The following is a 140392-nucleotide window of genomic DNA, read 5'->3' on the forward strand; positions in this document are numbered from 1 at the left end:
AAGTCTGAAGGAAACCTTGGTGGCTACAGGCAAGGAAAGGTATGTAAGAAAAGCAAGGGCTGGTGTGCACTCAATGGTGGAGTACTTGCCCAGCATGTGAAAAGCCCTGGTTCCATCCACAGTATGGAGGTGGGTGGACAGAGGAGACCTTAACCCAAGGCCCTTGTTGCTTCCCCATGAGTTCAGCACCAACAGTGCGATGCTGAATGCTTCTGACATCACTGGCCCAGGCGGCAGTACATATGAGGGTTGGGGTGGTGGAGGCCCCGGGAGGGGCAGGGAGGAGACTGAGGCAAACAGAAGGGCTCTTGTTTGTGTGAATGGGACCCCACTCTGTTTGGAATGAGGGGTCAGGGGTATCAGAGCTCCTCATTTTCCAGAGGAATCTGAACCAGGTTTTTCAGGTAGACTGTCCTGACATTGGATGCTATATCAGCATAGAAGAGCTGGGTTCTAGCAATCCCAGCGCTCAGGAGGTCAAGGCAGAATTAGAAGTTCAAGACCAGCCTTGGTTATATAGCAAGTCTGAGGCTGAGTTACATAAGAATCTTTCTCAAATACTCTCTCTCTCTCTCTCTCTCTCTCTCTCTCTCTCTCTCTCTCTCTCACACACACACACACACACACACACACACACACACACACACACATGAGATTCAGTCAATAGGTTAGAATTGAGCCTTTAGATGTCTGGTGTGACCCCTATGTTAAAATGATAACTCAGAACTAGGTGCTAAGAATATGTGAGTGCATGTGTGTGTGTGTGTGTGTGTGTGTGTGTGTGTGTGTGTGTGTTTGAACAGGACCTATGTTGTCCTGAACTTGCCATGTATTGCAGGCTGGCCTAGAACTTGTGATCCTCCTGGTTCTGGGATTCCAGGCATGTACTTCCAAGCCCAGATTCTAATGTGACTTTTGTAGTTAGAACTAGGTCCTGCCTCCTGACAGCCCCACCTCCTCATCAGAGCCCTGTCCCCAGGGGTTCACAGCAGATGTTCCAAGGTGTCAGATCTACCCAAAGGGCCATGTCTCAGCTCTCCCAAGGTAGGTAAGCAGGGGCTGAGACAGGATGTAGTGGAGTCTGTTTGGAATCTCCTGCCCAGGATTATGAATGAGCCTGTAATCACATGGCCATGGCAGCTTCCAAGAGCTGTGTGCCCGGCCCTGTGCCAAGCTATCTGCAACATTGCCATTTCCCTGCTGCATTATCCAAACAACCCTGCCAGGGCTGTGGTGAAATTATCCCAGCTTAGGAAACACAGGCTCCGAGACCGTCTGTGATCATACAGTCTTTGCAAGGTGAGTCCAGGGGCAGACGCTTGCTCTGCCACCACCCTGGGTGTCACATCAGATTTTGACCATGTCCAGGTATATGGGTCTCTTCACCCCTAAAAATGTGTTAAAATTACTTCCTGGTGGCATTGTCTGAAGAAAACAATGTCAATTTATAACCTGCAATGTTTTCTTAAATCTAAAAGTTCTTCTTTGGGTCTGTTTTTTAGAAGAAATTAAAAGTTTCTTAGGTTGGAGAGCTTGCCTAACATTTGTGAGGCCTTAGGTTCAGTCAAAATAATATTCGAACGTTCTCTTGGATCCCTAACATATTTTGGTGCCATGCCTCCCACCAGAAGCAGAAGTTGGCCTCATGCAGATAGGCCTCCTGCAATGAGTGGATTCTTCTGGAAACAGCCACAGGGCTCCATCTGCATCACCCAGCACTAGCCAGAGGCCTCCTCGTCCAGATCCAGTGTCAAGTCTCTATGGCCTTGGGCAAACCACCATGCCTGGAACCCCCAGGCCACCTCTTCTCTTCCTGTGTCAAAAAGACAGGGCCCTGCGTGGGCTGCCTGAGGACAGAGGGTCAGGGAACCTGAAATGGAAAAGCCATAAGAATGCCAGCTGCTATCTCAGGATTCTGGATTCTTCTCTCTAAACACAGTGAGATGCTGGCTCTGTCTGCATTTCACTTTGAAGGAGCCAGACCCAGCCTTGCACTTCCTGGAAGGGCAGCCAAGAACACAGCTCTGAACCTCAATGTCCCTCTCTGTGAAGTGGGATCAGCAACGGACCTGCCATTCCTGCTGTCTCTCCAGTGTCTAGCAGCCCTTATTATGACTGCTTGTATCCTTACGGCTAATCCCAGAGGCAGCCTGGGCAGCAGGTTGGACACTGCACACATGCTTTGATAAATGACCTCAGTTAGCAAAGCAACTTACTGGCACAACGGCGGCTCTGTCCACGTTACCAAGGGCTGCAGGGGGTCCAAGTTCCAAAGCTATATTACTCCTACTCAACAGTATGCACAGTACTTGCCATGGCTTCCCCTTGTCCAGCCTGGAAGCTGTAGCCCCTCAACTTCTAGTAAGTTCCCAAGCCCCAGGGATCTCTGAGCAGAAGAGCAGAGATGCGCTGAAGTAGGCTTCCAGCAGCCCCGGCTTAAGGGTTAAGATGCAATAGCCATGCCAGCATCTAAAGTTTAGCAGCCGACTCCTCCCCCACCCACCACAGGCCATGGCCCCCAAGTTCAGGCCTGCAGGTCACCTTCAGCATGTTACTCCTCTGAAATTTCAGAAGGAAAAGAGGATCAGCGCTCAGAGACAGGAGCAGCCACCTACTTGGTTCTCTCGGGCTCTGCTGGTAGGGGGGCCCATGATGCAGTAGGTCAGCCTGGGGCTGTGACAAGCCTGGTACTGGAGCATATGAGTGGAGCTGTGAAGAGCCCGGGGTCAGCCAGGACAACAGCTTCTAGGATGCTGTGACTGATTCAGCATGGAGCCACTGGTCCTTCCTGCTTCTAACCACACCAATGGCCTGGCAGGGAACTGCAGGAACGCTCCAGAGAGGGCAGGTGGGGACCATGGGCCAAGGTTGCTAGGAAAAGCAGAGCTATTGCCTGCAGAGACAGGGTTGCTAGGTGACCATCTGCGTTACCAGGGCCTTCACGTCATCAGTAACCTGTGTCTCTGCAAAGCTGGCCAAGGGCATCCTTCCCCAGACAGTAACAACCCAGCCCAGCTTGTCCTCAGCTTCACATCTTCTGTACCTGGGACCACTCACTGTCATCACAGAGCCCAAAAGCTCTCTGAATTTAAAACTGGGGGTGACCACTTGTATGGGTGTATGTGTGCCTGAGGTGTCTGAGCTGTGTAGACACATGCAAATATGTATATGCGTATGTGTGTAAATGTGTATGTGAGTGTGTGTAGCCAGTGTGTGTCATACACATGTCATTATGTCTGAGGACACACGTGTACATTTGTGTGGGCCTTTATGACCATTGACCTTTGGAGGTGTCTCAGTTCAAGAACAGGGGTATGTGCCAGAATTTTCAGGCGTACAGGGTCAGTGGGAGAGTAACTCAGAGCCAGCACTGTGCGTATAGGTGGATGGAATGCAGAGCACACAGAGCCTGCACTCCCACCTGGCTCCAGTGTGAGGGGAAGACCCAGAGGGCTGAAGAGGGGGGTGGGGGGCACACGCTTAGTTTTCCCAAAAGAAAGACTTTCACAGTGTTAGGAATGGGACAGAAACTTGTTTGTTTGTTTGTTTGTTTGTTTGTTTGTTTGTTTGTGGCAGGGTTTCTCTGTGTAACAGCTCTGGCTGTCCTGAAACTTGCTTTGCAGACCAGGCTGGCCTCAAACTCACAGAGATCCACCTGCCTCTGCCTCCTGAGGGCTGAGATTAAAGGCATGCGCCACCATGCCCAGCTCAGAAAGTTTTACTCTTAAAAATTGTTTGCATATGTATGTATATGGTGTATGTGCACATACATAAGCATGTTTATATATGTGTCCACACAGGTTTGTGGCATGTGGAGGCCTGCAGCCTTCCTCTATCGCTTTCTGTTGTATTCATGGAGACTCTCTCAATTGAACCCAGAGCTTTAGCTGACTAGTCTGGCTAACCGGCTAGCTCTGGGAATCTCACTTCCACCTTTCAAGGGTTAAATTACAGACAGACTTGGCATTGGTGTGGGTTCTGGAGATAGATCTGAGCTGTCTCCCCAGTCCCTAGATAGCTTTTGAGAGGCGATGAGTTCCCTCATCACTGGAGGAAGGCAAGAGGAAAGTGTGGTTCCTGTCGTGGTTGGGAAGATGAAAAATAAACTGAACAAGAGTTCCCTGAGAGTGGATGTCACCCCATAGATTCTACATAGAGATCTTAGGTTGGTTTTGTGGCTAACTGTTTCCTGCCTGGGGATGAAGGAGCCCTGAATGGGGACAAGGACATTACTCCAGACAGGCCCCATTGCACCCACTGACTACCATGGCTGTGGCCCCTCTGCAAGGGCTACTGTCATCCCCCTACAGCTGTGGAGGTGGGCACTGGAGAGGGGAGCCACTTGCCAGGTAGCCCTACTGACAGGCATGGCGCCATTTCTGGAGCAAAGCTCTGCTCTGAACACTTGTGGTGTTGCCCGGATGCAAGCTGTAGCCAAGAAGACAACCCAGGGATCACAAGTTGGGGTCGGTGCTGTGACAGTGGCCAGCAAGAGAAATACAAAGACAAGGCAAGGGGGTACGGTCAGGGATGGATAGGTTTCCTCTGTCCACGGCAGCCGCTCCCCTGCTCTCCCTGCACGTACCTCTCTCCAGACAGCTGCCAGCTACACCACCCTCCTGCTCACAGATCATCAGTGCTCTCTGTGGCCTTTGGGAAACCAGGTCCACGGCTGTCATAACCCGCTCTGAACACGGACTGTGTACTCTTCTCACCCGTGTCCCCTCGCTGATGGAGTCCTTCAGACCCTCCCTCTTCATGGACCATCTCTGGGGTTGTGCTTGGCCTGTGCTCTCTGCTCACTGATTCCCTGCTTCCTCCAGCCCACAGCTCCCTACTCTGCCTTACACCAAGGCTCCAGCTCCTAACTTGGTCAGGGATCTGCCTTTCATGTTTTAATCTTTATTCAAAATGCACTTTGTGGACTCCAACGCCACCTCTGTGTGGGTGGGGGAATCAAGCGTTACTGGACAACAGAACAGAACCCAAGGCAGCTGTAGACACTATCAAAGGCCACCTCAGGATCATCGGTGTGTGTGTGTGTGTGTGTGTGTGTGTGTGTGCACGTGTGTGTATTCATGCATACATAGGGGAGACAACCTTGGCTTTGCTGTTAAAAGAGAAGTACTGTAAGCTCAATGCATGTGTTCACTCACGCATCTATACATGTATTAATTTTACATTTATTTAATGACTACTGTATACCGGGCATCTGGGAAACGGTAGTAAAAATAACCGGCTCAAGTCTCAGATTTCACAGGGGTGCACCTGTGTGAGTTGCAGGTGGGATACTGGTCTGAGGGCTCATTTTGAGCACAGTGGGGACCCCAGTTTTCCCAGTCCTCTGGTCAGTGCCCAACAGTGCTCAGCACAGAACTAAGACAGAAAACCACCCACCCCAGGATTCCCCAATCCTACCACCTGGGACAAGCGACTTACATAGGCTCCTCTTCCTCCTCTTCCTCCTCCTCTTCCTCCTCCTCATCTTCTCTTTCCTCTTGAATCTGGGGCAACTCCCTAAGTCAGGGCAGAGGCAAGAGGTGAGTCCTCCAATGCTGCTCCAGCCCTCCTCATCCATCTCTGACATGTGTCCTGGGACTTCCAGCAGCTCCACCTAAGAGCCCCTCACCAGTCACAACCTGTCTACACTGTCCTGATGGTGACTTGAGGACAGCTCTGAGCCTCAGTTTCCCCTTGTGTATTTCTTAGCAATGCAGGTCAGGAGCTTGAATTGCTCATCGTGACAGCCCCTTCTTTTTCAATGCTCCCCTGACATGAAAGCCATCATTTTGCTCTTGCCCACCAGGCCTCAATATGGGCCCAAAGTCATGGGGCCACTGCCCATGGACTAAAAAAGTTCTTCTGAAGCTTTGAGCTAAGACAAACCTTCTTTCTTTATAAGCTGGTGACCTTGAGTATCTGATTACAACAGAAAGATGACTAACCCACAACCTAAATGTCACCAGAGGAGTGTCAGAACACAGTCCAAGAATGGAGTCGTGCATGGGGAATTCTGGGTGCTTCTCAGAAAACCCCAAGAAAACATTCAAGGATGTGCTTTTGTGCCCTCCCAGGTGTATCGGAGAGGAGTGAGTTTACTTCAATTTATTCATTATGACTGGATATTGTTTATATACCTCGTGGAAACATGTTTTGCCATGTGAAGCTTACCCTTGTGATTGTATACTTTACTCATGTGTCTCTTCTCAACTCTGGAGTATAAATTGTCTGATGCTCTGAATAAAGTTGGCTATTGCATGAGACTTTAGTCTGCCTCATTTTTAGGCTCCACTCTCCCAGGTTCATGCCTCCAAATAGTGGTAAAGAGTGGAAGGCATGTTAAAGCTGGACTCAGTGGCACACATCTTTAATCCTAGCACTTGGGAGGCAGAGGCAGACAGATCTCTGTGAGTTTAAGGCCAGCCTGTTCTACAGAGTGAGCTCCAGGCCAGCCAAGACTATATAGTGAGACCTTGTCTAAAAACAAACAAACAAAATAAACAAATTATGGTCTAGCCATATAATGGAATACCTTACAATATGAAAGCAATGAGAATGATTTCCACCTAGTGAATTATGACCAAATATAACAAGGGGCAGATAAATACACATGATATGTCATCTTTCGTGGGGGGAAAAAACCAGAGAGGGATTGTCCTGGTTAGCCTTAACTGTCAACTTGACACAGCCTGGAGTCATCTGAAAGGATGACTGAAGTGAAGAACTCAGCTGAAGAATTGCCTAGGTCAGAGTGGTCTTTGGGTATGTCTGTGGGAGATTGTCTTGATCATTAATTTATGATCAGGCTCAGCCCACTGTGGGTAGTACCATTCCCTGGGCAAGTGGCCCTGGGCTACGTAAAAACCTAGCTAAACATACGCCTAGAGAGCAAGCCAGCAAACAGCATTCCTCCACCATTTCTGCTTCAAGTTCCTGCCTGACTCTCCTCAATGGTAGCCTATGACCTGGAAGGATAAGCAAAAATAAACCCTCTCCTCACCTATGCCGCTTTTGAGCAGCGTGTTTCATCATAGTAACAGAACCAAACTAGAACAAGGGTTTCATGTGTATCTGTCCCCAGCCTACCTCTGACATGAGGTCGGGTAGCCATGTGCCCAGGGGCTGTGGGCAGGCGTTGAGAGTGGAGGTGCAGGTGTGTCCTGCACTGGGCCCTTTTATGACTTTAGGATTCCACACTGTACTCCTGGTACCTTCTCAAGTACTGACTCCTTTTCCAGCACTTCTCTGCTTTCCCACCTGGGCATCTCCACCATGGCCTCGCTTTCTTCTTCATAAACTAGAGCCATCTCTGTCTCCTGCTGGTTGGCATGGTCTTCCCGCTGGCTGGCACTGTCTTCCTGCTGACTGGCACTGTCTTCCTGCTGGATGTCCTCCCAGCAGGGGTCCACCTCTTCGAGGACAAGATCATGCTCCACCTGGTCCACGGGGAGGATGCTGACTGCAGAGGACAAAAGGAGCCATTTGTGGGGCAGGGAGGGTAGCTTGTGCCCCCTCAGTTCTGGGGGTCCATCCTGGGGGCCTTACCCCAGGGTCTTGGCTCCCAGCTGGCTGGGTTACCAACAGGATCATACGCAGTCAGCTCAATGCCCCAGGGACAGCCTCAAACAACACAGTCACTCATTCAGCCTCTTCCCATGACTCTCTGCCTTTCCCCTCTTGGGAAAGAGCTCTGGTTACGGCTGACCAAGCTTGCTTCCTATCAGGGCTTTCCTTCTTAGAGGCTTGGGTAGAGCAGAAAGAATATTCTATTCACAGGATCACAGCTGATGTCAGAGGACCCAGACCAGACACTTCACCACCTCCAGGGGCAGAGTATAGTGGATTGTCCCAAGGAGTACAAACAAAGCCTGCTCCTTGCCTATTTTCCGGGTGCCGTCTCTTGTCTCATGTCTATGAGCTCAGCCCCTGCTTCTGGGAGCTTTATCTCTCCCTCCCAGCTGAGATCTCCACTGTCTGAGGCAACGTGACTTTGTCATGGGGACATGGAAAACAATTTCAGATGCCTGTAAGTTTTAGCATTTCTGACCCCTGACTAGAAAATGACGTGAGCCTGCTGGACAGTAGGTACAGACAGTTGGGTGTGGTGGTTCACACCTGTGATCCCAGCACTTGAGAGGCAGAGGCAAGGGGATTTTTACAGAGAGGATTGAGATGTGGTGAGTTCTAGGCCACCCTGGGCTACACAGGGAGACTCCATTTCAAAAAAAAACAAGGAGGTGGGCTCAGGACATCTCTCGGGAAACCCAGCTCACCCTAATCAAAGAGGAAAGGGGAAATTTCCTGCACCCCAGTTGTTTCTCAAAAGTTCCAGGGGTCTTGGTGGCCCTCAAGTCAAGCATGAACTAGTAATGGTAACTCTCTTGGTTTTGGGACATAGGTACTTGCTATGCAGCCCAGGCTGGCCTCAAACTTTTGAGAGGGTGCCATTGCATCCCAGGCAATAAACATGCCTGTGAGCACTTCCCCAGTGCTGGGTGCCCCACTGGCTACTGTCCCCCGTGTTCCATCCTTGCTTCCTTTCCTATGAACTCTTTTTGGATGCTCTGAGGCCGTTGGCCCTTCAGGAGCATTTCCTCTCTTCATCTCTGCAGTAGGGCTACAAGGTGCCGTAGAATGTGCTGTTTACAGCCAAATATACCACAACTCTGGCAAGGATGAGGTGTAGCCAGCGGGGGGCATGGGTGGGAGTCCTGCAGGCCTCTAGGAGAAGTGGCTGCCTTCGGTGCTCTGGGTCCTCTCTAGATCAAGAAGTAATTGACTTCTTGTTCTCCACAGCCCACCCAGGAGCCCAATACTGGCTCAGCCCATGTTTAACTTTCACCCCTGGAGTCTTTCATGGACATGCTACTTTCCAGTCAGCCACCTGTCTGGCCCCAGGGCCACTGCGTGAGATTCTGACCCCAGTCAGTGGCAGACAGTTTTTCCACTGAGATAGGAGCTCCTGCTTCCAGGAAGTCTGGGCACATAGGTTCTCACCAGGCCAAACATTCTGGCCTCAGGTCTCTTGAAAGCCAGGGCCTGTGCTTCAGTCTACCTTCTCTGGCAGGAGTAGCTCACGAGGCCCTTTTCCTCTAGTGCAGGCTACATCCTTCCCACCTACTCTGCTCTGAAGCACAGGCCCTCCTTCACCACACACATCTTCTGAAGGTATGGTCTCAGGCATTGCCATCACCAAAATCACATGGGGAGGCAGAAGCTGTAGTGGGTAGCCATCCCAGCCTTGGCCTGGAAGTTCCAACCCCATTGAGGCTTTGGTAATGGTCATGCCCACAAGGCAGGGCAGAGGAGGAAGCGGAAGACCCAGGATCGAGAGGAGGTCTCACTTGGTTCTGGGACCCTGGACGCTGGAGGCAAACCTAGAGAGTTCTCCAGAGAACACCGCCAGACTGCGCCATACCTTTGCCAGACCCTACAACCTATCCCTTCATTTGTAAGTTACCCCACAAAATAAACCTCCCTTTTAACTACGTGGAGTGGCCTTAATAATTTCACCAATATCTGGCGCTCTTGAAAATGCAGATTCCCGGGGGCTGGAGAGATTGCTCAGTGGTTAAGAGCACTGGCTGTTCTTCTAGAGGACCTGAGTTCAATTCCCAACACCCATATGGTGGCTCACAACCATCTGTAATGAGATCTGGTGCCCTCTTCTGGCCTGCAGGGATATGTGCAGACAGAACACTGTATACATAATAAATAAAGCCCACACCCCAACAATGAGGTCTGGAGGTGGGACATTCTTCATAATTGAGCCTGGTCATGTGAGATACGGTCCTGCCTTGAGGATATCTCCTGCCTATAGCACTTGTTCAGCCCCCAGAGTCATCTTTGTGAAGTTAGTCCCCTCTCAACCACCCTCAGTGGCTCCCCATTGCCTAGAGCCTAGTCCCTGCAGGTTAGTAAACTTCTAGTTTTGATTTCCTCCTCAAGGGCTTGGGATCCCAGCTGGCTGACGTGTCCAGAGTTCTCCAGCCCCTTGCCCTCGCCTCCGGGCATTTCCCACTTTATTCTCTCTGCAAGATTGCCCTTTCTCACTGCAAACTTAGATGGTGGATATAAATGAAGGGACAAATGTCAGCTGCCTGCAGGCAACAGCCGCTGTTCAGATCTTTCTCACAAGCACAATGAGATGTAGGCCATCACAGCCAGACCATCCTGTTTCTGACAAAAGCCAGGCCCTTCTGTGGAAGCTGATTTTTTTATTTTTATTTATTTATTTATTGAGACAGGGTCTCTTTCTATAGTCCTGGTTGTCCTGGAATTCGCTTTGTAGGCCAGGCTGGCCTCAAATTTAGAGATTCGCCTGGCTCTACCTCCCAAGTGCTAGGATTAAAGGCATACGCCACCATGGCCCAGCATGAAAGTTGACTTTTTTAAAGGCTGACAATTCTGTCTCAAAATCAATCTAAATAAAGACATCTAGGGGCCACTGGAACCTCAGGATCCCTGGCCAATTCCTCCATCCTATAACCCCAGTACCACAGGCATTGTATTCAACTTGCCTTTCTTTAGTACCTAAGTACTCTAGGGTTGTGGGATATATTTGCAATTCTAACAATCAGGAGGCTGAGGCAGGAGAATGGAGAGCTGGAGGACAGCCTGGAATGTACAGCAAGAATCTGTCTAAAAAAATAAAACCCACAGGCCTCTTTCAGACTTGTCCTAAGAATATCATGCAATTGCAAATTTGAGGTGCAAAGTCACACTCTTTAATGTCAATTACAATGTCACAGTTGGTGGTGGTCCCTGACAGAGAATCAGGGCAGACCTTGGGAGAATCACTTGTAGGGAAACAGGGTCCTGAGGCAGTGTGGATGGTACCAGGTGCCCCGGTGTGAGCATGCTCAGACATTGAACACTGAGGTCTTAATAGGGCTCTCCATAGTCTCCCACCAGGAAGTCCTTCTTGCTCTTGCTCTGGCCAGGGTGCTGTCCCCTGGCCAAGAGCCCCAAGAGGAAGCTCTGGGGTTTCACATAATGACTCTGATTTCCTCTGTCCTGTCTAGGGTTCACTAATCAAGGAGGGTGGAGATTAGCAGTCACTGCCCTCTAAAAGGTCTTCTCTTGAAGCATCCTTCTGTCCTTCATCCATCCATCTGTTTGTCCATGGGCTCCCCAGGTCCCCTTCTCCCTTGTTTCAGAGGCTTCCAGCTGCTGTCACCCCTGAAACAAAGGAGGCGACAGAAATGTGGGCACCTGAGTGGACAGATAGAGGATGCATGGATGGATGGATGGGCATCTGAGTGGCCAAGCCAAGGATGGGTGGATTGATAGATGGATGTATGGATGTATGGATTGATAGATGGATGTATGGATATTTGTATGGATGGGTGGGTAGATGGATGGATGGTTGGATGGATGGATGGGCTTCTGAATGGCCAAGCTGAGGATGGGTGGATGGATGGGTGGATGGATGGGTGGGTGGGTGGGTGGATGGATGGGTGGGTGGGTGGGTGGGTGGATGGATGGATGGATGAATAGGTGGAGGGGCATTTGAGTGGCCAAGCAGAGGATTGATGGGTGGATGGATGGATGGATGGATGGATGTGTGTGTGAATGGATGGATGGATGGGTGGAAGGATAGATGGATGGATGGATGGATGGATGGATGAATAAATAAATACATGAATGTCCATCTACCACTTGCAGTAGATTACCCACTTCCAGTAGTGCTACCCCTGCCTGACCTCACCCTTCTGTCTTCCAGTGATGTTACCACATACCTTCCAACTCATCACAGGGAGGGTATCCTAACTCAAGGGCTCTGGAGTCCCTAGAATCTGTTTCCCAAGAATATCCTATCCCTCACAGCTTTCCCAACCTAGACTCTGCTCAGCTGAGCACACCCAGCTTCCAGAGTCTAGTCCCCAGCTCTGGGTAATTGCCAACAGGGAGGAGTGTGGACTTGGCTTCACAGTTGTTTTCCTGACAGAGGCTAGAAGCCAAAGAGGAAAAGCTCTGGCCACCAGTTCCACCACTGCTATCCAGAGACACTGAGCAGGAGCGGGCTCTCGCAATCCCAGGATTTGGAGACCCTAATTGTGTCTCAAACTCAGACCTAGGTATATCAGGTGGCTCTCCCTGAAGTGAACATGGGGCCCATGAGTGTGATACTTACTAGTCTGCACCTCGCACGTCCCAGGGCAGCCATGCTCCTGCATGGAGAGAAAAGAGTCGACCTGCCAAGGCTGCTTCACCTGCCTCTCTCCTGTGACTCCACGGAACGCCCATCTTCTCCTTCCAATACTTGGAAGTCTCTCCCTACTATACCTGCTTCCCCTGCTGCCACGGTCCCCAGAGTCCTCGGTCATCACAACATCTTCATTAGCTAATGGTTCCTGCCCCCGACCCCCTATATGCTTGGAAATCCCTGAAGCCGGGTCTCTCTGCACCTCATGCATACCCTTCTGCAAGATGAAGAGTATAGAGCACAAGCCTGGCTTTCGCAACCTTCTGCTCAGCCTCCCTCAGCACTGAGCCAGCTGGGAGGGGAGAAGTGTGCAGACCTAGGTGTGGACCCAGGGTGTCCAGCTCTTGGCACACCTCCCATTAAACAAAGAAGAACATCCTTGCTAGCTCTAGAGCCAATGAGGGAAGAATAGTGTACTTGGCTCTGTGAAACAACCTGAGCAAGGTGCCTGCTCAGAAGTGCTAGGCTAGGACCGTAAGGGCCCCAGAGGCCTGGGACCAGTCCAGACCCACCGCTGTCTCTCTCTCTCTCTCTCTCTCTCTCTCTCTCTCTCTCTCTCTGGCTTACATTCAAAGCTCTTTCCTTTTTTTTTTTTTCTTCCCCACAAGGCTGGGGTGGTAACGGAACTGTTTACCTACTTCTCAGGGGGGATAAAGTAAGGTTCCCAGAGAATCAGGGCCAATGTCACACAGCCACTTCCCAGTTCTAAGTGCTTCTATGGAGATGTGACTCACCGCCCCCAGAAAGGAGAATCAGGCCCTAGTCTCTTGATGAAGAAAAGGAAGAGTTGACCCATGTTGGGCCCTGAGATGCCGGGAATGCTCACGGAGCCTGTGGGCTTCCTGGAACAGCTCTTCTTCCTGGACCATTCCTGGCCTCTGAATCTTTGTACATTCCACTTGGGGGTCACTTCCACTAGCAACCCTTCCTTGGTGCTCCAGGAGACTCCATCTCTGAGTTCCACTACCCCTGTCAAAGTCCCTAGACTGTAAGCTCCTGACAGACAGACCACTACTATGGCTACAGTGCCTGAGCAAATGTGTGCACACAGGTAGGCTTCAAGGCTGAGTTGCCACTGATGGCTCCCTTCTTGCTGTGGCCTATTCCCCAGGGACCCGTGCCAACCATCCAACCCTTATCTGAGCTCCCAAGACCCCTCGCTCACCACCACCCAGCCAGGGCCTCTTCTGCCTGGCTGCCCACTCACCTGCTCTGCAGCTTTCTCATGGAGCACGGGCTGTGGCAGGGCCATCTCCAGCCTGTGTAGAAGCCACTCAATCAGCCTGTAGTAGAGAGGCGAGCGGGAAGGCTCAGGGTGGGGAAGCGGGGCAGAACAAGTCTGCCAGGAGGCAGGTCACGTCCGAAGCCAGCCCCAGGCCTCTAACCCTGAAGGCCCCTTCCTGCCCTCCCCATCCTTCCTCAGCAGCCCTAGCAGAGAGCTCAACTCAGCTCTCATCTTCAGCTCACTTCAGATATGCATTTCCAGTCTCTCACACACCCCAGCGCGTGAGCATCGGGCCGCACCCAACCGGATTTTAAAAGCATGTAGCCTTTAGTCCACACATTTGTTCCTGGTGACCAAGTAGGGCGTGTACAAGGTTTTTGATTGCAGGAAAAGTGTAAAACAATTCTCAGGAAAAGTGTAAAACAATTCTAAGCGCCCCTGTGCGGTTAAATAAATGGGGCACTATGTAGTTCTTTGCAGCGATTGGTGGAATGAAGTTAAACTGTATAAAACCACCTCTGAGAGATTTCTTCAAAAAGTGTGTGTGTGTGTGTGTGTGTGTGTGTGTGTGTGTGTGTCTCGTTTACGCACATGAACAGGTATGTAAGTCTGTGCAATGGTGCAGAGACCAGAGAAGGGTGGCAGGTACCCTCCTCTATCATTCTCTGCTTGTTCCTTTGAGTCAGAGTCTCTCCCTAAACCAGAGACAGGATCTCTCCACAAACCTGAAGCAAGGTCTCTTCATAAACCCGAGGCAAAGTCTTTGCCTAAACTGAGAGCTTAAGTTTTCTCAGCTTGGGTGGCAGCCAGCAAGCAATCGCCCTGTCTCCATCCTCTGCCTCAGTGCTGGGGTTGGTTACAGTCCTGCACAGGACCATGCTCACTTTTACATGGGTGCTGGGATCTGAATTCTGGTGCTCATGCTCAGGGAGTGAGCTTGCACAGCATGAGCAGTGAGCTTGCACAGCATGAGCAGTGAGCTTGCACAGCATGAGCAGTGAGCCTGTACAGCATGAGCAGTGAGCTTGCACAGCATGAGCAGTGAGCTTGCACAGCATGAGCAGTGAGCTTGCACAGCATGAACAGTGAGCTTGCACTGCATGAGCAGTGAGCTTGTACAGCATGAGCAGTGAGCTTGCACAGCATGAGCAGTGAGCCTGTACAGCATGAGCAGTGAGCCTGTACAGCATGAGCAGTGAGCCTGTACAGCATGAGCAGTGAGCTTGTACAGCATGAGCAGTGAGCTTGCACAGCATGAGCAGTGAGCCTGTACAGCATGAGCAGTGAGCTTGCACAGCATGAGCAGTGAGCTTACACTGCATGAGCAGTGAGCTTGTACAGCATGAGCAGTGAGCTTGCACAGCATGAGCAGTGAGCTTGCACAGCATGAGCAGTGAGCTTGCACAGCATGAGCAGTGAGCTTGCACAGCATGAGCAGTGAGCTTGCACAGCATGAGCAGTGAGCCTGTACAGCATGAGTAGTGAGCTTGCACAGCATGAGCAGCGAGCTTGCACAGCATGAGCAGTGAGCTTGTACAGCATGAGCAGTGAGCTTGCACAGCATGAGCAGCGAGCTTGCACAGCATGAGCAGTGAGCTTGTACAGCATGAGCAGTGAGCTTACACTGCATGAGCAGTGAGCTTACACTGCATGAGCAGTGAGCCTGTACAGCATGAGCAGTGAGCTTGTACAGCATGAGCAGTGAGCCTGTACAGCATGAGCAGTGAGCTTGCACAGCATGAGCAGTGAGCTTGCACAGCATGAGCAGTGAGCCTGTACAGCATGAGCAGTGAGCTTGCACAGCATGAGCAGTGAGCCTGTACAGCATGAGCAGTGAGCTTGCACAGCATGAGCAGTGAGCTTGCACAGCATGAGCAGTGAGCCTGTACAGCATGAGCAGTGAGCTTGCACAGCATGGACAGCGAGCTTACACTGCATGAGCAGTGAGCTTGCACAGCATGAGCAGTGAGCCTGTACAGCATGAGCAGTGAGCTTGTACAGCATGAGCAGTGAGCTTACACTGCATGAGCAGTGAGCTTACACTGCATGAGCAGTGAGCTTGCACAGCATGAGCAGTGAGCTTGTACAGCATGAGCAGTGAGCTTGTACAGCATGAGCAGTGAGCTTACACTGCATGAGCAGTGAGCCTGTACAGGAAGCACTCTTAACCACTGAGCCAGTTCTCCAGACCCTGGGGGACTTACTTTTTTTTTTTTTTTTAAAGATTTATTTATTATGTATACACATGCCAGAAGAGGGCACCAGATCTCATTATAGATGGTTGTGAGCCATCATGTGGTTGCTAGGAATTGAACTCAGGACCTCTGGAAAAGCAGTCAATGCTCTTACCTCTGAGCCATCTCTCCAGCCCCTGGGACTTATTTTTTTAAGTGAAAAAAAAAAAAAAAAGGAAGATGTAAAAGAATACTGGCAATTTGCTTTTGATAGAAGTGTGTGTGTGTGTGTATGTGTGTGCACGTGCGCGTGTGTGTGTGCGTGTGCGTGTGCGTGTGCGTGTGTGTGTGTGTGTGTGTGTTGCTTGTTTTGAGTCAAGATCCAGCTATAGAGTCCAAGCTGGCTTTGAACTTATGATCCTCTTGCCTCAGCTTCCTGGTTTATGTTTAAAGTACACTCCCCAGCCTGGCTGATGAGGTTTGCCTGGGGAGTCTGAGTTTTCTCTCAAGCGCCTGTTTCAACTTTCTAACTAGTGTTGGGCTAGGGCCAAGTGCTGAGCCTGCTCGCTGTGGGAGGTGTGGCCTTTAGGGAGCTCACCTGACAGGGTCCCCAGGTGGTGGCAGTGAAGAGACCTGGAAGCCAGGCTGGGGCTCTGCAGCTGGCTCCTCCTCAGGCTCCAGGGTTTCAGGATTAGGCTGGGAGGGAATCTCTGTGGGCTCTGTCTCCATCGGGGGTTCTGGAGGATCTGAGGGTAGGGGAGCCAGCACTAAAGACCCCATATTAGGGTTTCACCCAATCCCTCCCGGGTATAAAGGGCCAGATGTGGAGACTTGACATGGCTGGTGAAGAGCCCCTTGGGGACCACCCTAACATCAAGCAGTACAGGAAGGGAAAGGGACATATCCAAGCTCGTAAAGTCCTGCTGACTCTAGCCCCTGGAGTCCCAGGTCTGATCAGCGTGAGGTTTCCAGTCTTAGCAAGGACTGAACTGTCCCCTTGCCTGGCTGAGCGCTAAGACTTCCCTGAGACCACACACACACACACACACACACACAGTTCCCCTGGAGCCCAGCCTGTGACTACTTAGGAAGCCCCTCCCAAGCTCCTCTGTACCTGGGTCCAAGACAGCAACCTCAGGTTCAGCACTCCAGGCCTGGATGACAGAAAGGTGGGTCATGGTCAAAGTCAGCCCTGCGTATACCTCACCTGGATGAGCTGGGCCCTGGGCCCACGTGCTCACACATGTGTGCATGTGTGCATACATGTATGCATGGTGCTGGTGGTGGGACTGTGATGGTTAATCTCCTTTGTTAACTTGATTCAGGATCATCTAGGAGACACACCTCTAGACAGGTCTTTTAGGGAGTTTCCAAAGAGGCTCAACTCAGCAAGGAAGACCTACTCTGAATGTGGGTGGCACCATGTCATGGATTGGGGTCCCAGACGCAATAAAAAGATTTAAGAGAGAGACAGAGCCACTAACGTTCATTTCTGTCTGCTTCATGACTGCAGATGCCATAGTGCCCCACAGAACCACGGTAGACGGTACCCACTTTAAACCGTGAGCTAACATAAACTCTTTAAGCATCTTTTTCTCGGGAATTTTGTTTTATCACTAAGAAAAGTAATTGATACAGTGGCTCTATCTTGCTCCTAAACGTCCCAGGTCCTAGTCAATCACTCCTCCCATATAAGACACTCTAAGGAGAAGATCCACTCTCCAGTGGATGTTGGGGATTGGCCATGGCCTGTTGGAGTGGGTAGCTCCCTGGCCCTCAACCCTCCCTGCTGGTCAGCTGCCCACCCCCAACTCATCACTTACCTCGGAGGGTTTAGGGGGCTTAGGCAGCACTTTCTCCAGATTCTGCTCAAGCCACCTGAGCAGCCACAGGCTGGGCCTGCAGAAGGGTCAGAGGTCAGCTAGTGGGTGACCTGGAATAAGGGCCATCTGAGCTACCTCACTGCCCACTAGGGTCTAGGCCTGGCCAGCCTTCTCCACCTGGAGCAAGGAGCCAGCAGTCTAAGGAATGGATGAGTGAAGGGGTGAATGGAAGGAGGCAGTTGGGACGGAAGGCATGAGTCTGGGTTTCTTGAAGAAATCACAAAGTGGTTCTTCAGGCTGACATTGGGGACATGACAACCTGAAAACTTAGTAACTGGCAATAGGTACTAGTTAAGGACTTTACATAAAAGCCTAGGTTTCTAGCCTTGGGTTTTTTTTTTGTTGTTGTTGTTGTTGTTTTTGTACTTATTTTTTGTTTGGTTTGCTTTTGAGACAGAGTCTAGCTATAAAGCCCCAACTGGATTCAAATTCATGACTCCCCAACCTCAGCCTCCCCGGTTCTGGAGTTATTGGTTACAGGTGTGTGCCCGTGTATCCAGATTGGTTTGTGGCTTTTCATAAAACACAGGAGGCTCTGCAGTTACACCAGGCAGAGGTGGCTGAAAGTGGACAGGGCCCTTCCCTGAGTAGGCTCCCCAATGTGTCATTGTCCCCATCTGGCCTGACACCCTCACTGATAAGGCAGCTAGCTTCTTTTGAAAAGCCCTAAACTGAGACAACCAGGTAGCATATTCCCTGTGGGGGTCCAAGTCCTGCCTCCAGGTGCCTCACAGGCCCCACCCTCAGAAGTCTGTCTGCACAGAGTTTATCCATACTCCCTTTCCTTTGCAGAGGTGGCCCCGCACAGAGGCTCCAGCAAGCAGCAGAAAACATGGACAGCGTGGTGTTTACACCACCCCATGCTACAGATAAGAAAAGTGGGGTTGAAAAGAGGGAAGAGACCGGTGTGGTGGTGCACACCTTTAATCCCAGCACTCAGGAGGCTGAGGCAGATGGATCTCTGTGAGTTCAAGGCCAGCCAGGGCTACAGAGTGAATTCCAGGACAACAGGGGCTACACAGAGAAAGCCTGTCTCAAACTCCACCCCCAGTGAGAGAGAGAGAGAGAGACAGAGACAGAGACAGAGACAGAGAGAGAGAAAGAGAGAGAGAGAGAGAGAGAGAGAGAGAAGGAGGAGGAAGAGGAAGAAGAAGAAAAGAAAAGAAAGAAGGAAGGAAGGAAGGAAGGAAGAAAGAAAGAAAGAAAGAAAGAAAGAAAGAAAGAAAGAAAGAAAGAAAGAAAGAAAGAGAGGAAGGAAAGAGGGAAGAAACATGCTTCAGGTCCCATGGGAGGTGGCAGGCAATAGACCCTACCCCGAACCCCAGGCTCTCCCCTCTGCACACTGCTTCGCATACCACAGACGAGCATGGCACTTGCTAACAAGGACTTACTCAGTATTTTGAGCCCCGGAAGCATCATCTGAGCCATCTGCAGACCCTACAGAGTCAGGAACTAAAGAAGAGGGAGGCAGGATGAGAAAAGATTGCTCAGCGGGTACAGCACGGCACCTGGAGATGGTCAGAAGTCCCAGCTGTGCAGAGCCGGGTACAGACAGCCCCGACCACTGCACATCTCCAAGTCTACAGGAGAGGCTGAGCGTTTTCACCGGAAGAAACGAGATTGCCTGAGGACATAGGTGGGTTTAATCTGATTACAAAAGCAGGTGCGGAATGAAACATCACCAGTAGCCCTTAAAACACACCATGTTATGTTTTATGTATCAGTTAAAAAATAAATTGACAAATTAAAAAAATATCCATGCAGTCAATGGAGAAAGAGGAGGAAAGGAAGAAAAATGGGAGTGGAGGAAGAGAGGAGGAATCGAGGGGAGAAGAAGACGGGGGAGGGGAAAGAGAGCAAGCATAATATTATCAAGAGCAAACGCTTGCCTGGAACCCCAGGCCAGCCTGAAGCAGCACTGAGACCACTCAAATCAGGCCACTCAGGGCCAGTGGATGGGCCACTCCCACAGACCACGTGAATTCTCCCCACTTCTGGGCCCAGCCCGGTCTCCTCTTAGAGGTTTCCACCCTTGGAAAGCCGTTTTGCTTTTTGGTCTCACCTGGTTCCCCAGCACCACTGGGTCCCAGAATCTGTGTTCCAGCCTGCTCAGACAGACAGACAGACATTACAGGAAGTCCAAGGAGCAGCCTCCCTGGCCCCACAACCCTCTGTCGACCCTTCCTCCACCTGCATGTCACCCTGCCCTTGTACCTGATCTGGGTCTCCCACTCCAGCAGCCAGGTTCTTGCTGCTGCTGACAGGCTGTGGCACGACCTTCTCCATGTGCTTCCAGAACCAGGTCAGCAGCCAGGCGCTGGGGCTGCCAAGGGATAGGGATATGAGTTCACTATCAACCCCCACACCACCAGAGTGGCAGTCCATCTATCCCAAAGGACTTGACATGAATCAAGCCTCTGTCTCCCCATGGTGAGTCTTTGTTTGTGCGAGGATCCTGAGTTCCTGCCTTTCATCAGCCCCAGCCCAAGATATGCTTTGGTCCGAACTCTATGGACTAAAATAGCTAAGCATCAGGAACAGATTTCCCTGGGAAATCAGCAGCTCTGGCTGTGTCTGCAGTGACCCCAGCACTGATACCATTCTGGCCCCCCAATATTACCATGGTCTGGTCTCTCTTGACCATCATCCCCATTTATGCTCAGAGCACACCATCTCAGCCTCCATGAAAGTTCCCCATAACCATGCCCTGATGCTCTGGGCCTCTACTGAATGGCCACAGACCTGACTCACAGCTGTCCCCTCCACACCAGTGGCTCCCTGCAGGGGCAGTTGGGAGAGGAGAGGGTGATATGGTACCTGTTCACCTTGACAACAGCAACCTGGGCCTGAAGGGTAGGCTGAGGAGGGTCAGTTTCCTGGGCCTCTGGCAAAAAAAGAATGTTCCATATTTCAAATGTGGACCCCAGAGAGGCCAGGGAGATCAAGTCAGAGGCAGGGCAGAAGGAGGCCACCGAGGGGTTAGAAGTGAACTTCCCAGCTCAGCTCTGCTGAAAAGCCCCCAGGAGCCACATCAAGCTTCTCTGAGCCTCCACTTCATCATCTTTGAATTGAGCTGCTGCTGGCCTCTGAGAGGATACCCCGGCCCTCTGCCCAGCCAGCCTGGGTCCCAGCACTTACCTTGAAGGCTAGGGCCAGCCTCAGCTACGCCCTCCCCTTCCATTGGCTCCTCCCCTTCCATTGGCTCCTCCCCTTCCACTGGTTCCTCCCCTTCCATTGGCTCCTCCGGTGGCTGTGGGGTTCAAACAGGACAAGTAAGCCTTGATGAGGCTGCCTGTGCAGAAAGGGCAGCCTCTGGCTCACCCTAGGGACCTGCAGCCCCCAAAGTTCAGTGACTCATTTCGGGGTCATCTGTGTAAGTCCTGTAGGACTCACCCTCCACCCAGGGCCCTTCCTTCCTCACACCACGGGGGCTCTGCACCCAGGCTGTTCCACTTCTGTGGCCTGAGAAGAGGGAGGAGCCGTAGGACAGACTAGGAGAACAGAGGTGCTCCTCCGTCGGTCCTCTTCCTCCTGGTGCCCCAAGTGCCCTTCCTGCCTCTGAGGTTTGCCTTCTCCTGTTCCTGCAGCCTCCTCTACGCCTGTGCTCTGTGTGCATGGCATCCATGCAAACATCCACAAGTGTACACCCATACCTGGGCCTGGAGGACAGTGGGCAGAGAAGAGACAGGTTTCCAGGCCTCTGGAAGAGTCCCACACTTCAGATCTGGTCTCCCAAGAGGCCCATTTTTCCTTGAGGTCACATTTATGTCTGTATACACATAGATGTGATCATGCATATCACACTGTTATGCATACAGCAGTGATACTCATGTATGCACACATGTATAAAACAAGTGCATTCATACAAATACACTTGTATCTACTTGCATATATACAAGTCAGCAATACACCTATGTTCATATACACACATGTAGACTTGTCAGTGTACATACACATGAACACATGTGCATACAGATACATTTGCATGTATATAAAGACAGGACTTTGTGTATACACATGCATGTATATGCTCAGACACATAAACAGGCATTTGCACAATTATGCAAGCATGTCTATAAGCATGTATATATACACATACACATATACACATCTAAAATATACACAAGTATACATGTGGCATATAAAATACATATGTATACAGGCATGTGCAAATGTAAGAACAGACACGTATACACACAAACACATAAGCTCATACTCAGAAACATACACATACACATGGAATCATGTGCACACAATAAACACATATGCATACATGTGCATACCCAAATTTGAAATACTCATGTGTGCTCACAGTATACCATCATGAATATACCATATGCACGTACACATGTACACACATACACACCCTGTAGCCTAAACACACTCTGCACTAGCCCACGCAAACCTTTCTTCTTCCAGGAATACCTTGCCTCTGTATCTCCCCAGGTAAAACTCCCCCATCAGGCTCCATGTCTAAACACACGACACCAGCCTCCAACTCTGGAGGTTAAATGACCCTTGCTTGTGAGTTCCCGTAAGTTCCAAGAGCAGTACTGGAGCTCAGTTCCTTATTCGCCCTGTCTCCTGCAGAAGAACTGATGGGCGCTTGTCTAAGGACTCCCAGGGACAATGCCTGGTTGATTCTTCTTTATGCCTTTTGCTCTAAGCACAGGATCTAGCATCAATTAGATGCTACATGAAATCTGCCTAATTAAGCTGCTAAATTAGTTGTCATCAGGCCCCTGAAGGAATGAGATGTTGAACGGGCAAGTTTTTGATATGCTTGAAGGAACATGCTAGAAAAATGTTCCTCAATATGTGGTACATGGACCAGTGCCAGTGCAAACTGCTAACCGACCCATGTTGATTGAACAGTTTGGATTAAAAACTAAGGGTTGGGGATTTAGCTCAGTGGTAGAGCACTTGCCTAGCAAGCGCAAGGCCCTGAGTTCAGTCCTCAGCTCTGGCAAAAAAATAAAAAAAAATAAAAAAAATAAGGGTTAGTGAAATGGTTTTGTGGGTAAAGGTGCATGCTGTCCACCCCGAGGACATGTCCCACATGAGAGTTGTACTCTAACTCTGCACATGCATACACAATGAATAGATGGAATACATTTTAAAAAATCTGTGTCATGTCCCAAAGTGCATGTACTTGGTGGAATACTAATCTTGTTTAAAATTAGTTAGTTAGTTAGTTAGTTAGTAATTGGTTTTTGAGACAGGGTTTTTCTGTGTAGCCCTGGCTGTCCTAGAACTCACTCTGTAGCCCAGGCTGGCCTCAAACTCACAGAGATCCACCTGCCTCTGCCTCCCAAGTGCTGGGATTAATGGCATGCGCCACCACTACTCAGCTCTTTTGTTTTTTTTAAGTTATTTAATTATTTATTTATTTTAAAAAGCTTTATTTATTTATTATGTACACAGTGTTCTGCCTGCACGTATGCCTGCAGGCCAGAAGAGGGCACCAGATCTCATCGGAGATGGTTGTGAGCCACCATGTGGTTGCTGGGACTTGAACTCAGGACCTCTGGAAGAGCAGCCAGTGCTCTTAACCTCTGAGCTATCTCTCCAGCCCCCTTAAGTTATTTATTTTTTTAAGATAATATAATTACTACACTTCTCCCTTCTCTTCCCTTCCTCCAAACCCTTTCATAAATCCCTTCTTCCTCCTTTTCAAATTCATGGCCTCTTTATTCATTAATTGTTGTTATATACACAGCGTGTATACATATATATTCCTAAATACATAAATGCAATCAGTCTGTAAATGGTCCTTGTATGTATATTTTCAGGGCTGGCCATTTGGTGTCGGAGAACCAGTTGAAGTGCTGAGGGAGACTATTTCTCCTGCTTTCAGAATTCCTTATTGCCTGTAGTTCTTGTGTTGGACTGAGGCCTCCTAGGCTTCCCCACCTCTGCCCACTTTAATACGTCTATTGTTGTTATCCTTAGAGCAGTAATGTTAAAAGACACTTGGAAAATGAAATACTGTTTAAGGGGCTAGAGAGGTAGTTCAGTGGTTAAGAATACTTGCTGCTTGCCAAGGACTCATGCTCCCAGCACCCCTGTCAGGCTCACTACTATCCTTGGGGAATCTGATGCCCTCTTCTGGCCTCTGTGGTCACTGCACTCATGAGAGCAGACACACATACACACACACACACACACACACACACACACACACACACACACACACTTATACATAATATTTAAAATAAATCTTTAAAAATACTGTTTTTTTTTTTAAACCTATATTAATTTCCTCCTTCCTGAATTGAGGAAATCTTCCTACAAAATAATTACCAACTGAAGAAAGTAATGTGCTTCTAGTCTGGAGATATTTCTGAATATCCTCATGAACTGGTAATAAATGAGTCATGGACCAGAGTCTAGAGTGTCTCTCTCTGCACTAGACTCCAGAGGCTGACAAATATGGAGGCCACAGGACATTTATATTGCTTGCTTTTGTAAATAGTGAGTGTATACACACACACACACACACACACACACAGAGAGAGAGAGAGAGAGAGAGAGAGAGAGAGAGAGAGAGAGAGTCTCTTCATGGCTTTTTCCATGTGTTAGCCAGGCTAGCTGGCCCCTGGGCTCCCAGGGATTCTCCTCTCTGCCCCCAGCTCCCTGAAGAAGTGCTGGGATTATGGATGTTTATATAACTGCACCCAGATTTTACCTAGGTTCTGGGGATTTGAGCTCAGGTCCTAATGCTTGCATGGTAAATGCTTTTGCCCTCTGAACCATCTCTCCTGTCCCATAAATAAATTTTGTCAGCACACAGCCAATGCCCATTTGTTACACATTCTGCACAGTTGTGCTCACGCTGATGCTGCAGCTGGTGGGGCTGAGCAACTGAGAGAGAGGGCATGGCCCACAGAGCCTGTTTCACCTTTCCCAGAAACAGCCTTGAGCGAGCCTCTCCACTCTCTGGGCCTGAGTGGCCTCATTCAGATGTGCACCGAGCCACTGACCACATTTCCCACTGGCTCCCACTTTCTTTCTTGAGAAAGCCCATGGGGATCAGGTGGCCCCAGCTGTGAGTCCCTGAACAGCAAGACCAGCCTGCCCTCCTCACCCTCTCCCCTCACCAGGGTCTGGACCTCTGGCACAGTCTCTTCAGGGGCTGTTTCAGGCTCTGGCTCTGGGTCTGGCTGAGGTTCTGGCTCCAGCTGGGGCTCTGGCTCAGGTTCTGGTTTTGCCTCAGGCTCCAACTCTGGTTCTAGCAGTGGTTCTGCTCCCTCCTCAATCTTCTGAGGGGTCCCCGGAGGCTGAGGCAGCACCTTCTGGACCCAGCCCAACATCCTGACGCCTGTAAGGGAGAGAGTCTTTAAGTGCACCAGAATGCTCACAGTCATGCTCCTCATCACAGCCATGTTGTGGGTTGCATATGCCCTTTACCACACCTCATCTTTAAAAATATTCCTGCAGCAGGGCTGGAAAGATGGTATCATGGTTCAGAGCACCAGCTGCTCTCCAGAGGACCCATATTTAGTTCCCAGCACTCACAGCAGGTAGCTCACAGACACCTATAACTCCAGATACATGAGATCCAATACTTTCTTCTGGCCTCTATGAGCATCCACACATACATGAAATATGCACACATACACATTAAAAATAAATCTTTAAAAGAGTTTCTGCAATTATGAGCAGCGACCTTTCTACCCTAGCCCCAGAAATGCATATCTGCTTCCTGCCCCTGCAGTCTGAATTCCAGAATGTAGAATTCCAAATATAGAAGTTCCAGAATTTCTATATCATGTGTGGCCTTTGAGTATGACCTCTTTCATTTAGCATATACATGTGAGATTCTTCTGTTCCTGTCACTAATTCATTTACCTCTCTTGTGGAGTAGTGTTCTATGGTATGGATTTTGCATACTTTGCTTATCCATTTCCAAGCTGAGGGAACAATTTGGGGGGGGGGGGATTTCAAATAAAGCATACATAAATAAAAATATTTCTGCAATGTTATCAGAGGCCCACTATTGGAAGAATCTGAATGCTCCTCATGGGTAAGGTCTGCATCAAGTAAACTGCAATGCAGCCGATAATGGGGAATGTGGGACCATCAGAGAGGAAGAAGTACATTCATGTGAATAAGAGAGGAACGTGCTCTATCATTGTCCTGTGAACAGGAGAGGCGAATACTCTAGTATTGTTGTGTGAACAGGAGATGCTCATACTCTAGTGTTGTCATGTGAACAGGAGAGGCGAGTGCTCTAGCATTGTCATGAACAGATTAGTTCAACTCCCTTCATCTCTGTTTGCCTGTCTGTAAAGTGGGGGCACTGAAGCCAGGCATGGTGGTACCCACTTAGACTCCAGCATTTGAGCAGTGGAGGCAGAAGGGACCGACTGGCAGTTCCAGGTCAGCCTGAACAAAAAACAAGCAACATTGATAGTCCCTACCTTGTGAGCAGAGTGTGAGGATAAAATCTATTGAGATAAGCCAGGCATGGTGGCGCACACCTTTAATCCCAGCGCTCGGGAGGCAGAGGCAGGTGGATCTCTGAGTTCCAGGCCAATCTGGTCTACAGAGTGTGTTCCAAGGTAGCTAGGGATACATAGAGAAAAGTTGTCTCAAAAAAACAGAGAGAGAGAGAGAGAGAGAGACAGAGAGAGAGAGAGAGAGAGAGAGACAGAGAGAGACAGAGAGACAGAGAGACAGAGAGAGACAGAGACAGAGAGACAGAGACAGAGAGACAGAGAGAGAGACAGAGAGACAGAGAGAGACAGAGAGAGACAGAGAGAGAGACAGAGAGACAGAGACAGAGAGACAGAGACAGAGACAGAAAGACAGAAAGACAGAGACAGAGAGAAAAGTAACATTCTCAGACCAGTGACTGAGCCTCCACTTAGTTTTGAGTTATCTATTCAGATGTCAGCTGCTAGCCAGTGACTGGCCCATGCTAAGGGCTTCATAAAGGTGGCTATGACTCCAGGAGCTGAGTGCAAGCACAGACTGTGGAATGTCCTATGCTGCAGAAGCCCATGACAGAAAAGAAATATTGGGGACTCATTAACAGAAAGTCTGTATTGTCTAAGATAACACTAACCAGGTGCTTTAATCCCCGCACTAGGGAGGCAGAGGCAGGTGGATTTCTGTGAATTTAAAGATAGCTTGATCTACTACATAGCAAGTTTCAGGCCAGCCAGAGCTACACAGTGAGACACTGTCTCAAAAATAAATAAACAAATAAATAACAACATTTATCTTTTTTTTTAACTTGGAAGATAAAATGCCAGCTGGACCTCTGTCACAGTTGATAATGACATCCCGACCAGTTTCTAGCTCATTGATATTAAGCAAATGGGGAGCCAAGCTCTGTGACACCGAATTCCCGCAGGACGGCTCAGTGGCACCATCCAGGCTGACATGTAGACAGGACTGTGCAAAGCCACACAGGACACAGGCCTACCCAAGGTTTTATCTCCCGGTCCTGTCTCTGCCAGGACCCTAGAAAAAAGTAGCCGCATGGCCAGGGATCCCTGCCCCAGTGCCGGCTTCCCAGAGCTCATTGCCAGGCTGCTTGACCTCTGTCCCAGCTCTGGCTCAGCTTCTCCCAAGGACAGCCTCGATAGAGACAGAGCTTAAGCTGTGTGAAGTCAGATCAGCTACAGGAAAGTGACCCGGGCCAGATACAGCCACTGGGTTCTTCTAGCTCCCTGCTGGCTGGGGGTAGCAGACACAGAGACCTCCTCCCAAGGTCAGAATGCACAGACCCCAGTCAGCTACCAGCAGCCCCGGGAACCAGACCTGAGGAAAGCCCTCCTTGACACCTGCTCCCACACCCCTCTGATAATACTCATTCTCCTGACCATCTCACCCTCTCCTACTCCCTGTAAGGGGGATAGCCATCCTCAGGCCAATGGAATTAGCTAAGGTGACTCCAGCCAAGACGAGTATACTCTCAGATCTGCCCTTGGGCCCTGACCGCCTTCTCTTGGACTCTACTGTAGGACCAGTGGGCAATAATCCTGGCTTGCATTTCTGAACTGTCTGGAAAGTACTAGGGAAGCCGCTTCCTAGCCCAGTTTTCCCCTGGATGGGAGTTTGGAGGCCCATCTTGCTGTCCTCCACCTCAAAAGAGGGAGGCTGAGGCAGGAAGAGGACCTGGGGGTAGCCAGCCAGAAACTCCAGTGTTGAACCACCAGCATTCTGAGAATCTTCTGGGGAGCTAGAGAAAATACAGATGCCTAGGTTCCCCCAAGCCCTACAGGGATGTCAAGTCTACCTTTCTCGGGCTGCCCGGAAGCTACCACAGTCTAAGCCGTGGGAGGAGGCACCACAGACTTTCTGCCACATCTACTTCTTCTCCTAAATGCCTTGCTAGAAGTTGAGCATGGGGTCCCCCAAGGAGTCCTGCTGAGACCCCACTTCATTCTTAGTTACCTGTTCGATGTCAGCTGCTAGCAGGAATTGCCTTCTCGATGTCCCTGCAGCTGGTCTCTCAGACACAGCCAGGATTAATTGGCATGGGCCGGGTGCAAAGGATTAGCATGTACAGAAGGAGGGGCAGGGTAGCAAGATAACTGGTGCCAACAGCAACCTCCAAGTGTGTCCAACAGGGGCCTAGATACAAGGTTTAGGGCCCTATGCATGGCTAGGGAACCTGTCCCAGTGCCAGAGCCCGGCTTCCCACACACTGACAAAGACAGAGGGAGGCTGCCAAACAAGGAACAGCCTGGATGCCTGTGTGGTGCTGGGAGGCTCCTCAAGGTGACAGGAGTCCATCAGCTCAGCAGGCTCTCTGGAGGGTCTTTAATAGCTTGAGCTTTATCACAAGAACCATGGGCCCAGGACAGGGCCTTTAGCCAAAATCTGTATTTATCAGCATTTCCAGAGAAAGAGAACCAAGAAAGTATGAGGTCTCAGGACCAGAAGGCCTAGGATACAGTCCCAGTTAGACGTCTTAGGCCTCAGAGTCCTTAAAGGATGGCTGGTGCAAGACACAGCATCCAAGGTGGCCAAAGGACCCAGACTCTGAGGTCTAGGGCCAACAGCAGCAGAAAGAACTTCGCCCACTTCGGGAAGAAGAATTGGAGACCGTCTCTCCTCTTTCCACTATCCTGCCCCGTCCCAGACACTAACCAAGCAGATAGTTCCAACCCACACAGGAGGGGGAGTCTTCAGTTTGATGACCTACATGCCAACCTTGCCTGGAACACCCTCCCAGACACAACCGGAAGTCATGATTTACCGGTTCTCTAGGCATTCCTAATCAGCCAAGTTGAAACTCACAAATTAACAGTCTTGACCATTACAGGTTCCAAGGCCTGGGTGATAACTGATGGAATTGGTAAACTGAGGCTGGACTCTCAGAAGAAATGCAGATCCAGGAGGAGGGGGTGCAAAGGGCCATGGCCCAGGGCAGAGGGGCTCTATGAGGTGGTAGCACTGGGTTGGTTCCAGGGTCACAAGACGTTCAGTAAGGGGCAGACACTTAAGCTGACCATCCAGGATGAATTTTTAGAGCTCTCACTGTGTGCCTAGTTATGAGCAGCCTTTAGCATGTTGAATGAATCTAGTTTAGGGCTTCCTCTAAAGCCCATTGTCCTATTGCATCAGGGTTACTGAACACAACACCTTAAACCAGGTCATTGACAAGGAAGAGAAATGTACTGTTCACTGGTGCAATGGGAGATCAAAGCCATAGAAGAGGTGGTGCCTGGGGAGGGCTCGTTCCTCGTAGGTGGTGATGTCTGTGTGGTACAGACACACCACAGTTTGTGTCTGACTCCTGCCCAGGGGCACCAAGCTTGTTTCCACCTTTTGACTACAATCCACACTGCTCTGAGTATCTGTGTGCAAGCTTTCATGGCACACATTCACTTCTCTCCGTTTCTAGGGTAGGCTCTTCCATATGAAGTAACCATATTGTAAATTTCTCTTCCTTGTTGTTTGGGTTCTTTCAGAGACAGGATGTTGCTAAAATTCCTTCCCTGGAGGAAACATAAGCAACTTCTGCTCCTCCTCTCCCAAGGTCCCAATGACAAACCCAGCACAATTCCTCCAGAGTTCACTCTGGGGGAACCAATGCATTCAGCAGGCTTACATGCGGAGCGTGGGTGAGGGGTTATTTCTGGAGTTTGGGTGCTCCTCCCCCAAGAGTCTACATCAGAAAGTCTTTTCCCAGCAGGGATGAAGACTTCTTATAGTTGCATAGACAGAATGGCTTTGCTGTCCTGCCCTAGGAGGGTTTCCCTCACCTTTAGACTCCAGGCCCTCTGAGGCCATGTGCAATTAGGCCAGAGTTGCGCATGGCAGGTGGTAGAGAGCAGCTGGATACCACACAGGTGAGAATCTTGTGACACTGCCCCCCATCCCACCCAGGATGCAAATTGTCAACCAGGCCAGTGGAGAAAATCTTTTGCAAATTGGCACAGCAGAACTCCCCAAGATGGCAGCTGTTTGGCTGGGAGGATAGTCCAATAGAACACAGGCTCACACACCATGTAGCCATGGCTGAATTTGAACTCAGCCTCTGGAGTGCTGAGATTGTAGCTGTATGCCAGCATGCTTAGTTCATATTCCACTTTTTAAGATATCACTAAACGGGTTGGGGATTTAGCTCAGTGGTTGAGCGCTTGCCTAGCAAGCACAAGGCCCTGGGTTCGATCCTCAGCTCAAAAAAAAAAAAAAAATACCATTAAACTCTTTTGCAAAGTTAGTACCCTGTGTCAGGACCTGAGTAGCAGTTATCAGTATTGGGGGTATGGATATGGAGGATATGTCTCAATTTATAAATTACTAAATTATGTGTTTATATGCTTTCTTATTTTTTTCAGTTTGATTTTTTGAGACATGATAACTTTATATAGCCATGGTTGGCCTGGAACTCACTATGTAGACCAGGCTGCCCCTGAACTCACAGAGGCTTGCCTCTACCTCCTGAGTAATGTGATTACAGGTGTGCGTCACTAAGAGTTGGACCTTGTGGGGCAGTGGTAGTACACACCTTCAATCTCAATGCTCAGGAGGCAGAGATAGGCTAATCTCTGAGTCTGAGGCCAACCTGGTCTACAGAGTGAGTTCCACAACAGCCAGGACTACACAGAGAAGTCCCATCTTGGGGAAAACAAACAAACAAACAAAAACAAAACAAAAAAAGAGTTGGACTTTAGGTTGGGGGTGCTAATCGGGGTCAGCACTGGGCAATTTCTGTACGAGGAAGTCTTCCTTAGGTTCCTGGGTCCCTACGGAGCAGCATCAAATCTTACAGGAGTCTAACAGCAGGGAATTCTGAAAGGCATGTAAGTATATGCAAATCATATGCCAATATATGCAAGAGAATAGACAGCCCCAGGATGTCTTGTTCTAAACCCAGGACTTCAGGTTCTGAGCTAGGGTATCAACAGCCTGGGAAGGAGGAAGGCTGCAATTCCCCAGGTAGTGAGGTGGAGTGGAACTGGGGTGTGTGGGGGGTGGGGGTTAGAGTATCACCTGCTAATCCCTGGTCTGCTGAGGCCACCACTCTGCCTGATCCCTGCCCTGACCCTGGAGCCTGGCTAATCTCCACCCCCAAAGACCAAAGACAGTTTGGCATCCTCTTCCTTGAGATTTATGGGGACAGCAGGCTCTCCAGGCTCCCAAGCAGCCCTGTTGCAGAGCCTAGGGTCCCTGCCTAACACAAACAGTGCTCTTGGGGGCCAGAGAGAGGCAGTAGTACTAGAGTGTCATTGTCCTAGTTAGGGCTATATTGCTGTGATGAAACACCAAGACCAAAGCAACTTGGAAGGGCTTTATTTGGCTTACACTTCCAAATCACTGTTCATCATTGAAGGAAACCAGGATAGGAACTCAAACAGGGCAGGAGCTGATACAGAGGCATGGAGGGCTTGCTCTCTATGGCTCGCTTATCCTGCTTTCTTTTTCTTTTCTAAGATTTCTTTATTATGTATACAGTGTTCTGTCTGCATATATTCCTACATGGCCAGAAGAGGGCACCAGATCATATTACAGATGGTTGTGAGCCACCATGTGGTTGCTGGGGATTGAACTCAGGACCTCTGGAAGAGCTGCCAGTGCTCTTAACCTCTGAGCCATCTCTCCAGCCCTTATCCTGCTTTCTTATAGCACCCAGGACCACCAGTCCAGGGATGGGTTCTCCTCCATCAATTGCTAATTAAGAAAATGCACTACAGTAGCCGAGTGGTGGTGGCACACACCTTTAATTTCAGCACTCAGGAGGCAGAGGCAGATGGATCTCTGCGAGTTTGAGGCCAGCTTGGTCTATAGAGCGAGTTCCAGGACAGGCGAGAGAGAGAGAGAGAGAGAGAGGTCTGTAGGCTAGCCTACAGCCCAATCTTACGGAAGCATTTTCTCGATCGGAGTTCCCTCCTCTCAGATGGCTATAGCTGGTGTCAAACTGAACTAGCAAGCACAGTGACACAGCCCTGAATGGGCCCAGCCGCTATCCCTACCCTACTGTGGCCAGGTCACCTCCATAGAGCCCCAACTGACATTTTCTAAGATGCTTGGCTGGTGGAGCAGCCACGGAGCCCTCGGGCTTCGGGGAATGGGTGTCAAGTGCCGAGGGACCTCTGCAGCCTGTGTTGACAGGGTTACCCGGGAGCTGCAGCGTCCTCACAATCAGGCTGCAGTGGGCATTGTCTCCGTGCTGCTCCCTACCCCACAGCTGCCCACAAGGCCTGCCCATCTCCCTTCCTCTGCCTGCTGAGCAGCAGAAAAGAAAGGCCTTCCCTGCCTGTGCACCGGGGCCTGGCCCTGCAGACGAGGTAGTGGCTGTGGGTAGATGGCTGCAGGGAGCGCTCTTTCTTTCTCTCTGTTCTACCATCCTGCCCTTCCTCATTTGAGCCGTCTCTGAGACAGCTTCCCATACTTTATCGCCATGCCCCTTCCTGATTCTCCATGGTCAAGTTCTTCTCCTGCCTACCCATCTCCATCTTTCACCTCTAACTTGGGGACCAGGGAGTAAAGTCAACAAATTCTCACTAAGGTGTAAATAAGTAAAGGGGGGACTCCAGGGTATATCTGCTTTTTAAGAGATCTCTCATGTCTCTCCCCCTTTAAAACAGTCTCGTCTATCTGTAGCATTTGGGGCAACTGCTAGATATAGCCAAGGACTGGCTACCTAGTGTCACAAGCCACACAGCATTCTAAGCTACATTCTAAATGGCTTTACTGTGGCTTTTTCCTGTTCAATATTTAAGTTTCACCTCGCAGTTCCTGGAGTGCCGCAGCTTCAGGCTTCTCAGGCCCACATACACTCTGTGCTGACTTCCCTCATAGCCGTGTGTGTGTGTGTGTGTGTGTGTGTGTGTGTGTGTGTGTGTGTGTGTGTGTGTGTGTGTGTGTGTGTGTGTGTGTGTGTGTGTGTCTACAGGCATACATATATCTGTTGTTTGGATGTCCCTGCTCCCTGTGGAGCTCCTGAAAACCCCCGGGGCACACAGAAGATAAGTGCTTGACAGTTCAATCAGCACAGGCCAAGAACATGTGCCTATATGGATGGGCATCTAACTCAACCCCTCTGCTCCCCAGCGATGGCCCGCATCATCGACCTGGAGCCCTGGGACGATGGCTCCGCCCACGTGTACGCTTCGCCAGCCTTCCTCCTCCCCATAGAGCGCGTGCGTAACCCACTGGCCGGTGTGAAGCACCAACTCTACCACCCGCTCCTGCCCACCCTGCGGCGCATGGATATGGACTCTGTCAGGGGCTGCCTCTCGGATGAACACTGCCAGTCTTCCACCTACTGCTCCAAAGGTCAGGCCGTGTCGCCACCAGCGGCTCAGGGTCTCCCGTTTGCCTTTGGAGCAAGATAGAGATCTTGGCGGAAAAGGCTGGGGGCAAGTGAAAGAATGATAGAGGTCGGTCCAGCTCTCTGCTCCCTTCCAGAAAGTTCCTCCAAGGTCTGGCCTCTACTTCCTGAGTAGAGCCTGCCTCCCCGGGCTATGTGAGGCAATATGAACTAAGGGTGAGGAGCAAGTTGCCTGGTACCACGTGGCTGATCAGCAATGACCCTGGGCTGCTGCTGTGGGTGGCAGTGTTCTTTCATTTCCTTTAGGTTTTCACAAAATAAGGTTTCTTTGGCTTGCAATTCTGGAGGTGCCTCCCCCGCTGCATCGCAACAGGTAGCCCAGGCTGGCCTTAAACTGTGCTCCTCCTGTGTCAGACATGTAGCCCTATGCCTGATCTTACTGGCCTGTCCTGGGGTAGAGGAGAGCTCAAGCGGTGTGTGTGTGTGTGTGTGTGTGTGTGTGTGTGTGTGTGTGTGTGTGTGTACACGTACATAGAATTCAGAGACTGACCTCAGGGGGTGTTCTTCAGTTGCTGTTCATCAGCTAGCTAGACTGGCTGGCTGGCACACATCGGGGTCCTCCTGTCTTCTCCCCACACTATAAAGATAGGTGTGTACCACCACGCTCGGCTTTTTATGTGGGTGCTGGGACCAGACCTTGGGTCCTCGTCTTTATACAGCCAGCACCTTACTATCTGAGCTGTCTCCCCTGTGCCATCATTTCTTTGCGACAGTGACTTGCTATGTTGTCCTGGATGGCCTTGAACTCCTGGACTCAAGCTATCCTCCCTGTTCAACTTCTGGGTCAGCAGGGATTGATGGCCACCACCACAATCAATACAGAAACAGTCTCTTGCCCCTTGGCTTTATAAGATCGAGAGAAGAAAGTAGAAAGGGTGGTGTCATGAGCACCCTTTCCCTCTGCCCACCCCAAGGTCTGTTCAGTGCGTTTGTATTCACACACCATCGCTCTGGCTTTCCTCCCTTTCTCCATCTGTTTCTCTCCCCAATCTCTCTCCTGTACCCCCTTTCCTCTCCCTCCTCCTCCTTTTTCTTCTCACATTCACACACACACACACACACACACACACACACACACACACACGTATGCAAAGCTTTGCCAGGTAGTTCCCAATGACAAGAACAATCTCCTTCATGACACGATACCATTACCATATCTAGGAGAGTTAACAATATCACAATATCTCTTAACTAGCACACCTTAAAATCTCCCCTGGAGGCCAGGCAGTGGTGGCACACGCCTGTAATCCCAGCACTCGGGAGGCAGAGCCACGCGGATCTCTGTGAGTTCCAGGCCAGCCTGGTCTACAAAGTGAGTTCCAAGAAAGGCACAAAGCTACACAGAGAAACCCTGTCTCGAAAAAACAAAACAAAACAAAAGTAAGAAAGGGGAAAAAAAAAAAAAAGATTTATATTCAGTATTCTGTTTGCATGCCTACCAGCCAGAAGAGGGCACTAGATCTCATTACAGATGGTTGTGAGCCACCATGTGGTTGCTGGGAATTGAACTCAGAACCTCTGGAAGAGCAGCCAGTGCCCTTAACCTCTGAGCCATCTCTCCAGCCTATATTATGGGTATTTTTATGTGGTTAGATAATAGTATGACTTTTTTATTGCTATTTTATCCCTCCCCCCTCTATCTGTATTTATCCCTCCCCACTAATGGCCCTCTATTTTCCCCACACCCTCCTTCACCTCACTTGTACTCTGTTTCCTTCTCTGTCACCTCCCACCTGTGTTCTCTTTTCATTTTCCTGGTTTCCGTAGTTACTACAGGTTATGTACTCACATCCAAAGACTTCAAGTTAGAAACTTCAGATGAGAGAGAATGTGTGGCATTAATCTTTCTGGGGCTGGGTTACTTCACTCAACATGATCTTTTCTAGTTCCTTCTGTCTACCCAACCAATCCCTGGAGAACAATGTACTATAGACTTTTGACCTTTTTGTTTTGTTTTGTCTTTTTTGGTTTTTCAAGTGCTGGGATTATAGGCATGCACCACCACCGCCCAGCATCTTTTTGTTTTTCAAGACAGGGTTTCTCTGTGCAGTCCTGACTGTCCTAAAACTCGCTCTGTAGACCAGGCTGACCTCGAACTCACAGAGATCTGCCTGCCTCTGCCTCCTGAGTGCTGGGATTAAAGACATGCGCCACCACCGCCTGGCTATTATTGTCTTTTTAAAGGAATCAGATCAGCAGTATTGTACACAGTCCTCCATGGTGAGTTTCAGCAATTGTTTTCCGGGTATTCTTTTTCTTGTCAAATGAAAGCTGGATCTACAGGCTTGGTTATCTACATTCAGCATTTCACCAGTGATCTGATTCTGTAAGAAGGGGCACCAAATTCTTCACTGTTCGTGCTGCTAACTTTGGCAATTTGGTTAAGGTGGTAACCTGAGTGTAAACTCTTCTTGGTCTCCAACAGTCTTGAGATTTAGAGAGCCTAAACTTACATGGACTCAAACCAATACTTTCTGCTGTTGTTCTGGGATTGAAGACAGGTTCTTTCTTACACACACTAAGGCAAGTTCTCTACCATTAAGGAACACCCCAGTCCTTAGATTTTTTGAGGCCAAGTCTCACGAGATAGCCCACACTGATCTCAAACTCATCATCCGCCTTCCTGGGCTTCAAGAGCTAGAATTACAGGTATGCACCAGCACCCCCGACTCAAGCTGTCCTCAGCAGCTCCCTAGTGCAGGTCTGGTTGAGTTTGTTTGGTTTAATGACCGAGACTTGAATTCTTTTGCTGTTACAAACCTGAAAATGGGTTACCTTCTTCTGTTATGATTTGTGCACAGCTAGACTGTGGGCTCAGAGGACGTGTGTAGAGGCAGAACTGTAATTAGTAACGTGTACTGGACTGCTGTCTGGAGACTCCAGTCAGTTTACACAGCCTCTGGGCATGCATGTGAGGGGCCTATTTCTTATAGCTGTACTAATTTTTGTACTGTTCCCAGTCTGGCCTAATACGTGGAGGAAATTGGTATCTTAATGTAGCTTAAATGTACATTCATCTTGTAAATGAAACAGAGTGTCTTTTTATGTGTTTAGGGGTCATGAAACATATGTATTCCTAGTATTTATGTATGAACTACTTAAACATGTCATTTATCCATGTTTTTTGTTTTGTTTTGTTTCTATCTTGAGCCCCTCCAACATTAAGGGAAATAATTGTCTCCTGTAAAATCAGGGTATCTTCCTTTGCTCTTTTGATTCCTTTTGTACTTATTTTTTTTAATCTTATTTTTTAACACACATGCACGCATGTGCTGACAGGCCACAGTTCATTCTTGGAGGTCAGAGGACAACTCGACGCAGGCAGTTCTCTCTTCCCACGATGTGGGTAGCAGGTCATGGGCTGAGCAGACCAGTGCCTTTTACCCACTGATCTTTTTTGCTAAGTTTGTGTTCATTTTTGTGTGGTCAAAGTTATTGGCCTTTCTTTCAACTTTTTGGCTTTTTAAGGGAACTTAGTCCTTCTGTCCCAGATTTTTTGTTGTTGTTTTGTTATTGTTGTTGGGTTTTTTGTTTGTTTGGTTTTTGGTTTTTCGAGACAGTGAGTTCTCTGTTTAACAGCTCTGGCTTTGTAGAACAGGCTGGCCTCGAACTCACAGAGATCCGCCTGCCTCTGCCTCCCAAGTGCTGGGATGAAAGGCGTTCATCACCACCACCCAGCTTCTGTCCCGGGTTTATAGAGGAATTTGGAATTTGTCCACACTTTCTTCTAGTACTTCTAAGTTTTCATATTGATCTCTATTGAGTTTTATTGTAAAAGATATTGATATTGTTTTATCTTAAATGTATAAAAACTAACATAGTTTTTCCTTTGAGACAGACTCTCACTATGTAGCCCTGGTTGACCTGGAACTTGATAAGTAGAATCAGGCTGGCCTTGAACTCCTGAGAGCTGGGAGTAAAGTCATGTGCCACCACACCTGGCAAAACATTTTTCTCTTAAGGTGCATAGTGTGGACCTTTAGGGCCTGTAAGGGTTCCCGAAAGAGACAACTTTATCATCTTTCAACAGATGACTTTAACAAGGCCCACTTCACACTCCTGGGAGTCCCCAACAAACCCCTGCAATGTCTGGTGAGTGTCCTTTTCTTCAGCCCAGGATGGGCTCAGTAGTACCAGTCTGTACCCGGGCCCAGGCACCTCTGGTTCTAGGCCCTAATGCCTGAGCATATAAACTGCCTATGTGGGACTTCCACCCCGACACAATCCAGGCCCTGGTTTCCTGTATTCCCTTAGTTCAATGGGCTTAATGTCAGCTCAGGCCTAAGAAGCACCCCCCCTCAGGATCTTGCATCTGCCATCCGATCCATCATTCCATAGGACTTCACAGCGACCGGCCGGAAGCTCTGTCACAAGTACCGCGAAGGAAAGATGGTGCCCATCGCGCCAGGCATCAACCGGGTCGACTGGCCCTGTTACACGCGTGCCATTGAAGATTGGTCTAAATTCGTGTCCAGGTCTGGGGAGTTCAAGCTGCCTTGCGCCAACAAGAGGGGTCAGTCTACCAATCACAGCCCTCTTGAGAGGGGGAGATCTGCATGCAGTTCGGTGGCGCGTCTAAAGCAAGGATGAGGTCCATGGGTTCAAGGACCAGCAACACAGGCACAGGGACCAGGGATGGGAGGTGGAGGGAGCCGCAGGGGCCCGGCCTGAAAGCCGAGTGGGGCTCGGGCGGGGCGGGGCTTAGATGAGGGCGGGCCAGGTTTGTTCGGATCTAGGTCCCCAAGGTGGGTTCTCTCCACAGTGGAGAGTTTCAGTGGCTACGCGGTGCGGTACTTGAAGCCTGACGTGACCCAGAACTGGAGGGTAGGGAAGGATGCACACTGACCCTGCCGGGGTTGCTGGGAGGGAGCGGCTGCTTGGGTCCGCGCCCTGAGGCCTTAACGAGTCCCCATCCTTGTGGCCCGCCCCAGTACTGCCTCAACCAGAACCCCAGCCTGGACCGCTATGGACAGAAGCCCATGCCTTTCGACTCGCTGTAAGTGACTCCACGCGGGACCCCTTCGGGACTCCAATCCCCGAGCAGGGGAGGGGGATCGTAGCTGTTGGGTAGATACTTAATTTCTACCGAATCGGCACCTGTCAGCGGGTGCCTGGCACCTTCAAGCTCTGGGAGCTGAGTTCAGCAGGGTTCTTCTGGGTTCTTTCTGCAGGAACGCATTCCGACGCTTTGGCTCCCACTACAGGTAGAGAATGGCCCCGCCCTGGCCGCAGCCGGCCACGCCCCCTGGGGGCGGGACCTGAGGATGTCCGGCCTGCGCTCAACCTGTAGCTTAGTGGGCCCGGGCTAGGGGTGCATTTCCCACCAGGATTGGCCCAGAGGAGGCCGGAAGGTGGGGGACCTGGGAGGATGGAGAAGGAAGGAACTGCCATCTGCTTCCCGCTGCATGGTAGCGCCCCCAACAGGGTCAGATACAAAGTGGAAGTGCTGAGAAACTGAGGCAACCCTCCAGCCTCACCTGTGCGGCAGACTCCGCCGTGCGACACCACCACCATCCGCCCCAACTCGCACAGCCATACACTCTGTCTCTCCCTACAGCACACATTCCGCTTCACCTCTAGCTTGTAGCAGCCAGAGTGTCGCCCTTTCCTATTCCTGAAAGTTGCCTTCCCCCAGCCCATACACAGAAAACCTTTGGGTTTTGTTGCCGTGTGATGCCAAAGGAGGTTCATACATGACTGAAAACCCATGAAGCTACTGATGTTGAGGAGTCATTGGGAAATAATATGAAGTAAATTAGAGATGAAGAAAATAGCCAAAAACATGCAAAAGGAAATAGGGAGCCATTGAAGGCTCTTGGGCACATATCCTAGGTGGAAAGGGTTTTTTAGATCCTTGAGGGTAGAGAGGTGGGCTTTGGGGTGGGGATGGAGTGAGGGAAGGAAAACTTGAGTTTTCTTCAGGGCACTCTGGAGTTCTCGTCTCACCTCTCTTTCTCTCCACAGTCGTGTTAACTATCTGACTCCCTGGCATTAATCTGGGGGGGAAAAGGCTGATCCCTCTGTGGATGGACTGTGCCACCTCAGGTCCCCTAGCAGGACATAGGGCATATGGTGGCACCACCCATCTCCCCAGGAGTTCAGTTCAAGAAATAAACATAATGCTTCTCTGGAGAGGCCCTAGGCCTCTGTATGTGTGTGTGTGTGGGGGGGGGGGGGTTCTGGGGAAGGGTCAGGAACACCGTTGATAGTGTATTGCCCTTGTCTGCTCTTCGCCAACTCCTGGGGAATGGGAAGAGGGTGTGTAGGGGCTGGTGAAGGATGTCTTGTGGCCTTGGGTAGACTGTCAGTGCCTAAGCCTCAAGTCTAGCACAGGGCAGGCTGGGATCTGGGTTTCCCTTATGCTCCTGTCCCTTACTTGCGACCCCTAACCAAGATCCTGAATATCAAGCTCCATCTGAATCTGAGCACTAAGAGGAAAGGAGGGACCGAAAGAGGGATCTGTGACACCACTCTGGAATCCTTACCATAATGGTGTGCTTTGGGGGTTCCCGGTACCCAGAGCTTCCCTGAAAGGAAGTGAGCAGATTAGTCTTGTGCCATCTATTCCCTATGAAGCAGCAAGTTTCAAATGTAAACCTGGATGAAGTATGTGAGAACATTCTGGGCTCTTCAAGGCACTAGAAATTTATTGCCTAAATAGAAGGCCATTTGCTCTACTCTTGAGCAGTGGGACTAGCCCTCATCTGTCCCTCAACATACACCCTAGTCCTGAGCCCCTCCTGTGATAGTGGCCATGATGCCTAGGTGCAGGGGATCCCCCAGTGAAGAGGGTCTCACAGCCTAGTGCTAGGTTAGGGCAGCTGGCATCTGTACATAGCTCCTGGGCCTTCCATGCCTCACCCCGCCAGAGGGCAAACTGCAAGGAGAGGTCCCAGTTGGGACAAATAGCCACTAAGCTCAAGAACTCAGGATGGGATTTCTGTTCCTGGAGTTTCCCTGGAGCCTCAGATACCCCCAAACTTCGAAGTCACGTGTGTCTTCCAAGGATAGACCCCTTGTTTCTATCTTATCCTCAGCAAAGTTGGCATCCATAGGGGTTAGGAACACATCACTCACTCCCTTTCCTTCCTGAATCCACTGCACGGCGGCTGCACACAAGGCTAAGGTCTCAGGAGGGAGGAATTGGGAGGAAAATGGCCTCACAGGTCAGAATACATTATCATCTAGTATTTACCGTTCTGCTGATAACAGGGCAGAGACTTGGGGAGGATTTGCCTCCTTCATGCAAATCCAGTAGACAGCTTTGGGAAGCCAGCGGCAGAGCCCCTGGGGTATTCCTTCCAAAGGACAGAGAAGAAATGGACCTGCCCAAGGTTCCCAGCAGGGATGCTGAAGTCTGCCTTGGGTGAGAACAGTCACAGGAATGCTAACGAACATGCTGATGGTGCAAGAAGGGACTGGGTGGCTGGGATTTTTATTTAGTTTTTTCTGGGCCTGCGTCCTTGACCCCAAGTATGACTAAGTAAGTTCACCACATAACGTGGCCCAGCTTTGAGGCCTTTGCCTGGGCCAGCGGTCTACTGAGTGCTCTTGTGACACAGACAAGCGGCCTCCCCTGCTTTATTAGTGTTTTGAGTCCAGTGAGAAAAACAGGTAGGCAGGCCAAGCCCTTTAAACCCCAAGCCACATTCCTCTATTCCAGGACACCCGCCGCAAGGATCAACTCCCAGCAGTAATTGAGGTTCTTGTCCACTGGCTGTACATCTAATACCAACTTTGTAAATACAAGAAATAGAAACTGTGCCTAAGAACTAAGGCAGTAGGAAGCATAAGCAAGACCACTTGAGTATATACTTTTTATTAAGTTTTTAAGCGCTTCACAGTCCCCATGAGGTAAATCATTTCAATCCATTTTATAGCTGGTTAAGTAAATGGACTTGGGGCTGAAGAGATGGCTCAGAGGCTGAGTGCTGGCTGCTGTTCTGGAGAACCCAGGTTCAGTTCTCAGCACCCACATGGAGGCTCAAAACCACCTGAACTCTAATTCTTGGGGATAACCCCCCACCACCACCGCTTCTGACCTCCAGGGGCACCAGGCACACGGGTGGTGCACATACATACATGCAGGTAAAACACTCATTCACATAAATCTACTAAATGGCCTTGAGGAGGTTGTGGTTGGCTCCAGACTGCATAGGCAGTGACTAGCAAAGCTGGGACTTGAAGGCAGTGAGATTGTGACCACTGCATTCTACTTCCTTCCTGCTCTGACGAACAGGCCAAGTGTGGGGAGGAGAGCACAGGGGCTTCCTGGGACTGGGGACCTAAGACTGGGACTTAGAAGAGATGTCCCATTAGAAAACTAAGAAGCCACGATTGGCAGCACACACACAGTCCCTGAGGGTCTGGAGGCTGAGGCGTGACAAACAGCCCAGGAGTTTGGGACTAGCCTGTGAGGGACAGTTGCTCTCAGTATTAGCAGTGGCTACCACCTCACGGCCTTGACCTCTTCAGGAGCTCATGGCTCATTCTCAACAGATCCCATCAGAAATCTTTACTGCTGCTGTAACCTTGGGGATAGTGCAGCCAGCGTGACCCCATCTCTAGGCCTTTGGATCTGAACACAATTCAGTTCCCTGGCCTTTACCACAGACCCCACCGTGCTTCCTTACTGGTCTGCCTTGCCCTTAGGATCTTGTCTCCCAAACTTTGTTCAAAGCCACCCTTCCACCAGAAATGCTTTCCCCACCCCTTCCTATCCAATCTCAAAAAGCCTCACGTGCTCTTCCTCCTGTTCTTCTCAAAGACCACAAGCACAGGGGCCTTGGCTGTTTCAGGGGACTCACATCTCTGGCCAGTAGGCTTAGTTGCCAGCTCCTTTTACCTCCATTATGAGGTTCAGGAATGGGGTCTGGGGCCTCCAGAGCCAATGTAAGCACATTTGGACTAAATGAAATTCCTACTATAAAGTAACAGTAGTGTTTATTACAGAACAACACGGGGAAGGTGCATCATAGCCCAGAGTCTGGGGCTGACAGCAGACAGGCCCAAGCTGAGATGAGGTGTGGTGAAGGTTACATTCCCAGATGTCAGTGGCCATTTTTGCTTTGTGTTTGCCTGTGGGTGCATGCACATGGGGAGGCTAGAGGTCAACATCAGCATCTTCAGTCACTCCCCACCTTGTTTTTTGAGACAGGGTCTCACGGTACCCAGTATTCACCAAGTGGCTAGACTGACTGACTGTTAGGAGCTCCAGGAACAGCCGTATGACCTGTCATTCCCCCACCTGGGTTCCCAGCCTAGGGTTATAACCATATAGGTGCTGGGCATCCAAACACAGGTCCTCATGCTTTAGCAGCAGGTACCGCACTGACTGGGCCTTCTCCTCAGCCCCTACTCCTTGATTCACGAAACCCTTTAAACTCTGCTCTGAAGTTCTTGCTTTGTGCCTGGCAAACAGCAGGTGCTCGGTTATGGTCGTGGAGGGACTAAGGCAGTAATGCAGAGCCAAGGTGGGGTGAGGACATAGTGAAGAGAGAGACCCCACAAGCCTGCCCTACACAGATTGACCTTTACAGGACACGAAACCTCTGGAGATGTAGACTGACAGAAGCCAGGGCTCTTCCTGGGGGTGTGACCTCTCAGAAACAAAATGCTTGCTTCAGGATGGGACTCAGACCTCATCACCAGAGTCTGGGGGGGGAGGGGGTACTTGGGTGGATTGCCACGGGGTCAGTAGTCCAGGATGGGATGGCAGTCTGCTCTGGAGGAAGAGCAGGGTTATGAGCCAGGAAGGTGGTACAGGTCCTTTAAGGACCCTCCTCTCTGCCTGCCTGGGAAAGTGGACAACAGTAGTTTGGATCTGTCAAGGAGTGGGGGAGCACTTTGTTGCCTTGATCCCCTGGCCAGACTGGGTGTCAGGGACATTCCTAGCCAGAAAAGTGACCTGTGTGCTGGTGGGACTCCAGGCCACTTACCACTGTGTGGCTTCGACAATCCACAATCCCTAGGCCTCCCAATGGTCTGGACAAAGGAATGTTCGGGCCATTGCTGGCCACCAAGCAGTTTTATCTAGGCCACACCAGAAAACAAGCTGGGCCTTGAGCAGGGCACAGACACAAAGGTCCTTGCTGTTCACTGCCGAGTGGTAGAAGCTGACAGGAAGGAACCTCCTGGCTTCTCAGGGCCACACGGGGGATGAGCGAAGCATGGGGTCTGGGTCACAGTCTTAGGAACGCTTGTAGTATAGGTAGCTCCATGTCCTTTGAACTTTCTACCTTTACCTAGGACAGGGCACCCTCGGCTCTCAGATGCCAGGTTCAGGGCTATTTCCCCCTCTCTCTAGCCCCACCCTGGCCTTTGAGAAATGGAAAGCCTGTGAGTTGCAGACAGCAAGGATGGAGTAAAAACTGTGTGAGGGGCTGAGGAAAAGGCACTGGGCTTGGTCTACCGAGGGATCGTGGCAGGGCAGACCGAATGGTACAGCGGGCTAGCCAGGCTGGGTGGGTTTGCCACTCTCCCTCTCCAGGGAGTACCTGAATAAATTGTTTTGCCATCCCCAGCTTCTGGCCTTTCATGAGCTGCTGGGTTCTCATGGTCCAGCTCCCTCCTCAAGGGCTAGGGTTAAACCTTAAAGTCAGGTGGGGTGAGGTATATTGCACTTGGTACCCATCAGCTTCCCCTCAGAATCTCAACAATGCCTCCATGCACTTCTCATAACAGCGAGGTAAGCTAACCTCCCAATCTCTTTTTTGGTTTTTGACAGATGAGGCAACTGTGTCCCAAAGAGGTTAAGTGACCAGTCCAAGGTCACACATCCTCAAAGCTCAGGCCTCAAGCCTAGCCCCCACCTGTCACTCTGGCCTGTGTAACTCTCAGCCTCTGCCCTTCCCATCATTCCCTTGGGAAAGAACAAGTGGAAGAGCTTGGGCTGCACCAGTCAATGTCTTTACTTCTAGAGCACACGTCAAACTCACTGTATATTAACATCAAAAGGGGCTGCCTAAAATGGAGTCATTCTTTGAAAAATTCCAAACTCTCATGTTTATATATGATCCAAAATGACATGAAAATTACGCTATACAATGTTATGAATAGTATAACAAATTGCTTTTAGAATGCAAAATGAAAAGGAAAAAATCAGCAAGTAGGACTGGACTGTTGTAAGCCTGAGTTCCAGTCTTTTGAGGCTTTGTGACCAAGATTCAGCCCAAGAGGAGTGCTAACCTGCCTCTATGGGCACAGGAGAGAAGAACCTGGGCAGACAGACCAGGTGCATGTGGCCAGCTGGACTTTTAGAGGAGAGGTGTGGTGGTGTCCTCCTACCCGATGGCCCTTGGCTTGGGTGCTGGTCAGTCTTCTTTAAGACTCATGGCTAGGGAAAGGGGGCTGAGAAGGGCATGGGCATGGGTTCAGAATGATGACTTTGACAATTAAGGTTCTCCAGGCTCTTGAGGTGGCTCTGGCTGTCCAGTGATGGTGGCTGACCATGTACCTGCTAAGAATGCTGCCCGCAGGCTCCTTTATCCCTGTGTTCCCAAGTTTGTTATAGGAGGCAGGCTATGAGTAGCCAAAGACCTAAGGGAACTCAAAGGAGAGCAGGTTGTTTTGGCAACAGAAGATCCTTAGGGCCCAAGCCCACAGCCGGACTGATGGCTCATAGAGGCCATAGGCTAGAAGGGCTCTGGGGGTGAGAAGCCATTCCTCACCCTGGGTACTCAGAACTCCATTGGGCCCTCAGGCAGGGCTGGGACAAGCTGACACTACGACTCTGAGCCCCAGAAACTTTGGTTCACACAATTTGGGAAGAAGGGACCTGTTTATAACTACTGGGGAAATCATGGGCCGGGTTCTGCTCCCCCTCACCCCAGAGATGAGGCTAGGGTAAGGGGACGAGCAGTGCTCTCCTTCTGTAACAGCAGCTCAAAGGGAACGTTACCTCCCTGAAGCTTAGAACTACTCCCAGCCAGGAGGGGCTTCCACAGACTCAGGACCGCCGTCGGCACACTGGCTGCTGTGTCCCTTTCCCAGCCAACAGCACGGGCTGACCTGAGGGTGTCATGGAATGTTTCTGCTTCCCCCACCCTGACTGGGCCCCTCATCTCCAAGCACACCCCGCCCAAAGACTCCTATCCTACATAGCTTAACTATCAGAAACTTGGGGTTGGGGTACATTCATCCTAGCTGGGCAGTCAGAGGACTGTAGCTCACGGTCCACACTCTAAGTCTCCAGAACTGTCACAAAGCTGGCCTTTCCCCACAAAAAAAAAAAAAAGCGATTTGAGGAGAAACCCTATTTTCTTCTTCCCAAGCCACCTGGCTTCTAACTAGGCTGAACAATTTGGAAAGGCTGGGTTGGCATCCCTCATACCTGGGGCAGAGGCACCTGACTACAGGTGGGATCCAAGGTCCCTACAGAAAAGGAGGACAGCAGGCTCTCAGAAAGCAAGTCCTGTCGTGGGGAAGAGGTTAATGGGATCTGGTCTGGCCACAGCAGTTTGGCTCCTCTGATGGCCGGGCTGGTGCTGGTACTGAACATGCACACCCTCCACCCGCCCAGGACCCTTCGGTCCTCACTCCTGAGGAGGGAGCTGGCTGACAGGCTTGCTGCCATGCAGCTGCAAGCAGGCGAGACTAGACAGGGCTGGTGGTGGCCCGAGGCCTCAGGGCAGGCAGGCCGCCACCTGGTAGGCGCCCTCTGCAGCTGCAGCGGCGGCACTGTGCTGGGCACTATGCTCCTGGAGCAGGGCTACATCCAGGAAACGTTCCCCACACCACACACACTTGAACTGCTGCTCTCGGGCGTGCACTCCCTGGTGCTTGTTGAGATGCTCTCGCTGCTTGAAGGCTTTGTCGCAGTTGGGACACTTGTAGGGCTTCTCGCCCGTGTGCACCCGCCGGTGCCGCTGCAGGTCGGAAGCATACTTGAAGCGCTTCTCGCAGTCCGGGCATTTGAGGGGCTTCTCCCGGGCTGGGTCACAGCGGTGCTGCACAAACTCCGAGGAGGAGAAAAAGCGGCGCTCACACAGGGTGCAGCGCAGAGGCTTCTCCGCTGCAGCGCAGTGAGACAGCTGGTGCTTCTGCAGGGCAGATGCCCGCTTGTAGGCCTTGTTACACACCGGGCACTTGAAGGGCCGCTCTGTGGAGTTTGGCAGGCACTTGTGCCGCAGCAGCTCAGCGGACTGGTCGAAGCCCTTCTGGCACACGGGGCACTTGAAGAGAGTCTCCAGCGTGTGCACGTGCTGGTGGTAGAGCAGGTGGCTGGGCTGCCCAAAGCCCTTCTCACACAGGCCGCACTTAAAGGGCTCTTCCGTCTTGTGTGTGCGCCGGTGCCGCATCAGCGCATACTGCTGCTTGAAGCCCATGGGGCACAGGTCACACTTGAAAGGCCGCTCGGCACTGTGGGTACGCTCATGCTGCCGCAGGTCCGACGGCCTCTTGAAGGCCTTCTGGCACTCGCCGCAGCGAAAGGGCCGCTCACCGCTTGGGGTGCAGGGGTGCTGCAACAACTCTGACGACTCTTTGAAATGCAGCTCGCACACGTTGCAGCGGAACAGGTGGTGCTCCCCCGAATGTGCGTACATGTGGCGCACCAGGTGGGAGCGGTGCTTGAAGGTCTTCTCGCAGACGGCACACTTGTAGGGCCGCTCGGAGCTGTGCGTGCGCTTGTGGTGCACGAGGTGCGAGGACTGGCTGAAGCTCTTGTCACACAGCGTGCACTTGTACGGCTTCTCTCCAGTGTGTATCCGCTCGTGCCTCGAGAGCTCCGACAGGTGCTTGAAGGGCTTCTGGCAGATGGGGCAGCTATAGGGCTTTTCGGGTTGTTCCGCAGGGGCAACATTAGCGGGCGGAGGTGCTGGGGGCAGCGATGGGGCAGTGGTGGTGGCTGGGTCAGCACCCTCGGCTGGCTTGTAGGTCTTATCACAGATGGAGCACTTCACCATGCCAGTGTGGGAGCTGTGGTGCTGGGCCAGTGAGGTGAGCAGGGAGAAGCCCATTTTGCAGACACCGCAGACAAAAGGCTTCTGCTCAGCCTGCACACACTGGTGCTCCAGCAGGTCGGTGGCCTGATGGAATATCTTGAGACACTGTGTGCACTGGAATGAGCGGTCATGGCCTGCCAGGCACTGGTGCTCGTGTGGGCTGGCTAGGTGTGCCAGGTCATGGCCGCACACACCACATTTGGGGCCTGGCTCCCCTGCTGGCAGAGGTGCATGCTGCGGGGGCTGCAGGCCTGGGTCAGGTTGCAGAAGTATGCCATAGACAGCACAGCCTAGTGGGTTCTCAGCTGTTCCTGGGGGCAGCGCGTGTTCAGCCAGGGCTGGCGGTGGCTCTGCATGGTGCTGAGGCTGTGGTGTCTGCGGCTGTTGTGGCTGCGTCTGTGGTGGCTGCTGCCAGCTTTCTGACATGCTTGGGAAGATGAAACTGGGTTTGGACAATAATGGCTTCAGTTTCCCGCTTAAGGTGAACCCAACCCTGAGAGAGAAGCTACCGGATCTCAGGGGTGGACAAGAACCTCACACAAGGCACAGAGGAGACTGGTCAGATAGCCCTTGTCATTAGCCAAGAAGAGAGCTACAAGGCAGAGGGGGCTCTTCGAGACAGGGTCCCAGCAATGCCAAGAAGGCTCTGCCTTCCCCAGTAATCGGTTCTGTAGGGAAGAGAGACACAGTAAACTTGAGGCAGGAACAAGTGGTCGTTCCCTTCCCTTCCCCTTCCCCTGTGCTGCCCACACTCACTGCACCGACATAAGTTACCTCAGGGGAGGGAGATGCTCAGGGCTGCAAATCTACCCATTCACATGTTATCCAAGAAGTCTGGTAGCAGCTCCACCCCTCCTCCACCTGTCCATGCCCACTTCCTTCAACTCCCCATTCTCGAGCAGGGCATCTCAGCCTCCACAAGTCCCCTCAGTTTCCATATGGCCTTGTTCAGTCAGGTGTCTCACAGGGTCTGGGGTGACCTGTCTCTAAGGCCTGCCAGCCTCTCTCACGTTAATATGAGGACACCACTACTTAGAGACCAGAGAAGCTGGCTAGCAGAGGGAAGCCACACCCCCAAGGCACCAGTCCTAAGGCAAACGGACTCTGGAAGCTAATATTAAAGACATCAGTATTAAGGACTACCTAAAAACCCTCTCCTTCAAGGGACTGGTCCATGGTCCTCTTCACCTGCACTCCAGGCCTTTTCCCGGGCACATGCATCTCTAGTTATAATAGGATGAATGGCCTTGCAGGGCCCTGAACTCCTGGCAAGCAGGGTTAAATCAGAGGTTCATAGACCCTCCGCCCAGCGTGGAGATCCTCCAAGCTGAACTTCTCTGTATTCTAATCATCCCCCAGAGGAACACAATGTAAGAAAGTGTACTGTTTGCCTGAGTTATACAAGATAAAGCTCGCCACAGGGTGTTTCTCCTCCAGGTCCAAAACATTCTCAGTAATCATTGCAAGATTAAAGCCCACCCAACTCCAGCAAATCTCTAATTCACCACTTTGAGGCAGCGCAAAGAGAGGGAGGAACTTTTGGAACTAAAGGCAACCTTTCCAGGTTCTCGGCTCATCTGCCACTTAGACTGAAAAGTTTCTAAGTTTTCTCTAAGAGGAAGAAGGTAGAGATTGACCTCACAAGCCAGTCTGGCTTCTACCTGTTCCGCTGAAGAAACAAAAGAATCAAGCTAAAAGTTGTCATCCTCAGCACCTCCTGGGAAAGGAAGGGATAAAGGCGCTGCTGCGATGGTATCGTACCAAGAACTATGAGCAAGCAGCTAGAGCTGGTCATTCTAGCATTCCTAAGGTAGAAATGAGAGGTGGACTGCTCTGAACGCTGACTGGTCTAGCTGTACCAATCCAACTGTGTTTTTTTTGTTTTTTTTAGTATGAATGGCTGTCAGCCCCAGCGGCCACCCCCACTCCCCACCTCCCGGAGCAACCCCACTGCCTACCCTGACCCTCCTCCAGAAAGGTGAAGCCAGGAACACTCAGATCACTCCGCAAAGGGGAGGAGAGAGTAGGGGAGGGGAGGGAAGGCAAGGAGAAGCCCCCACCTGCGCCCCACCCCAGTCCTTCTTCTCGGGGTAACTGAATGAAAGCTGGTCACCTCCCATCAGGCCCAGCTGGGCTGCCTGCTGTCAGCTCTTGCTCTGGATGGCCCGGCCGCAGCGGCCCGAGAAAGGCCCGAGAAAGGGTGGCTCGGGCCGAGGAAGGCCCCAGAGCCTTAAACCGTGCCCGGGAAGCGACTGTGCTTCCAGGCCTGGCCTGGGCCGCCCCGAAGCTCAGGAGGCTCTCCTGAGGTGCAATGGGCACTGGAGTGGCCCCCAGATGCAGCCCCGGATGCCCTGTAGCTCACCTGCTCCAGGCCGCCCGTGGGGTCAGGCGCGGGGCGAGCGGAGACCAGCTGCTTTCTCGGCTGCCTCTTTATTCCGGCTCCATCCGCCGCGCCGCGGCCTACGCGCCCCGTCAATCCCCGGCCTCGCGTAGCAAGAGGCGGGCAGCCCAGGGGCGGGAGATGGGTTTGTGGCGGCCGGAACCGACGAATCGACTCGCGCACTCGGGCTAGCGGGACACGGGCAACGGAGGGACGAGCGAGCGGACAGACCGACGGTCTTGCAGAGACCGGCGGACTGGCAGGCGGCGCGAGGCAGGGGAGGCGGGGCCGGGGGAGGAGCCGCAGCCCGGGCGGCGGCTGCGGAGGAGCCCGCGGCGCGGTGCGAGGCCGCCCCCTGCTGGGGACCCGCGGGCCCTCCGGCCCGAGCCTGGGGGTGCGGAGGGGCGGGGCAGGAGCCTCGAGATCGGCTCACGGAAGCCTACGGAGCAGAGACGCCCGGGTCCCTGCTGGCGACAGCCCGTCCCTCCAGTCTTCTGCAGCTGATGTGCAGCTCGGCTCTCTCGGGGATCCTGGGGCTCTGACTTGGTGCAGGTCTGACAAGCGGACCCGCACTGGGGCACTGGGACGACTGAGCGTTCCAGAAGGCTCCTGCAGCACTTACCGCGTAGCCGGCGGGCGCAGTTTGCGGTACTCCTCTGGGCTCCGCCCCCTCCGCCGCAAGGCCCCGCCCCGAGGTGGAGCTACTCTAGGTCCCGCCCCAGAGAGCACTTCCGGCTCAGCGGAACTCGGTGCGCCGGCCTGGGTTCCCGGCGGATTCCGCCTGTGGTCAAGGCCCCATGAGCGCGGCGCCCCTGGTGGGCTACAGCAGCAGCGGCTCGGAGGATGAAGCCGAGGCCGCCACCGCGGGGCGGAGCAAGCCCAGGTCTGGGGTCCGCCGCTGGTGAGGAGCGAGGAAGTTTCTATCGCGAGGGCGCGATTCTTTTTGAAATACTGGTGGGACCCAAGCCTCCGGGATAACCGGGAGGGTGGGTCGGTGCCCCGGGAGGAAAAGAAGGGGCGTCTAGGGAAAGGAGGATTCAGAGCACACCCTGGACAAAGCCCCAAAATGGCACCCTCCTACCCCCTTGGCTAAGGCAAAGTTGGGAGCGAGGACACAGGTTCAAGAGAAGCCCTAGCCGTTGCATTTTTCTCCTTTGGTGTGCAAGCATGTTTCTTCCAAGATCTGTCTCTTCATTTGAACACAGTGCAATAATCAGAGCTTTTCATTCGTCTAGTAAATGCTCAGTGAACAACCACTGGGAGCCATACTGGACACTCGGGACTGGCGCAAAACCCATGGGAATCTTATACTTCAAGGGCCTTAGGTTCTTAAATACCGGTCTTTGCTGAGTGCAGTATGTCGGCAGTTCTTGCACAAGAGCTCTAGCAAATAGAAATATGCTTTACACACAAGGAAATTAATGTACAAGATCACAGAGCTACTTCAGTTCAGGCCTGTCCTGCTGGGTAATAAGGACTTCCACGCCACACAGCTACCTGCTCAAGTGTTTCCTATAGGGAACAAGAGCCCCACTGAGGGGCTTCCAGAGTAGCTGGGAGACTTCAATAGTTCTAGAGAGCTGTGGCTGTCTAGAAGCTCAAACACCTGCCTGGAGATCCATACTCACCTCAGCCACTGTAGCTGAGGTAGGAGGATCAAGTTTGAGGGCAGCTTATACTACATGGCAAGACTGCTGTAGAAAGAAGCACTGTGCATAAGGGCTTAGAACTTTTGTTGTATGTGCAAAAAAACAAACAAACAAACAAAAAACAAAAAAACGAATGCTTGTTCATTCTTTTGCAGTGGCCAGAACCCCCTTCCCACTCAGAGGTTTCCAGTGCCTGACAGTGTGCTCAGCATGTTCTCTAGCACCGAGGAGGGGCCTGAGGATGACAGTACAAAACATGGAGGACGCATTCGGACCTTTCCCCATGAGCGGGGCAACTGGGCCACCCACATCTACATACCGTGTGAGTCACTTACTAATGGCAGATGTCCCAAAACAAGTACCTCCTAGCTGTGCCTAGGAGGAAGAAACCAGGGCCCCTGGTATTCTGGACCCATCCCACCCCAGCCCTGAGGAGGTGACAGCCTGAATCAGACCTTGCTTCACTAAGTGTTCTTGAAGTTACTAGCCTTTCCAGGGTCTCCATTTCTACACCTCTAAAGTGGGGTGATAAGATCTATCTCTTCGGAAGATTAATTCAGATAATCTGTGTCAATTTAGCACAGTACACAAAGTGGCAGCTCTAATTGTGTGTAGACTCCCATTATCAGCATCCACCGTCAGTTCTACATTTCTCACAACAGATGAACCCACTTTTTTTGGGGGGGGGGTTGAGACAAGGTCTCTCTGTGTAGTCCTGGCTACCCTAGAACTCAGAGATCTGCCTGCCTCCTCCTCCTCAGAGCTGGAATTGAAGGTGTGGTACAAGACTTGAGCCCATATTATAATCACCAGACTTCACAGTTTGTATTATGAATAAATAAAATCATGGTGTTGTGCATTCTAAGAGTTTAGACAAACTTAAAAAGATGTGCATCTGGCCAGGTGGTGGTGGTGGCAGTGGCGGCGGCAGCCCACGCCTTTAATCCCAGCACTCGGGAGGCAGAGCCAGGCAGATCTCTGTGAGTTCGAGGCCAGCCTGCTCTACAGAGTGAGTTCCAGGAAAGGCGCAAAGCTACACAGAGAAACCCTGTCTCGAAAAACTAAAAAAATAAAAATTAAAAATTAAAAAAGATGTGCATCTGCACTATCATGTAGAGTAGTATCACTACTATATGAATCCGTCATGCTTGACTTAGCCATCCCCCCCTACACCAACACCTGTTTCACAAATTTGCCTTCTCCAAAATGTCACAGAATTGGGATCATTTAGTATATACAGCCTTTTCAGATTGGCTTCTTTGGCTTAGTAGTGTGCATTTGCGGTCCTTCTGTTCCTAGTCACACTTGACAGTTCATTTCTTGTTAGTGCTCACTAATAGTGCATTGTCTGGCTCTACCACAGTATGTTCACCTACTAAAGGACATATTGGTTGTTCCTAAATTTGGGCAGATATGCATAAAGATGCTTTAGGCTGGTCCAGTGTGGCAGCACATGACTTTAATCTCACTCAGGGGTAGAAGCAAGTGGATCTCTTTGGGTTCTAAGCCAGCCAGAGCAATGTAGTGAGACCCTGTCTCCAAAAAAATAAGGTAAAAATAAAATATGTGCATTGTGCTATAGGCTCTTGTGTGGACATGCTTTAGCAGCTCCTTTGTATAAAATGATAAGGAATGTGACTGATGGATTTTATGATTGTATGGTAGCAAGCAGTATGTTTAATTTTTCAAGAAACCACCGAATTGTCCCCCACAATAGCTGTATCATTTTACATTTCCAACAGCAATGAATAGGAGTGCCCTTGTCAGCACATGGTGCTGCCATTGCTCTGCAGTGCGGACTAGTCTTTCTCATTGTTGACTGATTTGGAGCATCTTTCTTATGCTTTTTGCTATCTGTCCATCTTCCTTGGCAAGTTGTATATTAGGATTTGGGGCCTGTATTTTAATGAACTTTCCCTTCCTTCCTTCCTTCCTTTTTCTTTTTTGAGACAGGGTCTCACTGTGTGTCCTTGGTGGCCTGGTGTAGGAGACCAGCTCCGATCTGTTGAAGGGCTCTTGGAGGGAGGAGAGAGGAATGAAGAAGTAGTAGATAGAAATATAGATGGAGATGATGAGAAAGACAGTCACAGGATAGCTTCAGGAGGGCCCTGGGTCAGTACCCAGTCGCCTCAAGTTTTATTCTAATGGGCTTTTTATACATCAGCAAGGGGAGAAGCAAAAGACCTTCCCCTTTCAAGATCAAAGCACAATGTACAGCCAAATGTAGACCCTTCAAAACACCCAGTAACCACACCCCTGGCCAAATTATCCTACTATGCAGCCCTGTTGGGTAAAGCAAGCTCCGAGTCTCTAACCTTTAGTAAGGCCTTACTAGGGAGCCTCTGTGGGCCCCCACAATCTAGAACTCACTATGTAGACCAGGCTGGCCTCAGACTCACTAGAATTCACCTGCCTGAGCTTCCAAGTGCTGGGATGGTGAGCACCCTTAATCTAGTTTTCTGGTTTTCTTACCTAGCAGTTCTATATTTTTCTGGATTCCCTATTAGGTATTTCTCAGTCTGGGGCTTTTTCCCCCTCTTGGCAGTGTCTTTTACAGAGCAGACATTTTTTAAGTTTAATGAAGTTGGTCTTATTAATCCTCATAACTGATAAACAATACAGTGGTCTGAATGTAGCCCTCAGAGGGACACTGGGAAGGACTATCATGTGTGCCCATACATATCATACACATATACCACACATATCATAATAAATTTATCTGAAGACATTCACATTAAAATATTGGTAGGCTGTCAGCCATAGGCTACTCCTGAAACTAGGTTAATAAGGGCTTCTCTGCTCTCCTAACTTGGCTGAGGCCAGTCCACTCTCCCTACTCTCTCTCTAGATGAAGCGAAGGAAGAGTTCCTGGATCTGCTTGACATGATGCTGCCCCGAGCTCAGACATTCGTGCCCCGTCTGGTGCGGATGGAGGAGTTCCACCTCAGCCTGTCTCAGAGTGTGGTTCTCCGCCACCACTGGATCCTCCCCTTCGTGCAGACGCTCAAAGACCACATGGCCTCTTTCCAAAGGTGAGCACTCCCCTCTGTCCGTGCCTCTCCCCTCCTGGGCATTGGTGTGCTTGGAGCTAGGAATGGTGCCAAGCTAGCAGACCAGACCTAAAGACCCGAGGCTGCTGTGTCCCCTCCCATGTGGTGCAGGCACCTCACAGAAGCTACTCGGCTGCTCTTCCTCTGTGTTGTGCACAGAAACCCTGCTGTCTGCCTCTAAACTCGCACTAGGATTTCCAGCACTTCCGTTGCCAAATGTGTAAGAGCTCCTCCCACACCAACATCCTGCAGCCTTCCAGACACTGACTGGATAGCCTACAGTTCAGTTCAGTTCCGACACCACCGTCCCAGAGTGCAACCTCACAGGCTAAGGGCTTCATCCCACAGGCTGCCCTCTATAGTCGATGCAGCTCACATTAAGTCCCTAGGTTAGCCAAGAATTCTGATTTTGTTACAGATCAGAGCTTCCAACGATCCAGCCCTGCCACCTCCTAGTGACCATTTGCTAGAAGGACTCACAAAATTCAGGAACACAGCTCACTGCCTCGATTTCCAACTTGTCACACAGAATTGTATTAATTTATTGATTGAGGCAGGCAGGCACGCTGGGCCAGGCTGGCCTTGGATTTATAGCAATCCTACCTCAGCTGCCTGAGTACTGGGCTGGGCATAAGCCATCACACATGGGGAGAGGTGGAGATGCTACAGAAGCGCTGTGTCGCCATCCCTTACAAAGGACATTTATTTATTTATTTTTTTAAAAGATTTATTTATTTATTATTTATACAGTGTTCTGCCTGCAGATATCCCTGCATGCCACAAGAGACCACCAGATCTCATTACAGATGGTTGTGAACCACCACTATGGGTACTGAGAACTGAACTCAGGACCTCTGGAAGAGCAGCCAGTGTTCTTAACCGCTGAGCCATCTCTCCAGCCCCCACCTCCCACCCCCCCCCACCCTTTTTTTTGTTTTTTTCCAAAGGATATTTTAAAAGATATAAATGAAGAGTGACAGAAGAGACCCATGGGGCAGGGTTTAGAAAGGTCACAACTGGCCCACTCCAGCTTTCTCCACCTACTTAAGGCATTTCTGCACTTACCTGGCCAAGTCTCCTCTAGTTGTTCTTAGGATCCCTTAGAGTCAGGAGTCACCTGATCCTGCTGCTGTTGATGGCCCAAGGATTCACCGCACTCACCCTCACATGTCCTCATGCCCCTTCTCTCTGGAGCCAGAGCCCTCCACCCGGGACTGTGGCTTCTCTGCATGCTCATGGCCTTCTCTAGGGACTTTGCTCTTCACTGCTTTAGTAGGTGCTTGCTCAGGACTGGGCAGGAGTGAAGAGATCCTTTCTGGGGCTTCTCTGGGTCCTCTGAGGGCTGGTTCAATAAAGAACTCAAACAAAATTAGCTTGTTAGTGGATTTCTGAATCTAATTTTTTTGGGGGGGTGGGGGTTGAGACAGGGTTTCTCTGTGTAGCTTTGGAGTCTGTCCTGGAACTCACTCTGTAGACCAGGCTGGCCTCAAACTCAGAGATCTGCCTGCCTCTGCCTCCTAAATGCTGGGATCAAAGGTGTGTGCCACCACTGCCCTGATTTTTTAAAATACTTTTTATTTTGCTGTATTAGTGGGGTTTTTTTTATAATTTATTTATTTTATGTGCATTGGTGTCTGGCCTGCATGTATGTCTGCGTGAGGGTGCCAGATGCCTTGGAACTGGAGTTACAGACAGTTGTGAGCTGCCATGTGGTTACTGGGAATTGAACATAGGTCCTCTGGAAGAGCAGCCAGTGTTCTTAGCCACTAAGCCATCTCTCCAGCCCCTATGAGTTTTTTGCCTGCATGTATGTATGTGCCTGTGCTGATGGAGGTCAGAAGAGGGCATCAGAGATATGGAAGGCTGTGAGCCTCTTTGTGGGTGCTGGGAACTGAACCCCAGTCCTTGCTGAAGCAGTCAGTGCTCTTACCCACTGATTCATCTCTCTAGCTCTGTCTACAGAGTCTTTCTTCATAGATACCCCTATGAAGGCCTGAAATGGGTGGAAATAGAAGTCTTACAGTGAATCCCCAACTCCACTGTTTAAGGGCCTGAGGCTCAGGAACTCTGGAGTGTGGCTCTTCCAAACAGAAAAGCTCCCCATTTGGTTGAGGAGGAAAGAATTTACTCCGTTGTGGTCGGTTGGTGAGAAACCAGGATAAAGCGCATCTCATTCTGGTCCACTATGATTGCCACTATCAGTTTTATTGAGCCAGCTGTGTATTATCAGCTGTATCACAGGTGCCAGAACCAAACCTAAATTGGCTTCACCCAAAGGGAATTCCAGATGGGTTCAGAGACAGCCCTAGTTTCACGCATGCGTAGATGGAGGTAGCCAGAGATGTTACCTGAGTTGTGCTGTCTCAGTGCTGTCCCACGAGGTTGAGTTCCTTCTCTCAATGACAAGGGAGCCACCAGTGTGTGTGTGCATCTTCTTACATGCGAGTGGAGGCGCATACATTCCACAGCATGCATGTAGAAGTCAGGTGTTGGTCCTTACCTTCCTCATTGCTTGAGATAGGATCCCTTTATTGTTTTTCTGCTGTGTGTCTCAGACCACCTAGAGCATGGGTGTCCGGGATTCTCCCATCTGTGTCCCAATCGATGCTCAAGTGTGAGCAGTGCTGTGCCCAGCTTTCACGTGGGGTCCAGAGTTTTGAATTCACGTCCTCACACTTGTCCAGCTACTATTACCCATTGTGCTATCTCCTCCACCCTGCAGACTCCTTTGAAAATGTGTTTATTAGGCTTGAGAGATGACGCTTTAGCAGTAAGAGCACTGGCTGTTCTCGTAGAGGACCTGGATTCAGTTCCCAGCTCCAATTGGCAGCTCAAACTGTCAACTCTAGTGCACAGGCTCTGATGGCTTCTTCCGGCTCCCATAGGCACTCTGTACACATGGTGCACAGACATACACAAACAAAAAAGAAAAAGAAAATGGGGAGGAGGGGGGGTCTGTAGATAGCATGTGGAGTAGAAAATTTCTTAATAAAGAAAAATGAAAAAAAATGTAAAGTGTACACGCATGCATGGGTATATGCACGTGTTCATGCATATGTGTGTCAGTCTGCCTCTGTGCATGTGGAGGCCAAAAGAATACATCAGCTGTCATCTGTCATTCTCTGCCTATTCCTTTGAGACAGGGCCTTTCCCAAACCTGGAGCTTGTGTTTTCTTGGCTAGGCTTGGAAGCCTGTAAGACCCAGCAGTCCCCTATCTCTGACCAGTTTATAGCTGGGGTTACAGGTGTGCACAGGATGCCCAACTTGTTGGTTGGGTCCTGGTACAGGAACTCTAATCCTCCTGTAGTTTCAGCAGAAGTCATGGGAATGACTTTGGTTAGTCTGACTCTGTTCATTCTCTCACCTTGTAAGTAAAGAGTGGAAATGCCCTTTCCCCTTATTCTAGAGAACGCTGCCTTATCTTACTGGAGCTCTGTTTCTTGGACAAACTAGCGTTCAAGCTGGGTGATCAGCAGCATTGTCATGGTAACGAGGCTGACAGGTGCACTGCAGGCATGCTGCTGAAGGTAAGAGAAGCCAGTGCGGAATTCCCAAGGTCTGGTGGGAAGCCACTCCCTCAGCCTCCTCGTGGGTACTAGTTCTTTAACAGAGCACGCACCTTGCTGGGACCTCTGGGAACTGCCCAGGAGTCATTGCAGGAGGTCTCATCCTTTGTGGGTCTTGTGTAGCCTGTTGCCCTGCTCCCTTGAGGACTAGAGAGCAGCCCCTGTACCGCTGGGCTGGTGTCTTTGAGGAACTGGATTTGATGTTGTCCTTGCTCCATCGGCTGCCCTGTGTCCTTAGTTAAGCAAGCCCTCAGTTTCTTGAGTTGAGATGACCAGATTGACCAAATCTGGTCATCTCAGACAGTTCAGCTCTGATTCTGGACCCCGTGTGACTAATCCAGGTGCTGAATGAGCGGGGTCTCTGCCCTGCTTTCTACCACCTGACTCACTTCAACAGAGACTCACTTTCTAGTGAGAGCAAGGACTTTGCAATCAAATGGACTGAGCCTCAACTCCTGCCTTGCCAGATTCAGCCTCACCAGGTCCATTTTCTTGTGTATAATTGTAGGGTCGACTTCACAGGATCATATCAACTAACTTTCCCCCCACACATGATTGACTTTCTCAGTTGCACGACATGCTACACAGTACACAGGTGAAGCTGTTGGTCAGTAAAATTGGTAGCTTTAAGTTGTTTCTTGGGGAGAACCATTCTTAGCAAAGCAAACTTTTTGCTGGTACCTGGACACTGCTAAATGCTACAAGGGTAATTTAGAGTCTTGTCTAACTATAAGATATTTTTAGTTCAATTTTCCACTTATTGGAATAACAATATTGATTGTAAGTGAGTTAATTGTATTTTTTTAAAGTGCTGTTTGGGGGAGGCATTTAGAGGGATTGATGTTGTATGTTTGTTTGTTTGTTTGCTGAGGTAGACTCTTATCACAAATTGAGATCTTCTGTCTTGGCCTCCTGAGCATAGACTGCAGACGCCCATCACCTCTCTCAGCTGAAATGCTGGTTTTTAAAACATGAACCAGCCGGGCGGTGGTGGCTCACACCTGTAATCCCAGCACTCGGGAGGCCAAGGCAGGCGGATCTCTGTGAGTTCAAGGCCAGCCTGGTCTACAGAGTGAGATCCAGAACAGGCTCCAAAACAACACAGAGAAACCCTGTCTCAAAAAAACATTAAAAAAAAAAAAAAGTACTATTGTTTTACTTTTCTTTTCTTGAAGTATGTTTCTTCTTTTAAATTTCAGGTTCTTCTTTACTGCCAACCAGGTAAAGATTTATACCAACCAAGAGAAAACCAGGTGGGTCTCTGACTTTATTGCAAAGATAGAGGGGATACACTTCCTTTTCACATATATTTGCGGGGCATCTATTCCCAAAAATAAGATAAATTTTTATTTTTTAAAAATAAATAAAACCCAGCTGGGCGGTGGTGGGGCACGCCTTTATTCCCAGCACTCGGGAGACAGAACCAGGATGATCTCTGAGTTCAAAGCCAGCCTGGGCTACAGAGCGAGATCCAGGACAGGCACCAAAACCTCGTCTCAGAAAAACCCAATAAATAAATAAGTAAATAAATGAATACCCAAGCTTATTCAGAAGAGCTGAGGGAGTTTGGGGAGCAGTGCAGATGTAGAAGAACCTGTGTAGAGGCAGCCTGTGAAGGTGGAGGCCTGCTCCTGTCCAGCTCCCTCCCCGTCGTAGTGATGCGCTCCCTCATCTTCCTCTCGGTACCATTTCTCACTTCACCTTACTCATCCATTGCTAAATGAGCCGCTAAGGTTTGAAAACTTGGAAGTCCTAAAGCATCAAGAGGGCATTTTTAGCCAGCAATGGTGGCACACACCTTTACTCCCATTTAGGAGGCAGAGGCAGTCGAATCTCTGTGAGTTCAAGGCCAGCCTGGTCTACAGAGCAAGTTCCAGGACAGCCAGGGCTACACAGAGAAACCCTGTCTCAAAAAACAACCATCACCTCTCCCGCCCCCCAAAAGGGCATTTTTCTCTGCAGGGCCTCCCCGTCCAGTCCATTCACAGGGACACTCCTCTCAGCTGCTCTGAAAGGGCCCCTCCCCCTTCATCCTAGGCTATATAACTTTATAGTCTGAAGGGTTTCCAGGAGTGGGGAGTCAACTGAGTCAGATATTGCCGAGCAAACGAGGACAGGCTGCGCCTTTGTTAACAGATCATTATCATCATTGGCCACTTTGACAAGAGCGTGTCTGAAGGAGGGTTGGAGGTGGGAGGCCAGATAGACAGAGGAAGATAGCAAACCACTGTGGTGGTCTACAACATTTCCTTGAGAATGGGATGAGGGCTGGCTGAAGATGCAGCTTCAGGGGGGATTTAATTGCTAAAGACAGCATTTCTCAGCATCTGCCAGGGGCAGGGGTACTAGAGAGCAGGGCTCATCAGTCCAGGAGTCTGCCAGAGAGTGGAGGGGCAAGAGGGCGCGGTATGCAGTGATAGATGAAGGCTGCACTGCAAGGATCCTTAGACATGAGGAGACATCCAGTGAAGGTGGGTATTTAAGTGCAGGAAGTTGGGGGGATTGAAAGCATTGGCTCTTGGAGCAGCAGCAGCATGCACAGGAAGATGGGCTGAAGCACAGCCCAAATCCCTGGACTTCCTGTTGGATGCCTCCTCCCTCCACGTCTGTGGTTTGTGCTCTCACCGGCTGCATTTTGTGCCCTGCTGTCTCCACTGCCTCTTCCTAGGACCTTCATGGGGCTTGAGGTCAGTTCCGGGCATGCCCAGTTCCTGGACATGGTTTCAGCAGTGGACAGAGTCATGGAGGAATTTGACCTCACTACCTTCTACCAGGTAATATACACGGTTGAGGAAAATGAACAGAGATTACTGTTTCTGCCACAGAGTTGCTGCTCCATTGCCTTGTCTAGAAAGAGCATCCTCAGAGAAGCCCATCAGAGGCAAACTAAAGAGACCTCCAGGGGCTGGAGAGATGGCTCAGAGGTTAAGAGCACTGACTGCTCTTCCAGAGGTCCTGAGTTCAATTCCCAGCAACTACATGGTGGCTCACAACCATCTGTAATGAGATCTGGTGCCCTCTTCTGGCCTGCAGTCATATAATGCTGTATACAAAATAAATAAATAAATCTTGAGAGAGAGAGAGAGAGAGAGAGAGAGAGAGAGAGAGAGAGCGAGCGAGAGCGAGCGCTCCAGAACTTCCCCACGTGGAGCCCTGATTGCCAGCCCACGGGACTGGGGTCTGGGGTGTCAGAAGTTGTAGTCTACCCAGAGTCCAACATCTTGAGACTTGTGCTTTCGACTCGGTGAAGTATCCGTGTGTGCCTTGTTTTTCCTAAGGAGTTGTCTCCAACACTTGGTAAGTTGACACTTGTGGAAGAGTGGTAGCTTCGCGTCCTCCCTGTACCCCATACCCTTCTGAGGACTCAGAGTCCAGGTCGAGTGTCACAGCTTGAGAAGGCCACTGGCTTATTCAATGTGTTTTCAGAACCATGCCGTGTGTGCAGTTATTTTTGAATAGAGGTGATTATTTATTACTTCTTCAAAATTGTTGACTTTTTGGGTTTTGTGCATTTAATCTGAAAAGTATGGCCTCTGCTGGGACGTTCTAGGTCAGAAAACAGAGTCAGAGCTGTTGTCATTTGTTTTTGCTCTTGGGGGCCGTCCCAGCTCCCAAGTAAATCACACAGAGGCTTGTTCTTAACTATAAACACCCGGCCTTAGCTTGGCTTGTCTCTTGCCAGCTTTCCTTAACTTAAATTATCCCATTTGCCTTTTGCCTCTGGGTTTTTCTCATTCTCTTCTGTAGATCTTACTCTTACTCTGTGGCTGGCTGGGTGGCTGGGTGGCTGGGTGGCTGGGTGGCTGGCCCCTGGGTCTTCCTCCTTCCCTGGCTGCTGCTTCTCTCTCTTCCTCCCTGATTTCTCTTTCTATTTATACTTTCTGCCTGCCAGCCCCACCTATCCTTTCTCCTGCCTCACTATTAGCCATTCAGTTCTTTATTAGACCATTAGGTGTTTTAGACAGGCACAGTAACACAGCTTCACAGAGTTAAACAAATGCAGCATAAACAAAGTAACACACCTTAAAATAATATTCTATAACACAGAACTAGACATGGTAGTGCATGCCTTTAACCCAGGAAGCTGGAAGTCCAAGATTAAGGTGCCTACCTGTATGATTGGTTTCTGATAAGGGCTGTGGCTTGTAAGAGCCATCCCTCACTGTGCCCTTCCCTCATGGAGGGAAAGGAGCGCACAGCTCTCTACCCCTCTCTTTAACTTTAATTATTTTTGTGCTTACGGATGTTTTTGCCTACTTGTATGTTTTGGTGCCTGCAGTGCACGTGCATGGAGGCCCTAAGAGGGTGCCAGATCCCCTGGAACTAGTGTTTCAGACATTCCTTACAGAGGCTTGTTAACCATCAAATGGGTGCTGGGGATCAAACCTTTGTCCTCTAGAAAAGCTGCCAGTGTTCCTAACCTCTGAGCCATAGCCTGTCCTCATCTATTTTTCCAAGAGCACCACCTGTGCCCTCATTAACCCTAACCCTCAAATACCATCACATTGGGGGTTTCACTATTTGCATTTTGGAGAGGAGTACAATTCAGTCTGTAGTGGGGACCAGCACAAGCCATTTTGTCTGTGTGGGCAGGGGACATGGCTTCAGCACTAGGGGTACACCAGGGATCCCACAGGGAGACCTGACAGGACTGTCATAGACCCGCTAGATTGGATGGGCCTGCCATGGCATCCAGTGATGGCCTGAGTCCCTGCTCTTCTTCCCTAGGACCCTTCATTTCATGTCAGTCTGGCCTGGTGTGTGGGTGACGCACGTCTCCAGCTGGAGGGACAGTGCCTGCGGGAACTACAGGTGAATTTCCAGGGAAGGGACACAGAGCACTGAGCTCCAAAGATGAGGGGATGAGCACATGACGGGAAGGGAAGGACTGGACACTGAAACCTAAATCTGCAGGAGACCCTCGGCCCTCCCTCCCTGCTCAGATGTCATCCCTGAGCCAGCAGCAGCAACATCTGGGAGCTGAGCAGCTCTGCAGGTACTCTTGCCTTACCCAGACCCAGGCAGCAGAACTGCACTGTAACAAAATCTCCGGGGCTTTGGGTGTCCGGCTTTACACCTGACACGTGATGAGGGTCAGGCCCCCACCCCACCCCTGCCCCCTCCAGAGGTTTGGGTGTGGCAGTTGTAAATGGAGGAAGGATGCCAGGTCCCAGGAACCTCCAGCCCCTCCCCCCCAGAGCCTGTTACATCCTGGGTTTTACTTTTGAGTCGGGGTCTCACAATGTCTCCTAATTGGCCTGGAACTCACTGTAGAGCAGGCAAGCCTCAGACTCGCAGTGTCCTCTCTCAGAGTCTGAGACTGCAGGCATGTGCCACCGCGCCTGGCTCCCTTTAGATAGGTGACCTTCCTGTCAGTGCCCTGCAAGAGCTCACAGTGCCCATGCACAGGGCCTGGCAGGGCCTGAAGGCAGGCCACAGTGTGGCCCTTCGTTGGTAGCACTCCTGTTTTTCTCAAAAGAAGCCAGAAATCTGTATTTTTATGTGCAGATTTTTATGGAAAAATCTTCTGATTTTTCCAGTGTTGGCAACTGATTTGGATTTTATTTATTTTTATATTATTATTTTTTTTGGTTTGTTTTTTCAAGACATGATCTCTTTTTGTAGACCATTCTGTCCTCGAACTCTAAGCAATCCACCTGCCTCTACCTCCCGAGTGCCTCATTTGGGTTTTTTAAAAGTACTTTGCAAGTCAAAATCTCTGCAGGCCATGGGCCATCATCTCTGTAGGCACCTTCCCCTTGGCCTGATCATGTGGAAGGCAACAAAGAGCTCTGATGTCTAGCTCCAGGAGAGCCCAGTCCCAAACTAATCCAAACTTCATGGTAGTCACCATCCCCAGTGCACTGTGTGGGTCCTCCTCGGGCCCTACCTCACATGATTGTAAGGTGACTGGACAAGATAATGATTGCAGAGCCTGGAGTCTGCATGACCTAGGTCCCTCTCAGTATTGCCTGTTTACCAGACTGGTGTGTTTGTGGTGCTTCTGGGTCTGATTTCCCTTAACGTGGCTGTCATCTCCCTGCTGCTGGCTGAAGGAAATCGTGGATGAGTTTGAAGACTCTGAGATGCTGTTGCGTGTGCTGGCTGAGCAGGTCCGCTGCAAGTCTGGGAACAAATTCTTCTCGATGCCTTTGAAGTGAACCTTGTCCCACGCCCCTCTACAGACCAACTGAGATGGAGGAGCCTGCTGCCGTCTGGGGGATGCCCCAGCAAGAAATCCTTATCACACACTTAGCACTCACTGTTCTAACGGTTCCTCTCTCCTAGTCCTTTTGGGTGGTAGGTTGGTAGGCTGCTGCTGTGGTGTGGTCATTTCCAGAAATCACCAGTAGAGGGCAGCCCGAACCTCTAATTCTTCTGTTAATCTAGGAAAAGAAAATGAGCCCTGCTGGGCAGCTCACCCACACTCAGTGGGGTCCCCCTTGAGGTCTCTCCACTGCAGTGATCTATATTGATGTCATTGGCCATCATACCAGTTTTTAAAATCATTGTGCTCTGACTCACCTCTGTCAAACTGGGGGCTCCAGTGAGCCTCACCCTCCTTTTAATCTCCTTTATTTATCACTTTCTCCCTTCATCCCATCCTGTGCCAGAAGAGGTCATTTCAGGGCCAGGGCACAAGGTGATAGTTTGTGGTCAGCAGCAGTTTTCCCATCCCTTCCTCCCACTTACCCAGCCAGGTGCCTGGGGAGAGAGCGCAGCAGATGGTTCATTTGGCCTGGTTCTGGCTGCTGGCCAGGCCTCCAACACCTATGACCCCTGGTTTCCCCCATCAGCTTTCCCAAAGAAGCACAGAGGCACCTTTCCTCCAGGCAAAATACTTCTACCCCTGTGGCCGAGCATTCTTCAGGGGTGGGGGTGAGGTGGGAGGCGGAGAGGGTCAGGGAGGCACGGAGATTTTATTTTCCATCAAGCTCTTATCAGGGCAAAGAACCAAACCTCTCCGGTCGTCATGGGGCTTTCTAGTGATGGGCAGAGAAACAGTTTTTTAACAGTTTTAAATTATGTTCAGCAAATAAAATTTGTTTATTTTTAATCTTTTTAATGTGGTGTCTTATTTTAAATGACTCCTATTTTAAAGGTGAGTGGTCCCGCTGTCTCCCTCCAGCTAGCTTCTCAGTGCAGGGGGCTCTGGGAGGCTGTTAGAACTCTCAGGACTTTTATGTGTTTATCTATTTGAGTGTGAGTGTGTGTGTGTGTGCGCGCGCGCGTGCATGAGTTCTGAGAACAGATCTCAGGAGTCAGGTCCTTCCTGACACTTTGTGGGGTCCATGGTTGTCTGTTCTCAAAAAGTATTTCTAGTCAGTGAGCCATCTCACCACCCCTCTGTTGTAACTGTGACTCAAAAAAATGTTGGGTTGAGGATGCTGGAGAGGTGGCTGCTCTTCCAGAGGGCATAGATTTGATCCCACACACATGGCAGCTCATAACCTCTGTGACTGCAGTACTTCTGGCCTCCTCAGGCACCAGAGATGTAGGTGGTGCACATACATGCAGGCGAAACATCCATACTCATAAGATTTTAATTTTAAAAAAAGAAAGTAAAAAGTGGAGCTGGAGAGCTAGCTCAGTCAGTCATGTTCTTGCTTTGTGGCCATAAGGACCGGAGTTCAATCCTCAGAACCCACTTTAAAAAGATGCTGTGGTACCAAACATGTGTGATCTCTGCACTGGGGAAGCAGAGACCAAAGGATCCCTGAGCTCACTCGCCAGCCAGCCTATTTGTCAAGCTCTAAGCCAATGAGAGACTGTCTCAAAAAACCAGGTGGTGCTCCTGAGGAACAACAGACACCCAGGATTGATCTCTGGCTTACACCTGTGTGCACACCCATACACCCATGCATGCCTACCTCTGTGCACACATACACAAACATCCCCACACACACAAAACAAAAGAAAGAAGGTGGGGTCACCCTGTTTCCCAGGACTTCACGAAGTAACACTGCATGTAATACATGGAATCCAGGGTTTGGCATGTCCCGAGGAATCACCAGCTCCACTCCTCCCACACAGAGATTAAGCTCTTCCAGGGCCTTCTCAACTATGCCTCCCTACAGCCGAGCCTGGGGAAGGCAACTGGGTAGAGATGATTGCTATGGAAGAACAGTTACATGACTTGCCTGGGGACATGAGGACTTGTTTAGGGCCTGACTCAACCCTTGCCTCAGCTCCCATGGGATGCAGCCTAGGCCATCCCTACACTTGCCTCCTGCCCAGGCCTATGGCTCTGGCTCCCACACTGTGATTCATGCCCTCACAACCCTGCCTTTCCCTAGCCTTAGAGAACACAGTCATGCCTTGTTCCCCAGTGCCACCATACCAGCATCCTGGCTTCGCCTGACCTGCTGCCTGGTGTTAGTGGCATCAGAAGCCACAATGGAGAAGAAGCTAAGCATGTGTTCTAGCCTGCAGGCAACATGGTAACCCTAGCTTCATAAGTCACCTTCCTGACACCTGCTCCGTGCCAGGTCCTGAATTGCATGGATCGACCAATCCAGGTCTGGCCCTCTGGGTGTAAAGGGAAAACAGGCAAGGTGTGCCGATTAGAATGCCCATCCCTAACCCTGTACTTGTCCAAACCACTGAGGACTGCCCCCCTGGGAGATGATGTGGCTCTGCAGGTCGTCTGCCCGGAGAGGAGTTAAAAGTTAGAGAAGTAGGCCAAGATCAATAAGCATCTCTTCAATAGAGAGTGGCCAGGGAGGAAGGAAGCCTGAGCTGGGGCGGAGGAGGGGCATGTAAGCCGTCCCTGAGGAGGCTGGCAGCCTTTGCTTGGCGGGCACCCAGACATGCAGTGTGCTTCCAGAGTGGAGTGCCTTCAGCAAGCACTCCGCTGACAGTGCAGAAGCGCCCGGGCGCTTCCTTCCAAAAGAGAAGTGTTCCAGAAACCAGAGAGACAGCCGGAGGTGGACGACCAGAGCAGGCTTGTCCACCGCTAGCTGGGCAGTGTGCAGGGAAGGGTTGCTCTTGGTGAGGATTTTATCATGCTTGGGAGAGTACAGAATCAACACATCTGGCACTGGCATCCTCAGATGTTCCCCTGCAGCGCAGGGAAATGCTCATCTCCGGGCCTCACTGGCTGATTCCCACCTGTTTCCAAGAGAGAGGGGAGTACTTGGTGTGTTTGTTTATACCTTCTCTTGGTACCAGAGTCCAAAAGACTGTCCTGTTCCCAAAAGGGTCCTGTTTTCCCAGCCTGGCTCAGTAACAATCCCTGAAGTGGTAAGTGGCCAAACGTGAGGAGGCAAGAGCTTCAAAGCAGCCTTACCAACCACAGGCTTTAGCGATGTTTACAGGGTTAAGAAACAGGGTGGTCTGTGGTGTGGAGAACGTGACTGGAGGTAAGAAAAAGAGGCATAATGGTTCTGTGCTTTCAAGCCCTACCAGAGATGGGTTGGGGTGTGTGTGTGTGTGTGTGTGTGTGTGTGTGTGTGTGTGTGTGTGTGTACAGTATGCGTGGGTGCCTACTAAGGCCACAAAAGGAGGCCAGGTTCCCTCAGAGCTGGAGTCACAGGCCGTTCTGCCCTACCTGAAGTGGGCACTGGGAACCAAACGTGCATCCTCTGAAAGATAGGCAAATGTTCTTAACCACTGAGCCATCTCTCCTGCCCATTCCAGCCCTTTTGAGCTGCCGCCAAGCACTACAAAGGCAGCAACCTCTTCTCCCATGACCTCTCATCAGGGGTTACTCGCAACAAAGCTAAAGGGAGTGTACCACATAGCTACATACTTCTAAAACTGGTAGGGAGAGTCAGGCAACAACTAGCAAGTGGAGCTGCAGAGTTAACCAGGTTTTCCCTCAGTTTCAGCCTCACCTTTGATAGTGGACGCTGCCTGGGGAACCCTTCTAACTAGGTAGCCAGAGTACCATCACCCCAGGCCTATTTCTAGCCCACAGCAAGGTCACTGAGGAAGAGAACCCACTTATTCAACCGTTAGCTGGATTGGAACCCTCCTACAAATAAGGTAAACTTAAATAGACAAATGCTCCGAATTCCAGTAGTCTGAGCAGGACTCCAGAGACCTGGCTTCGAATGAAGAGTTTTCTGTAGGACTGCTCACATAAGAAACCATTTCCTTGAGCCAGACGTGCTCACCAGAACACCAGCAATGGAAGAAACCGCCAGACCTGACTGACCACAGTCTCTCAAACCTTGCCTACACACCTGAGATTTTATTTATTTATGTTTACCCATTGAAATTTTATTTATTATTAGGTAACCTTATAAACTCAGTTTTTAAAAAATGGTGGGGAATAAATTTTGCAAACAATTATAGTACACCTGACTTAAATGGGCTGCTGTGTGCCGGACACTGGACATTTCTCAAAATCAAATTTCAAATTAGAGAATTTGGAAGCTGGTTTCCCAGATGAGGGACCCCACAGGGAGGTTCATCAGTGGAAAGGGGGGAGACTACCTCTATTTTCTTTTCTCCAAACCCCAATTTCATCTCATGAGCTGTTAGGTCAGGCACTGGGCACACGTTTTATCTTCCTTTGGGTGGGTTCGAACTAGCCCTTTCTAAGGTGCTTTGCCAGGTCTCCTATTTCTGAGAGATGAGAGGGGCAGGAGCACCCGGAGAGCCTAGTCTAGGAATGACCTACCCTGGGGGAGGAAAGCTCCCGTTTTAGGGAGTTGATGAGGTCTGCTGCCCTCCACCCTGGCTCCTGTGGTCCTCAAGTGGCATTCCAGTCGCTCCAGTTCACTACACTAGGGCTGCTCTTGGGCTGGACCATCGACCCTCTTAGTGTCCACGCCGGAGTAAAGGTTAAAAGTCTACCCCAAACTTCCCGGGAAGGTTTGCCTTTCCACCCAGCGTTCTGAAGAACCTCATCAACACACGGACTTTCACATAACAGAGACCAAGTAGAGTGGTTTTTCTTGGAAACAAAATGTGTGCACACTAGGAGCCAGAACCCCCACCCTAAGATGGAGACTCAGAAAGATCTAGTAATTTTCTCATACTCACGCAGCAGGGGAATGGGGATGCAGATTCCCTCGCCTTGTAAGCCTGCACTCTTCGGTTGCGCCCTAACCCCTGACTTGGCGACTTAGAAAATTTACTAAAGAGCCTAAGACACTCCGGGGCTTGTTTTTAAAATTACATTTGTGTGTGCTCACACGTGTGCCACAGGTTCTATTGGCCCTCCAAATGGGTCCTGGGGCTCGAACTCCTGTTGCCACACTTGACAAACTTGATGGTGGCCAGAGCCTTTACCCACTAAGCCATCTTACCTGCCCCTCCAACTTCTTTGTTTCGGAGTTTTATTGTCATGCTTTAAACTTTAAAAACAGGACTTCACGTCCTTACTCCCCCCCCCCCCCCACTATCTGAATGTCCTTGGCCCTGCCTCAGAATAGAGTCAAGTTATGGGGGGGCATCCCTGCTTCCCAGAAGCAGAGATGGGAGCAAAGCAGGCTAGGGAGTTTTGCTGCCATCAGGAAAGATGAGAAGGGTCACCCACAGGCCTGAGCAACACAGCCAGCACCTGCTACTAAGAAACCTCGGGTTAGGAACCGCCCCCAGCCTCCGCCTAGGTTTGCGCACAGGGAGCACACTGGCCCTTTAAGAGCGGCGGCTCCCGCCGCGCACTGGGAGTAGGGCTGCGGAGCCAAACTCGCGGGGGACGCGGGGCGCTGGCTAGCTGGCTGGCCGGCTCGCCGCTCTCTCTGGCCGGTTCCCTGCGTTCCTCGGGGGACTGCCTAGGGATCCAGGCCGGGTTGGGCGCGGCGGCGAGCGGAGTCACCGGCGGGAGGCGCGCGCTCCAGGCAGCGCGGGGGGCCCCCGGGCATGGACAGAGAAAGCAGGGCGCGCAGAGGGCGCCGCGGGACCGGGCGGCCGGAGCGCTGAGCCAGACAAAGGCTCTGGAGTTGTGCTTGCGCTCGGGGCCGGGGCCAGGGCGCACCGCGCCAAGACTGCGAGTCTCTGCGGCGTGCTGCTCAGCCGGTCCCCCTCTCCTGCGGGCGGGTCCCCGCGTGCCCCGACCTGCCCTGCCCGCTTCTCCTCGGGTTTGGGAATTTGCAGAGGGGACCTGAGCGCCTCCCGCACGCACCGGGAGCCGGAGAACCGCCGCGCGCCCGCAGGGCCGGGAGCCAGGGAGCGTCGCAAGTTTCCCAGCCGCGTGCGAGGACCTGGCGCTGGCCAGCTAGCCAGCCCGGCGTGGAACGCTCGGGACCCGGCTGGCGGACGGTGAGCATGGGCAACGACCGGAGCGCGTCTGCACGGCTGGGCTGCACTGGCAGCTGTCCCGGCGGCCGAGCTGGGCTGCTCCCGCTGCTACTGGTGCTTCTGGACTGCCTGGGCCGCGGTACAGCAGCGTCTGAGGACGCCGAAGTGTACGCCGCTGAGGTAAGAACCCGGAGGGATGTGGTGTGAACCACGCCCGCAGCGGGAGCTTGCAGGTCGGGGAGACGCACCCCATCTTGGGGGTGAGGGTTGATCTGGACTGGAGAGCTTGGGCAGAAAGCCGGGCTGGCAGGCTGCCACTCCCTGGCCGGAGCTCTGCAGCGCGCCTCTTCCCAAAGCCCTGTGCGAACGGGGATCGCAGCCGCTCGGCACACTGAAGCCGCTCGTGGCACTGAAACGCCCTAGCTTGAGTCCCTACAGCCGCTCCCGCAGCCCCTAGCCCTCGCCTCTAGTCTTTTCCCGAAACGATTCCTCGAGAGCCAGATCCGCGCACTGTGGGCTTTGCGAGTTGGGCGGCGGGGGGGGGGGGGGCTGAGGGTGGGAAGAACTCAGGCGGAGCAGGAGCCCCGCAGCGCTCACACTTTGGCTGACACTCCTTTGGATGACATCGTGCGTTGCCTGGCCGGCCAGGATGGTTGGGGGATGGGTGAGAACCACCCAGACAGATGACCGGTGGCACAGATGCTTTGGCGACTTTCTTGCGATGAAGCTTTCCCACGCAAGGTGGGGTCTGAGAAACAGACCTTATCTCCCGAAACACTTTTCCCACCAGTGCCCCAGCGCGCAGGCCTGGGTGAAACAGGGTAGACTCCACGCCTCTTTTCTCTGGAAGCCGGACTGACGTCCATATGCTGGCAGCTGTCTGGATTGGTCCGGCGAGTGGCCACGCGTGGTCTCCCTGCACAGAGTCCCAACCAGTACCTCCCGCTCCAGTGTATCCCTCCAACGCTAGCTCAGTCACCCCAGGGTACCATTGAACTTTTAAAGACCATTCTTTCCAGCCTTGGGAGAAAGGGAGACTAGGTGTAGAGTCTGGAGAGAGGACGAGCCAGGAACTGCATCCTTGTAGGCTTGGGGCCTTGGTGCCCTTGGGCTTCCTGGAGCCATGGCCTCAGACTGCTGTTTGTATCTGCAGACAGCTAGCTTAGTCTGATTTCCCAGCCCCGGAGGCTCCCCCTCTTTTCTGGTCTGCCTGAGAGGCTTTTCCAGTGGAAGTCTGACCCCCACCCACCCTATTTTAATAAAAACTTGCACAGCTCCACATGCTTTGCCCTCTTCCTCCTCAGGTCAGAGAGTTTCAGGGAGTGAGTCTGCCCCAACCCAATTCACAAGGGTTAGGGACAGAGGCTTCCAGTGAGTGGGCTCCTGCTGGTCAGAATTGTGTTTGCTTGTATCCATGGTACTGCCACAGGAGCAGATGCCAAAGAATTTCAAGTTACAGATTCGCCTTAGAGTTTGTGGCCTGCACAGACCAAACTGGAGTCTGGTGGTTGTGCATGGTGAATGGGCCTCCTGGATGGCCAGGATCTGGGTGCTGGAACCTAGACTGGGAGACTTCATGCCATTTCCTTTTTTCCTTTGGTGTGCTGTTCTCCCATTATCTCCTCCAACTGAGGAAGCACAGCTAAGTGTGCCCACAGTCTTCCACCTCCATGGAAAAGGACCATGGTGGCCCTGGCTAGGATTGACTCAAGACCCAATTTTGGCAATGTCTGGAAAGGACTCTGAAATGTTTGTTGCATGTTGGAATCTACAGTGAATGGAAAGCTACAGATGGCTGTCTTAGCCCCTAGAGTTGGCTCTGGAGTGCAGGTTGCTCTGGGAGACCCCTCAGGACTGGCCATAATTGGGCTCAAAGAGTCCCTAAGCCTTGATGGCCAGTCCATCTGCTCAGGCTTGGTCTGCCTTACATAGTGTCCACATCCCCTTTCCTTTGGGAAAGGCTTTGGCTCCTACCTAAGGGAGTCAGTCCACAACTCCAGATCTCTGGTCAGCTCATGACTATGAGTACATTGGTAACTGAGCCAAGGCCAACACCCACCTCAATTCACCCTCCCAGGTGGCAGCCACAGGAATTCATTGAACTAAGGAACCAGAAACTGACATGTGCTAGGAGCTGCCACACACCTGCAGCCAGCTCCCAGCAGCCTGCCTTCCTTAGAAAAGCTACTCCCGAGCTCCTCTCCCCTAGCTTCCCCATTTTGTCCCCTGGACAGGCACTGTGTTCCAGAACCCCACCTGGATGAGATACCAGCTTTGTTACCCCATCAGGATCCCATCCTGCTCTGTGGCTGTCACACCTGGCAATCTGAGTACCTTTGCTTTTAAACTAGAGAAACTCTCTTCCTTCTGTTCCTTCTCGAAGCTTAGTACTCTCAGCCTATCTCACGGAAGTGACTCAGGCTGCCAGAGGCCACAGGTGTGGTGCCACCAACACCAAGACTGGACATTCCCACCTTCCCTGAATAGCGTCACAGGGCTTCCTGCCCCCACGTGATCACTGAGGAAGATGAGCAAAAGGAGGCTAACTAGAGTCCTCGTTTTCTCTCTCTCTCTCTCTCTCTCTCTCTCTCTCTCTCTCTCTCTCTCATTTCTTGAGCCAGGGTTTCTCTTTGTAGAAAAGGCTGGCCTTGACTTCAGGGAGGCCTCTGCCTCCCTAGTCCTAAGGCTACCACCAGGCCTTAGAGTTCTCCTTTTGATCTTCAGATCTGACTGGAGTCATCATGACTGTCTCCTCTTGTGTGCCAGTGATGGCCCCTCTAGGTTCCCTCCCATTTTAACTATGGACAGAAACTGTTGAGTTCCCGGTGTCTTCCCTAAATGGAAAGGTAGGCTCCTAGTAGGAATAACTGGGAGACTGTGTCTCCACACACTCTCAAGACGGGAGAACTGGTGTGATGGATGTGGATGTGGACCATCTCTCACACCAGCCCTTAACATGTTACTGTGTTTAGTCTGTCCTTGGGCTCACCTATCAATGACCTCCTGGTGTGTCTTCATTGGAGAAGCATATGGGCCTGGCCTGCCACTGTGACCCTGGACACACACACACACACACACACATACACACACATACACACACACACACGCTTTCCATTGCCACACCCCAAGGAGGAAGGAGACTTCTAAAAGACACCCCTGAATGTGAACAGGAAGCCTCACAGAAACATACGCATACCCTCTCCCCTAAAAATGTCTCCAAAAGCCCAGTAACCCACCACCACCCAGATCACTCATGCTCAGTGATGGCGTGCCATGGACGAGGAAAGCCCCGTCCTGCCACCCGCTTAGTTCTGGCTGTCTCTTTGTGCCTCTTTTGTGACTGGATCCAGATGGTCCTTACCATTGTTAGTTACTCTGAGGTTAGTTACCATGATGATTACTGTTCCCTAGACTCCCAATTCAAAGGTGGTGTCCCCAGTGTCACCCCAAAACTTAGGTGGATACTGAGGCAGGAAAAGAACCCCTCAGACAGTTTTACTTGGGTACAATGTTCTATGAGTTGGCAGAAACAAAGAGGGATTGGGGACACTCTGCTCACCAAGAGGATCCTGGGAGATCCACAGATAAATGTGAGATCCTGAGGGTACCTGAGCATCCCCAGGCCTGAGCACAATGGCACCTCCTGCTAGAAGAGCCCCCGAGGACTTGAGAATTAGGGCTCCTGAGCACTGCTCCCCAAAAGGACATGTGGTCTGAGTCCCTGGAGACTAGCAATTGCGGGGCTAGGCCCTGTGAGGGAAGTGGCAGGTTGTATAGCCCCAGGCAAGTGTGCTGGAGATGGGTCTGCCCTGGGGCAGAGGGGTACCTCCCTCTGTATCCCCTCTGCCTCAAAGCAACAGGAGGAAATAAACAAAAGACCCGACTTGACCTCTGCTGTCAGAAGAAGTTGGGGAGGAGCCAGGTCGCAGCCACCAGTCAGCTTTGGATGTACCGTGTAGCCACTGATGGCTGAGCCCCCAACGCTATGCAGCCTGGAGAGCAGAGTCTGGATCAAAACTCTGAAGCTGACCCTTAGACTCGGGTACCACCCTGAAGAGGTGAGGACCCCAGCTCCATGTCTAGCACGTAACAGCATCACAGCCCTTGGTAGCAAGCTGTTGTGGCATTCGTTGTTGAGCCTTGTTTGCGTGTCAGTTTTCTTGTCTGTAAAATGGGAATAACCATAGTATCTACTTGGTGGAATTATGGGGAAATTTATTCTGTTTATAGGCAGTGCAGTGAATGCAGCCTGCCCAGGAGGTTCAGGGTTGTTTCTGTACCTTCATCATACTAATTCTGTCCAGGAACGTTCTAGAAGCATTTTCACATTTCATCTTCCTTGTAACTCGTTGCATATGGAGGAGGAAACTAGTCCTTCCAGATGAGAGCAGGCACCCCAGGTTACACAGCCAGGGACTGCAGAACTGAGGTTTGAACTCAGAACCTCCTCTCTTGGAGCCTCAGATAGGGTCAAATCTCAAGGTTTTGAGTTTCCACCTTCTGCTAGCAGGAGCCTGCAGACACTGACGCAGAAGGAAAGGCCTTTTCAGGGTTTCTGCCAAAGCTGCCCTGTTCCCTACCCACTCCCACCCAGCCCCTGCCCTGGGCAGCCCTGTCTTGCAATGGAAGGTCCAGGTGATACTCAAGACCTGGTCTCTAGCCAACCTTGAAAACTCCTGGCAAACAAAGGCCCCTTCCGCCCCACCCCTCCCCGCCCACAGGCCAAAGGACCCGTTTGTTTTTCCTCCAGGTTAAGGCTTGTGGGGGCGGGTTGGGTAGCTGCCTCCTTCCTGCTTCCCTGCCTGGAAGTCCCCCAGAGTGATCATCACCTACAGCTTTCTTCAAGACCCAGAGTGGAGTGGGGCCTGGTGGTACTGGTCTGAAATCTCAGATCCTTGGGAGGCCGAGGCAAGAGGATTCCAAGTTTAAGGGTTGCCTGGGCTATAAAGTGAATTCAAGGCCAGTCTTGGCAACTTAAGGAGACCCTATTTCAAAATAAAAAGTGAAAAAAAAAAAAAAAAGCCTGGAATAGAGCTCAGAGGTAGAACACTTACCCAACATGTTGCAGCTCTGTAAATCCATCCCCAGTGCTGGAGGCAGGGAGAATTGAGGGCCTGGAAAGATGAGAGAGAGGATGATGTCTCAGGAGCGGATAAGGGTGCAAACTGCAGAGCACCCAGAGTTCAGTTCCCAACACCCACATCAGGCTGCTCACAACTGCCTCTAAGGCTGCTGGCCTCCAAAAGCACTTGAGCTGATGTTCACATGCATACGAACACACGTGTGTGTGTGTGTGTGTGTGTGTGTGTGTGTGTGTGTGTGTGTGCATTTCTTTAAAGACTCATGGAGGTCCGGGTTTGATGATACCTGTTTATAATCCCAGGATTTGGGATGCTGAGGCAGAAGGATCTCAAATTCATAGTGAGAAGTCTGTTAGGCTTCCTTAATGCACGTGTCCTATAACTGTTTAAATGGACCATGCTAGCCCTGGGCATACGAAGCAACAAGAATTGGATAGTCTAGTCAGTCCCTTGTTTGTTTATGACAAGGTCTCTCTGAAAGGACCTCCAAGTCGGCACAAGACACCTCAAGACCAAGTTCTCGGCGCAAAGATTTACTGTCCCCAGAGGGACAGAAGGAGAATAGAGACAAGGACAGTAGACAGAGGGTGAGGGAGAAGGGGACAAGGGAGGAGGGAGGACATTTGGTCCAGAGGGACAAAAGACTGCCTCTGGATAGAGAGGAGACCGATGCAACTCGTAGGCAAAGGGCAGTTTATAAAGGTCAAGGAGGAAAACCTGTGTTAGGATGATTGGTTAATTTTGATAGGGCATGTTAATTAGGGTAGTCAAAGGGGGACTTTTGATTGCTGGACCTCAATACTTTGATAGCGGGACCTTGGTGGTCAGCCTCAGGAGGAGGAAGTGGCCTAATAAGGGAATGGGCCTTGGTGGCTAGCTTTATAATCTGTGGTTTAGCAGTAGAGGGAATGGGGAGAAGGGTAAAAGGCAAAACCTGTCAGGTGACTTGTTTGCCATGGCCCGGCACGCTGGAGCTCTTCACTCTCTGTATAGCCCTGGAACTTACTCTGTAGACCAGGCTGGTCTTGAACTCTGCCTCCCAAGTGCCAGGAGTAAAGGCATGTGCCACCATGCCCAGCTCGTTCTCTCTTCCTTTACTGGCCTGGTGGCTAGTCATTCAAGCTCTTAGTCCTGTTCTGCACGATCCCATTTTGCAGAGGCAGAAACTGAGGTTCAGAGTTATTGTAGCCACAGTTTCTCACAGGCCTTTAATATGGACAAGCAACCAGGGCCTGAACAGAGATGTCACTACACGGCCAAGGCTAGTTTCTTTTCAGCCTTGAGGGACCTTTCTAAGGGTCCTTGCTGGCACAGATGGAAAGAACTGATGGATAGGGCAGCTCTGAGTTCCCTGTCAGGCATGGATGCCAGCTGGATGAATCTGTGGCCCTGCCTCAGGGAGATGGCTGAGCTTGGTGGCTTTGGAAACCATCCCCCACCATCCCACAGCGAGCTAGTAGAAAGCAAGCCCTATCTTTTGCAGAGTCTCCATCCCAGAACTAACTCTGCTCGGGACCTGTTCCTTCTGGTATGACGGAGTAGAGACAGGCAGAACCCTGGTTTGTTCCCAAGAATCCTCAGAGGCAAAGAATGGAAGAGGGTGAACCTCACAAGATCTTGGAAGGTCTGGGGGCCGATCCATCTTTGACAGTCCTGACAAACTTCCCTTTGTACCTGGCTGGGCAAAACTGGCCTAGGGCTACTCAAATTACAGAGGGAGAGATAAAACAGAGCCCTTGAGATTGTCTTTATCACCGGGGCCTGATAAGGGCCCTGGGGGAGGGGCTGCTGTGCAGTAAGCCCCAGGAGCAGGCTGTGGAGGCAGCTATAGCTCCGGCCCCAGCCCCCTCTCCAATAGCTGTTCTAGGCACAGCATTGACCTGGGATCTGGGGGCTCCTTCTCAGACAAGCCCTCCCAGCAGGCTCATGTCCCTCCACATTGCTTCAGCAGGCCTGAGGGAGGGCAGCTGGCTCAGCGCCCAGACTCAGCGAGAGATGTTGGGTGTGAGGAGGGAGGATCAGGTGCCCTGGCCAGTGCTGTGCTGTGCTGCTGATCCTGAGGAGGGCCCGAGCCCAGCGTACTAGGCTAAGGAATCGAGAATGCTACAGAAACCTCCTGCAACCAGGCCTCTTCCAGAGCAGCTCACCGCCTCTGAACCTTGCTCCCAGCACAATGAGAATAGATAGGTATTTATCTTTCAGGAGGAGTTGTGAGCATGACGTGGCCCACAGCAGTCTCTCCTGAGCCTCAGGAATTCCCTTGTCCCTTGTCTTCTTGCCCGGGATCAAGTCACTCTCTGCTCTAAGATGGGAGAGGCCTCCTGGCCCACTGGCCTCTTCCGAGCCCTCTGTCATGGATAGTGGCCCTCATGGAAAGGGAAACGAGCCCTGGGTTAGGATCCTTCCTTTACTATGCCCAGTACTGACTACTGTGCTGGCGGGGTGGCGCTTACTCCCAACACTGCAAAGGGCAGAAGCCCCAAGGCTGTGGCTGCTGCCACTTGGCAGATTTGTGGACACTTGGTGTTTGCCAGAGGCAGGCTGGCCATCGGCTTTACCTCCTACTAGGAGGCTGCAGTTCTGCTCAGCAGTCCCTGTCCCAGCGTGCCATGGGTCATCTTCACCCCAGCAGTGGCTGCGAGGCACAGCTGATGGAGAGATGGGAACTCTGCTTCCTGGGGACTTAAAGGCATTTAACTATGTGAAGGAGGGCCACCAGGCTCCCTTGGGACCTGCCTGGCAGCCCCTGAGCTGGCTCTGGGATGAAGCAGTTCTTCTGCCAGACCTCTGCAGCTCACTGGAACTCTTTGCTGCATACAGGCCAGCTCCCCTCTCCTCCTGAGCTTCTGTCCCCAGCCTGTCCCTCTTAGAGCTCTGCAGACAGGCTAATCAGCTCCTCTGTGACTCTGATTGCTTGCACCGGAGATATTTTTACATTATGCAAATAGGTGATATGAAGGTGCCCTCATCTGTTAGCAGCCACCCCGCCCCCTACACACACACACACACACACACACACACACATCAGCTCCATGCCTTTTGCCATTAGTCTGGTGGCCTTGCCCATTGGATCTTTCCATGAGGCTTCAGGAAAACTGTCCAAAGGCGAAGAGAATGGTTGGTAGGAGCTTTGCGGGGAGGTTTCGGTGCCTGGGAAGAACAGAGACGTTGTTGCAGCGTTACTGCCATGGGTTTGCTCCCTCCTCCTCTAGCTGTGCCAGCCCTGGCCAGGCCAGTCTCCCCAGAAGCCTGGACTCTTCAGCCCTGTTGGCTGAAGCATGGTTGCCAGCCAGAGCCCCTGGTCTCTTCATCACAACACTTAGAGCGTGCTTTGCTACGTCATCCTTGCAGAACCTCACCTATGAGGCAGGCTCCAATCCAGTCCCCTTTTATGGAGCATAGGCGTGGCCCCACTCTATCTGTACAGAACTGACACTTGTTTCTCGGCTCCAGGCTTCTGCTTCCTGCTCTGCCTGCCACCCTCCAAGGCCCTGGGGCCTCTGAGTGTAACTGCAAGCCAGCCAGTCCGGGACTTGGCTCAGCAGCTCTCTGCCCATCAAACTTGGGCACTGCTGCCCTGGGCCGAGTGAGCCAATATGTGGGTGTCAGCCCAAAGCATCTACTGTGTCCAGCTACTGTCTTGCCTTGGGGTCCCTCAGCATATAGCTTCCCCTTTCTAGAACAACGTAGAAAGTGGGCCTTCCACGTGGCCAAGTACATGTGGGAAGGACAAGGAAGGCATCTGCTTCCTTGCTTCTTCTACCTAGATACCATCCCGTCACCGCCTTGAGGGCATGAGGCAGGCTGGTATTTCTTAGCATTTCTCAGAATCATTCATCAGATTTGCTACTTCAGGTTTCTGAAGCATTCATGGACTTGAGAGCTGTGAAGCCCTCTCCTCCAAGTACACGGTCTCCTGGAGCCTAGAAGCTCTAAATGGCCATGTCTCCCACAGCCCCCAGCTGGCCTGCTATCTGTCACAGTCAGAGAGCGCAGGAACATCTGGAAGTGTGTGGGTGATGGGTGAGTGACAGGTGGATAGATGATCAGGTGGATGGGATTTGCCTTGGTAAGTCCTAGAAGGGAACCAAACACTCTCATTGGGTATACTAAGTACTTTTTCTGGGTCTGTGACCTTCAAATCTTACCCTGGTTTTATGTCACCTTGACACAGCTATAGTTATCTGAAAGGACAGAAACTCAATGGAGAAAATACCTCCATAAGATGTGGCTGTGGGGCATTTTCTTAATCATGATTGTTGGGGAAAGGGCCAACCCATCCTTTCTGTAAGAAAGCAGGCTGAGCAAGCAAGTAAGCAGCACTCCTCCATGGCCTCTGCATCAGCTCCTGACTCCAGGTTCCTGCCCTGTTTGAGTTCCTGTCCTGACTGCCTTCAGTAGTGAACAGTGAAGTGGAATGGAAGCCTGTCTTCTCCAAGTCCCTTTGGTCGTGGTGGTTCATCACAGCAAGAGTGACTAAGACACCCCGTAACGGGACATTGGTCTTCATGCTGCAGATGAGGAAACAGATTCAACCCGGACAGTTGGAGCTGGACATGTAGATCTGTTAGTTGAACGGTTGCCTAACATGCATGAATCCTTGAGTTGGTGCCCCAGCACTGCATGGAACCAGGGATTGTAATGCACAGTTGTGATCTTGGGAAGTGGAGGCAAGAAGATAAGGAGTTCAGGGCTATCCTTGGTTACATAGCAAGTTGAAGGTATGATTAGAGACCCGTTTCCAAATTAAAATAAACAAATAATTCATAGCAGAGCAGGGAAAAGGTTGGTGACTGGGAAAATTATAGGCTCTAGGGCTAAACCTACTGCTGTTGTATTAAACAGTCATGCTGTTGGACTACTTTCTAAATATTTATATTTAAACCCATAGATCTATGTTGGTCTTAACTTGGGTCGGAGAAGTCTCTTTGCACAGTGGGTAGTGGTTAATGCAGAGGCTCATAACTGATCAGAGTGCCAAGTGTAAGTGACTATGAGTATTCAGCTGTGGATGAATCATCTATGTCAACCGATTGGGATCAGCGGAAGAGTGTGCAGGAAGAATTAAGAACTGGTGGGTGGGGGAAGAGTTGTGAAATGCCCACTTTCAGACATGATGTATCTGTTGAAGATCAAGCATAAGGTCAAACCAATCAAAATTCCAACGTGAGTGTCAATATGTTCAAAATGCATGGGATAAATGTAAGAATATTTCAAAGAATAAATAAAAACAAATAATTTGGCTGGGCGATGGTGGTGCATGCCTTTAATCCTGGCACTCGGGAGCCAGAGGCAGGCAGATCTCTGTGAGTTCGAGGCCAGCCTGGTCTCCAAAGTGAGTTCCAGGAAAGGCGCAAGGCTACACAGAGAAACCCTGTCTCAGGAATAAATAAATAAATAATAATAATAATAATTTTTTAGTCAGGCGGTGGTGGTGCACACCTTTAATCCAAGCAGTTGGGAGGCAGAGGCATGCGGATCTCTGTGAGTTCAGGCCATCCTGGTCTACAGAGTGAGTTCTAGGACAGCCAGAACTGAAACATGGAGAAACCCTGTCTTGAAAACTAAAAATAAATAAATAATTTTTTAAATGGTGCTGGAGAGATGGCTCAGCGGTTAAGAGCATGTACTGCTCTTGCAGAGGACCAAGCTCAGTTTCCAGCACCATGTCAGGTGCTTCACAATTACCTATAACTCCAGCTCCAGGGGATCCAACACCCTCTCTGCACTCCATGGGCACCTGCATGCACACACATAACTAAAAATGTTTTAATTAAAAAGAGGGGCTGGGGAGATGGCTCAGCAGTTCCGAGCATTTGCTGCTCTTGCAGACCAGAATTCAGTCCTCAGAAGCTGCATCCAGTGGCTTACAGCTGCCCATAATTCCAGTTCCAAGGGATCCAATGGCCTCCTCTGGCATATCTAGGTACCTGTGCACCCATATGCACACATACACACACACAGACATACACAGAGAAGGAGAGGGGAGAGAGAAAGAAGAATAAAACCTTAACAAAGAGAGAGAGAGATTCTGAATACTTGAGTGTTGTTGGTGTTTTCTTTGGACCGCCAACCAGCTCTCAAATAAAGACCCGGAGACTTACTGTTAATTATGAATGCTCGGCCATAGCTTAGGCTTGTCCCACTAGCTCTTATAACTTATAACCTGTTTCTCTTCATATGTTTTGCCTTGGGGCTTTTTACCTTTCTTTCATTCTATATGTCCTACTTTCCTGTTCCTTCATGTCTGTCTGTCTGGCAGGCCCCTGGCACGTCTCTTTTTCTTTTTTCTTTCCCTGAGCCTGAATTCTTCTCCCCATATATTCTTCATCCCTGCCTAGAAGTCCCGCCTGTACCTCCTCCCTCACTATTGGCTGTTCAGCTTTTTATTAGACCAATCAGGTGCCTTAGGCAAGCAAGGTAAAACAGCAACACATTTTTACTTAATTAAACAAATGCAACACAAGTTTGCATAGTTAAACAAATAGTCTGCAACACTTGAGGGTCCCCAGCAGCCTGCCTGGAGCAGAAGGTCCCACCTGGGAGAGGCCAGGGAAGAATGTGCCAGGCAGCAGGCACAGTACATTAGGCAGCAGGAAGCACAAGTGTGATGACCCCACGGCTAGTGGGTTATGGGAGTGAGGCCTGAGAGCTGGGGCTTGGTGGTGAGGGGTTTATAGGCCTTGGAAGAACTGAATTTTCCTTTGAGTTGGGAGGTCTTGGAAGGTTCTGAGCAGTGACTGAGGAGACCTTGTTTGGCTTCCTTGCAGAACTGGCTGCGACTCTATGGCTACCTACCCCAGCCTAGCCGCCACATGTCCACCATGCGCTCTGCCCAGATCCTGGCTTCTGCCCTCGCGGAGATGCAGAATTTCTATGGGATCCCAGTCACGGGTGTGCTTGATGAAGAGACAAAGGCGTGAGTTCCTCCATGTGACCCCCTCCCACACCCCATGGGCCTCCTGCCCTCCAGCCTGCCCTGAGAGTCTTTGGTATATGGAGTTTCCGGAGGAGAGTAGCCTGGATGAGGAGTGGTGAATGGTTTAGTGGTCTTCTGCTAATGTTTACTGTTTAGACTGGCTGCCTGAAGCCTGATGTTAAAGATAAAACAGAGTTGAGGAAGGTCACTGACTGTTCATACAGATGACTCAGGTTCGGCTCCTAGCACCCACATCAGACAAGCACCTGGATGCACACAGTGCACATAAATTCACACTTACACATACATAAAAAAAAAAAAAAAGAGAGATGAAGTAGTTGTAATCTAGCTTTGGCAGGAAGAGCATAATGTTCGATTAGTGATGTCTGTTACAGGCATGGGAATGGGAAGATGCAGTACAGAAGTCCTGGATGGGACAACCAAGTTAGGCCTTGCTCTATTAGAGGTGATAGGACCTATTGATACACCGAGAAGCACAGAGCTTGACATTCCTGGGACAGGCGGCCTCAAGAGCACCCACCCCATGCTTGGGTTACACTCAGAGGAGAAGCACACCTTTTGAGTCACTGCTGAACGCTCAGTCTTCTTAAAATACGGAATCTCTTTACCCACTATTCTGGAAGCCAAACAGAGAGTCTCCCACCCCCAGCACACCCCTGTGAGGGAAAACTGGGAAGCAAGAGGGAGTTGGAAGGAGGTGGGCTGCCTGGAAGAGATGACCCATAGCTGACCCCTCTGTATCTTTGGTCCAGGTGGATGAAGCGGCCCCGCTGTGGGGTGCCTGATCAGTTTGGGGTACGTGTGAAAGCCAACTTGCGTCGGAGGAAGCGTTACACTCTGACAGGAAAGACGTGGAACAGCCACCACCTAACCTTCAGGTATGGCCCCTCTCAGGGGGACTCAGAATTCCTTTCCAAGAAGGGGTCTGGGTAGCTGTGCTGATTGTCCTAGCCACAGTCTAGGAACGCTCCCTCCAGGGAAGGCCAGCTCTCTTTCAAGCATCCCCTGCTGGGTCCTTTCTTGGCCCCAGCTAGCTACAGGCTAGACTGGCCTGATGTGGCCAGATGGACTCTTGAATCAATTTGGTCAGTAGATGTGAGGGTCAAGTGTTCTGTTTTCACTCAGGCCTCCTGAGATCCTGGAGTGAATTTGGTCCACCCAGTCAAATCCCTCTTTGCGGTTGACGGACATCTGTCTGCACCAGCAGCTCAGTCTTATCCACAGGGAAGGTGTGGGCTTTGTTCTTCTCATGTGCAGGCTCTGGGCCAGTGGTTCTCAATATGTGGGTCACACCCGCTTTAGGGATTGAATGACCCTTTCACGGGAGATGCATATCAGATATCCTGCATATCAGATATTTACTTTATGATTCATCTACCCCCACCCCATGGCCACAAAGCACCTGTGCTTTCATTTACTTACTATTTTTACTATCTTTTGGTTTGGGAATCTAGAGTTTGGGGGTTTTTATATATTAAGACAAGGTCAAGTTCTCATGTTATTCCCAGGATACCCTTAAGCTTGCTGTGTGGCTGAAGCTAACCTTGAACTCCCAATCTTCCTATCTCCGCTTCCCAAGTGGTGGGATTGCAGGCTTGCACTACCATGCCCAGGCCCTTACTTTTTCTTTCTTTTTTTTTTTCCTTCTTTTTTTTCTTTTTTTGGTTTTTTTGAGACAAGGTCTCACTATGTAGCCCTGGCTATACTGGAACTCACTCTGTAGACCAGGCTGACTTTGAACTCAGAGATCCACTTGCCCCTGTCTCCCATATGCTAGGATTAAAGGCTGCCGCCCAGCCTTACTGTCTTTCTTAATTTAAATCTTTGCTTGTCTTCTAGCATGAAAACGTAGAGTCATAGTTTAATGAATTACTGGGTGTGACAAGTTCTAATTCATACCAGTGGATAGTGTGGCAGCGTTATGTGCTCTTAGGAAGGTGCAGCAATGGACAGTATCCCACAAGCCTGTCCATTTGTATCTCCCTGCCCACTTGCAGCATCCAGAACTACACAGAAAAACTGGGCTGGTACAACTCAATGGAGGCAGTGCGCAGGGCCTTCCATGTGTGGGAGCAGGTCACGCCCCTGGTCTTCCAGGAAGTATCCTATGATGACATTCGGCTGCGAAGGCGGGAGGAGGCTGACATCATGGTACTCTTCGCCTCTGGCTTCCATGGCGACAGCTCACCGTTTGATGGCATGGGTGGCTTTCTGGCTCACGCTTATTTCCCCGGCCCTGGTCTGGGTGGGGACACACATTTCGACGCAGATGAGCCCTGGACCTTCTCCAGCACTGACCTGCATGGTGAGGACAGCTGGCTAGGGTTGGGAACAGGCCAGGCAGTGCCCAAGCTAGGCCACCCATCCAGCTCAGTAGCTTCAGGCTCCAGAGGGGAGGGTGTCCCCTATTCATATCTCTGGAGCCCTGTACTTAGTCTCAATCTGTTGTCCCACCAAGGGAGGGCTGGAAGAGAAGGATATGCTGGGCCCATTTCTCAGATGGGGAAATTAGAGGCCAGAAGCCAGAGCAGCTCAGCCCTATCCAAAAGAGAAGCAAGAGTGGAGTCTATGGTAGCCTACAGGGCCTAGGATGAGCCAGAGTGACCATACATACCCCCACTACAGGAATCAGCCTCTTCCTGGTGGCAGTGCATGAGCTGGGCCATGCACTAGGGCTGGAGCATTCGAGCAACCCCAGTGCCATCATGGCACCATTCTACCAATGGATGGACACTGACAACTTCCAGCTGCCTGAGGACGACCTTCGGGGCATCCAGCAGCTGTATGGTGAGTGGGCTGTGACCAGTTGGCCCTAGACTCTGTCCCCATTCTATAGAAGAAAACTGAGGCCCAGTCACTTAGCCAGAGCCCACACTGTGGCCCCAGACTGGAGCTGCAAGGGGGTGCAGATGATCCACCCTATTTCTCTCCTATTCTTGACAGTATTCCTACTAGACTAAGGATGTCCCAGGGTCCCTAGGATCCACAGTCTGAGTCTGTCCCCAGCACCCTCTAGACTTCCAGGGGACTTGAGACAGCTGTCTACCCATCCCAGACTCCACCCAGTGGCCAGGTCTCCCCAAAGCCAGCTCTTCCGGTCAGGGCCTGTGCCTCTGTGTCCACACAGAACCCTCCTCTGGTGGCACCTCACAGATACTCCTTCCTCTGTCCCCAGCAGCTCAGTAATGAGCTGTGCCTCAGGTAGAGTTCAAGTTGCTGCAGCCTGGGCCAGAGCTATGCTCCTGACTCTGCAGGTGCCTTACTTCCTAGGACCCCATTGAGTAGGCCAGCATGGTAAGGGGCATGTCCTCAGGGAAAGCAGAGGCAGGTAGCCTCCCACCCAACAGAGAGGTTAAGAAAAAGATCATGTGGAGGAGGCTTACCCCGGCCTCTGCCATGGATGGTGATGGGGTAGCCCAGGAAGGGATCTGCTATTAGGTAGACAAGGCCTTATACCTGGAGGGGGTGTGCTCAGGACTTTCACATTGTATGTAAGGGGAACCTGGCATCCAGGCTAGGTTCTGGGTCTGATCTCACTTCTTGCTCTCACCTCTCTATAGGCTCCCCAGATGGTAAGCCACAGCCCACCCAGCCTCTCCCCACTGTGAGGCCCCGACGGCCAGGACGGCCAGACCACCAGCCCCCTCGGCCTCCCCAGCCACCACATCCAGGTGGGAAGCCAGAGAGGCCCCCCAAGCCAGGGCCCCCACCCCAGCCCCGGGCCACAGAGAGGCCTGACCAGTATGGCCCCAACATCTGTGATGGCAACTTCGACACAGTGGCTGTGCTTCGTGGAGAGATGTTTGTGTTCAAGGTCTGGCCCCATCCTCCCGGTGCCTCCTCCAGCCAACCCAGAGCCTGCTCCCGCCCCACCCTCACGTGACCTCTCTAAGCACACCAGCTCTTCCCTTGCTAACATCTCCTGGGTACCGACCAAACCCTAGACCAGGAGGAAATCAACCCAAGACAACAAGGGACTTGTCAAAAGGTCGCACAGTAATCAGGTGCCTGCTCCTCAGCCCAGAGCTCCCTCCTTGGAGCTGCTTTGGCCTTCCAGGTACTGCCTGGCTCCTCAGGGCCTGATGGCCTCTCTGCTAGATCATCCCTGACCTGGGAAGAACAGTGTAGGCACAGCTCTACCCTTAGCCAAGGCGTCTTGCATGTGTTGCCCATCAGTACCCACCCTCTTCCACAGGGCCGTTGGTTCTGGCGAGTCCGGCACAACCGTGTTCTCGACAATTACCCTATGCCAATTGGCCACTTCTGGCGTGGTCTGCCGGGGAACATCAGTGCTGCTTATGAGCGCCAGGATGGACATTTTGTCTTTTTCAAAGGTAAGCCAAGATGATGAGAGGCGTGGGCAGCCTTCCAGCTGTATTGCTAGCTAGAAGAGAATCCTGCATCTCCACTCCCCATTGTGGGCTTGCTCAACACCTGGGGGTAGCAAGGTGTGAGTGGAAAGGTGGACAGAGGCTGCGGGATTAGGTAGGCCTAGACCCTGAAGGCCAGGACTGCCTGAATTAAGGATGTATCTCTGCCATCTTCTGCAGCCAAGGAGCCCCACCTCACCGTCCCCAACCCTGCTTCTTGTTCTCCTGATAATGAGTCCTCATAAGAACAGGCTGTCCTCTTGAAGAACAGATCCCCTTGGGTCTGGAGAGGTGGCTCAGAGGTTAAGAGTATTGGCTGTTCTTCCAGAGGTCCTGAGTTCTATTGTCAGCAATGTCATGGTGGCTCACAACCATTTAAAATGAGATCTGATGTCCTCTTCTGGCATGCAGGCAGGCATGCAGACAGAACACTGTACACATAATAAATAAATCTTTAAAAAAAAAAAAAAAAACAGATCCCCATGGGGCTGGAGAGACAGATCAGGGGTTAAGAGCACTGGCTGCTCTTCCAGAGGACCTGGGTTCAATTCCCAGCACCCACATGGCAGGTCATAACTGTCTAAAACTCCAATTCCATGAGATCCAGCACCCTCACACATGTAGGCAAAACACCAATGCACATAAAATAAATAGAAATAAATTATTGTCAGGCGGTGGTGGTGCACGCCTTTAATCCCAGCACTTGGGAATCAGAGGCAGGAGGATCTCTGAGAGTTTGAGGCCAGCCTGGTCTACAGAGCAAGTTCCAGGACAGCTAGGACTGTTACACAGAGAAACCCTGTCTCAAAAAACCAAAGAGAGAGAGAGAGAGAGAGAGAGAGAGAGAGAGAGAGAGAGAATGAAAGAAAGAAATGAAGGAAGGAAGAGAGAGAAAGAGAGGGAAGGAGGGAGGGAGGAAGGGAGGGAGAGAGGGAGGGAGGGAGGGAAGGAAGGAAGGAAGGAAGGAAGGAAGGAAGGAAGGAAGGAAGGAAGGAAGGAAAAGAACAGAATAGGTTCCCAGACCCCCTTGGCCAGGATCTCTGCAGAGAAAAGGCCTTGGGTAGGGGAGCAGTACCCCTTGATAGATCAGCTCTATCTCTGGCCCCACAGCAGGAACCCTCTGAATACAGGATAGACTCATACTGAAGTGGGGAGTTCCAGACCTGGCATCATAAGGGCCACTTGACTATCTCAGGCCTAGAGGAGGTGTCCTGTGGAATGAAGGGCCATGTACAGTGTGTGGGTGGGCTGGGTGGGAGCAGCCGATTGTACACACAGAAATGAGTATCTCGCGGGTTTCCATGAGCGTAGATACGTGTGTGAGTATCGTGCTGAGTGCTTGTGCTTCTGTGCATACGTGTGTCAGGATGGGCAGTGATGGTGTGAATGGACTGTTGGACCCAGAAAAGCATTTCCTCTGCCATCTCTATCCCCAACCCAGGCCCACCCTCACACAACCTACTGCTCCCCGTGTAGGTAACCGCTACTGGCTTTTCCGAGAAGCCAATCTGGAGCCTGGCTACCCACAGCCGCTGAGCAGCTACGGTACAGACATCCCCTATGACCGCATCGACACAGCCATCTGGTGGGAACCCACAGGTCACACTTTCTTCTTTCAAGCAGACAGGTAAGCGTTTTGTTATGCCCCTTCCCCTAAAGGAGGATGCTCAAGCCAGGCCCCTGCATCCTCAGATCTGCCCAAAGAGAGCCAACGCGGAGAAAGGACCGAGGCCCAAGCAGGGCTCCAGGTTCATAGCCTGATTCTTCTGGTCACAGGTATTGGCGCTTCAATGAGGAGACACAACATGGAGACCCTGGCTACCCCAAGCCCATCAGCGTCTGGCAGGGAATCCCTGCCTCTCCCAAAGGGGCCTTCCTCAGCAATGATGCAGGTACCAGGCCAGCCCCTCCCAGAGGGCCCAGCACTTGCCCAAGGTCCCATGTCCTTGTGGAGGCATTGAAGGAGGAGCCTGGGGTCTTCTCTAGCCTGCCTTCCTGCCTTCCCTGCATCATTACTGTCCTCTTTGGATAGGCTTCCAGCCCCACAGCTGGAGAGGCCACCCGTGCCTGTCTATGGCCAGAGCTGGAGCTCAAGAACTCAGAGCCTCAGGGCAGTGGGCCTGGTTCAGTGTTGGAGCAGGGTCCTCTCCGGGCAGTGCTCACAGACCTGCAAGAGAAGCCTAGTATCTGTCACTGTAACTGAGTGGCAGGAGTTGTGACCCTGTTAGTTCTCCAGCAGGGTCCCTGTGTGTCTGGTTCTTTATCTGGGACGCTCATGTTCAGGGCAGACTTGCCGGCTTTGCCAATGCTCAGCCTGATCCCGTGACCCTATGTGTGGGCATGTCACTGCAGGTGCCCTGAGCTCACTGCGCTCAGTAACGACCCTTGCTTCAAACCTGGCCCTTCCTGCTGTCAGTAGGATAGATACAAGATGCCCAAGGCCAGGAGCTAGTCTAGAGCAGCACTGGGTTTCATCCCAGGCTCATAAAGGCCCAAGGACACACAGTCATGCTTGCCCCTATGGTTGGGAATAGAGCCAGTCCTGGGGTGAACAGTGAGGTTCCTTGATACCCGTACCCTGGCAGGCTGTGGGCCCCTTTTTTGCCCTGTCAGCCTAGCCAAGAAGCTGGGGACCCAACCCGTCCCCCAAGCCTCAGCAGGGAGGCAGATTTGAGGAGACTCAGACAAGCAAGCAAGGAAGAGTATTCTTTTGTTTGTTTTCTGGTTTGGCTTTGGTGCTTAGAGACAGACCATTTAACATGCTCCACAAGTGCTCTTCTCCCAAGTTCCATGCCTTCCCCAGCCTGAAGCCGTCCTGGTCTGTCTGTTCCTACAGCCTACACCTACTTCTACAAGGGCACCAAATACTGGAAATTCAACAATGAGCGCCTGCGGATGGAACCCGGCCACCCCAAATCCATCCTGCGGGACTTCATGGGCTGCCAGGAGCACGTGGAGCCCCGACCACGATGGCCCGATGTGGCTCGTCCACCCTTCAACCCCAATGGGGGTACGGAGCCCGAGGCGGACGGGGACAGCAAGGAAGAGGACGCGGGTGACAAGGACGAGGGCAACCGCGTGGTGGTGCAGATGGAGGAGGTGGTCCGGACAGTGAACGTGGTGATGGTGCTGGTCCCCTTGCTGCTGCTGCTGTGCATACTGGGCCTGGCCTTTGCCCTGGTGCAGATGCAGCGCAAGGGCGCACCGCGCATGCTGCTCTACTGCAAGCGCTCGCTGCAGGAGTGGGTATGATCGCGCACCCCCCACAGCACCCGGTGCTCAGGTCCGCAGGGGCAGGCGTGTGGCTCCCAGGTGCTTCCTCAGCCCGGTGGGATCCCCTCCTGGCCACACACATTCCCCTGTCAGTCCTGCCCCGTCTCCTTTATTTATGCCCAGGTGTCTTTTTTTTTTCTTCGGCACCTTGTCTCAGCATTTGTTTCTGCTTTCCTGACTGGGGTCAGGCGATGCTTGGAGTTCTCTGAGTGTACTGCTCCAGACAGGGACGAAGGGACAGAGGCTTACCTCTGGAAGGTGGCAGAGGGTTGGGAAGCTTCTTCAGCTCTGGCTCTCCTCAGCCTGAACCTCTGCTCCTCCTGTGACAAGAGCTGTGTTTGCCTTGAAGGAGCCCCGCTGGGGTTCTACCCTCCTGAATTTGCCTTAGAAAGAGCATATGGCCTGGGAGCCATCCTGATTACCTTGCGGCTTGGCTCCTTCTTAGGCTGCTTCTGAGAGCCCAGAAGCCTGAAAGCCCTCCCGATCCTGGCCATCAGAAGCTCCCACACACCCCTGGGCCTGCAGCTCTTTTCCTCTGGGAAGGGGCCCTGGACCTGTCTCACGAAGGACCAAAGGGAGCCTGTCCGCTCCCCTCCTGATGCTAGTGACTAGCCTAATCTTCCCCAGGCTGCCCACTCTCTTTCATCACCCCACAGGTCTCAGGATGCTGGGCATTCCCTCACCCTCTGGCTTCTGCTGTCCTTGTCCCAGCTGTTGGAGAGATGGGGCTGGCAAGCGCACAGACTAGGGTACCAGAGGTCCTCAGACAGTGCCTGATGTATGGATGCCCAGGATGTCATAGACCAGGCTTGTGGGCCGCCTCCCCTCTGGATCTCTCACTAGGCACAGGCCAGCAGCTGTCCCCACACACAGGCTGTAAAACCCCCAAAGGAATCCACTATGGCCTGGGAAGTCTGTCCTGAGGGTGAAAGGTGGCTTCCCCTCCTCTTTTCTTTCCAGAGTCAGCGGGAGGCTTCTGTGGGAAATGGTACTGTACGGCAGGCTCTGGTCCCTTCTGCCTCCCTAAAGCCTTGAACAGTGAGGGGCCACCACCACCCAGGATCCTCTGGGCCACCACCTCTCTCTGAGTAGTGGATTCTCATAGCCTGGCACTGGACGGGGGTAGGGTGGGGGGTCCAGCAGCTCTCTCTGGACATCACCTCTGCAGGACTTGAGAGCCAGCAAGGGGTGGGGACGGCATCCACCCCCATTGTTTAGTTCTGTAAATAATCTGCACTGATTAAATGTACAGCCAGTGAGTGTGGCTGCGTTTGTAAGCCTAGACTGTAGCATGCCTCAAGGAAGACCTGCTTGGCAGGGTCGGGGCCAAGCTGGGATCCTGAGGAAGACCCTGCTTTGGTGGGACCTTTGGGATGGAGTCCAGGAGGGCCAGGGTTTTGAAGAGCATGGGAGACTCAGCTGAGTCTGAGAACTGGGTTTATTTGGCTTTTGGTGGTGATAAGAGAGGATAGCCCACCTTCCCATATTACTCCCCATCTAGGTGAGGTGGGAAGAGCCAGGCAAGGCCACCCAATCACCTACCTCGACTGGGTTTTGGGCAGCCTGGGAGGTGGTTTGAACAAGGGATGGGCCTGGGTAATGGGGCCATTTTGCCTCCAGAACTTTCCTCTCCATGTTCAGAGAATGAAGTACACTAGGACCTACTGCCTTGTCTTTGCAGGGGTGGAAAACCCCACCACAGGCCCCAGATTGCAGGAGCTGGGGTGTGGTGGGCCTGGGTGTGGCTAGTGAGCTGGGGTCCACCTAAAATCCTGTGTCCATGCTCAATCCTAGACCCAGCAGGCTGGGCTGCCACAGCATCAGCAAGGCCCCTCAACAATGCTCCCTACCCCGACACCCCCCACCCCTGCCCCACCCCTTCCTCTCTTTGTATGGGAATGGGCTGAGGAGAGTTGGAAGGGCTGGCCCTCAGAGCCCAGAGCTCCTGGCTCATCCAGGAAGCAGCACTGAGCTCAGCAGTGGGTACTCAGACATCAGCAGTGGGAGGGACCTGGGAGGAGCCATCTTGACTTTCCTGTATAGAAGCCAAAGCCTGTGACCCCAGCCTAGACGCCTCTGCTTGTGATCTTGTGGGGATCAGAAGCCACAGGTCAGGTAAAAGGCAGTGTGGGACCCAGAGATGAGCAAGACCCTGTTCTTGTAGCCCTTCTTTGTTCTTCCTTAGAGCCAAGGCCAGAGGGAAGGCTTGACAAAGGCCTTGGCTCCTCAAGAACTGCTTCATGAGACACTCATCCGTACTCTGCTATGGCCCAAGAAATCAGGGGCTCCCCACAGTTCTCTCAACATCCCTTTCCGTGACATTTTACTAGTTCTCAAATTTGGTTTTTGTTTTTGGGGGGTTTTTTTTGGTCTTTCATTTTTGTTTTTGTGGGGTTTTTTTGGTTTTTGTTTTGTTTTTTAAATAAGACATTCAAGAAGATACATGAGTCGCTATCATCCCCAGCCAGGTGTTTCCAATCTTTACTTGTCTATGACACTTAGAGCTGCAGCCTCAGGTGCCCAGGGTTCCCTCCTGCCCCAAAGTCGCAGCTGCAGGAGAGGAGCTTGCCCTGACTCAGGCTCCATGAAGAAAGGATGTGTGTGTGTGTGTGTGTGTGTGTGTGTGTGTGTGTGTGTGTGTGTTTGTGCACGCGTGCGTGCGCGCGTGCGACCCTGACCAACCGGGATGCTCCTGCTCACAAGTTATTCAAGAGGGAAATAGGTCTTGGAGGCGGAAGTGACCTGGCCAAGGCCATACAGCTGGGAAGCACCATGCTAGGGTCAGACCTGGGCAGACCAATTTGGCAAACCCCTGCCCTGCCTTGCACACCTGATGTTCATGAAGAGTGAGACAGGGACTGGACACACACCCACCCCCAGCCTTCTTCATTCTGTGAATCCAAGATTCCAGGGCCTGGGACAGAGCTTCCTTTCAGGCTGAGGTTGGACTGAACAAGCCTGGCTGCTTCCTCTTCTCCCCTTGGCAGAAAAGCCTTTTTGTTGTGGTGCACACAGAAGCCATTCTCCAGTGCAGAAGGAATGGCAGGCTTCCTGTCCACCAAAGCTCTGCAGCAACCTCTGTGTAAGTCTGGGAGACACAGGGCTTTCTGCCCATGCATCCTACAGTTCTGCCTCTGGAGCCCTGGACCACAGGCCTTGTGTCCCTACCAAACTCAACCCAAGAAACTTATCCGTCGGCTGTTATAAAGTCCTGGGTGTTCCAGGCATCAGGACACTGTCAGGGTCCAGCCACCTCAGCCCACCTCCTCATAGCCCATAAAATAGCAGTGACCCTGGGTAGGTTACTTTTTCCGTCACAATTGTCTGTGGTTTTGCCCAAGCCGTTTCCTCCCTGGGAAAACCTTTCCCCATCCATTTCACACATTCTAAATTGTACATCTTCAAGGCCCAGATTATGTCTCTTGCCTTCCCTAGATTCCTACCCTCCACCCTTAAGGCGGCTGAGTTTCTTCCCACCTCTGGCGAACCTAGCATTTAGTCTTACTCAGTACTCAGCCTGCCCATGGTTCCAGGAACCCAGAGGCTCGCGGTGGCTCCGTAACTTACATCTGTGTCCTTTGACAGGGCACTTCTCCTCCCGGAGCCCCAGGTCCTCATCTGTAGAATGGCACGAACAGCCATGTCTAATTCAAACAGTCTTGAGACATGAAAGTTGGTGCTAGGAAAGATGGGGGTGAGGGGGCTCCGTGGTTTGTGATGACTCCCCCCTACTGAGAATGCTGGTATGTATGAGGGTGGAGGTAGGCTCTGGACACTATGGCTTCTCTGCTGCCTCTCCAGAAGTGTTTATGGGGTGGGGCCAAAGGTCAGAGGAGCCTGAGGACAGGTGCCCGGGAGGAGGGACATTCTGGTCCCACTGGGTCCCTCCCAGCTGTCAGGCCCTTCTCTTGCCCCGCCCCAGCACTGGTACAGCTTCCCAAGGGCTGGACTCCAGCCTTAGCTCAGGTTTCTGCCCTGAGTACCCAACACCTCCCACACCCACGCATCTCCCCATTTCAGACTTCCAGAAATAGCCTCCACTCCCCCCTTTTTAAGCCAGCGCCCAGGCTTCTCCTGGACATCCGGTGTCATCCACACCCAGAATACCACAGCAACAGGCTGGACCCGATAAGGAATTATTCCTAGTCCCCAGGCTGAGAAGGACAGCTGTGCCCCACTGTGACCCAAAGCCCACCCAAAACAGTCCTAAAACCTGTGGTCCCCAGCTACTCGGCTGCTTTAGCAGATGGGGATACTGAGGCCTAAAGGGAAGGTTGACTGGGCTGTGACTCCTCCCCATGGGGTTTGGTTTGTGTTGCATTTGGGGTAGTCTTGCCCTTGTAACCCGGGCTTGTCTTGAACTTGCAACCCTCTTATAGCGCCATACCCTACCCAAGTACTGGGATTGCAGGTCTCCAGGCCCTGAACCCTTGCTGATCTTTTCTATTTATTTTTATTTCATGCACATTCATGTTTTGTCTGTGTGAAGGTGTCGGATCCCCTGAAATGAGGTACAGACAGCTGTGAGGTGCCATGTGGGTGCTGGGAATTGAACCCGGGTCCTCTGGAAAAACAGCCAGTGCTCTTAACTGAACCATCTCTCCAGCCCCCCTTGCTGATTCTTTTAAATTATTTTTTATTTTTATTTTGGATTTGTGTGTGTATGCACGTGGTGTATGCCTGAGTCCTCCACACGCATGGAGGCCAGAGGAGGGTGTTGAGCGTCTTCCTCTATCCTTTACCTTAGTCTTTGGTCTTTCGCTGAACTGGAAGGTGTTGCAGTTAGGCTGGCTAGCCAGTGAGATCCCAGGTATCTCCCTCTGCTGTCCCACTCCCCATGCACACTCTGGAGCTACGAGCACACACAGCCACACATGGGTTTTTTAGTGGGTGCTGTGGATTTGAACTCTGGACCATGTACTTCAGTCACTCTTACCCAGGGAGCCATCCCAAGACCCTTTGCTGATCTTGGAAAGCACAGGGTTTCCTTGAAGAATCCAGGTCCATGCACTGGGAATCTAGCTCTCTAGTTGACTGACACTTACGTGCCCAAGGGAGCAAACATGGCTTCTATACCAGGGGACAGAACTCTGCTGGCAGTCCCCCCCCCCCCGCCGCCAATAGCTCCCCACTGTCTAGGAGAACCTCCCTCCCTCTCCAGGCAGAGATACCCAGTTCTGCTGGCCTAACCCCTGCCATCCCCACAGAGCCCACACTTTTCTAGGTCTTGAAAAATGGTCATCGGTTCAAGCTGTCTAGAGTGAGTCTAAGCCCTGACACAGAGTCTGAGCTTCCCAGAGCCTCAACACTGTGTATTGTCTGTTTTCACACACACCTCCAAATTGCCCTTGCAGGCCACCTCGGAAAAAGCCTGTGAGTCTTAGGTGGTCCCCAGTGAGATGGGAGCATGAGGCTCCTCCATGGGACATGCTCTGGCCCTGATATGCCACCTCTGGCTCTGAGGAAATGACCTGGCCAATCAGCAGTCTGGAGCACTCAGGCTACTGCCCGCTCCTGTCAGTACTGCCAACTGAGACCAGGCCGGGCCACCTTCCCGGGTCTTGCTCAAAGGTAGCACAGAAACCTGACAAGCGTGTTTTCATTAACCTGAGAGTTTCGGCCCCTCTCTGGGGACTGTTTGTGTTTCGGGTCATGGTATTGGCTGACCCCGCCCCCTCTTTTCCTGTGCCAAGTTGACATTCCCCAGGCCACCAGACCTCTAAGAAGTGGCAGTTCCAGTCCCCAAACTGCCCATGGGATCTCTGTTCCTGTTCCAGGTAGGACCGTGACCTTTGTAACATTTCATCTGCCCCGTGCAGTCTGGCAAGTGGGAGTGTTGCTGCCGTTTACTGACGGCAAAGGCAGCAATTTGCCGGTGTCACACAGCGAATGAGGGCTGAGGTGACATGAAAATTGACCTCTACTCAGTAAACACCCTTGTCCCCGCTGCATCCATCCACTCTGCAAACACTGGCGCCTGCTGAACGTGGTCGGCAGCAGCTGCAGGCTGAGGACTTCCGACCTAACCCAGTTCCAATCTGCTCCGATCTGCTTGACAATGCTCCTTTGCAGCGTGGCCGCACCCCTCCATGTCTGTTGTCTGTTGCTGTCTCTGCTACAAAGCAGAAAGAGTCTAGTAATATGTGCTGTCTGTCTCTCAAGCAGCTTGCTCAGGATGCACAAAGAGACGCTCTAGACACCTGCGTTCCCAAGGCTTTTCATTAAAAAGAATAACAAACACAATTTAAAAAACGATAAGCATGCAACACACACTACACACACACACACACACACCCACCCCCACCCACACACTGTCTTTGTGTTCTATTACTGTGAGACACCACAGCCATGACAACTCATAAAGGAAAGCATTTGATTGGAGTTTGCCGTTTCTGAGGTTAAGTGCATTACAGTGGGGAGCATGGTAGCATGCAGGCAGAAGCAGTGCTGGAGAAGTAGCTGAGAGTTCTACATCTGGATCCACAGACAACAGGAAGAGAAAAACTCTGGGTGTGGCTCAAGCATTTGAAACCCCCAAAGCCCACCCCCAGTGGCCCACTTCCTCCAATAAGACCACACCTCCTAATCCCTCTCAAGTAGTACCACTATGAGCCTATGAGGGCCATTCTCATTCAAACTACCACACACACAAAAATTTAATTTTGTGGCTATGTTGATGTGAAAAGAAATATAACCCAGTTTGGATTGTATTCTTGTTTTTCTACTGACTAAGAAAACATGTTTTAGCTGGGAGGTGGTGGTGCATGCCTTTAATCCCAGCACTCGGGAGGCAGAGGCAGGCGGATCTCTGAGTTCGAGGTCAGCCTGGTCTACAGAGTGAGTTCCAGGACAGGCTCCAAATCCTGTCTCGAAAGGAAAAAAAAAAAAAAAAAGGCTCATCAGTTATAGAGGTACTTGCTACCAACCCCAAAGACCCTAGTTTATTCTTGGAACTCACCTGGAGGAAGGTGAGAACCGACTTCTGCAAGTTGTCCTCTGGCCTCCACTTCCCTTTTAAATAATGGTTTTTAAAAAGAGAAAGCACCAAGGTCTTCTGGAAAAGTTATGAGCTTCCAGCTTACTGTGCTCCACAGAAAGGTCGGCCTGGGGTTTGCCATACGCGTGTCCTCACAGTGAGAGGAAAGCCCCAAAGGAGACATCCCCACCCCGTGACTAGCTCTTCACCTTGGAACACCCCACAAGTAGGGAGGCAGGGAGAAAAGTGGTGTTCTTGTTTGGTCTGCTTCAGGGTTCTTTTGAGAGAAGATCTTACTGTGTAGCCCAGGCTGGCTTCAAACTTAGGACCCTCTTGCCTTGGCCTCCTGAGCAGGCCTGACTTAGAAGTGTGAGTGGCTTTGGAGACGACAGTGAAGGGCCCAGAGGAAATGACTGACGCATTTCTTGGGGGGATAACTTTATTCTCTACTTCTGTATCTCAAAAATTTCCAATTTTAATTAGATTTTTAAATAATAAATGCAAGTGGAGTTTTAAATGTTTTGAATGAGCTAGATAGTTTGCAAAGGAATTCCACTGTCCTCTCCCGGTAGGACCACGCCCTTCTCACCTTTGGCTGTGGTCCATTTAGATAGGTTTAGAGACGAATCCACATGGCACGCTGATCTGCCCCACCCCTGTTTGGGGATTTTTCTTTTCCCCTCTATAGTCTGTACTCTCCTGCATAAGTTTGCCTTGTCTATTTTTTCATAAACATTTCATGTCATTTTTTAGGTTTGTGTGTGTGATGAGTGTCTTGCTTGCCTGTGCCCCTGGTGCTGGCAGATGTCAGGAGAGGGCAAGCCAACCCTCTAGAGCTGGAGTTATGGATGTTTGTAAACTATCATGTGCTGGGAACTGAACCCGGGTCCTCTACAAGAGCAGCGAGTGCTCCTTGCTACTCAGCCATCTCTCCAGCCCCTCGTCTTGTCATCTGATGATTCTTCAGTCATCTGTTGGATGGATATGACCAAATTAGAGTATAGAATTAGGGTATTTAGAATTTGGGCATTTCTAGTCTCCTCCCGCCCCCCATACTGGAATACTAGGCAAGTGTTTGTTCTTTTTCCTCTCCAAAACAATTCCTTGGAGAAGGGGGAGTCCCTGTCTGCCCAAGTTCTCATGCAAGCACTGCTTTTACCTGATGTTTCCTGGTTCCTTTATTTCAAACAAGGAAATAACTATTTGAAGAAGGCACAATAGCCTGAAATGACCTCAGCAATTTCTAATCTGGGTGCTGGTGGCAGTCACCCAGGAGAACTCCTTAGAGGATAAGGGAGGTGAAGGCATTTAATTCAGATGTAGTCATGTTTCCCCAGGGCTGTGATTTACCAAGCAAACACTGTGAACAACCTGCAAAGAGTGCTTTAGAAAGTACCTGGGAATGGCCATGCCCACTCACCAGGTGTCCCTGCAGCAAGGAAGAGCAAGGCTCCTAGAGGGAAGACTAGCTAGCAAAAGCCTTATATCTGCATATGTAATTCTGCAAAACAGACACACAAAAGACCCTCAGGAAAACACTCACAGATCACTTGGCCATTACTTACTTAGAAACAATATCTCAGAAACCAATAAAAAGATAAAAACATGTCCATCTTCGAAGACTAGCTGTCAGGCAAAGAGAAATTAAGATAACACAAAACCATAGCAACCAATCTACCAGAGTGGCTAAGTGCAAATAAAGACAACACTAAGTGTTGACATGGCTCAGGGAAACCTGAACTCTTATACAGTGGGACTTTGAAAATCTGAACCAGCCGGGCAGTGGTGGCGCACGCCTTTAATCCCAGCACCCGGGAGGCAGAGGCAAGTGGATCTTTGTGAGTTCGAGGCCAGCCTGGTCTACAGAGCGAGATCCAGGAAACACACAAAGCTACACCAAGAAATGCTGTCTTGAAAAACCAAAGAGAGAGAGAGAGAAAGACAGAATGAGAATCTGGGACCATCACTCAGTGGTAGAGCACTCACCTAACATAGATAAGGCTCTTCTTTCTATCTTCAGCATGGAAACAGAACAAAATAAACCAATATAAACCAAAAAGAAACTTTATAACATCAAAAAAACCATTTGGCATCATTTGTCCAAACTAAACATAGAGATACCACATGCCCAGCAGCTTTATTCAACAAAATACATGCATATATTCATGAAAAGGCAAATATTGGATATCCATAGTAGTACTGACTGGGAAAATTAAGTATTGTGAGCAAACAAACTGTCCATCAATGGGGGAACTAATATGTAGGTGGAGTTTCCCTGTCCCAACCACCTGCTCCCAAATAACCAACACAGAGGCTTAGTATTATTTATAAATGCTTGGCCAATGGCTCAGGCTTGTTACTAGCTAACTTTCACTTAAATTAACCCATAATTCTTACCTATGTTTAGCCATGTGGCTTGGTACCTTTTCTTAGTACAGCATTCTCATCTTGCTTCTCTGTGTTTGCCCAAAAATCTCTGACTCTGCCCTTCCTCTTCCCAGAATTCTCCTAGTCTCCCTCTCGTACTCAAGCTCTTCCTGCCCAGCCATTGGCAAATCAGCTTTTTATTAGCCAATGAGAATAATACATATAGTGTACAAAAAGCTTGTCTCACAGCACTAATACATAATGGAATTTATATGTACAAAGACGTGTACTCTACAGTACTGAAAATGAACAAACCACAACTTAATGTAAGAGCCAGAAGAATCTCAAACATGTGAGCAAAGGAAGTGAGAGCAAAGAAGAACCACAACTTCTCTACTCATAAAGCTATTCCAGCTGTTCCTCGGGGCACAGGTGCAGCCCGTAAAATGACTTCCAGGTCTGGGGAACCCAAGGAAGTAGAACAGACTCATGGCCCTAGATTAGAAGCCAGAGGCACCACTGAGTTGTGGAGCAGTCAAGAAGCATCCACAAATTCCACTTGGACTGCTCACTAGGCAAGACGGCCACCAAGGCTCCAGGTTTCAACCATGCAGCCTTCTATACTCTCTGTTCTGGTGGAAATGTGTTCATGGTTGCCAGCAAGCCAAGAGAGGGGGCATGGGGAACCTCCTGAAGGTTCTACAGCCAGTTATGCCCCAGACAGGGCTGAGATCTTCTGACTGTATCTAAGATTCAAAAGCACAGGCCAGAAGCATCCAGAAGATGAAGACCACCCACATGTCCCTCAACAGGCGGTTAAACACAATGAATCTGTCTTACCAGGGAACAGTTGATATTTTGCCATAAAGGGGGTGAAATTCTCAGCCATGCTCCAACATCAGTCAACCTTGAAAACATCATGCTGGGTGAAATGAGCCACCAACAGAAGGGCAGAATTGTATGAGTTCTTTAGAGTAAGCGAATTCAAATAGTAGATTAGAAGTTAATAGGAAACTGGGCTGGGTTTGGGGGCTGGAGAGAAGGCTCAGTGATTAAAAGCACTGGCTGCTCTTCCAGAGGACCTGAGTTCAATTCCCAGCAACCACATGACAGCTCCAACTGTCTGTAACTATTGAAACTTTGTCTCAAAACAACAACAAAAAGAAATTAATAAGGACTGGATATGCAAACTTATAAGCTCATCATGTGGCAATCTAAGGCAGGAAGATTTCAGGTTCAAGGCCAGGCTGGAATAATAGTGAGACTTTATCTAAAAAAAAAACACCCAGAGAGGTGGGGGGAGAGGAGAGAAGAATTAAATCCTAATTGTTTAGTTTAATATGACAGAAAGACTAAACTACATTTCCTTGTTGAGAGATCTATTTTATTTTTATTTATGTGTATGTGTATATCCGAACATGTGAGCAGGTGTCCAAGGAGGCCTGAAGAGGGTGTTAGATGCCCTGTAGCTGGAATTCCAGGTGGTTATGAGGCACCCAATCTGGATATTGGGAACTCAATTCTGGCCCTCTCTAAGAGCAGCAATGTTCTTAACTACTAAGCATCTCTCCAGCCCCTAAAAGTACATCTCTAAAGTAATGTTTTACCTAATGTGTGATGTTTTGTTTTGTTTTGAGATAAGTAGCCCTGCCTGTCCTGGAACTGATCTGTAGACCAGGCTGGCCTTGAACTCACAGATCTTCCTGCCTCTGCTTCCCTAGGGTGGGGATCAAAGGCGTGTGCTGCTATATCCAACTCATGTGTGATGTTTTAAACATGTATACAGACCTAATACATTTTTTATTGTGGATGTGGAGATTGCACCCAGGGCCATGCAAATGCTAAGGAAACACTCGGCCATTGAGCTGCATGCTCCCAACCACCATCTGGATCAGTGGTTCTCAACCTTCCTAATACTGTGACCCTTTAATACAGTTCCTTGTGTTGTGGTGACCCCCAACCATGAAATTATTCTCATTGCTACTTCATAACTGTGATTTTGCTACTGTCATGAATTGTAATGTAAATATCTGTGTTTTCCAGTAATCTTGGGTGACTCCTGAGAAAGGGGCATGACCCACAGGTTGAGAAACACTGATCTAAACTCCTTTTTTTTTTTTTTGAGGCAACGTTTCTCTGCATAGTTTTGGAGCTGTCCTGGATCTCACTCTATAGACCAGGCTGTCCTCAAACTCACAGAGATCTGCCTGGTTCTGCCTCCAGAGTGCTGGGATTAAAGGTGTGTGCCACCTGACGATCTAAACTCTTTTAAGAATATAGTCTGAGGACTAGGAGCACAGCTCAGCAGTGGTAGGGCACTTGCTTAGCATGTGCAGGAATGCAATGTGAGCACATTTGTACTGTGCTATCATCGGTCTGCTCTTTCAACGCCTCTCATTCCCCTCATCCCACCCCTGGCAACTCCTCTTCATCCTACTATCTTTCTCCATGCATGTGATTATTCTGGGCACATCATGCAAGCAGAGTCATACAATATTTTTCTTTTGTGACTGGATTAATTCACATAACAGAATCCTGTAGCATATGTGAGGGCTTCCCTCCTTTTCAATGCTGAATAATATTCCATCATGTGGATATACCACATGTGTTTATCCATTCATCAATGGACAGATTTGCTCCCACCCTCTCGATAGTGAGAGTAGTGCTGCTTCTGAACATGGGGTACCAGGACCCCTGAACCACAGCTTTCAGTTCTCTTGGGATAAACCCAGAAATGAAATTGCTGGATCATATGGGATTCTGTGTTAAATTTCTGAAGAAACACCGGACTGCTTGCCATACTAGCTACCCCATTTTGCATTCATGCTAACAGTTTTCCACCTTCTCCCCAGTGACTGGTGTTTTCTTTCCATTTGTCCAGTGGGCATCCCACTGGCCATAATGCGTGAGATCTCTGAGAATAGGAGAATGCCGTGCATTCAGAAAATACGGTACTTCCTGGCATGTGTAGGCAGCTATGTGGGATTAAACTCTGGGCCACAGAGTGCGTACATCCTAAACTTACCAATTATCCCCCACCACTTCTCCCTGCCACCTGCCACGGGGCCCAGATCCTGTTTCTGTGGACGAGCACAATCAAATGCTCTCATGGGTTAACTAACCTTCCTGTTCTCTGTGAGTCGGGAAGGTAAGGCAACCTCTGCTTAGTTCTGAGTCATGCCACCCCTCAGCAAAACCCTAACTAAGCTGCCTCTGAGAGCCTTCTTGCAACACATCTCCACCCTCCTACCCTCCCATGCAGGTCCCCAAGAGTTTCCTCAACTTTTCCTCAACAGCTGTCCTCAGGTTTGGAATGGTTTAGGCTCCTGTTCACATAGCTGCACTTTGTCTCAACATGAGTCACCTTTGAGGAATCCATACAGCAGCTGCAGGCCCCTCCCATATTGCAGTTTGAGCATCCCCAGAGGGAAGCCTGAGGTGAGGATTCCTAAGAAGGGGCCATAGTTCATTGCTAATGATCCGAGACAGGAAGTGGGAAGAGAAGGGTGGACAGAAGACGGAGGGCGTATTACCTGGGGGTAAAGGGGTGCCACTGGTCCACCCTGGGAGATGACTACTTCCAGGTCATCCTATCTATTACCAACCTTGGCAGTCTCCAGCTGAAGACCGTTCTAGGGGTTGTGTCTGCTTCCCCTGGCTATGGCATGGGCAGAGTCTCTCTTGAAGCTATGGGAAGTTGGACCAGAATGTCTGACAGGCAGGGGAGAAACCTGGACAGCTCTGCCACACCCAGTGGCCCTGTCTTCCAGAGTGAATAAGATCACTAAGGAGACTTCTGTCCCGGCAGCTCACCTCACGTTAGCCTAGGACAGGTAACTTGAGTGGAGGAGTCTCACTGTGTCCTCTCACATTGTTCTGTCTTTTCCATGCTGGCCCTGATACCACAGGCAGGCCTGGACTCTCAGTATCCCCACTGAAGTGTGGATGGCTCGGGTTTAGGGCTGGTGATATGACCAGTGTGACTGGTTCACAGATCAGCACGTGATCCAAGCTTGAATTTCAGAACACAGCTGCTGCTCCTGGAGAGGCATGGCTCCCTTTCTGACAGGCCTGTGGGTCTTGAGCTAACTGCTGATTGTCCTCACATCATTCTGGGAGGTGTCTTTGTGTGGGGACCCTGCAAGAGCCATTGCAGGGAAAGACCAACAGAGACATGACCCCGTGATTGGTGTCTCGGAGTCCTGGACGCTCTTTATGAGGTGGGCTCTGACACCCCAGGACAGCAACCTGCCCATTTAGCTTAAGCTAGTTTGAACTGAATCTTTGTTGCAACCAACAGATCCAGGACCAGTCCACTAAAGCCCCCTGGCAGACATAGCCACTGGGAGTGAGTGAGTGGGGGACTCCCTTGGCCCACATTTTTTGGAGGGAGTCATCAAACTGGGTGCCCTAGTAGGAGAAGCTCAGACAGGATATTTTTCCCATATTAGGGCGGAGCAGAAGTTTCCCTGTGCAAGCTAGCTCACCAGCAGGCTGAGGAGGCCCCTGCCTCTCTGCTTCAAGATCTCCTCTCTCTCCTCTCTTTCCAGCCTCTGTCCTGCCCACCAGTGACCCCTCCCTCCCCAGTCCTACTCCGGGAATCCCACACCTGGTCCAGCTCAAATGGCCATTTTGTGAAGGCCACCAGGGACAAGATCCTGAACAGAGAGTATCTCATCCCTTCCTCTGGGCTCCTACACTACCTACATTTACAGCCTCCCACTGAGAGTGTCATGTGGGACCACATGCTCCCTCATCTTTCTCTACTTTGGATTATCTTCCAAACATGTATCCAGGACTGTTTTGTACATTGGGACTCCAACATGATTTAAAAACAAAACAAAACAAAACAAAAAAAACCCTGTCTTTATGTCAGGGATGATGCATGCCTTTAATTCCAGCACTCAGTGGGGCAGAGACAGGCAGATCCTTGAGTTCAAGGCCAGCCTGGTTTACAGAACAAGTCCCAGGACAGCTAAATTTAGGACCCTATCCTAAATAAATAAATAAATAAATAAACAAACAAATAAATAAATAAAAATTAAAAAGTTGACTTCGTGAGGCTTATGTTCTGGTATAAGGACCAATAAATATCCATAAGCCAGCTGACCACAGCTGCGCACCTGAGAGGAATGTGCTCTAGCGGGAAGGGGACAAGGAGAGCTCAGGCAGGTTCATGTGTCAGGTTCATGTATCAGGTTCATGCGTGCATGCACTTTATATGATGAGGCCAGGGAACACTCAAGGAAAGGCCTGGAGGAGATTAGGGAGCATGGAGGATTGAATGATGTCCCCTGACAAATGGACCCAATTCCTGAAGCCCCAAACGTTATTTGGCAAAGGGCTTTGGAAGACCTAGGATCTCAATGGGAAAGTATCCTCAGTTCTGCAAGTTGCCCCAGATCCAATGACAAGTGTCTCTATGAGAAACACCGGAGTGATGAGATGTCTGGTCTTTGCTGGCCTTCCTGGTCTCCTACCGGCCATAAAGAGAGTGTGAATGAATAGAATCTGTCTACATTTGATGGTCGTTAAAGGGAAGAGAAACTTACTCCATCGTTCAGAGAGGGGTATGTGCTGCCCGATGCAGGTGTAGGTCCCAGGTTGCTATCAGGTTGCCAGGTGCATTGTTCAGGGAAGAGTCTGTGTACAGTATGTACAGGTGAGGCTTTCAGTCATTAATATTAGGAAAGGGGTGTGTGTGTGTACAGCCCAAAGCAACCAAATCTTAGGTTACCAAACTACTCCTTACACTTGCCTGCCTCACAGTGCTGCATGGGAAGCAGAATTTACCAGCAATGAACTTGGGTGTTCACTGGATGTTCCCAGCATGGTGTTAGCTGTGTGACCTGACTCTCCTCACTGTAAAATGTAAGATGGAGAAGGTTAACTAAGGAAGAGCCTGATAAGTGAATGGGAGCCAGCCTTGCAGACGTGTCTGTTTTGCAGAGGAGACTCATGAAGAATAACCTGTTGGGAACCCAGGTACTTGTGAAGTGATGAACCGGTAGCTGAAGTGGTTAGGGTATGACTCAAATCTACTCAACCATCCCAAGAATGAAAGAGAGATGGACTTTACCAGGAGCCACCTGGGGCAGAGCCTTTGCTGAATGGCACAGATCCCTGACACATACGGAGACCCACAAGGTTTTTGAGGATGTTGTATCAGCAAAAACATCACCACGTGGGGCAGCAAGGGAGTGAAGACAAGAGAAAACTGGAGAAGGATATTGGATTCCAAACTCAACTGATGGAGCCATCATTACGCCAGGAGGATTAGCATTGAGCCTTGCAGTAGAGCAGCGCTGCCCTGTTAGGTCTAGGTTCTAGCTGATAGTTTCTTTTCTTTTTTAAGATTTACTTATTTTTTTTTATTTTAGATGAGTGTTCTATCTCCATGTATGCCTTTATGCCAGAAGAGGGCATCAGATCCTACTAGAGATGGTAGCAAGCCACCATGTGGGTGCTGGGAATTGAACTCAGGACCTCTGGAAGAGCAGCTGGTGCTCTTAATGACTGAACCATCTCTCCAGCCCTGATACTTAACTTTTCTTGTCAGTCTGAAGCAACTTCAGGGATGAAGGGCTGGTGCTTGGCTCCCCGCTTAGGAGGATCTTAGAACATCATGGCAGCAAAGGCATGGCAGTGGATCAGAGAGCAGAGAGAAGGGTAGGGATGGGGCTGAGAACATAGGGAATGGGATGGTCGAGCTGGAACAGGGACCCAGTGGGAGAGCAATGAAAGAGATACTTTGGCCAGGCAGTGGTGGCGCATGCCTTTAATCCCAGCACTCGGGAGGCAGAGCCAGGTGGATCTCTGTGAGTTCGAGGCCAGCCTGGTCTACAGAGCAAGATCCAGGACAGGCACCAGAACAATACAGAGAAACCCTGTCTCAAAAAAACCAAAAAAAAACAAAAATAAAAAACAAAACAAAACAAAACAAAAAAAAACCCAGAACAGATGAAGATAGGTTTCTTCTGTATCCCAGAATCTAATCAATATTTGTATGTATAATTCAGCTATTATTTGGCTTAAAGGGCCTTATTGGGAAATATTATCATTTTTATTATTTCTACAGAGAAAATATTTTCCAGTTTCAAATAACTCTGGACATTTGAATTATAACCTGTCTTTATGTTCAAGCTATCTGTGTATTATTTCTCCTGCAGTTGTACATAAAATATTTTTACATTTAAAAAAAGGACAAATACTATAGAATTATATTATGTGAAATATATAGAATATCCAAATTCATAGAGACAGAAAGATTAGACTCAAGTTATCTCAAGATGGAGAAGAAAGGAATATAGAGTAATGATTTCCTGAGTACAGAGTTTCTGTTTTGGGTGATGGAAAAGCCCCACAAACAGACAGTAGTATCAGGACATAATATCATGACTGTAATAAATCAATACAATTAATGTTTTTTAAAAAAGCTATTTGAGAGATAATTTTTGCTATAAATTTAACAGTTGAAAGTATGTTAGAATATAAATTGTTTATAAAATAAACTAATGGCTTGTTCACATTTCTTTTTAAAAAAAGAGAGAGAGATACTTTGATAGAGGGAGACATCTTGGGGATAAGGAGAAACCTGGTGCTAGGGAGGTTCCCAGGAATCCACAAGGATGACCCCAGACTAGACTACCAGCAATAGTGGAGAGGGTGCCTGAACTGGCCTACCCTAGTAATCAGATTGGAGACCACCCTAACTGTCATCATAGAGTCTTCATCCAGTAACTGATGGAAGCAGATGCAGAGATTCACAGCCAAACACCAGGCCGAACTCCAGGAGTCCAGTTGAAGAGAGAGAAGAGGGATTCTATGAGCAAGGGGCATCCAGATCATGATGGGGAAATGTACAGAGACAACCAAACCAAACTAGTGGGAACTCATGAAATTTAGACCAACACCTGTGGAGCCTGCATGGGACTGGACTAGACCCTCTGCATAAGTGAGACAGTTGTATAGCTGAGTCTGTTTGAGGGGACCCTGGCAGTGGGATCAGGATCCATCCCTTGTGCATGAGCTGGCTTTTCGGAGCCCATTACCGATGGCAGGGAGTTTGACTACTGGGACACACACGATGGAAGAAGAGAACCAACCCCCACAAATTGTCTTCTAACCTCTATTTCAGTGGTTCTCAACCTGTGGGTTGTGACTCTTTTGGGATTTGAGTGATCCTTTTGTGGGGGTCACCTAAGATCATTGGGAAGATATGGATATTTATATTATGATTCATAACAGTAGCAAAATTACAGTTATGAAACAGCAATGAAAATAATTTTATGGTTGAGGGTCACCACAACATGAGGAAATGTGTTAAATGGTACAGCATTAGGAAGGTTGAGAACCACTGCATGCTGTGGCACGTACCCCCACCCTCAAAGTAAGTCAGTAAATATCATTTTTAAAATTCCAATATAGGTCTCAGCAGTTAAAAGTGCTTACTGGCTTTGCAGAGGTTCTGAGTTTGGTTCCCAGCATCCATGTCCAGCCGCTTATAATCACATTTAACTCTAGCTCCAGGAGACACAGCACCCACCTCTGGCCTCTGCATGCAAATACACTCATGTGCACACACACACAGCATAAATAAAATTGAACTTTTTTTTTTTTTCCAAGACAGAGTTTCTCTGTGTAGCTTTGGAGCCTGTCCTGGAACTCACTGTGTAGCCCAGGCTGACCTCAAACTCACAGAGATCCACCTGCCTCTGCCTCCTGAGTGCTGGGATTAAAGGCGTGCACCACCACCACCCAGCTGAACATTTTTTTTTTTAATGTCCCAAAAGAATGCCACAGGCTGGGGAGCAAGTGTTCAAACATGTGCTGCTGGGCAGCAGTCCATATTCAAATCCCAACAGCTAAGTACCCCTTTATTCCGTCTATTTTCCCTTTTGAATGAAAGTGTCTGTCATGTGACTTCCCAGAATGGTATTTTGGAAGTAGGAAACATATCTTCTAGATTTCTGGGTTCATATGTAGAGAGGAATTTGCCTCAGGATGGACTGTACCCAGATTCTCATCTATGTCTCCTGGGTAGATAATGAGATTTGAGCCTTTTCTGGAAGAACAATTTCTTCTTTGGTTGGTTGGTTTTGTTTTTGTGTTTTTGATTTTTTTTTTCCAGAGCTGAGGAGTGGTTTTGATTTTTGAAATGAGGTCTCCTTGAAACAGCTTAGGCTACCCTGGACCTCATTATGTAGCCCAGGCTGGCCTTGCACCAGCGATAATCCTCCTGCCTCCGTCTTCCGAGTGCTGGTTTTACAGGCTTGCATCATCATGCCTAGGTTTGTTTGTTTGTTTTTTTGAGCTGAGGACTGAACCCAGGGCCTTGCGCTTGCTAGGCAAGCACTCTACCACTGAGCTAAATCCCCAACCCCTAGTTTTGAGAAGAATATCTTTGTTTAAAATATAATCTTTTTCTATTTTATTTTATTTTGATGTGGTTTTGCCATGGGCGTCGGGGTCCCCTGGAACTGGAGTTAACACTTGTGAGCCACCATGTGGGTGCCAGGAATTGTACTCGGGTCCTCTGGAAGAGCAGACAGTGCTCTTAACCTCTGAACCATCTCTCCATCCCCAAGAAGAATATCTTTAAATAAAAATTTGAATTTGGTTTGATGCTGCAATGGATTAAGATTTGAGGGGAGCCAAGCAGTGGTGGTGCATGCCTTTAATCCCAGCACTCGGGAGGAAGAGGCAGGTGGATCTCTGTGAGTTCCAGGCCAGCCTGGTCTCCAAAGTGAGTTCCAGGAAAGACACAAAGCTCCACAGAGAAACCCTGTCTCGAAAAACCAAAAATAAAACAAAACAAAACAAAACAAAACAAAAAGATATGATGGGTAAGGTGCTTGGAATGAATGTATTACACTCTGGTAGATTTTTTTCTTTCTGTTTTTCTTGTTGTTTTGTTTTGTTTTGTTTTTCTGAGACAGGTTTCTCCTTGCAGCCCTGGCTGTCCTGGATCTCACTCTGTAGACCAGGCTGGCCTTGAACTCAGAGATCTGCCTGCCTCTGCCTCCCGAGTGCTGGGATTAAAGGTGAGCACCACCACCGCCAGCTCTACTCTGGTGGATTTTGGAGAACCAGAATGAGGACTGTAGTGACTTGAATGCTGTCCCCCTGGCGTCTGCCCCTAGATCCTGTGTGTGCAGTCTTAGATGGAGAAAGGGTTCCTGTAGATGTCAGTATATATCTGAGACAGAGTCATCCTTGATTTTCCAGGTGAGTTCCAAATACAGCAAATGTGCTCTGGAATAGCACAAAGGGGAGCTGGGGATATGGCTTCAGGGGAGCTAGGGCATATGCTCACACGTTCAAAGAAAGAGGAGAACGGAGGCAGGCAGGAAGCGGGAGAGAGTTATGTGAGGATAGAAGCAGCCAAGACACAGGAAGTAACATCTGGAGCCTCTAGACAGGAAAACACTGGAGCTTTCTCTCAGAGCCTTTGGGTAGTGGCCCCCACATGCTGGACTTGGGACTTTGGGCCCCAGAACTGTGAGGGAACAGATGTCCTGTATTTAAGACTCTGAGAATCTGGTATCATTTGTTACAGTAGCCTAGGAAACCAATATAGGAAGGAAAATTGGGTGAACTCTAGGTAAGGATGCTCCAGAAAGGCAACCTTAAAAGACAAAGACTCAACGTGTAAGATAGCAGGGCAGAGGAGGGGAGCACGTAGACAGGGGGAGAAGTGCAGGGTGGGGGCAGGCTGAAACCGGAGGAGAGGGCACAGGTCGGAATCTCAATCTCAGTGAGCAAAGCCTGAAGTCACAGCCACCACAGCGACTGCCACTCATGGTCCTGTCATCTTCCACTTCCTCTTCTAAACCAGCAGCAACTTTCTCTCTCTCTCTCTCTCTCTCTCTCTCTCTCTCTCTCTCTCTCTCTCTCTCTGTGTGTGTGTGTGTGTGTGTGTGTGTGTGTGTGTGTGTGTGCAGCAGCCTGGGTGCTCATCAATAAGGGAGCAGACGAATAGCCTGAGTACCAAGATATAGGTGGATATTCAACAATGAAAACCAGCAGATAAACCGGGCGGTGGTGGCACACACCTTTAATCCCAGCACTCGGGAGGCAGAGTCAGGTGGATCTCTGTGAGTTGGAGGCCAGCCTGGTCTACAAAATGAGTTCCAGGAAAGCCAGGGCTACACAGAGAAACTGTTTTGAAAAAAAAAAAAAAAAAAAAACCAAAAAAAAAAGGAAGGAAGGAAGAAAGAAAGCCAGCTGACTCTGCAACAGCCTATGTAAATGGCACAGATACTGTGGCGGATGGAAGAGCCAGGTACAGACATACGCACACTATATGATCTCACTGGCAGGATGTCCCCACACAGTCAAAAGGAACCCATGCCGCAGATGAGATGACCATTGCCTCTGGGGCTGGTGTGGCCGATCCTAGTTAGGTGGGAGCAGGTGGCAATTTTCTGAAGTCCCCGTTCTGTGTCATAGTAGCATTTAACACAATCAATCAAGTGACAACATTGCCATATGTAGATTTTCCTTGAAAGAGAACCAGAAAGAAATATTGAATTCAAGTTGGTGCTACGCTCAGTTTAGAGGTGCAGCTGGCTGGTGGCTGAGACTTGCTTTGAAAGGGATCTGTCACGAGCAGTAACAGATACTCGCTAAAGGAAGTCTCGGGAAACCCTTAAACTGGACGGTGTTCACACCCACTCTTTCTACCTTACTGGGTGCTGTAAGAAGGCTCAGTCAAGGGTGTGGCGATGACAATAAAACTCTCTCAGGTGTGTGGAATTGCCAGAACTGCTGGGGCTGCCTGGTGTACCCGGAAGGTGGACCGTCCTGGAGGTGACAGGGTCTTTATGACATCAGCATTTCCTTCCGATTCCTGTCTCATCCTTTACATGTGATGTATACAGCTTTGTATCCTGTTTTTCCAACAGCCTTCTATCCACATTTCCCCACTCGTTTAAAAGCTCATGCTAAAGATATAAAATATCTTCTCTTATAGGGTGTGGGTATTTGGTGTTTTGCTTGGTTTTATTTGTATTTTTTTATGACTGCAAAGTTTACTGTAAAAAACAAACAAACAAACCAGCAAAGTACAAAGAAAAGTCTCCAGCAGCCCTGACATCCTGATGTTTTGTGGGCCCATCTGACTTTCTGTGCACACACACACACACACACACACACACGCATACATACACATGAATACCACAGCATTGCATATGGAGGTCAGTGGACAACTTGTGAAAATTGGTTCTCTCTTTTCTCTATGTGGTCCCTGGGACTCAAACTCAGTTTGTTGGGCTTGACCATAGTGACTTTTATCTACTGAGCCATCTCACCTGCCCTTGGGTGGACACTGAGGTCCTATAGGACACTGGGTTTTGTTGTCTACTTCATGACTTTTCTGGAACACGAATTTTCAGAGTGCCTGATTCTCTAAGGCATGGGGCCCCTTCTGTGTCCACTGCCGTGGCTCAGGGTCAGCCTGGTCTTCCTGCATCCTTTGGGTAGCCTGGAATGATAACGTTGAAGGTGTGCAGGTTAGTATGGTTTGAGGGCCCGGCAGAAGTACCCAGGGGTTATACAGAGGGCCATCTTGGTCCCTGGCCTGGCCTGGCTGCCCCATCAGCCCCCACTGTCCCCACTGTCACCTCACTGTTCCACTGCCTGTCCTAGCTTCTCATGGCCTGTCCTGAGCTACCCTTAGGGTGAGGTCGAGACTTGCGTGTCCCTGAAGGCCGTGGTAAGAGCAGATGCCTGTGGCCATCCATCATGGAGACTTACTTCAGGGAGAGAGGCTCTTGGCTCCAGCTGCATCCTCAGACCAGTCCTGTGTCTAGAGGAAGCCTCTGTGCACTGGGCCTCATTGTGTTTCAGGATTTCCCGTTTCCTGACCGCCTAACCTATTTATGGGCCACAATAGTTCCTTCCCCAGGGAACTCTACTGTACTGGGACCAGTTGATGGAGCCTCTGGGCAGGTCCAGCCTGGGCTTGGGGATCATTTTACATAAGTGTGTATCGTTTTACATGCTACATTATAGAGCCGGCCAGGGTGTGGGGTTGATGACTCTGAGGCTTTGTCTGAATACAGCAAGACAACCAACCCTTGGCTCAAGGCATCGTGACAGGCATTCCACCTCGGCACCAACTTCCTTTCTCATCTCATTTCCTACCTCCCTTACCTGCCCCTCCCCGCTAGCTGGAGACCCACTCACTTCTTGGCACATGCCTCTTTTCCTGCCCCAGGACCGATGCTTGTGACATTCTAAGAACACATCCTGCCACCCACCCTCAGTAATTAAATCTAGCAAGATTTATCCAATGAGGAGACACAGTTGTTGTTGGACAATTCTTACCCAGCCTTCAATACCCATATTCAAATGTCATTTCTCCTGGGGAGCTTTCTCGTGCCTAGATCCCGGTTCACACCTAACCCAGTTCTGTTGTTATTACTATTATTATTTTTGTCTTTTCCCCCCCAGAGCTGAGAACCGAACCCAGGGCCTTGTGCTTGCTAGGCAAGCGCTCTACCACTGAGCTAAATCCCCAACCCCAACATTTTTATTTTTACTTATTTATTTGTTTGTTTGTTTGTTTGTTTTGTTTTTTTCAAGATAGGGTTTCTCTGTGTAGCTTTGTGTCTTTCCTGGAGCTAGGGAGCAGGGGAACTGTCTAGTCCTTCAGCTTCACCCAGGACCTCCCAGACGTGATCAGGGAACGTGGCTTTATTGGGCCAGGGTATCCTCTGCAAACAACAGCAGCAGCTGAGGGAGGGGTACCAGCCATCTTGGGGACCCGAGGAGATAGGAGATAGGAGCAGCACTTGCCATAAAGAGTCTAAATCCTGCCAAAAACAGGCTCCCTGGAACAGGCACAGCCACAGCCACCCAGGTGCCAGGTTGTGGTAGCCATGCTAGCTCATTATGGATTACATCAGGTAGCAGCGAGCATGTCCGACAGTCCCCTGGTACACCTAGCATGGCATGGCGTGGGTTGCTTGCTGTGGGTTGGAGGGGTAATGACTGATGAGACACTGCATGCAGCTGGGCAAACAATTGGCTGAAGCATTGCCTTCTGGGCTCGTCTGAGGTCATGTGTTCTAAAGTTCAGAAATATGAGCAACCACAAATAGGGACCTAATAACAGATCTGCTCTTGGGCATCTTTTCCAGGGCTTGGCACTTAGTACGAATCAGTGGATGGATGATGGCTAGGTAGATGGGTAGATGATAGACAGATGGATAGGTAGTGAATAGAGGGCAAGTGGATGGTGGGTAGGTGGTAAAGAGGTAGATGGCTAAATCAAATACTGGATAGATAGATGGATAATGGATGTGGATAGATGGATGATGGACGAATGAATGACAGGTGCATGGATGGATGATGGGTACTTAGTGACTAGATGGAAAGAGAGACATTAGATGGATTGTGGGAGAGCTAGTGAGTGGCTAAATCAGTCATGAATGGATGGATGTAAATGAATGAATAATTGCACATTTTATTGTTTTATTTTATTATTTATTTTGAGACAGGGTTTCTCTGTGTAGCCCTGGCTGTCCTGGAACTCACTCTGTAGACAAGGCTGACCTTGAACTCAGAGATCTGCTTGCCTCTGCCTTCCATGTGCTGGGATTAAAGGCGTGTGCCACCATGTTCCGCTTTAAGTGCATTTAAAAAATGATTTATTTATTCTTATTTTGTGTGCATTTGGTGTTTTGTCTGCATGTATGACATGTAGGCCTGTGTGAGGGTGTCAGATCCCCTGGAACCGGAGTTACAGATAGTTGTGAGCTGCCGTGTGGGTGTTAGGAATTGAACCCGTGTCCTCTGGAAGAGCAGTCAATGCTCCCAACCTCTGAGCTATCTCTCCAGCCCCTAAGTGGATGTTTTATACATGGGAAAACTGAAGTTCCAAGAGGCAGAGGTCACAGGCAAGTGTGGCTTGTGCTCAAGGTTTAAAAAAAAAAAAGTTGTAGAACAAAGATTCTAATTTATATACCCCAGAGCTGAAAAAAAATGAATAAACAAAAATCAATGGATTCAGGCTCTGCCTTGTTCCTATGACAAGGAATTTCTCCTAAGGTAAGTCCTAAATGGATAGGTGATGGGTTGATGAGCGGTAGAGCGGTGGGTAGGAAGAGTCCTCTAAGTAGAGGAACAGGAAATCCTCTAGAGAATGAGAGTGTGGAGTGGAATGGGCTGGGGGAAAAGATGACCCTGGAGCAGGGGCCCTGCTCTTGCTGTTTCATGGCCCTGAGGTAGTCTTCAACAAAGGCCTGGGCCATCCAGATGCCAAGCACACGTTTATACAGGGGAGGAAGTAGGCAGAGTCGAGACCGGCTGGAGGAGGGCCACATCCTTTTGACCAATTTAGATGGAGGTGATCATGCCTAGGGAAGGGCAGGGAGAGGAGGCATGTTCAGAGGTCCCAGGGTTCCCGTGCAGCTGAACCATTCTCTGAGGAAGGCAGGGAAATGGCGGTGGGTTTTCAACCTGGTGGAAAACAGAGAGGAAATGAAGGTGTCTGGCTACTGGTGCCTATCGCCTGGACCTGCGGGCAGGAGGCTGGAATCCCATCCTTACAGGTATGTATTTTGCAACCTGAAGCCATGTGCTGAGACCTTGGGCTCCCCCAAACAAATGACAAAGGTCTGGCCAGATGTTTATGGGGATGATTTGGGTTGGCACAAACTGCAGAACATATCCTGTTAAGAAACCGGCATAGCTCTCCTAGGTCCCCAAGGGCCAGGAGCCAAGGCTCAGAGCCCTGGAGGGAGGAGGGTCTGAGGCTCTGTGCTCTGTCTCTATGTTACCCTATGTGACCTTGAACTGGAGAAGATGTCTGAGGCTCTGTCATAAATCAATTAGACCCGGGGCCTCATCTCAGATTGGCCACTGGCCAGATGTGGGGCAGTTGACATTCTGGAGCCTCTGTCTCCTGGGAGAGAAGAGTGCAGCAGGTCTCCAGGGACCCAGCGACATGTGCCAGCCTTTCCTGCCTTGCTTCTCTGTGACATTAACATCAGCCTTCAGGAAGCAGGCAAATGCTGTCCTCACATTGCAGATGAAAATCCAGGTTCCAAGCCTGTGCAGTGGTGCATATCCACTGTCCCCGGCACTCAGGAGGCTGAGGAAGGAGGATGGCTGAAGCCTGGAAGTCAAAAAACAGCCTGAGCAATGTGACCTGTCCCAAAGACTCAACCACTCTAAAAATATACCCATTCCTGGCCCTAAATAACATCCCAGAGCCTCAAGCAGTGAACTTAGTCCTGTCTGTCCTCCCCCAGAAAAACAGAAAACATGCTTCTCTCTCAACTATGGCATTGATGAGCACGGCCAGGCTGTCTCCATTTCTCACAAGCACCTGGGGTCTGTCAGCTGCAGCAGTGTGTGTGTACACGAGTCCAAGTGTTAACAAGCACACTCACACCAGCATTCACTTGTGCACACACATACCTGTGCTTGCGTACTCAAATCCATATCACTTTGTATATGTATGTGACACACTCATTCCTATACATGTGAACACACAGTCTTACACGCGAATGTGCACAATACTTCTGAACGCTCCTGAACACACTTACAGGCCTGCCCCACCTGCTAGCATCCAGGGTCCAGTGCTGAGAGACCAGGGTTTGTCCTGATGCTAGCAGGAGAGGAAAGAAGAAAGGGAAGCAGAGGTGGAGATGAGGTGGGGAGGCGGGGAGGGGGCAGGGGGCAGCAGCTAGCTGCCTGTTCCATGGAAGGATCAGATTTTCCCTGGAAACACCCAGGCCCTGCCCTCCACCCCTCTTCTCCAGTGGCCTTTTCCTGGTTTTCCTGGAACAAAGGATGTGTAAAGATCCACCTGGGCATGGGCGCACACTGGCCTCACCATTCAGCTTGGGCTGAAGAGCCCCTCCCCTGCCTGCCACGCCCCCTACCCCCAGCTCTGACGTAAAGAGAGAAACTGAGTTGCTGAGCTGCGTGCTGCCGACCCGCAGAACCGTGTGCAGTCCGTACCCTTCAAAGGGCCGTGGTGGCTAGTCCCCGCCTGGAAGAGGGATGGGGGGCTTCTCGGGGAGGGGGCGCCTTCCCTGCAGGTCTTCTAGTGAGAAGCTCCAACCGTGTCTAACTGAGCCCTCTTGTGTGGTTCCTACCCTTTCCTCCAAGACCCTTGCTTTGTGTCTTCTCTGCCAGCAGAGCTGGGCGGGTCACAGCAGGACGGCTGGGAAGAAGCGGCCCCTGCCCAGGCTCCGTTCCCATCTGTGGCTCCTGCTCAGGCTTCCTGCCCCCGCCCCCACCTCGACTCCTCATTTCCTCGCTCTCCCCTCCTTTCATTTCCCTCTCCACCCCCGCCCCTCGCCCTCCCCACCCCCGACCAGGCCTCTAGGGCTTTCCCCGCTCTCCTGTCCCTGTGGCTTCCAGGCCTCTCTCCTTTCTTCTCCTTCCCCAGCTCTCAGACCATCCTCTCAGCCACCCTTCTCCCCCGGGAGGGCTCGCTCATCTCCCCTCCCGCCAGGGCTGTGTCCTGAGTGGGTCCCCTGCTCCTTCAGTCCCTCCTGGCTCCCGGGTGCTCTCCTCCACGCGGGGAGGGCTCTTGGCTCCTGATGTCGTCCCTGCTCTGGGGACAGACTTGCAATCCTCCCTACTTGCCTTTTCTATTCTTTTTGTTTGTTTGTTTTGGTTTTTCGAGACAGGGTTTCTCTGTGTAGCTTTGCGCCTTTCCTGGAACTCACTCTGTAGACCAGACTGGCCTCGAACTCACAGAGATGCGCCTGGCTCTGCCTCCCGAGTGCTGGGATTAAAGGCAAGCGCCGCCACCCCACACCCCCCATCCCCCCCTCACCCCCCACCCCCGGCCCTACTTGCCTTTTCAAGGCCTCATCTCAGCAGCAGCTTCCCCGCTCCTTTGCACCCAACCCTGGCCTTTGCAGGTACCCCTCCCCTCTGCCTAGGAGACCATCAGTTGGCCCTACTCCGTGTGCACTCTCCCTAAAGGTGGCAGCCTCATCCCTTCTCTATCATTATTATTACTATTTGACAATTTCATGTAGACCTGCAATGGATTTTTGTCACTTTACCCTTCCTCATCTTCTTCCCCCTCCTACTGAACCCTTCTTCCTAAGTCCCCGCTCCTCCTCTGGTGTCTGTTTGTGTCTGTTGAGAGAGAGCCACTGAATCTAACCAGGCTTGCCTGCATGAACATCCCCAAGGTCATTTACTGGAAAAAAAATCGACTTATCAGTGGCTACATCACTAAAGAAAAATGACACCCTTCCCCTAGTCACCATTAACTGCCCATAGTTCCTCAGGAAGGGGTGGGAGCCTCATGAGCCCCTCCCTCACCTCTGATGAAATGTTTCCAGGGCCGGTTAGCAGGAAGAGGTTCTCAGATTCAGTAATCACACTACCTTGCCCACTCTGCCTTCCCACCAAGGAGTTTGCACATGACTTTGTGACCAGATCCCCCCAGGCACTGGGAGGACCCCTCTGTGCTTCCCACTTCCTGCCCACCTCCTCGAAAAGCAGGTCTACCCAGCCCAGAATGCAGCAGCTGCAGTGAGGGAGTTGGCCTTGGTTGGGGTGAGAAGTCCAGGCCAACCATTCAGAAAGAACAGCTAACACTCTGAAAGAGGCCAGCCCACGTGGCCCCAGCACAACAGAACTGAGGAACCTCGGACCCTACAAACCTGACCCCTTTTCTCCAGTCTGGAGGATTCCAGTTCCCATTTAAGGGTGTGCACTAGATAGGCACTCCACACTCTGGCTGGTGCAAGGCTCTTTGCCTATGGGGTTCACTGCAGCAGAAGGCTGCCTCTGGTTGCTGCCATCCCAGTAGCCACCCAGCACTACATGCTGTAAATCACTGCTCTTGCCTGACTTGGCCTATCTGCACATACTTTGAAGGGGAAGGACAAATTCTTGCTGCCCGCGCTGCTGCCCCCGCCAGCCCAGAAGCTGGTGCCGTAGAAGAGAAAGGGGGTCTTTATGCCCACAGGCAAGAGGGCACTCTGTCCCCTGTCAGTCCTCACACAATGCACGCTGGTGAAAGGGCCTTTTGTGATTGGCCAGGACAGACTTAGCACCCTCTCCACTTAGGAGGCGGTGGTCACCAGATCAGGGGCCCTGCCTGGGGTTGGGGGACGGTCACAAGCCACAGTCAGGGAAGCCCTGGACCTAAGAACTCTAGGAAGAGGCCATCTGAGACTGGAAATACGCAAGGATGCAAATGGTGGACAGAGGGGTGGGGATGGAGTCCTGTGTCCACACAGCCTGTGCTTACATAGCTGCCGAGACCCTTCCTAATGGAACTGTCTCTGAGGATGCCACACCTCTCCCAGAGTGACCTCCACTGCCATGCCTTCTCTTCACTCCCCTCTTCCCCTCCTCCCTACCCTCTAACCCACTGCACACACACACACACACACACACACACACACACACACACACACGGCACATGCCACCTCAAAGATGCACATGCACTGTCCCCTCCACTCAGGATGCTGGTGCCTGAGACACCACTGTGAAGGAAGAGGGGTCTACAGGGACCTCTTCCTCACACCACACTGTGATAACTGTGTCTGGACATGGTTGTTATTGGTCTTCCCAGCCAGGACAGCAAGGGAGTTTACATTCACTTACTTCACGGCCTGCTCCCATCACCTGTAGGTACATGGTGACTCTTTGTGTGAACACATAGATGGTTGTTACTTAGCTTTTCTCCCACCCTGAGAGGCGGGCACAGTGGGCCCATGTATAGATGGTGGCTCTGGGAACCGGGGGATGTTTCCCTAACTATGTGGAAAGGGAGAGGTAGGGATGTGTTTTCAGACCCATTGCCTTTTCCCACATACTCCCTGGCGTTGGCCCCCAGCACATCCCACCTGGCTGGCCCTTTAGACTCGTGTTTGATGATGCCCCACATGGCTGGCCCTGAAGTTCAGCTTGACGGATCCATCCCTTGCACGCTGGACGAACCCCATGCTGAGTCTTCATGCCCTGTCATCCGCTAAACCTCTCCCCTCCAAGGCTGACCCCACTGAGCTCTGCACCATCAGGCAAATCTCTTAATAACCCCAACCTCAGCACCCTACTAGCAATGTGGGGCAGTCACCCCCGCCCAGCATGTGTGTCTGTGGGGGCACGCACAGGAAAGGGCGCCTGGGACCTGAACCACAAAACCATAGGTATCACCAAGAAAAGGACAGAAGGACCACAGAGTCTGGCTTAGTCCTCCATGTTCTTCTCCCCAGCTGGAGGGAAGGCTGAGAGGGGATGCCGGAGGGGATGCCGGAGGGGTCATCCTCCCCAAGGCCAGGCAGCGGGCAGGAGATGGGAAGCCAAGAAGTCCTCCTCCATGGGAGAAGGTTCTCTTCAGAGGAAGCCACCATCCAGCCAGGAACCAAGTAGGCTCCATCTTTCCTGAGCCTAAGAGGACTTGTCGTCAGCAGCTTCTGTCTGGATGGTGCTAGAGAGAGGGAAAGGGGGTTTCCTATAAAAGCCCAACGCCATTTTCCTTAGTCCGGACACTTCTCTGGGAGTCCTTGTCTTGCCTCAACCCATCCTGCCACCTTCGCCCCTGTGACTGGACAGGGTCCTCGAGAACAGCAAGCTGGCCCATCACTGTGCTGGTGGGACCGTGGGCTAGGAGCAGCAGGGCCACTGGTCAGCAGAGCTGTGGTGGAACTCGGTGGCTCTGCCCCACCCAAGGCCTGCACCCGATCTGAAGACAGAGCCTCGAGCGCAGCTGCTGTGTGCAGTGCTGGCTGGAGCCATCATTAGCTTATTCACTCTCATTCATTCATTCACTCACTCATTCATTCATTCACTCATTCGCTCATCTACTCATTCCACTAGTTTATCAAATTCACTCAGTGCCATGCAGTTCAGCAGCTGGCCCTGCCCTCTCAGGGTACAATGTGTTCCTCTTGGTCCCCAACACCTTTCTTGAGTCCCCTGTCTTCCTCCTGGCAAGAATATCAGCAGTCAGGCTGGAGAGATGGCTCAGTGGTTAAGAGCACTGGCTGTTCTTCCAGGCGTCCTGAGTTCAATTCCCAGCAACCACAGGATGGTTTATAACCATCTGTAATGAGATCTGGCGCCCTCTTCTGGCCTGCAGGGATATGTGCAGGCTGAACACTATAAATAATAAATAAATAATTTTTTTTTTTTTTTTTATAAAGGACATCAGCAGTCCCCTTACTACAAACCTCTCCCAGTATCTCTGGGAGGCCCAGGAGCTGTGCCAACCACAACACCCTGATGTCAGCTATGGTTACTGCGACAACACCCCATGAATGGACCTAAGCCCACCCACTCCCAGGAGGTGCATGTTGCCCTCATGACTCCCATTTCTGCAAGGGAAGGCTCAGTGAGGTGAGGTAGCTCATGGGTCTCAGGAGAACACAGATGTAGCACCAAGAGGTGGAATTCAAGTCCAAGGTGACCTGTCCTACACAATGGCCTTGTCGCTGGACCACTTGACTTTTCCAGGCCCTGAGGCTCATGTCCACCATCCATCAGGCAGGAATGTCACATAGCCATGGAGGTGTGAAGTCCCCACAGAGCCTGCTTCCTGACAGGTGGCACTGGGAGGCCTTGCCTAGATGTAAGGGATTGTTTCTCCTGTGGTCCAGACAGCTTAGTCCCCTATGAGGAGAGACACCATCCCTTCTCCAGCACTGGCCCGTGGGACTTCCTTTTCTTCTCTCCTTCTGTTAGGACCACAGGGACCAAGATGGGAAGACTGAGTCCATCTTAACCCCTAGGTCTCATCCTGTTCCTGCCACCAAGCTCTCAGTCAGTGCAGACTGCGCTCTGAGCTCCAGTCTCTCTCCTGAAGCCCTCTTCTGTTTCCTCCATGGCCCAACTTTTCCCTCCACAGCCTGGGCCACTCTCTGCTGGACCTGGCTTTGGTCCTGTTTGCCTACCCCATTGCCAGTCCTTGACTGGGCCAGTCATAGTTCCTGGTTGGAAGCCAGTGGCCCACTCAAAATAACCAGTCCCTTTCCCGAGGGCAGTGAACAGCTGCAAGGGATTTGAATAGGGGCCGGAACCAGAAAACCCCCACCCACAGCCCCCCACCCACAGCCCCCCACCCACAGCCCCCCACCCACAGAGCTGCAGCAGGTGGCAGGGGCCTGTGGTGAGGAGGCTGCCCTAGCCCTGAGTTCAGAACAGCCTTGTTCCCCAAACAAGGTCTTCTCCCATCGGGGTAGAGGAGACGGAAAGGAGTCTATGAAGGCTGGCTCCCCACCCCAGCACCCAAGCCTGTCCACCTGTGCCTCTAAGGGGCTGCAGCTCAGAAATCCAATGTCAAGGGATAGTCTGTTCCGCCAAACAAAGATGTCTGCACTCTTGGCCTCGGTCCCATCTACCCCTCTCCACAGCCTGGGTTTGCATCACCTAGGTCCCCCACAGGCCTCCTTCACAAAGCTTTCCTCCTTCCTGTGACCTTCGACCCAACACACGCTGCCGCCACACCGTCTCTAGCCACGGTTTGTGAGGAATCAAATGGTACTGCTGTCTCTAGCTCCTTCCCTGCCTTCTCCCTCCCACACCACAAGAACTCAGACACCCCAAGCTGATTCGAGGCAGCAGCGCGTCCACACAGACCTGCACAGGTTTGGGGACCTGGCCTTTGTCCTTCCGTTAGCCTTTTCCCTGTCTCCTCTTCTTTTCTCTTTGAAGACACTCTTCCATCGTGTGTTTGAGCTAAGCTGCCTCATATCCTTTTTGGGAGGAGGGGGGACTGAGATGAGCTACCTGCATTTCAGGCTTTCTTCTGATCAGGACCCCTGGTGCTGGCATAATCTGGGAACTTACAGGAAATGCAGACTCTGGTTTTTGAGCCCCTCACCCACCTAATCAACTTGCATTTTAACAAAATTCCTGGGTGGTTTATGTATGTGCACGGTAAGATGCACATCAGATCAGCTTACTAAAGACACGATTACACAGTAGTGGACATTTTCTGGTAGTGATAAAGTTTTGTTTTGTTCAGTGAAAGCATTCATAGTAGTGGAAAGTTCAGTATGGCTGCCGTGAGCCACACTAGAGTGACTGGACAGGCCATTTGGCATGCTGGAAGCTGAACACAGCAACTAAGAATTTTGCAAAAGTGCAAACTAAGAATTTCACAAAAAGGGAATTGAACCTGGACCCTTTGGAAGAGCAGTCAGTGCGCTCAATCACTGAGCCATCTCTCCAGCCCGATTTTTTAAGTCATTATTTATTTAATTTTTGAGATAGGGTCTTACTGCATAGACTAGGCTGGCCTTGAACTCACAGAGATCTGCCTGCCTACCTCTGCCTCCTGAATGCTGAGACTAAAAGTATGTACCATCACACCAGGCTTATTTTAAAAAAGTTTTTGTTTTTGTTTTTGTTTTTAAAAAGACAGTTTCTTGTCTACCCCAGGTTGGCCTCAAACTTGCTGTGGAGCTGAAGGTGACTTAGACTTCCTGATGATCCTCTCCATCTTTCCAGGGCTGGGATTACAGGCATGCTACTTTGATGGATGGTTTTATGTCAACTGGACACTAGCTAGAGTCATCAGAGAGGCGGAGCCTCCACTGAGAAAATGCCTGGCACATCAGCACCCCTCCCTGGCCTCTGCATTGCTCCTACCTCCAAGTTCCTGTTCTGTTTGAATTCATGTTCTGACTTCCTTCAATGAACAGTGATGTGGAGGTGGAGTCCAAGTAAACCCTGTCCTCCCCAGGTTGCTTCTACCCATGGCGTTTCCAATAGTTACCACCCCGACTAAGATAACCACCATGCCCACCTCAAAACCGGTGGTTCTGAATTCAACCCAAAGCCAGTAACAGAGCAGTAAAGTGGGGATCAGCTTAGAGTACTCAGGTGCCTCCCAGATGTAGGAGCCCTTGAAATTTCACTCCTGTAGCCGGGAGGAGGCAGCGCATGCCTTTAATCTCAGCACTTGGAGGCAGATCTCTCTGAGTTCAAGGCCAGCCTGGTCTACAGAGTGAGTTCCAGGACAGCCAGGACTGATTCACAGAGAAACCCTGTGTTGAAAAACAAAACAACCACAACAACAACAAAAAGATTTCATTCATGTGATAGGACTGAAAATTTAACTTTATTTATTTTTATCTTGGGAGGGGACAAATTAAAGCAAGCTTTATTAAAATATTAAATACTGACCAAGTTGGAATTTGGTCAGGACCACTTCTGGAAACATCCCAGCTGAGTGGCCTAATTTTGTTTTTGTTAACCAATATAATTTTCTTTTTCTTTTTCTTTTTCTTTTTCTTTTTCTTTTTCTTTTTTTTTTTTTTGAGCTGAGGATCGAACCCAGGGCTCTACCACTGAGCTAAATCCCCAACCCAACCAATATAATTTTAATTTAAATCACCATATGGAATTCCCAGACAGGGCAAACATGAGATATCCTTTGTTTTCTATTTATTTATTTGTTTGTCTGTTTGCTTGTTTGTTTATTTATTTATTTTTCAGAGCTGAGGACCGAACCCAGGGCCTTGCGCTTGCTGGGAATTGAACTCAGGACCTCTGGAAAGCAGTCAGTGCTCTTAACCTCTGAGCCATCTCTCTAGCCAGAGATATACTTTGTTTTCTAATGGCCCACAAACCTAGATGGTTGTCACCAGCCTGGCTCTCTATCCCCAAGAGGGTCTGTACAGCTCCCATGTCCTTATTATGTGTGATTTCACAGAGAGGCCCATGAACACTTTCATGGAAGGGGAGGGTGCGGCCATGGCATCCCTCGGGTGAGCTTCAGCTCCTGGGGACCATCTGGTTGCCCTGGAGTTCACTTTGGCTTCAACAGTGGGTGCTGGGGGGCACATTTAGGTACACAACCAGACGAGTAGTGAGCTAGGCACATGCAGGCTCCTTCAGCTCCCTTCCTTGAGGTTGCTGGGGTTTTGCAGGTGTTTGGGAGGACAGGGGAGAGGATGGTTAGAAAGCACCCCCTCTCCTGCCCTCTTCCATGCCACGACCAGTGAGTGACCCTTCTGCCCCTGTAATTAGTAACGGGCCTCAGACATCCCGTTCATTAACAAAATGAAGCAAGCTCCAAAAAATGCTTGTGCAGAAATCTCTCTGTCCCCATTTATACACAGGGAACCAAAGGCAGAGGACTAACATGCCCCAGGCCATACAGTGAGCCTGCATCGGTGGAAGCAAACTATTTAACACCAGTAGCACTAAGCCACTAAGCTTTGATGTGCTGGGTCCTCCTCAACATTATTCTATTGATAAAGAGAGAAATGTGGAACTAGGAGAAACAGCCATGAAGGATGGATGACATCACATGCGCTACTCATATGCAGTGGAATACTACACAGCAATGCAAAGAAACACGTGACAGCTGGGTACAACAGCCATGGGGAGCCTCACAACTGCAGAACAGAGTAAAAGACATAAGCCCCACTATAGCAAGGACAGCTCCACTTACACAGTTATAAAGACAGGCAAACAAAATATTGTAGGATGCAGGCAGGGATGTGTTAAAATTCCTAAGCACTTGGGAGGCAGAGGTAGAAGGATCTCTGTGGGTTGAGGCCAGCCTGGTCTATAGAGTGAGATCCAGGACAGACAGGGTGCTGTTACACAGAGAAACCCTGTCTGGGGGTGGGGTGGGGAAGGGGTGCTTGCTGCACAGGGATGAGGACCTGAGTTCAAATCTCCAGTATCCAAGTTTTTTTTTTTTTAAATGGGCCTGGCCATTCACTGGAGTCCTATAGGCCTATAGTCCAGTCCTTGCAGAGGTAAGGACAAGAGGGTCACTGAGGTTGCTGGCCACCATCCCAGCTCCAGGTTCAGTGAGAGACCCTGTCTCAAAGGAATGAGGCAAAGGATGGTAGAGCAGTCCACCTAACATCCTCTGGCCTGTGTGTTTACAGGCAGGCGCATCTGCATACATGTGTGCATACACACAAATAAATATCAAATTCCTTGGCCCTGGTTTATTAAAATACAGAACTCTGGGGGCCAGCTTGTTCAAATGAAGATTAACTGCCCTATCTCAAAAGATGGGTATTTATATTCTCTTTCTCACTCTCTCTCCCTCCCTTGTAGTTCCCCAACTCTGTCCCTTCCTCTCTCCCTCACTCCCTTCCCTGCCACATTCCTGGTCTCCAGGGCTTCTGTCCTATGACTGATCCAGCCTGGAAGGAGGGGTTTGATGTGGTTCTCAGGGGTGTAGAGGAAGAAGCAGAGACTGCTCAGGAAGCAGGGAGTGTAAAGCGCCTGCTCTTGGGAACCTACCCCAGAGGTGCCCTTCACATCTGGCTTACTTCCCTGTGCCTTTTCTATGACCTGGAGGCACAGGGCATTGGGGAGCAGCCAGCTCGTGCCTCTGAGCTTGAGGGAGGCTCAAAATCATAAATCCACAAGGCACTGAACATCTGGATGGAGTGTGAGCCTTGGAAAAACCTTGCCTATTAGTATCCATGGTGTCTGAAGCTAAGCAAAACAGTACATGGGGAGGGTGTGGACAGACCAACAGATCCCTTCAAAATGTCACTGTTTCACTGCATGACAGTCATGTATGTTAGCAAAAGTTCCCCATCACCCTGAGTTCCCCCACTCTGGCTTCCACAAAGTGAAGCTGTAGAAGCACCCCAGAGGGTATGAGACCAGTCCTCAAGAAGATCAAGAGGAGGATTATGCATTGGAGGCCAGCCTGGGCTACATAGCAAGATCTGGCCTCAAGAGACAGAGACAGGCCGTAAACACAATTGCCTTCAGGCTCCTAGGCTCACTCCACAGACTCCTCTCATGCTCTAAAACTGCCTTATGCTCACTTGAACCCAAAGCATCCTTTGAGACAGGGACATTACAGTTAGAAGCCTCTCTGAGACTCTGGCCCTGAGCAAGGGAGAGTTGGAGTCCTTCCTCGAAAACGGACAGGCACTGTGCTACATTGGATGCAAAGCTGAGACCACGGTAGACATTCCCTGGTGCATGTGCAGAACGGCTCTGTCTCCAAAGCCCCCAGCAGGTCCCCTTGGCTTACTCCTGAGGTGCATCTGTGGCAGCTCTGGTCTGTGGGTGCCCAGGGTCCAAGGGAGAAAGCAGGCTGTGGTGGGCTTCAGGTCCTACAGCCTGAGACATCCCAAACTGGCTGGACTCACCAGATTCCTATTCCTTTCTTAGCTCGACAATGTGGCTACTGTGTATCTACCCCCAACAAAGACTTGGAAAGGTAAGGAATGGCTTACAAGACCTAGGAAGCTCAGAAAGTTCATAAGGCTCTTCCCATACAAGAACGGGGATTGTTTGCCCAGGCTAGAACCCTTTCAGCAGCCAGATGTGCTCAGTGGAGAAGCCATAATGCCAGCCCAGAGCCTGTCAGACCTGGGGACCTAAGATAGGGGGAGCCGGTAGGAACATGACCTGACTCCCACTTGGCCCAGGGCTAGGCTAGACAATGCAAACTGACACCTGAGAGCTCACTGGGGACAAGGGAGAGAGACAGCGGCCCAACCAGTGACCCAGGATGAGGAGGCTGGATGGGTTAGGAGAATGACTGTGGATTCTGGTGGGCCAGTGTACCTGGCATGCTGCTGTACCTACCATTGTTCTTAGGACAAACACTTGTTACATCAGTGGGAATCTTGTCCTGCCAAATTGGACCCTGCTGATATCTTTATTATTTGTTTTGTTTTTTGAGACAATCTCACTATGTAGCCCTGGCTGGCCTGGAACTCACTAACCTCGAACACCAGACTAACCTCGAACTTGAAGAGATCCACCTGCCTCTGCTTCCCAAGTGCTAGGAGTTAAAGGTGTGAGACACCATGCCTGCCCTTGCTGAAGTTTTGTTTATTCTCTTAGCTACTGGACCCAAAGAGCAACTGGCGTGTGCTTGCACTGGTCAGGGGTGGCCTTCAGAGGTCCGTGGAAAGATTCCATTATATGGATAGGACAATAAACCTTGAATGTTTTACAGCTTTAAAAAAGAAAAAAAAAAGCAGAAAGAACAGAAAAAATAATGGTAAAAATATTTAAAAGAATATATACTGGAGGCTGGGCATAGTGGCGCATACCTTTAATCCCAGCATTGAGGAGGCGGAAGCAGGTGGATCTCTGAATTTGAGGCTGGCCTAGTCTATAAAGTGAGTTCTAGGACAGCCAAGGCTCTTTTACACAGATAAACCTTGTCTTGGAAAACAAAACAAACAAACAAATAAACAAATAATAAAGGTCAGGTGTGGTGCATAGCTTTAATCCCAGTACTCAGAAGGCAGAGGCAGGTGGATTTCTGAGTTGGAGGACAACCTGGTGGACAAAGGTAGTTCCAGGACAGCCAGGGCTACCTAGAGAAACCCTGTCTCAGAAAAAAGAAGGATGCATACTGGGTTAGGAAGACAACTCAGTGGAATGCTCGCTTGCAAACATAAGGGCCTGAGTTTAATCCCCAGAATCCAAATCAAAAGGCTAGGTGTGGTGGCATGCACTTGTAATCCCAGCATAGGAGAGGTAGGTTTTCTCTGGCCAGCCAGCCTAACCTACTTGGCAAGTCCCAGACCAATGAGAGATGATGCCTTTATTAAAAGAGGTAGGTGATACTTAAGGAACAACACTGGAGATTGTGCTCTGCCCTCTACATGCATGCACACAACACACATGTGCATACACACAGACTTTTCCAAGGAAAGTGCCCTACATAAGTGGAAAAAAGCACTCCTGGGAGCTGTAAGATTGTGAGGTGAAAGGCCCAGGGCAGAGGTGGGCCGTCTCTCTGTAAGTTGTTGGCCAGTGAGGCACCCACACCCAGAAGTCATAAGGACTCCTGCCACCACTGTTGGGTGCATCCCAGTGCTGGACGGTGAGACATCCAACACTTTGGCTGAAGAACATGGAGAAATCAGGTTGGAGTTGAGCCAACTGTAGTGGGTAGCCATTCCAGCCTTGGCCTGGAAGTTCCAACCCCCATTGAGGCTTCAGTAACAGTCATGCCTACAAGGCAGGGCTGAGAGAGGACACTGAAGACCCAGGATCAAGAAGAGAGGCTTCTCTTGGTTCCAGGACGCTGGACGCTGGAGGTAGACCGAGCAGAGTTCTCCAGAGAACACCGCCGGACTGCACCATACCTTTCCCAGACCCTGCAACCTATCCCTTCATTTGTAAGTTACCCCACAAAATAAACCTCCCTTTTAACTACATGGAGTAGCCTTAATAATTTCACCAATATCTGGCACCCAACGTGGGGCACGAACCCACGACCCTGAGATTAAGAGTCTCATACTCTACTGACTGAGCTAGCGGATGAGAAAGGAACAACAGCTGCGGAGAGACATTGGACAACAGACAACACTCCTGAGCTAAACCAATTTATTTCAAAGATGTGTTGACCTCAGAATGGAAACCTGGATATGTCTTACATTGGGGAAGGGGTTTTGCTTTTGTTTCCACAGGAGAAGAAAAGCTATGGATACCAACAAAAATAATAAAAATTCAATTCGAACAGGAGAAACCCCTTGATGAGAAGTAAAAGATCATCATTCAAGTTGTAAGAAAAATTTAACAATCAAAGGTTGGGGTAGGGTTCTGTTTTTGTCTTTCCAGGATAATGAAAATACCCATCTTCCAGAAATCATAAGGCCTTGGATATCTGGATGTTTACAGCAGAAAGAAAGAATCTATTGATACCAATCTACACAGGGTAAGATATCACTGTCTAACATCTATATATCTATCAATCTAGAATAGTTGTGGTTCCAATTCAATTTTAAACCAAGCTGGCTTTGGAGATGGAATTGGCTCACTCCTTCTCTAAACCCAAGCATATCGATAAAAGAAAAGGTTGAGAGATTCTTCAGTTCCTATCAGAAGAGCTCTCTGATGTGAGACAGAAGGAAACCAATTATAAGGGACAATTGTCTTCAAGATTCTATTTCTCACCATGCTTACTCTTGATTTCTTGGAATCCTTTCTTACATGTCATGACATCTTTAAATCCAAACCTTCCATTCTGATAAAAAATAAGTTTTTCCAATAGCAATCTCTGAAGTCTCCAGAAGGAAGATGGGGCCCCAACAACAACAACTCTACCCAATCCAGAATGATGCCATGGAAATCATCATCATACTACACTTCTTGCCAGAATTTCAGACAATCTTACCCATTACTCTGAGAGTTGCTGTAGAATCTACAGTTAGTCTAACTGAGATTTAACTATCTGAGCTTTCTCACAATACCCAACAGAGATATCATCGCCCCCTAAACAGCAGGAAGCAATTCTAAGAAAACGACGCCCCTTATCCCTAAGGTTTCATATTTCTCAGGGTTATGGATAATGGTTCTAGGGTTGGGGGTGGAAGAAACTGTTAAACTCAGTACTCTCCTTAAGGAAAGAAAATATGTCTCAAAAAAAAGGGAAAAGAAGAAATGGAATGGATAGGTATAAGATATTATGGTAGACTATCATATATATTAGTAAACAAATTTAGTAAAATAGCAGCCTTAGATAATTTGCACTATAATTTGCACTGTTATGAATTCTTATATGTTGATACAAATACAAACTTTTTATATTCCTATTTAAGATCATTTGTATATTGATACAAATACAGAACTATGTTTGTTATAATGTACACATATTTTTACTCTTATTTGAAATATTTGTATATTGATACAAATGAAAATTTATATCTGTCATACTGTATATATATATATGTTCTACTTCTGTTTAAGATATTCTGTATACTGATATATATTTAGGATTATTATCATATTGCATATTGCACTATACATTCCTACCTCTGTTAGAGATATTTTGTGTATTGTCACAATTTAAAGTCATTGTCCTTTTATTGTACATTTGCTTAGAGACTGTTTGCCTTATTTATATGAAGCCTTAGTCCTTAGGTTGTTTAGGTAGATAAGACTTATAGATTTATTGTCACCTATGCTTGTCATCTCTATAGTTATGTTAGTTAGGTTATCCAGATTTATATATACAAAGGTCAGATGGACAGGTAATCTTCAAACACTTCATGGACCTAGAGAATATTGCATTTAAATAACTTAGAATTCTGTTAACGTGAGACACAATTGCTCCTGGCAGCACCAATTTGATCCCAAGAGAATGTTGGGCTTCTAAGACATTTCCATTTGGAAGTTTGTCTTCTTAGCACAAAATGGCCTACTGGGCAAAGAACTGCCCTTGCCTCAACTGCTGACAGTACAAATGCTGTCCTTTCTGGACAAGCAGGACACAAGGAAAGCAACCACTGTACTTTGCCAAGACAGGGTAAGATAGTCTTTCAGAATTCCTGCTTCTGAAAATGATCTGTCAGATACTCTAGGCCTGTAGCCAATTTGAATGCACCAATGATGCTGAGAAACATTAGGTGACTGTCCAGGCTGCCAGCTGTCTCTGTCTACTCTTGCAAGACTCCCAAAAGTTGCTTGTGTCCTTCTCCCATTTCTCAGGTATTATATTCCTTCTCAGGTCTTTGATGAGGTTGGAGATTAGCAGTTATAGTTACAACTTAGTATATATACATATATAATATCTTAGATAGAATATATTAAGTATTAGACTCAGGTTCTATAGGATAGGACACCTTTTGGAATGATCTTTGTAACATGCCACCTACCCACGCTCTAGACTTCCCTGGATTTTAGTATGTGTTTTTTGTTTGATATTGTTTGCATTGATTATAATTCCAACTTATCTAGGTCATTATCCCTCATTACTCCTGCACAATATTTGATAACCATTTCTTTGTATATAGTCTTGTATTAGGTTATAACCTTCTTATTTAGACAAAAGGGGGAGATGTAGTGGGTAGCCATCCCAGCCTTGGCCTAGAAGTTCCAACCCCCATTGAGGCTTTGGTAATGGTCACGCCTACAAGGCGGGGCTGAGAGAGGACGCTGAAGACCCAGGATCAAGAGGAGAGGCTTCTCTTGGTTCCAGGACGCTGGACGCTGGAGGTAGACCGAGCAGAGTTCTCCAGAGAACACTGCCAGACTGCGCCATACCTTTCCCAGACCCTGCAACCTATCCCTTCATTTGTAAGTTACCCCACAAAATAAACCTCCCTTTTAACTACGTGGAGTGGCCTTAATAATTTCACCAATAGCCAACTTCTCCCCTGTTGGCTAGCTTTCACGCTGCTGGAAGTGTTACTCAGGTTGGTAAGGTGAGATAGAACCTTCATACTACACCACCACCGTGATAGGCAGCATGTGACTCTAGTGCAATAATGGCATGACCGTTAAGGGTACAACCATCTGGTTTTAACTGGCTCCTAAGACCTGCTCCACAGAAGGGAACTCACATCTGGTACTGTAAGTCAGGGCAAAACCTGGGAGATTGTAGGCCCCCATGAAGAAGCAACTACTGTTGTTAAGTGGATGTGACACACCTATCAAATTGCCTTGAGAACACCTGTGTCTACATCCAGACTTGCTGCTGTTGGCTGCTATCATGGAAGGAAACTTCCTGTTTCTGCAAAGGGCAGTGATTACTGCAGAGACCACCAACATACCCAGTTAAGCTGCTAAGAAAAAAAAAAATCATTCTTGCTATGGTATAGTGAACCAATGTTCAGTCATAAATGGGGAAAAAAAAACCCAAAAAATCAAAAAAAACAACTCATCACCCCCTCCAGGGCCCAGGAAACACTGTGGAAGACGGGGGTGTAAAGAATGTAAGAGCCTGAGACATTGGACGAGTGTTGTGTGGCTGCCTCTGTTGTACAGAAACACACCTTTTATAGGAGGGTGGGGATGTTGTAAGACTCAGGAAGTTAACAAAACTTACAGGGTGCAGGAAGCTCACCAAGGTCATAAGGTTCAAAAGACCCTTCGCCAGGATGATATGAATGGTAAACAGTTGCCGGTGGAGGGGTCTTCTTGGGGTGGCTTGTAAGTTGTGAAGGCAGCTCCAGAGCAGCTGCTGCAAGGTGCTGCAGGCTGCTTTTGAGTCACCTCTGCTCCTGCACACCCTCATCCACACCCCTCTAAGGAACCCCAGAAAATGCAGTGGCTTGCCAAGCTCAACTTCAGAGAATCATTTCTTCAAGTTGTTGTCAGTAACTCACACTATACAGCAATAAACTCTACTAAGTGGTCAGGGCATGGTATGGCCAACAGGGCCTGGGATGTGACTGGGACTCAGTCTATTCATGTTCCTGAAGGAAAGAAATGGGCACTTTCTACTGCCGTTCCAGGTCTATTCTAGACTTTCTCTGAGCAGGTATCTGAAGTGGTTTTTGTTTGTTTGTTTGTTTGTTTGTTTGTTTTTTATCAGAGCTGAGGATTGAACCCAGGGCCCAAGCACTCTACCACTGAGCTAAATCCCCAACCCCCTGACGTGGTTTTATGGTGTAGTCAGCCCTGCCTGGTCTTCCATTGGGAAGCCTAAGGCTTTACTGGTGCCCTGGCCAAGACAGCCACACAGCCTTGGTGAGCCTTTTGCCTTCTATATAGGTCTATGGACTGGGGTAGCCCCAACCTTTGTCCTTTCAGACATTCTCCTGAAGGTGCCTCACAAAGACCTATGAAAGCATGTTATAGTTGGGGCTGGAGAGCTAGCTTAGCAGTTAAGAGCATCGGCATCTCTTCCAGTGGACCCGGCTCAATCCTAGCACTCACGAGACAGCTCACAACCATCTGCAACTCCAGTCAGGTCCAGGGGATCCGATGCTTTTAGACACACACATAGGCAAAACACCTAGACACATAAAATCAATAAAACTTTAAAAAGTATGCTGTGGGTCGGGTGGCGGTGGCACACACTTTAATCTCAGCACTCAGGAGGCAGAGCGAGGTGGATCTCTGTGAGTTCAAAGCCAGCCTGGTCTACAGAGCAAGATCCAGGGCAGACATCAAAACTACATAGAGAAACCCTGCCTCCCCTCAAAAGGATGCTGTGGTGGAAGGCTGTGCCCAATGTACTGTGCTGTATGTGCTAATTTGGGGTGGGGGGTTGTCCCACCCTACGTGAGCCTCACAGCTGAGTGTGACCTTGGGTGTCTAGTCCTCAGGCTTCCACTTCGAGGGCTGGGATTATTAGGCATTCACCACGTGGCTTGGTTTTATGTGGTGCCGTGGGTCAAACCCAAGACTTCCTGAGAGCTACTCAGACTCTACCAACTGAACTGTGTATTTCCAGCCCCTGTTCTTAGAATTGCCCCAGCTCTAGGCTCCCAAACTCCAGGGAGGAGTGGTGGTGGGAATCTGAGCAGGCTGTTGTATCCGTCAGGCCAGGTGTAGAATGGGCATCTACTTATGTGTCTGAATATAAGAACGGACCAAGTCTGCATTGGACTCCTAGTGTGAGCTTGCCATGGCATACACTCCCTTTGATGCATCTGTGAGACACTGAACTCTATACCTCAGCTCTCTACCCTCAGCCTCAGCGAGTTCAGGTAATATATGGCCATGTGGTAAGTGACCAACAGCCTTCACTGCCCAGGCCAAGCCAAGTCTAGTCCTGGAGGCAGAAGGATGCCAACACAAGACTGAGTGGCACAGGACTTCTATCAGGTGACCTGGGTCCTCACACCTCTGTCACTATCAGAGTGGTATCAATGTCTTCATCAGTGAAACAGGAGTGTAGATATGTTTTCTGTGACACCAAGAGTTTCTGGCTACAGGAAACTGTTCAAATCCCTGGAAGTGCTTCAGGAAGTCTGGTCTGGTGCCAGCCAGCTTGTAGGCTGGCTACAAATGAAGCAGTCATTGAACTGGTGGCTAGTGAGGGCCACGATAGATCTCCAAGCCCCAGAATGAGCCAATGGGACAGCTGCACGCCAATAAACGAACTGGATTGAGAAGGCAGCTTCTATTAAAACATGACTTCCTAGGAGCTGCACAATGCAGCCCTCCCTGCCCTGGCGACCCCAGACCAGGCCTCTACCCCCAAGGTCTGCCCTTCCCCAGCTTCTCAATGAGTAATTGCCTGTCTGTCAACTTCCTTCTGAGTTAAAAACCAAAGCCAAGGGCCATGTCATAGTTGATGCCACTGTCCTGTTGGCCTGGCTCCAGCTTAGATAATATCTGTCTTCCTCAGCACCCCCTCACTTCCTCTCTGATGTATGTATGTAGAGCATCAGAAGTCCGCAGCTGCTGCCAGCCACCCTTTCGAGGCTGGTGAGGTAATCCCGAGTGCCGGCTGACAAGAGCCTCAGGGTGAAAGGGGCTCTGTGTGGAGGAGAGAGTCTTACTGTTTCTCTCAGTCTCCAGGAGCGCTTCACTGGTGTCCTGGCACCAAGGGCAGAACAAGAAAAGCTACCCCGGACTTCCTTGCCTCCACAAAAGCATCATTCACTCCACAGCAGACACAGACTGCAGCGAAGATTTCAGCACAGTGGTGGGCAGGAAGCCCTGTTGAGGTCACTGACCACCCACTCCCACCTTACTTCAGGGATTCCTGTTGTAGAGGGGCAGGCACACAGCAGCCAAAAAAAAAAAAAAAAAAATCCCCAAAGTGTGAACGCTGGCCAACTCAGCTGTCACCTGGGCTCAGGGTTCTCAAGACGTTGAATTGCCAGGGATTCTCAGGACAGGGTAACAGCTGTGGAAGGTGGCTCTGGTTGGCTTGGTGGTCCAAAGAAGAAGGTCGGGAGTCAGGTGAATGTCTCTGTACCTGACAGTTGTGAGGAGGAAAGGAAGAGATGGTCATGTAAGGCGGCAATGGCGGCAATGGGGTCCCCTTGTTCCCTGCCCTCCTCAGAGACTTGGTAGTGCTTGCTCAGAGCAGTTTGGAGGCCAAGGAGGTTAGACAAGGGTGTTCCCTGCTTTTTAAATTCTCACAAAGTAAAAACTGTAATGAGGTATCTCAGAATCTGTTTTCACCTTCAACCAGAATCAAAATGACCCAGAATGACAGCAAATCTAGAGGAATGGAGAGCAGCGTCTGGGGCAGCTTTCTGTTCCTTTTAGAGGCATGTAACTTTGCCCCCATCCTCCAGGAGGTCACGGACACGTCTGCACACTCTGATGTCCTACATGCCACAGACAGCGGAGTGAGTGGAGCCAGTGAGATGGCTCAGCAGGTGGCCGAGCTCAGCACAAACATGACAACCCGAGTTCCATCCCCAGAGCTCATGGTGGAAGGAGAGAGCCAACTCCCCAAACAGTCTCTGAGGTCCACATGCATGCTATGCCATACAAGCTTATCACATGCAATAATATTAATTTTTTTTAAGTTCAGGTTTGGGGAGATGGTTCAGCAGTAGATAACTTGCTGGAGGTCTGACTACTTGAATTCAATCCCCAAGACCCACCTTGAGGAAAGAGAGAACTGATTCCTGAAAATTGTCTTTTGACCTCCACATGTATACCATAAATAATAAATATAATTTTTAAAAAATTATTTTTCAGGGAGTGGTGACACAGGCCTTTAATCCCAGCACTGGGGAGTCAGAGGCAGGAGGATCTCTGACAGTTCCATGACAGCCAGGGCTATGCAGAGAGACCTCTTCTCAAAATAAATAAATAAATAAATAAATAAATAGTTCTTTTGCAAACTTAATAAACAAACAAAAAACAAAAATGTGACCTCAGGGTCACTTCACTGGTTGTAGGAATACAAAAGTGATCTGACAAGTCCTTATCTGGGAACCTGCTCCAATGCAGGGGATCGAACTGAGAACCACTTAGAGCTCAAAGGTGTGCAAGGGCAACTGAAGTTAGATGCCATTTTGTGTTAAAGTCAATCTACAATCCACACCCCTACTGAGGTGACTCTCCTGGTGACATCCTGGCTGTCTTCTCTTATTAGCTCATCTAGACGCTGCTCCAGTCAGCACATACAGGCCTGTTTCACACTGCATGAAATGGCTATACTGTCACAGCAAATACAGAAACAGAACCATAGAAAAGTAGTAAACACAGGCTTACAAACCAGGAATATAGCATTTTATTCATTTCCAGATTATGCGCATTACACAACATAGACATATATTTAGATAATATATAAAAGAAAGAATCAACTGTAGAAGAAATATTGGTCTGAATCTGCCTTGCAGGACGTCTCTAATTCCGTGCATCTGTTGTGAGTGTGTCTCACATGCCAGGGCAGGCAGCACAGGAAACCCCAGCAGCTGGGTGTCACTCAAAGCTCTGCTTTCCCCACTGAACTTAGAATGCAAGTAACAGACTGTGGCACGGTCATTGGTGTCCACGACAAAGACACCAGAGGAAAATGAGCCACAGCACAGTGGATGATTTAAATGGTTTGCACTGTCTCCATGTAGTTGTTTTTAACTAAGAGTCACGTCCAGAGTCTGTCCCCCTTAGTTGCCGTCCAGTTATTGCTGAAGGAGAAAAGCAGAAGAGAGCAATCAGTTTCAGCTACTAGAAAACTGAAGAAGGTCAAGGCCACAGGCCCCGATTTCTCGTGATACCCAAGTGGACACTGGGCCATGGGGACACAAGCGTGGCTGAACAGGCATGTACACAAAGTGTCCACAACTGTACACTGCTTGCTCCAAGCACCAAGAATCAGCCCCAGGGCCTACTTCCAAGGAGACCCGGGAGCAGGATTTGGGAAGGCCTGAGAGGGGGAGATTCCCTGCAGTGGGGGAGGCAGCAGCCCCAGAGCAGTCCACAGCTCGGCCTGGTGCTGCCGAGATGGAAGGAGAGCTAAGAGGTGGTGGCAAACCTCCAGTGCCAACTCAGTCGAGGGAATGTCCCAGGCCACAGCTCCCCGGCCCCTAGGCTTCCTTGAGGAAGGATGTCTTACTTTGGCCTTGTTCTGAACTGGGAGATATAGTTTGAACTCTGCTGGCAGCTCATCTTCTGAGTAGAGTCTGTCTGAGAAGTAAACCCTTCGGATACGACAGTTTGCATGGATCTGTGGAGACAAGACTCATTTTGACAACTAAATACAACTGTTTCCTCTTTGCCTTATTCTCCCAGAAGCCCTCTCATGGCACCCCCAAACTCCAGCTCCATTGGCAAACTGACTCCAACAAGAGGGGGATTCAGGGGCTGCAGAAATGATTTCATTGGTTAAGATAATTTATTGTTCTTGCCATGAGAGGACCTGGGTTCAATTCCCAGTCCCCACACCATGGATCATATCTATCTGTAACTCCAGTTCTAGGGGATCTGATTCCCTCTTCTGACCTCTGTAGATACCAGGCACACATGTGGTACATATACATACATGCAGGCAAAATATTCATATACATAAAATAATCTAAAAAAATTCAAGGAGGCTGGAGAGTGGGCTCAGTGATAAGAATACTTGTTACTCTTGATAAGGACCCAGGTTCAGTTCCCAGCACCCATACAGGACGTAGCTCACAACCATCCCTAACTCTAGTTTCTAGAGTCCCATAGCCTTTTCTGGACTTCTAGGGCACCAAGCATGAACACGGTGCACAGATGTACTTGAGGCAAAACACACATACACATCAAATAAAATCTAAAGAAATTTAGGAGGGAAGAAAAAAAAGGATTTTGACTGTTGAATTTACCTTGTTTGAGTAGACCTCAGAATATTTTCTGGATCTTTTGGAGGACCCGAAGAGTGCCTTGGGAACTTTGGCTAGCAGCCCCACATGGTCCCCACATGTTCAGCCCGAGCGTGTCCTAAGCCCCGCTGTGGGAGTCCACGTGTGGAAGCAGTACCTGAACTCTCAGGGTCTCGATGTAGTTTGTGCCGTATGCCCGCCGGGTGAAATCAGACAGGTTGAACTGAATCTGGTTCCAGCCGTCATCCAGCCGCATGGGCATGGTGCAGATGAAAGGCTTGACACGGGTGGTGCTCTGGTAGTTACTTGCTCGGAAACGCCGGCGAACATTTTTGTCATCTAGTACCTGCAGCATCCAGGAGGGCCACACTAGTTCCATGTTCTCAGGTTCAGGCAAGCCGTTAAGACAAGAATCTGGGCCTCCACAGCCTGGTTCCCAAGGCCAAACCCCAGGGAGAGTAAACAGGCCAGAGACAGGTCACAACTGGTCACAGATGGTCTGGAATTAAGTTTATCTTATTTGTTGTCAAGACAACAGCAGCTGTGATGACATGACACAGCCAGCAGGCTCCCAGACCATAGGATGACTTCCTATTTCTTCCCTCTAAAAGCTCAGAGATACTAAAACAGAAACAGTAACTAAATAGTAAACACTTATTCCCAAATGGACATGTTAATCTTTAAGCTTTGAACTCTTGTAGCTATGGATTAGACTTCCTGGGTGTTGTTTCTATTGAAACCTCACACTAAAGCTTTGGTTTTGAACACCAAATTTACACCCTTGTGAGAACTGAGCTTTAGCAGAGGTGGGAAAGAGCACATAGCAAACACGCACTCCTACCATCTGGGTCTCCTACACACTCACCTGTACTTCAAATGTAAAATACTTCTTCAGGTTTTTGATGATCATGACGAGGAAAGGCAGCTTGATTCCCAGTGTCTTCTTAGGGTCTGCAGGACATGTGATGTATGTGGTACTGTCAGCAGAAACACCAGGGGATGGGTTACTTGTCTTTCTTCCTTTGTGCTGTGTACCTTACCACATGACCCAAGATAAAAACTAGAAAACAGGGGTTGGGGATAAATCAGTGGTAGAGCACTTGCCTAGCAAGCGCAAGGCCCTGGGTTCGATCCTCAGCTCAAAACAAACAAACAAACAAACAAACAAAAAACAAACTAGAAAACAGATCTAAAGGTCTCAGCTTCGTCATATAATGAACCCCTCAACAGTTCAGCTAGTGAACATTTTTTAAAATGTCAGGGATGGCAAGACAGATGAGTGGGTAAAGGCACTTGCTGTCAGTGTGATCCCTGGGACCCACTTGGTAGAAGGAGAAAACTCTGACCTCCAAACACACACCACAGCATGAGCACCACCCTCCCTTCCGCACATATACATACAAAGTAAACAAAACAAAATGGTAAAATGTCAAGTGTAGTGATCTGCCAGACTGTTGGAGGCCAGGAGATCAAGGCCAGTTTGGGCAAACATAAAAAGATCCTATCTTAAAAAAACCAAACCCAGCCAGGTGGTGATGGTGCATGCCTTTAATTCCAGCATTTGGGAGGCAGAGCTCCATGAGTTTGAGGCCAGCCTGGTCTACATAGTGCGTTCCATGACAGCCAGGGCTATATAATGAGACTCTGTCTTGAAACACCCGCCCCAAAATCAAATCAAATCAAAACAAACAAAAAAAAAAAACAAATCCAAACCTATTCAAACAAAAGCTTGAGACCAACAATAAAGTATCTGAAAAACGAAGCCTGGGAAGTTCTTCCAGTAAAAGACTTCAATTCTAAGGCAAATATGAAATAACAGAAAATCAAAAAACTGGGGTTTTGAAAGCCATAATAGCCACAGCTGGATGATCAGAGCACTCTTCCATACTGTGGGTGAACAGTAATAACACAGCTAACTGCTCTCTATGCTGGGCATGAGTCTAAGTGCCACATTTAATCTTTTTTTTTTTTTTTTGCCACATTTAATCTTAACACTTAACACACTCACCCACTGGAAAACATCTCCATTTTGCAGATGAAGAAACTAAAGCTGAAGATGAAGTAAACTGCCCGAGATAAGCTGTAAGTGGTAGAGCGGATCCACAGACAGCCTGATTCTGCTAACACCGGAGCGTACTGCCCTCCTGACGCAGCACGTCTAGAGAACAGAGCCGTGCTGGTGACCTACCTGACATTTGTCCCTTCAATCTCTAGCACCAGGGACTGGATGTCATTGTCAGTGATTCTTTTGATGTGGCCATTCCGTACCTATCAGGAAGAAAGTTTGTCAGTGTTGCAGGATTTGGCAACAACCTTCTAAAATCCTGAAGGTTGAATGAGCCAGTAGAGGAAAAGTGGACCAAGGCACAGGACACATGGTTGACAACAGCAAGTCAAAGCCCATGCCTAAGGGACTATGCTATTCCCTTTACCTGTCATTTGGAATAACTTCCTTCCCGACTCAGACTCAGCTAACATTTATTCTCTATAACAGCAAAGTTCATCTATATTCTTATCCAGCTCCCACAGCAGTGATAAAAACCAAGGTAAAGTGGTAAGAGCCCCACTCTTAAGATATGAATTCGGTATCCCAGGACTGTAAATGGAAGGTCCTAAGTAGGAGACTGGATTTCATAGACCTTCCACTAACCATAGCTTCTTTGTCCACAAAGATTAATAAACTACCGTCAGCTGGGCATGGTGGCACACACCTTTGATCCCAGCACTCCAGAGGCAGAGGCAGGCGGATCTCTGTGAGTTCGAGGCCAGCCTTGTCTATATAGTGAGTTCCAAGTCAGCCAGGACTATGTAAAGAGATCCTGTCTCAAAAACAAAAAACAACACAAAGGTTACTAAGAAGGAAGGCAGCAGGTGAAGAGTGAAAGCAGCATTTCCAGCCTTGTCTGCCGGTGCACACCTCAAATCTAACTA

At 50.2% G+C, this 140392-nt stretch overlaps 6 protein-coding genes across 12 annotated transcripts in view; 3 read left to right on the forward strand and 3 right to left on the reverse strand.

Annotated features, from left to right (window-relative positions):
• Positions 1–10738: 10738 nt before the first annotated feature.
• Cngb1 (cyclic nucleotide gated channel subunit beta 1) lies at positions 10739–24803 on the reverse strand. The gene is made up of 12 exons (XM_036188484.1): positions 24591–24803; positions 20629–20740; positions 20308–20374; positions 19705–19813; positions 19553–19595; positions 18882–18942; positions 17431–17506; positions 16722–16761; positions 16206–16353; positions 13416–13491; positions 12137–12173; positions 10739–11181 (listed from the first exon to the last, which is right to left on the reverse strand). The coding sequence occupies exons 1-12, from the start codon at positions 24801–24803 to the stop codon at positions 11156–11158; spliced, it is 1008 nt and encodes a 335-aa protein (XP_036044377.1). The 3' UTR covers positions 10739–11155.
• A 7355-nt stretch (positions 24804–32158) lies between these two features.
• Positions 32159–39415, forward strand: LOC118583421 (testis, prostate and placenta expressed). 2 transcript variants are annotated; one of them, XM_036186748.1, is made up of 8 exons: positions 32159–32243; positions 33010–33234; positions 37320–37381; positions 37628–37802; positions 38052–38113; positions 38221–38285; positions 38461–38493; positions 39254–39415. In XM_036186748.1, exons 2-8 carry the CDS (start codon positions 33012–33014, stop codon positions 39282–39284), a joined length of 651 nt encoding a protein of 216 aa, XP_036042641.1. In that variant the 5' UTR covers positions 32159–32243; positions 33010–33011; the 3' UTR covers positions 39285–39415. The 2 variants fall into 2 exon arrangements, with proteins under 2 accessions (XP_036042641.1, XP_036042642.1); XM_036186749.1 differs by lacking the exon at positions 33010–33234.
• A 2989-nt stretch (positions 39416–42404) lies between these two features.
• Positions 42405–50276, reverse strand: Znf319 (zinc finger protein 319). Its single transcript, XM_036187248.1, has 2 exons — positions 49595–50276; positions 42405–47900 (listed from the first exon to the last, which is right to left on the reverse strand). The coding sequence occupies exon 2, from the start codon at positions 47656–47658 to the stop codon at positions 45913–45915; it is 1746 nt and encodes a 581-aa protein (XP_036043141.1). The 5' UTR covers positions 47659–47900; positions 49595–50276; the 3' UTR covers positions 42405–45912.
• Positions 50003–64935, forward strand: Usb1 (U6 snRNA biogenesis phosphodiesterase 1). Of its 6 annotated transcripts, XM_036187252.1 has the most exons (8): positions 50006–50513; positions 51417–51583; positions 54110–54293; positions 59078–59131; positions 60547–60652; positions 62607–62690; positions 62793–62874; positions 63935–63991. In XM_036187252.1, the coding sequence occupies exons 1-7, from the start codon at positions 50410–50412 to the stop codon at positions 62832–62834; spliced, it is 741 nt and encodes a 246-aa protein (XP_036043145.1). In that variant the 5' UTR covers positions 50006–50409; the 3' UTR covers positions 62835–62874; positions 63935–63991. The 6 variants fall into 6 exon arrangements, with proteins under 6 accessions (XP_036043146.1, XP_036043147.1, XP_036043145.1 ...); XM_036187251.1 differs by having other exon boundaries at positions 62793–64002; XM_036187250.1 differs by lacking the exon at positions 62793–62874 and having other exon boundaries at positions 50009–50495; positions 63935–64935.
• Positions 64936–69475: 4540 nt separating this feature from the next.
• On the forward strand, positions 69476–91397 carry Mmp15 (matrix metallopeptidase 15). The gene is made up of 10 exons (XM_036188748.1): positions 69476–70250; positions 81922–82070; positions 82844–82969; positions 84089–84396; positions 84717–84878; positions 85652–85905; positions 86287–86425; positions 87938–88088; positions 88238–88353; positions 89298–91397. The coding sequence occupies exons 1-10, from the start codon at positions 70098–70100 to the stop codon at positions 89711–89713; spliced, it is 1974 nt and encodes a 657-aa protein (XP_036044641.1). The 5' UTR covers positions 69476–70097; the 3' UTR covers positions 89714–91397.
• Positions 91398–135877: 44480 nt separating this feature from the next.
• Cfap20 (cilia and flagella associated protein 20) overlaps positions 135878–140392 on the reverse strand; it is a 13378-nt gene continuing 8863 nt past the window's right edge. The window contains exons 2-6 of the mRNA XM_036189070.1: positions 139650–139729; positions 138327–138438; positions 137619–137807; positions 136726–136836; positions 135878–136297 (exon numbers count right to left, since the gene is read on the reverse strand). Of these exons, the coding sequence (XP_036044963.1) occupies positions 136292–136297; positions 136726–136836; positions 137619–137807; positions 138327–138438; positions 139650–139729 (498 nt within the window). The 3' untranslated portion in view covers positions 135878–136291. The remainder of the gene's footprint in view (positions 136298–136725; positions 136837–137618; positions 137808–138326; positions 138439–139649; positions 139730–140392) is intronic.

The sequence above is a fragment of the Onychomys torridus genome, chromosome 5 (genome assembly GCF_903995425.1).
Source record: "Onychomys torridus chromosome 5, mOncTor1.1, whole genome shotgun sequence".
Classification (NCBI taxonomy): domain Eukaryota; kingdom Metazoa; phylum Chordata; class Mammalia; order Rodentia; family Cricetidae; genus Onychomys; species Onychomys torridus.

Excerpts from the sequence above, each read along its gene's own strand:
- Znf319 (XM_036187248.1), bottom strand. The coding sequence starts at position 47,658 with ATGTCAGAAAGCTGGCAGCAGCCACCACAGACGCAGCCACAACAGCCG.
- LOC118583421 (XM_036186748.1), top strand. The coding sequence starts at position 33,012 with ATGGCCCGCATCATCGACCTGGAGCCCTGGGACGATGGCTCCGCCCAC. Across the intron at positions 38,114-38,220 it reads ACGTGACCCAGAACTGGAGG|TACTGCCTCAACCAGAACCC; the intron begins GTAGGGAAGGAT and ends GGCCCGCCCCAG. Across the intron at positions 38,286-38,460 it reads CCCATGCCTTTCGACTCGCT|GAACGCATTCCGACGCTTTG; the intron begins GTAAGTGACTCC and ends TTCTTTCTGCAG.
- Mmp15 (XM_036188748.1), top strand. The coding sequence starts at position 70,098 with ATGGGCAACGACCGGAGCGCGTCTGCACGGCTGGGCTGCACTGGCAGC. Across the intron at positions 70,251-81,921 it reads CCGAAGTGTACGCCGCTGAG|AACTGGCTGCGACTCTATGG; the intron begins GTAAGAACCCGG and ends GCTTCCTTGCAG. Across the intron at positions 82,071-82,843 it reads CTTGATGAAGAGACAAAGGC|GTGGATGAAGCGGCCCCGCT; the intron begins GTGAGTTCCTCC and ends TCTTTGGTCCAG.
- Usb1 (XM_036187249.1), top strand. The coding sequence starts at position 50,410 with ATGAGCGCGGCGCCCCTGGTGGGCTACAGCAGCAGCGGCTCGGAGGAT. Across the intron at positions 54,294-59,077 it reads CACATGGCCTCTTTCCAAAG|GTTCTTCTTTACTGCCAACC; the intron begins GTGAGCACTCCC and ends TTTAAATTTCAG. Across the intron at positions 60,653-62,606 it reads ACCTCACTACCTTCTACCAG|GACCCTTCATTTCATGTCAG; the intron begins GTAATATACACG and ends CTTCTTCCCTAG.
- Cngb1 (XM_036188484.1), bottom strand. The coding sequence starts at position 24,803 with ATGTTGGGCTGGGTCCAGAAGGTGCTGCCTCAGCCTCCGGGGACCCCT. Across the intron at positions 20,375-20,628 it reads GGCTGGCCCTAGCCTTCAAG|AGGCCCAGGAAACTGACCCT; the intron begins GTAAGTGCTGGG and ends TTTTTTTGCCAG. Across the intron at positions 19,814-20,307 it reads GCTGTTGTCAAGGTGAACAG|CCCCAGCGCCTGGCTGCTGA; the intron begins GTACCATATCAC and ends ATCCCTTGGCAG.